Source organism: Camelus bactrianus, chromosome 4, assembly GCF_048773025.1.
Source record: "Camelus bactrianus isolate YW-2024 breed Bactrian camel chromosome 4, ASM4877302v1, whole genome shotgun sequence".
Classification (NCBI taxonomy): domain Eukaryota; kingdom Metazoa; phylum Chordata; class Mammalia; order Artiodactyla; family Camelidae; genus Camelus; species Camelus bactrianus.
Window position 1 is genome coordinate 77,202,294 of NC_133542.1, and position 128,911 is coordinate 77,331,204.

The 128,911-nt window shown below is 61.1% G+C and overlaps 10 protein-coding genes and 2 long non-coding RNA genes across 46 annotated transcripts; 6 read left to right on the top strand and 6 right to left on the bottom strand.

The window, feature by feature from the left end:
* Window positions 1-3,870: 3,870 nt before the first annotated feature.
* On the bottom strand, window positions 3,871-6,984 carry LCN10 (lipocalin 10). The gene is made up of 6 exons (XM_074361447.1): window positions 6,883-6,984; window positions 6,011-6,150; window positions 5,614-5,684; window positions 5,280-5,387; window positions 4,217-4,315; window positions 3,871-3,899 (listed from the first exon to the last, which is right to left on the bottom strand). The coding sequence occupies exons 1-6, from the start codon at window positions 6,982-6,984 to the stop codon at window positions 3,871-3,873; spliced, it is 549 nt and encodes a 182-aa protein (XP_074217548.1).
* A 1,182-nt stretch (window positions 6,985-8,166) lies between these two features.
* LCN6 (lipocalin 6) lies at window positions 8,167-14,881 on the bottom strand. Its single transcript, XM_010954510.3, has 6 exons — window positions 12,548-14,881; window positions 12,211-12,350; window positions 9,629-9,699; window positions 8,995-9,105; window positions 8,565-8,666; window positions 8,167-8,309 (listed from the first exon to the last, which is right to left on the bottom strand). The coding sequence occupies exons 1-6, from the start codon at window positions 12,785-12,787 to the stop codon at window positions 8,167-8,169; spliced, it is 807 nt and encodes a 268-aa protein (XP_010952812.3). The 5' UTR covers window positions 12,788-14,881.
* A 3,467-nt stretch (window positions 14,882-18,348) lies between these two features.
* LCN8 (lipocalin 8) lies at window positions 18,349-21,170 on the bottom strand. Of its 2 annotated transcripts, XM_074362704.1 has the most exons (7): window positions 20,142-21,166; window positions 19,872-20,025; window positions 19,612-19,682; window positions 19,210-19,314; window positions 19,038-19,127; window positions 18,914-18,939; window positions 18,349-18,469 (listed from the first exon to the last, which is right to left on the bottom strand). In XM_074362704.1, the coding sequence occupies exons 2-7, from the start codon at window positions 19,946-19,948 to the stop codon at window positions 18,458-18,460; spliced, it is 381 nt and encodes a 126-aa protein (XP_074218805.1). In that variant the 5' UTR covers window positions 19,949-20,025; window positions 20,142-21,166; the 3' UTR covers window positions 18,349-18,457. The 2 variants fall into 2 exon arrangements, with proteins under 2 accessions (XP_074218805.1, XP_074218804.1); XM_074362703.1 differs by having other exon boundaries at window positions 18,349-18,939; window positions 20,142-21,170.
* Window positions 21,171-23,441: 2,271 nt separating this feature from the next.
* LCN15 (lipocalin 15) lies at window positions 23,442-45,964 on the bottom strand. Of its 8 annotated transcripts, none has more exons than XM_074362698.1 (9): window positions 45,505-45,964; window positions 29,531-29,599; window positions 28,629-28,691; window positions 26,777-26,916; window positions 26,626-26,696; window positions 26,334-26,444; window positions 25,519-25,620; window positions 25,060-25,126; window positions 23,442-23,595 (listed from the first exon to the last, which is right to left on the bottom strand). In XM_074362698.1, exons 1-8 carry the CDS (start codon window positions 45,646-45,648, stop codon window positions 25,092-25,094), a joined length of 735 nt encoding a protein of 244 aa, XP_074218799.1. In that variant the 5' UTR covers window positions 45,649-45,964; the 3' UTR covers window positions 23,442-23,595; window positions 25,060-25,091. The 8 variants fall into 8 exon arrangements, with proteins under 8 accessions (XP_074218799.1, XP_074218798.1, XP_074218796.1 ...); XM_074362697.1 differs by having other exon boundaries at window positions 25,519-25,656; XM_074362695.1 differs by having other exon boundaries at window positions 26,195-26,444.
* Window positions 32,723-44,607, top strand: LOC105068585 (transmembrane protein 141). 10 transcript variants are annotated; one of them, XM_074362682.1, is made up of 17 exons: window positions 32,775-32,848; window positions 33,077-33,143; window positions 33,704-33,811; window positions 34,221-35,261; window positions 37,495-37,616; window positions 38,045-38,122; window positions 38,323-38,490; window positions 38,671-38,775; window positions 40,455-40,577; window positions 41,278-41,403; window positions 41,515-41,569; window positions 42,102-42,202; window positions 42,797-42,957; window positions 43,182-43,350; window positions 43,433-43,543; window positions 43,615-43,711; window positions 44,406-44,607. In XM_074362682.1, exons 4-17 carry the CDS (start codon window positions 34,823-34,825, stop codon window positions 44,522-44,524), a joined length of 1,974 nt encoding a protein of 657 aa, XP_074218783.1. In that variant the 5' UTR covers window positions 32,775-32,848; window positions 33,077-33,143; window positions 33,704-33,811; window positions 34,221-34,822; the 3' UTR covers window positions 44,525-44,607. The 10 variants fall into 10 exon arrangements, 9 of the variants coding, with proteins under 9 accessions (XP_074218785.1, XP_074218782.1, XP_010952767.1 ...); XM_074362684.1 differs by lacking the exons at window positions 33,704-33,811; window positions 34,221-35,261 and adding an exon at window positions 33,343-33,426 and having other exon boundaries at window positions 32,723-32,848; XM_074362679.1 differs by having other exon boundaries at window positions 37,921-38,490.
* On the top strand, window positions 44,952-66,751 carry RABL6 (RAB, member RAS oncogene family like 6). Of its 3 annotated transcripts, XM_074362676.1 has the most exons (15): window positions 44,956-45,325; window positions 53,474-53,608; window positions 55,089-55,136; window positions 55,704-55,756; window positions 56,528-56,619; window positions 58,497-58,637; window positions 59,153-59,258; window positions 60,684-60,787; window positions 62,496-62,815; window positions 63,039-63,189; window positions 64,155-64,370; window positions 64,443-64,680; window positions 65,006-65,177; window positions 65,918-65,976; window positions 66,088-66,422. In XM_074362676.1, exons 1-15 carry the CDS (start codon window positions 45,196-45,198, stop codon window positions 66,280-66,282), a joined length of 2,160 nt encoding a protein of 719 aa, XP_074218777.1. In that variant the 5' UTR covers window positions 44,956-45,195; the 3' UTR covers window positions 66,283-66,422. The 3 variants fall into 3 exon arrangements, with proteins under 3 accessions (XP_074218776.1, XP_074218779.1, XP_074218777.1); XM_074362675.1 differs by lacking the exon at window positions 65,006-65,177 and having other exon boundaries at window positions 44,952-45,325; window positions 66,088-66,751; XM_074362678.1 differs by lacking the exon at window positions 66,088-66,422 and having other exon boundaries at window positions 44,952-45,325; window positions 65,506-65,977.
* Window positions 66,752-66,900: 149 nt separating this feature from the next.
* LOC105068588 (apical junction component 1 homolog) lies at window positions 66,901-74,724 on the top strand. 3 transcript variants are annotated; one of them, XR_012506653.1, is made up of 3 exons: window positions 66,901-68,192; window positions 69,796-69,953; window positions 70,029-74,724. It is a non-coding gene; the product is annotated as an apical junction component 1 homolog (long non-coding RNA). The 3 variants fall into 3 exon arrangements; XR_012506654.1 differs by having other exon boundaries at window positions 69,870-69,953; XR_012506655.1 differs by having other exon boundaries at window positions 69,870-74,724.
* A 563-nt stretch (window positions 74,725-75,287) lies between these two features.
* PHPT1 (phosphohistidine phosphatase 1) lies at window positions 75,288-76,762 on the top strand. Its single transcript, XM_010954468.3, has 3 exons — window positions 75,288-75,508; window positions 75,817-75,941; window positions 76,499-76,762. Exons 1-3 carry the CDS (start codon window positions 75,349-75,351, stop codon window positions 76,589-76,591), a joined length of 378 nt encoding a protein of 125 aa, XP_010952770.2. The 5' UTR covers window positions 75,288-75,348; the 3' UTR covers window positions 76,592-76,762.
* Window positions 76,763-78,046: 1,284 nt separating this feature from the next.
* MAMDC4 (MAM domain containing 4) lies at window positions 78,047-86,399 on the top strand. Of its 11 annotated transcripts, none has more exons than XM_074362669.1 (28): window positions 78,049-78,247; window positions 78,875-78,982; window positions 79,057-79,230; window positions 79,312-79,437; window positions 79,595-79,725; window positions 79,809-79,893; window positions 80,050-80,175; window positions 80,379-80,516; window positions 80,610-80,698; window positions 80,787-80,960; window positions 81,210-81,294; window positions 81,370-81,549; window positions 81,670-81,798; window positions 81,951-82,082; window positions 82,174-82,298; window positions 82,381-82,492; window positions 82,642-82,758; window positions 82,887-83,021; window positions 83,163-83,299; window positions 83,372-83,591; window positions 83,679-83,816; window positions 83,955-84,073; window positions 84,157-84,247; window positions 84,352-84,561; window positions 84,742-84,876; window positions 84,963-85,090; window positions 85,855-86,030; window positions 86,178-86,399. In XM_074362669.1, exons 1-28 carry the CDS (start codon window positions 78,202-78,204, stop codon window positions 86,383-86,385), a joined length of 3,774 nt encoding a protein of 1,257 aa, XP_074218770.1. In that variant the 5' UTR covers window positions 78,049-78,201; the 3' UTR covers window positions 86,386-86,399. The 11 variants fall into 11 exon arrangements, with proteins under 11 accessions (XP_074218765.1, XP_074218772.1, XP_074218770.1 ...); XM_074362665.1 differs by lacking the exon at window positions 78,049-78,247 and adding exons at window positions 78,643-78,757; window positions 85,188-85,296 and having other exon boundaries at window positions 78,878-78,982; window positions 79,057-79,437; XM_074362668.1 differs by lacking the exon at window positions 78,049-78,247 and adding exons at window positions 78,643-78,757; window positions 85,188-85,296 and having other exon boundaries at window positions 78,878-78,982; window positions 79,057-79,437; window positions 84,415-84,561.
* Window positions 86,400-87,488: 1,089 nt separating this feature from the next.
* On the bottom strand, window positions 87,489-91,110 carry EDF1 (endothelial differentiation related factor 1). The gene is made up of 5 exons (XM_074362702.1): window positions 90,961-91,110; window positions 89,419-89,470; window positions 88,854-89,014; window positions 88,459-88,552; window positions 87,489-87,945 (listed from the first exon to the last, which is right to left on the bottom strand). The coding sequence occupies exons 1-5, from the start codon at window positions 91,036-91,038 to the stop codon at window positions 87,884-87,886; spliced, it is 447 nt and encodes a 148-aa protein (XP_074218803.1). The 5' UTR covers window positions 91,039-91,110; the 3' UTR covers window positions 87,489-87,883.
* A 3,269-nt stretch (window positions 91,111-94,379) lies between these two features.
* LOC123616684 (uncharacterized) lies at window positions 94,380-103,112 on the bottom strand. The gene is made up of 3 exons (XR_006724701.2): window positions 99,362-103,112; window positions 98,198-98,521; window positions 94,380-94,849 (listed from the first exon to the last, which is right to left on the bottom strand). It is a non-coding gene; the product is annotated as an uncharacterized LOC123616684 (long non-coding RNA).
* A 206-nt stretch (window positions 103,113-103,318) lies between these two features.
* On the top strand, window positions 103,319-123,783 carry TRAF2 (TNF receptor associated factor 2). Of its 4 annotated transcripts, XM_074362691.1 has the most exons (12): window positions 103,394-103,410; window positions 108,408-108,489; window positions 110,270-110,486; window positions 111,011-111,089; window positions 111,299-111,397; window positions 114,857-115,018; window positions 115,902-115,976; window positions 117,594-117,668; window positions 119,024-119,371; window positions 119,865-120,042; window positions 121,144-121,292; window positions 121,905-123,783. In XM_074362691.1, the coding sequence occupies exons 3-12, from the start codon at window positions 110,299-110,301 to the stop codon at window positions 122,121-122,123; spliced, it is 1,572 nt and encodes a 523-aa protein (XP_074218792.1). In that variant the 5' UTR covers window positions 103,394-103,410; window positions 108,408-108,489; window positions 110,270-110,298; the 3' UTR covers window positions 122,124-123,783. The 4 variants fall into 4 exon arrangements, with proteins under 4 accessions (XP_074218789.1, XP_074218790.1, XP_074218791.1 ...); XM_074362688.1 differs by lacking the exon at window positions 108,408-108,489 and having other exon boundaries at window positions 103,319-103,410; XM_074362689.1 differs by lacking the exons at window positions 108,408-108,489; window positions 117,594-117,668 and having other exon boundaries at window positions 103,319-103,410.
* Window positions 123,784-128,911: the final 5,128 nt, after the last annotated feature.

Here is a 128,911-nt window from a genome sequence, read left to right on the forward strand (position 1 = left end):
GTCTCCTTGTAGGCGTTGAATGCCTTTTTCCCGGGCTCTCCTGGGCAGCTTGGCGACAAGTGAGGAGGGCTGGCGGTGTGCTCGGGCTGCTGTGCACGGCGGGACAGCGTCATGATGCTGGTGGTGAACTCGGTACCCTTTCCCCCTCCGTGCACCCCTCTCCCCAACACAGACAAGTGTCCTCCAGGGTGCTGACCACCCTCCCGGCTCCAGGATGGGTCCGATCGACCTAATGGTGACCCATCCCTCTGGTCGGTGACTGTTCGAACCCTCAAGTAGAGCTGGGGAGAGTTCCCCAGGCCGTCACAGGCAGCACCACTGCTGACTTCCAGCCACGAGGAAGGGGCACCCAGACAAAGCAACAGGATGTGTCTCCAAAACCGCAGCCACTGACCTTTCAGACTCCAGCGGTGAGCCGTGCCCATCTGCAAGCGCTGACGTCCGCGCCAACAATGGTGCAGGTCACGGCCCCCACGGGACACAGCACCCGCATCCGTGTGCGCGCGGCTTCGGCTGGCTCGGCCGGTAGCTGGCTTGGAGCCCCAGCGTGGACCGCCCGACAGCGGGCCAGGCGGGCCGCTAAGTTCCAGGGGTCAGTTCGACAACCACCACCTTTCATAAGCTAGAGAAATCACGAGCTCTGTCTTGCTCACAGTTTGCAGGGCCCCGTCTGCCTTCTTTGTTTCGGGGAAGGGGAGCTGTTGCAGGTCACGGAGGGAACGCTCCCAGAGCCAGAGGGGCGAGGCCAGGACTCCCTCCTCGCCGCGGGCTCTGCCCCAGCCCCAGCGGCGGGAACTCCTTGCAGCCCTGTGGGCGCCATTGTGGGAGCACTTCCAAGCCCCCCTTTGCCTGGGTTGAGGGGCAGAGCTGCCTCCAGATCAGCCTGACACCTCCCTTTTCACAACTTCACAGACATGCGCGTCTCACCCTGTGATGTTCGTCCACCCCAGTGTGCAACTCAGCGATGCTTAGGGTGTTGGTAGCTCTGTGCGGGCTTCAGGAAAACCGAGTTTTTGAACATTCCCATCATCCCCAGAAAGGCAACATCCTGGTTGCCAACAAGGAGGGTCTTGTCCCTGGTCCCCAGTGAGTGGTCCAGGGCTCTGTCATGTTCTGCACCCCCAGGTCCCTAGTCCCCCAAGTCCCCAGACTGCCCCTGCTCAGAGGACCTCAGAGGGTAGAAAGCATTTTCCAAGGACCTGGAGGACAGTGGGTCACAGATGGAGAACGAAGTCCAACAGACTCTTCTGCAAGCTTGTGGGACCTTAGGGGTCCCCCGTCTCGGCACCCCGCTTTACAGAGAGGGAGCTGAGGCCTCATCTCCCGTAGCCCCTCCACAATAGGTGGTCTCATCCCTGTTCCAGGACCCCCAGACCCTGTCTTCTCCAGGGAGCTCTAGGGGTGACCCCAGCCCAGGCAGTGCCCAGGGGACCCCCCCCCCATCAGCCTGCAATCTCTCCCTTCCCCATTCTGTGGGCCTGGGCATGCTGCTACGATGCTGGATACCCCTGCCCCTGGCAGAGCTGCCCCCAACCTCCTTCTCACCCCTCTCACTTCCCCCCTCAGGGCAGTCAGTCAGTGTGTGTGCGCGTGTGTGTGCGTGCGAGCGCGCGAGGCTAGCCAGGGGAATGGGCCCCACATGCGAGGGGTGAGCAGGGGTCCCCCAAGATCTGAGGGGCTCTCATTCCCAGTGTAAACCCCAGGGGAGGGTTGAGTCTGGCCTGATACCAAATCTAGTACGTGGGCATTAAAACAGGGAATAAAACCCAGCCCTGGTGCCACAGTGAGACACGGCCACAGGGCGCAGACCCAGCCAAGATCGTGGTGCGATGTCTCTGTCAAACCCGCAGAAGAATTCAGGTGCCAGGGAGGTTCTCAAGGAGCACACAAGGGCCTCCAGGATGCTCTAGGCTGAGAGCCCAAATCCCAGCCATCACACCTGGAGAGAGAGGCATGTTTCCTAAGGACCCTGGGGCTGGCTCGTGGCACCTGGAGGACATTGGCGTCAAACACAGAAAACCCTCCATGTGTCAGAAGAGCCCGGAGCTGAGACGTGGGCACGTGATGCCTCAGGGCAACTTCTCCAGGCAGGAAACAGACCGAGGGCGTCGCACACTGAAGTGTGTCCTGATGCCTCCTTCAGACGTGGCCGAAGGGAGTGAACACATGAGAGAGAAGTGTCTCAGAGGACAGAGCCCTGAGGACAACGCATCGGAGCCACCAAGCCAGGGCTTCAGGGACACCCACCCCCAGAGACCCGGCCTGCCAGCAGACGCGGAGCCCGCCACCCTTCCCCCACAGGATCGCCCAGCCCTTCGCCTGCTCTTGGTCCCCAGTGCTGAGCCCTGGGCCAGGGTCACTCCTACTCTGGCTGGAAGGTGTGTGACGTAGGGGACCCCTGCAGGACACAGACCACGAGACCCTGGATTCAAGCGTCGCGTCCTGGCTGGATGAGACTTGGGGAACATGAGACAGAAGGTGGGGGAAGACCCTCGAGGCGCAGAAGGGAGGTGAGCTGGTGTGGCCGAGAGCAAGGACTGAGCAGCAACTCGGAGGACGCGGCAGAGTGACTCTGTGCCTGTGTCGAGCTTTTGAAGGATTCCGGCTCCTTCCTGACCTGTGTGCCTTTGCCACTGCTGTGAGACCAGCACGCCACGGTCAGCCCACCACTTAAAGCACAAGGGGCTTGCGGAGCTAAGCCAGCTCAGACCAGCCCACCTCCTGCCAACACAAACCTGTGAAAAGAGATCCAGCTGAGAACCATGGAGCACAGGTGAGCCCGGCTGGAGCCAGCCGGTCCAAGCTGACACCCCGGCGGGAAAGCTAAACTGGTTTATGGCACCAAGACTTTGTGCTTGTTTGTTACACGGCAGTAGCTGACTGATCCTATTGTTTTCTCTTCAGGTGATCTCATCCATGCCTGCCACCTTCGTCACCAAATACACATGGGTGACGCCAAAGTATCTGCCTCTCACCCAGGCCTGGACTCCACCTCCCCCCAGAACACCTGCATTTGGGTGTCCCGGGGCTGCTCAAGCTCCGGCCCACCCCGGTCTTCTCCAGACCACCGCGTTGCCTTTCCAAGTGGCCCAGAATCCGTGTCCCCATCTACATCTCCACCGCTCTGGGGTTTTTCAAAGACCGTTTATCTTCCAGGGAGGCCCTGTTCCCCGAGCCCCACCATCACTTTCTTAACTCCCACCGCCCTTCATTTCTCAGCTCGAATGTCTCTTCCTCCAAGAAGCTCTCTCTGACTCCTCATCCCTGTCCCGGAACAGGTGGGACCTGCCATTGTTTTGCAGTTGGCACCTGTAAGCGTGTCTCCCTGGGCCTGTAACTGTGTGCTCGGGTGACTGCGCTGGTGTCTGCATCCCCCAGTGACGGAGCTGCGTGTGCCTGTTTCGCTCACTGCCCCCCACGGCCAGCACCACACCCACCACGTGAATGCGCGGCGCTAGGCGAATGGCTTCCTGAGCAAGGACAGGATGTCAAGGAAGACACGGAAGGTGGCAGAGACGCTGCAGAGAAAGCACGAGGCAGGCCGCACTGGACCGGCCGTGGTCTGTTTCGCAGCAGGTAAGGGACGGCAGCGTGTTTCTGCCAGGGGATCCAGAGGACACAGGCAGAAGGGAGGCTCCTGGCTTGGCATCCCCTGGCCAGTCAGCACGTGCCCTCCCACCCCTATCCCTTCGTGATGATAAAGGGCCCTGCTGGGCTCAAGTCGTGGCACCATCAACGGCTTGGGGTCACCAAACTCCTCTCAGCAAGCAGTTGGATATGCAGACCTGCAATTTGGAACAATGCTCCCAGGGTCCAGGGGGACCACAAGTCGAGCTTTAAAGGGGAGAGCTGGTGGACAGCAGCTTGCTCTCACGGCAGGACAGTGTGCGCACAGGAGGCTGTGAGAGAGGAATGAGAGGGTCGGGCCGGCTCCATGCACGTGCTGCCGGCTCTCCCCGGTGTCGTGGGCACCACAGACGGCAAAGCCATGCAGCCCTGGCCCCCAGCCCCACACAAAGACCAGACCAACGCAGCATGTGTGCTCTGGGTGCCACCGGAGGCAGAAGGGGCACACGCACTCGGCCGTGCCTTCACTGTGGCTTCAGATCTTTAAAAAATGCCACCGTCCCCCCTTTGTCCCTCCATCCGCGACAGGGTGGGCGTGGGGCCAGGAGTGGTCCTGTCTGAGCCCAAGCGCCTCGTGGCACCACCTTACCGTCTTTCGGGAGGACAGCCATGCGGTTGGTGAGCTTCAGAGTCTCACAAATGTCCATGAACTTTTTCATAGTCAGGAAGCTGGACGTGCTCTGTCTGCCTGCGGTGCGGAGCAGGCACAACGTCCGAGTCTCCCGTTCTGCCACGTGAGGCTGCGCCCCAACCCCCACCACCCCCGCAGCCCCAAAACGCCCCTGAGGCTTCAGGACAGAGACAAGGGGGCGCTCAGTGGAAGATGGAGACTGGCGGGCGGCAGGAGGCGCCTCTGTTCCGAGCCAGCAGGAGGCAGGTCCCCAGAGAGGCTCAGGAGGTGGGGTCCCCACGCAGGGTCCCCACGCAGGGCCCCCTCTGCTCTCCCAGGCCCCTCTGCCACCCCTCCCTAGCCGCGTCCATCTGACTGAGGCTCCCCGGGACCCCCTCCCACCCTCTCCAATAGGGCTGCTGGGCGCCCCGACCCCAGCCCCCACGCCTGGAAGTGGGTTCCTGCCCCTCCATCCCACCTGTTCATCCGGGGCAGAACCTCCTCCTGGTTCATCACCGCCAGCCCCTCATCCTGCCATCAGCCTGGGGACCTCTGCATCCACGTGGACAGCCCGCCCCTCTCCAGCCTCTGGCTTTCCGACCTCCCCTCTGCAAGGGCCTCCCCCACTCAGCCCTGGCGGCCACCACCCAGAGCTGCCAGCGCGCAGGGTCTCCTGGACCAGGGCCCCGGGCTCTGCCGCCCACCCCAGCCTCTGCTCACAGCCCGGCCAGCCCCACCCTCCGTCCTGCCATGCCGCACCCACCCCAGGCCGTGACCGACTGCTGTGGGCTGTGAGTTTGTGTCCCCCAAATTCACATGCTGAAGCCCCAGTGGCGGAGTGAGAGGAGGCCTTGGGAGGTGAGGGGGGTCAGCTGAGGTCACGAGCACAGGGTCCTCATGGTGGGACTGGTGCCCTTAGGAGATGAGGCCAGAGCTCCCCCTGCCCGCGTGTGAGGACATGGCAGAGGCCTCCCTCTCTCCAGGGCCCTCACCCCCCGTCTGCGCAGGGCCCCGGCCTCTGGGGCCCTGGCGCTGGACTCACTGAAGAGCAGCAACATCTTGGCGGTCTGTCCCGCGCGGCCCAGGCGCACGTCGACCACGCCCTCATGGTAGTCGGTGGACAGCACGCGGAAGCCCCTCACCCCCTTCACTGGGCGGGGGAGAGGCACAGAGCTGCCGGCTCGAGCCCGGACAGCAGGGGCGTCTGGAAGGACGCAAGGACGCCCCACTCCTGGCCCAGGCCCCAGGCCCTTGAGCGTCAGTCCCCACTGGCCCACATTCCCTGGGGAGGACAGCCGGGGCCAGCGCTGTCGTGGGCCACCCAGGGTCTCGGTGGCCAGGAAGCCCATGGACAGCCACCCCCCAGCGGTACGCACAGGTGTTCCTGAACACGGCCTTCTTCCTGTCTTTCCGCAGAATCAGCGAGTGTGCCTGGCACCCCCGCGCCCTGAGGGGAGAGGGGCTGTGAACTCGCGGCCAGGGAGCCCTTTCCGGGCCCCGTTGTTCTGGGACTTTTCACCCTGGGCCAGCGCCGGTCCTGCAGCTCAGGGGACACGCTCCAAACACCCACTGCCCACGGAGGCCCCGGGACGGCGGCCGCCCCTCCCAAAATCGGCCCTTGGAGTCTTAGGGTGGGAAGTCGTGGGCGCTGGGGTTTCTGAGACAGTTCTTGTGGGAGTTCCAGGCTGAACCCAACCCCACTCAGCCCCCTTTCCTCTACTCCCTGGGCTCAGAGTGCAAAGGACATGCTGGCCCCCACCCTCGCCCACTCACCCGTTAAAGGCGAGGACCACCTTCAGCTGGCCTGCTGTGTGAACCTTCATCACAGATGCCCCCAGCTTCCTCTTGTCTCTGCCCGGCAAGACACCTCGGGCGTCGGAAGCAATGGCAAGGATGTACCAGAACCCCGAAAACTGCAGAGAAGGTGCTGGGGGGCAGGCTGCCACACTGGTTCTGCCCCCACCCTAGGTCCCCGAGAACCCACAGGACCAGTGTCCCTCGCTGAGGCCCAGCCCACATCCAGCACTCACAGGCTGGCACGGCCCGGCCTCGGGGCCCCCAGTGTCACCCCAGGCAATGGGGGCAGATGTGCAGCTGGTCTGGGGTCTGGGGCGTCCCTGGGCTGGGCCGTGGGCACCGTGTGCCGGAGCTTCCTGCCTGCATGGGCCTGGCGGGGTCCCGTCCCTCCCAGCTGGCCCCGCACCATTCTCCCGACTCCTCTGGCAGCAAACCCGGGCTCCCTGCCCACCACGTCTACTCTGCCTGTGCCCATGGCCGCCCCCTCCGGAACCTTCACCCGGCCGGCGACCTCATTGTTCCAGAACATGCCCTGCTGCCTGCCTCCCCTCTGCCCACCAGGCACCTCGGGAGACCTCAGGCCCCTGTCTGTCCCCTTCTCAGAGCTCCTGGCCCTTATGGCCCATGGCTGGCAGTTGAGTTTGAAGCCCCAGCCTGTCCCCAGAGGAGGCCGCCGGAGGTCAGGGACAGGCCAGGTGGGCAGCCCCGCCAGGCCAGCCGAAGCCAGTGCCCGAGCCTCCTGCCAGCCTGCCCAGCCCGGGGCCCTGCCCACAGTCTCCGGCAGCTCTTTCCGGATGATGCCCGCCCTGCCCCAGCGAGAGGACTCGGGGTGGGGGCACGAGGCTCACCTTGCTCCAGTTGAGACTGTGGGACTCCCTGGGGAGCGGCTCCCGCTCCTGGGACCCCACAGCCAGCACCAGCGCCAGGACCAGCACAGGCAGCAGCCGCATCGTCGCCCCCTCCCTCAGCCACCCGCCTGGATGTCCAGGGGCAGCCAGGCAACCTGCGGCCTCACACCAGCCTAGTGGGCCAACCCGGGGCGGGGAAGGGGGAGGGCCCTCGGAGCCGCACAGCAGCCAGTGGGTGCTGCCGGCCTGGGACGGCCGAAGGTGGAGGCTATGATGTTCCCGGGTCACCCCCCTGGGCCTCGGGTCACCGCGTGTCCCCTGAGCTAATGCACCAGGCTGGGAGGCTCCTGGGCACCTCCACCCCGGGGGCTCCCTTCACGGGAAGATGCGCTCACAGAAAGCACGGCCTCTGTGAAGTCGGGGCTCAGCCGCTGCTGGAGCTGACACCAGGGCTGCCTTCCCGATGCCCTTGGCAGGTACTGACGTGCCTGTGTGCACGTGTGCGTGCGTGTGAGGCACCCAGTGCGCACCCCGCCTCACCACAAGCGACGGCAGCCCCCAGCTCCCAGCCTGCCTCCCCCGAAGGCCCGTGCTCCTGCCAGGACTTGAGGCACAGCCCCTCCAGAACACAGGAGGACAGACAGGCTCAGGCCCTGCCCCTGCCCCAGAGCCCCAGGCCAGGAAAAGCCAAGCCTCTACGCCCCGGGCACCCCAGCAAGCACCCCCTGGGCACCGATGCAAGTTTCCTCAGCCCAGCGCCCTGCCCACACCTCAGCAGGACCACGGGCAGACCAGCCCCCCGTCTGCCCGGGGCCCATGGTCACCCCTGCAGAAGGAGCAGCCGCCTCCAGCCCAGCCCCCACCTCCAGACCAGGGCCTGGGTCCAGGCCCTCCCAGCCCCGAGGGACTCGGCGGGGACGGCTGCAGGCCAGCGCTCTGGTCCCAGAGCCGCTCTGTGCCCTGCAGTTTGGCCCTGGAGAGCCCACCCCACCCTCCTCCTCTCCCTGCAGCGACCAGGGCCCCAAGAAGGCCACTCCACGACAGCTCTTCTGACGGCTGGGACACAGACCAGAGGCATCAGCGTGGATTGTGGAACCACTTTATTTGAATCGGCAGAGAGCGCCCCTGGGAGCAGCCAGCCCGACACCCTGCAACCGGGCAGCTGAGTGTGCAGAACAGGGTCTGGCCACCTCCACCGGACACGGCGGGCACCGTCCCCAGGGACCGTGGCATTCACTGAAAACCGAGAAGAGCACAGGGGACCCGGGCTCGCCCTGAAAGCCATCAGCTTCCCCGGCCCCCAGCCTGCACGGCAGCAGGGCCGCTGGAAAGAAGGGGCCCCGAGAGACCCAGGCCCCTCCCACCACCCAGGAGCCGGGGGTGCTCGGGAAGGCTGCTCACCTGGAAGACCTTGTGTGCACAGGTGACTGCAGGGGAAGCGAGACGGCTGTGAGTACTGGGCGTCTCCCTGCCCAGCCGGGCGCCCAGGACAGTGAGCAGCCACTGACCACCCAGAGCCCCACCTGAGACGGGGGCCAGCCCCGCAAGCCCGACTTTGGGCAGGGAGGAGGTGACTCCTTGAAGACCCCTGCCTGGCTCCCTGAGGCCCGGAGGGTCCCCAGGTCCAGCAGAAGCTGGCGAGTGGCCCCATGCTCCGTCCCCCAGCACGAGGCGACACTCACGGTCCCTCTGCAGCGTGGCCTGCTGCTGAGACAAGAAGCCCAGGCCTTTGCTCCACTTGGTGAAGAGGCTCATGGCCTCCTGGCTGGCCAGCTCTGTCCGGCCTGCGGGGCAAGACGCCCTCCTGAGACCCAGGCCTGGGGCTGGGGAGGACGGGTCTGCAGCAGGACTCGGACGGACAGGGACCCTGCACTCCTCTGACCCCAAGGCCTCTGACCACGTGCAGCCCTCCCCCAGCCCTGGACCACGTCCCTCCCTCCACGCAGGGTCCTGAGCAGGGATGAGGCCAGTGGGAGTGAGGAGCAGAGCATGGCCACTGTCTCATGTCGCCCAGGGCGGGCAGGGGACCGGTGCAGCCAGCGGACAGTCAGAAGCCCCCAGCGAGGCTGCGGCTGGCGGGCAGACTGCCTGGGGCGTCCCAGCCCCACTCACTGTACAGCTCCACGGTGCCAAAGGCCTCGTCCGCCAGCTCCAGCTGTGTGAACACCACGGCATAGTCTCTGAAGTTGGTGCCCAGAACCCGGTACTCCAGCACACCCAGGGCTAGGAAGGAGGTGCCCCGAGGGAGGGGCCTCAGACCCAGCGGGAGGCCCCTCCCAGTAGGCAAGGGCCCCAAACCCTGGCCCCCTTGTCCCTGGACCCCCCCAGGTGCCAGCACACAGAGCCTCACAGTGGTTGATGGATGGCGTTGATGGATGGCAGGTGAGTCCCAGCTCATGTCAGCTCACGCCCCCTCACCCTGTCCCCCTGGGGCCAGAGCACTACAGAGGGAAGCCTGGGGTCCCGGCTGAATGTGCCAGGTGCGGCTGTCCTCTGACCTCAGGGTTGGCACCAAACCTCTGACAAAACTAGGTCCTTCCGCTTCCCGGGGGAGAGCTGCACTGAAGCCGGGGACGGAGTCGCCCCGCCCCTTCCCGAGCCGCTGGCCCTGCCCGCAGAGGGCGGGGGTGCTGCCCGGACAGAGGGCCCGGGGCGGCTGGCGGCAGAACCCCGGTCCCGAGGACGGCCGGGGAAACGCAGCCGTCCCTGCGCTGCCCAGAGGGGCCTCAGCGGCCGTCGGTCTTACAGGGGTTCCAGAACACCCATCCGGAATTTTGCTTCAGCAGTTCCACAGTGTGCAGGTGGCACCTCTCCAGCCTGGAACAGAAGGGGATCCTCCGTCCCCCAGCGTCTGGGCGCAGGACGAGAGGAGGCAGGTTCTGCCGCCCTGAACTGGCCGGCGGCCATCGTGTTCACAGAGGGGATTCGGCCTCTGTCTTGGTGGCCCCAGTTCCCGGAAGCCCTGCTCTCCACCAAAGCGACCCGTCAGGGAAGCGGGCCGGCCCAGGGCCGGCAAAGTGCAAAGTTGCTCCCTCGCCTCCCGAGAGCCCTGGTCCTCCAGCCCCGCGTGAAGACGACTCAGAAGCCCCCGAGCGTCAGACAAACAGGGGCATCTGCAGTTTTGGATAAAGGGATGCAGCAGCCAGTAGGGGCCCGTGGCCCTGAGCCGTCAGCCCTGAGAATGATCAGACCTGCTTTTGCCGGAGCAGCGGGAGCCGCTCACCACAGCGCTCCGGGGAAGACACAGGAATAACCAGGAAAGGCGTGAATGCAAGGGCCGCCAGCAAGAGGGAGCTGTAACCCAGCAAAGCGCACCCCGGAGCTGTGAGACCCGGAACCGGCGAACAGAGAGACAGATGGAAGGGACGGGACGGACGGTCCAGAGATACAGCCAAGCACAGAGGAGGCTGGTGCGTGAGGAAGAGAGCGTCTCAGGTGAGTGGAGCAGACGCGGGCTGCAGGGTGCGGGGTGCCGGGCAGCTGGGCTGTCCTCTCGGGAACAGCGGTCACGCCCCACGTCTCCCCAGGGCACAGCCGGTGCACCAGGGAGGTGCGTGGCCTCTTGGCACAAGAGGCAGAAAGGCTGCCTTACTCACCACGCACAAAACCCAGAAGCCCTAAAAAAGCAAGCCTGGTTTACCTCCACACAAAGATAAAAAAAATCATTCCCATCCAAAACTCCTTGATGGTCTGAGAAAAACAACAAACGGGGAAATCTATCTGCAACTACCTTTTACCGCAGGCAGTGGCCAAAATCCCTAACACTTAAGGGTTCTTACAAGTCAGTAAAAACCCACCAGAGGGAAAATATGCCAAAGGTATGAACAGACAGTGGGTTAAAGGAAACACAAAGGCTGAAAAGCAGGTTCCCCCAACCCCAAGTCCTCAAGGTTAGAGAAGGTGGTAAAAACGAACACGGCCAGGAACACAGGGACCAGGCGCCCCGGGCTGGCACCAGCTCAGGGGACCGGCCTCACACGACACGGAGCAAAGCTTCCAGGAGGACGGGCGCACTTTGACTCCCGAGGGTTCACCCTCTGAGGCCAGCTCACAGGACTCCCCAAAGTGCGTTTCCAGCTGCAGAAGCCTGGAGACCCCTGGCAGCCGCCCGCAGAGCACGGGACCGAGAACTACACAGCCGTAAAAAGGAACAGAGTTCCTCCCAAAATGTCATAGTCACCACATGGCCCAGCAATCCCGCTCCTGGGTGTGTCCCCCAGAAACTGACAGCAGCGTCCCGAAGAGATGTGTGCTCACTGCAGCCCGAGCTGGAAGCAGCCCAGGTGCCCGAGCTGGAAGCAGCCCAGGTGCCCACCGACGGACGGCGGCATAAACAAGTGTGGCCCATCCGCACGCTGGAACGTTACTCATTCTTAAAAGGGAGGAAATCCCAACACAGGCGGCAGCATGGTTGAAGGACACGAGGACATTATGTGAGTGAAACAGGCCAGTCACAAAAGGACAACTATCGTGTGATTCCACTCACACGAGGTGCAGAGGAGTCAAACTGCAGAGAAAGAAAGTAGGTGGTGGGGCCGGGGCTGGGGGCGGGGCGGGGGCGGGGGGGAGTGTCTGATGGGGACAGAGGTTCCGTTTGGGAAGACGAGAAAGTTCTGGAGATGGATGGTGGGGGTGGTTGCTCAACAGCACGAATGTGCTGAGTGCCACTGAGCCGTGCACTTAGAAGTGGTTAAGGTGGCAGATCCTAATGTTTATTCTACCACAATTTCTAAACGTCAGCAAAGACAAAAGAGAATACAACGCTAAAAGGTTCAGAAGAGGGCAGGGACCCAGGGGCTGACAGGGAAGTGCTGTCCACGGCGTCAGACCACGCGTGTGCTCACGTGAGGCCACCCCACCCCCGCAGCACAGCGCCCTCGCCGCCGCCTGCCCGCTCCCGCCCGCCCCACTCCCTCCAGCCGGGCGCATGATCCGCTCCACGGGTCAGAGTCAACCGAGGCTCAGCCTGATGCCACGAGCCCAACCAGACAAGCGGCCTCAGTGACCACACCCCCGGGGGATCCCATTTCCCAGAGAACCAGTGGCTCTTGGGCACAGATGCACGGCCCACTTTACCTGGGATTCAGCAGGGCCTTGCACAAAGAAGAGACCCCTCCAACCAGCCGACCGGGGACCCGGAGCAGCAGGCAGGGCGGCCAGAGGCTGCCCCTGGCCCCAGGCGAGAAGGCCTGAGTCCCACCTGGGCGCCCAGGCCAGGAGTCCGGGGATGCAGGCCCAAGAGGCCAGGCAGAGGGTGGGGCTCAGAGCAGAGCTCAGGGTGGAGGGAGGGAAGGGCGGGGACGGGGGATCTGGAGGGTGCCTCCCCACCTGTGCCGGGAGGCCAGCATCTTCAGGTTGTTTTCAGGAGTGAGGGTCACCACGACCCCCTCAATGTTCTTCGTGGCCTTCTCCACCGCAAAGTCCCTTTCCCCCGAGGCCACGGCGACCACGTACCAGGACCCCAGAAGCTGATGGAGGAGGAGGGGGTAAGGCAGGCTGGTCCCTCCCACCCCTGGGCCATCCTCTGGGTCCGGGAGCCCGGGGCCCGGCAGCCCGTGTGGTCTGAGCTGGCACCACGGGGGCCCAGGAGCCATGTGGCCCCAAGGAGTCCAGGCCACTAAGACCAACATGGCCCCAGACGTGTGTGGCATGAGAGGACTGTTACCTGCTGAGGGTCCAGCCTCCCCAGCCACAATGCCTGGGCCCTGGGCACAGAGACTAGAGCCAGAAGGGCAGTCAGCAGCACGCCCGCCATCCTCCCAGGGGTCCACGCAGCAGCGCACACACCTGGGGCCCGGCCGGCTAAGAGGTCGCTCCAGCCCCTGGAAGCCTGTTTATATGGCTCTGACGCCCTGCTGTGGGCGGCCACCAACCACCGGGACGCCATCCTGGCCTCACTTCTCATAAGGTGGCGACATTACCTGAGGCGGGGCGGAGTTCACCCTCAGGTGCCAGAGAGTGGGGGGCGGGCCCTGGGGAGGGGGTGCCGAGCCCCTTCTACGTTCCTACTCCATGCCTTCCCTGATGCTCCACCCTTCCCTCCACCTGGAAGATTCCAGAACAAGCATCCTGCTCGGAGCCGCACCATCTCCTCTCCTCCCCTCCCCGGCGGGGAGCCAACACCCCCTCGCTCAGACTGGGGGTGCCAGAGACCCTGCTCCCCATGGGCGGCAGCCGGCCAAGGTCAAGTCTGAGGAGAGGCAGAGAACAAAGAGTTCTTCCAGAAGCCACAGTTCTGCGTATCTTTTGTTTTAATCATTAAAAATACCAAAAGTGCCCCCCACAAATTTTCTGAGCACTCCCACCCCCTCCCACCCACTCTTCTGCTCGGCTGGCCGTGGCCTCCGGCCCCCACCGCAGCCGGCACCGGGCCCGGAATGCCCTGTTCTTTCCGCCCCTAGACCCGCTCACTCTCCGGGCAGCCTCACCCTGCTGCCCCCACCTCAGCTGGCAGGGCCCTGGCCACGTCCCCAGGGCCGCCTGGAGCGGAGGACAGAGGGCTGGGCAGGATCTGTCCGAGGCCCCGAAACCCAAAGGGAAGCAACTGGCAGGGTCCTCCTGGGGGTGGGCGACCCTGCAAACCACACCTCCCAGCCCCCTCTGCTGGTCGGCCCCCCGGAGCTCTGGCAGGGCTTGGAAGGCGAGGAAAAGGGCAGACGCCGGTCCCGCCAGGCCTTGCTCCCCAGGAGGGGCCTCCGACAAGCCAGCACCCCGCCCTGCTGAGGAGGTGAGCCACGCGGGAAAGGTGACAAAGGTGGGCTCGCAGGCCACAGACTTGCCGCGAAGCCTTCCGCTGCCTCGCGCCCGAGAGCCGCAGCCTGAGCTCGGGCTGGGACAGTCCCTGGTGCGAAGGGACAGTGAAAGGAAAGCATGGCCCAGAAGTCACATGAGCCTTTCCCACTGTTTTTGTGAGTTCAGTTTCCTGAGGAAGAACACTTGGGAGACAAAGACAAGGCGCGCGAGAAGCAGCAGAAAGGACGGATGCTGGAAGCGGACCCGCCGAGGCTTCCTGCGCTGCAGCCAGGCAGGCTGCCGGCCCGCGGGAATCGTGCAGCAAAAACCCACAGACTGTGGCATATACACAACGGACATTTACTTCTCACAGTCCTGGACGCTGGACGCGCAAGAGCAGGGAGCCAGCCTGGCCACGTGAGGTCTTCTGGGTCGAGACTCCTTGCTGTGTCCTCGCGTGGGGGAGGGGAGGGGGAGGGAGCTCCGGGGTTGCTTTTGTAAGGGGCCTCGGGACTGCATCTCCTGCCCGAGGCCCCACCTCCCAACCCATCGCATCAGGGGTTGGGATGTCAGCTCCTGACGTTGGCGGGGGGGAGGGGGGGACACAGACGTTCAGACCACAGGATAGACTGAGCACAGCTAGGACCGCTCTGCTTAACCAGGTGAGACCCACGTCTGAAATTGTACTGTAGTTTTGTAACACTCTAAACTATAAAAACTATAAAAAGCAGCGTAGGGGAGGGTCTAGCTCAGTGGTGGAGTGCGTGCCTCGCCTGCCGAAGGTCCTGGGTTTAACCCCAGTACCTCTGTTTTAAAAAATAGACGAATAAATGAAGCTAAAAGTACCCCCCCTTCATTAACAAACAAAAAAGGAAAAAATAAAGTTAAAAAGGAAACAAACAACAAGGTGGTGTAGATAAAGGACATCTGCGTGACCTAAGGTAGTGACCATTATTAAAGCAAATTCTCTGCACAATCTTCCAAAAAGGGAAAAAGCGACCACACAAACCATGAATAGAAACCTCACACTTTCTGTAAAAACACGAAAGGCCACCAGAGGTCGCTCTCAAGCCCCCGTCTCGAGACTCCACGGACAATTGCGAAGGGAGATGGAACCCGCAGGGGCGAGGGGAGGCAGGCGAGCCCCAAAGTCTGAGCTGAAACAGACCCCGGAGGAAATTTGCTCTGACCGCAGAATTGCCACAAGGACACGGATGGACGGGGTGCGGCCGGCAGGACGGGGCGCTGGCGCAGGACGGGGCGCGGGCGGCAGGACGGGGTGCGGGCGGCAGGACGGGGCGCGGGGCGGCAGGACGGGGCGCGGGCGGCAGGACGGGGCGCGGGCCGGCAGGAGGGGGCGCGGGCCGGCCGGACGGGGCGCGGGCGGCAGGACGGGGCGCGGGCGGCAGGACGGGGCGCGGGCCGGCAGGAGGGGGCGCGGGCCGGCCGGACGGGGCGCGGGCGGCAGGACGGGGCGCGGGCGGTAGGACGGGGCGCTGGCGCAGGACGGGGCGCGGGCGGCAGGACGGGCGCGGGCGGCAGCCTGGGGGAGGCAGCACTTCCGGGAGAGGGGAGACTTGGCAAGCGCCCGGGGGCCTTTCCAGCCTGCGGATAGGGAGTTTAAAACCGCCTATGAACGTGGGGTCCGTCAAGGCAGAGCGGAGCAAACTTCACACACACACCAGCGGCTAAAACTGCCACCCACTGAAGGGCATTTTCTGCACTCCCTTTAGTGGATGCACAAGGACTGGGATCTTGTTAGGAGCCAGAAGTGCCAGCCCCGTCTGGGACACGAACACACTTAAGCAGTCTTACACTTGGCTGCTAGAAGAAGAAACCAAAACAAGAGTAAAAACAGGCCATCGGTGGGAAATCCCACCATGGGGAGGGCGGGGAGGCGTGGAAAACAAGAAAACTGAATTAAATAGGCTACAGGTTTGAAAGGCATTAAAAGAACGTCTTGAAAGTTTTTTTTTAAGTAACTAAGCAGAAATGAGCAAAAAGAGGGAAAAATTGAATAAGAGCTGATTGGGCTCAGGAAACGAATTTTGGAATTCACTGAAAAAGAAAAATTCTTCCGAGTTTCCAGGCAAAATGATCAGGTTTCCAGACGCTCACTGCTAGATGTGAAGCAGATAAACAACGAGAGCCTCCAGAGAGCACAGAGAACTACACTCTATATCTCATAATAAACTGTAGTGAAAAAGAATATGGAAAACTATGCATGTGTGTAACTGAATCACGTTGCTGTACACCAGAAATTAACACAACATTGTCAGTCAACTATACTTCAGTTTAAAAATTTACAAAAAGAAAAAAAAATCAAGTTTCTTTCAAGGGTGAGAGAAATTAACTGAGTCAAACTTTCAAGAGCAAAATACGAGGCAAAGCCAGCAGAGATCGCTAATAGCAGCAGAAGTGCGCCCGCCGCTCTCAGCAAGGCCGGGCTAACGCCCCCTGCAGGCGAGGACGAAGAAGGCCTGAGAAACCAGAAGGCGGGGGAGGGTACAGCTCAGCGGCAGAGCCTGCGCTTAGCCTGCCCAAGGTCCTCGGTTCGATTCCCAGTACCTCCATAAAAAATAAAATAAAAATTAATTTTAAAATACATAAGAGAAACCTAATTACTCCCCCCACCAAAAAAGAAAAAAAAAACCACGAGGCAGATCTTGAGGGTTTACATTTGATTGTACACCTTGACAGCAGGCAGTGACACGTGCACAAAATGGATTGGCCACAAAGAAGTGTCAGTAAACTCCATGAAGTAGAAGGTACAACAAACAGCCTCCTTTGACCCCAATACAGCAAAGTTCGGGGGTTTTTTTAATGTCTATTTTATTTTTTAAAAAATACTCTTGGATGAAAGGAAAAATACAAACTGAAATGACAGAATCCCTTTAAAATAAACACAGCAGAGGGGAGAGTGTATAGCTCAGGGGTAGAGTGGGTGCCCAAGGTCCTGGGTTCAATCCCTGGTACCTCCATCAAAATAAATAAGTAAGTAAAAACCTAATTACCTCCCCCCAAAACAAAATTAAAAATAAATAAAAGAAAAGAAACATAATAAAAACGCCATACACAACGGGGCCAGGGACCGTCACCGCCTTAAACGCTCCCACCACTAGAAATGGAAGAATGAACATAAATGCCTTAAATTCCCCACTCAAGCAGCCAGACAGGGAGCAACGAAGTAAAGCACAGGAAATCAGGAGGGAGGCCGTAAAAGTGGGAAGTAACAGAGAACGGAGGACAGCAGGCGTCATCAGCGAACCAAGGGCCTCGCCCGTGGGAAAACTGACGGAATTTTTCTGTTAATTTACAGAATTATTAACAGAACTGTTACTGTTATTTTAAAGAATAAAAGAATTTACTAACAAATAAGGAAACACTGAGGAGACCACAGATCCGTGAAGTAAGAAATGACAAAAGGGAGGGAAATGATCTCTGGGACAGAAGGAAAAAAAAGTTTCATCAACAGAAGGTACCTGGCTGACCTCTGAGCAGATAACTTTGAAGTCCTGGATGAACTGGGTAATTTTACAGGGAAATTCAGTTTGCCAGAATTTACCCTATTAGACCGATAGGTAGGAAGGGGGAGAGAGAGAGTGGATGCACAAATAAGTAGTTGGGTGAATTGGTTATCTGGAGTCAGGGCCTAAAAGAGGAGCCACGCTTAGGCGAGGTCAGGAGGCCAGGTCTGGGCCGGGGACGCTGGCGCCCGCGGACAAGGAAGGACATCTGTGCGCAGAGGAGACGCGGCAGGGGGGCCACCATCCACAAGCTGGGAGGAGAAACCCTGCCGGAAACCCTGACCTGCAGCCTCCAGAAACATGGCAACATTAACTGGCTTGGGTTTATTTTGCAGGCTGTGTTGCAGCGCCCTGAGCAGGATTCCCAGGGCCTTCCCTCGGGAAGCCCAGCTGAGGGAGGTGGCCTTGGCAGGACGGACCTGGGGGAAGTTCCAGGTGTCCCCCAAACACCTCTGATGTGTCAGAAGGCACCCTCCAAACATCTCTTCTGTGGGTCTTTGGGGACTCGGTTCAGGATTTGCTCAGGCGAGTCCTGGGCAGGCGCTCCCCTCGGGGCCGGTCCTTCCTCCTGCAGGCCTTTCTGACGGCTGGCAGGGTGCCTGAGGGTCCCAGTCCCCCAGCTTGCACACGGGTAGGGGGCTGTGCTCAGAACCTCAGTGCTGACCCCCCAGGTTGTCTGCCCTGACCCAGACACCCTTTCTGCCCTCCAGTCCCAGCCGATGGAAGAAAACGGAGTGAGCACACAGCCACAGTGCAGGTCGGGGGTGAGAGAGTGCAGGGTGGGCCTGGACGCTCAGTAGGGCTGGGCTGACCAGCAGGGGGCGGGAGGGGCGGCCACGGCCCAGGGCCTTGGGCCCAGTGCCCGTGGGTTTGAGTTTGGGGCAACAGGAAGCCACGGGAGAAGGTAGACAGGCGCCAATGTGGCCACTTTCACTGGCAGGACCTCTGCTCAAGGCACCCTGGCCTGGGGCTGCCTGGAAAGAGACTAGGGTGAGGATGATGGTGGGGTCCCCGCGTGGGGCAGCCTGGCCCACAGGCTTTCAGAAGGGCAGGGCCAGGTGGAAAGGGAAGGGAGCCAGCCTGGATTGGGACCCACACCACCCAAGAGTCAGGTTTGGTGCCATTTCTAGGGCGGTCACAGAAAACACGCCCCAACCACCCCCACCCGGCACTCTTTGCGCCCCAGGAAAGACGCGGGGCCATGGGGTCGGCAGTCGGCTTTATTCGGAGCAGGTGCAGGCGGCCCCCCAGGGCAGGGTGGCCAGGGGAGGCTGGGTGGGCGGGGCTCCGAGCATCCTGGCTGGGGCGGGGCTTCTCTAGATCAGCTCCTGGACACAGAAGGGCGGAGCCTCAGGGCACTACCTGGCCCCCAAGCCCCCCACCACCGAGAGGCAGCGGTTGGGGCCACAGCCAGGAGTGGGTGTCCCGGCTGCACGGCCTGGGCCTGTCTCTCTACCTGCAAAGCAGGATAACAGCCCCAACCCCTCGGGACCATTGAGACAGAGGGGGCCCTCCAGCTGGTGGGCTAGGCTAGCACAGTGAGGGGCCCGGGGAGCCCGAGACGGGGCCCACAGTGCCCTGCTGGACGGAAGCGGAGGACGAGGGCCAGCCTCCTCCCTCCCCGCCCAGCCCTGCCCTCACGCCCCAGCTGCCAGTGTCCCCTCCTGGCCGCCTGTCACCAGCCTGGAGGCCCAGGATCTAGAGCGAGCCAGGGCCCCCATCAGGCGGGGACTCAGGCCGAGGGCTCAGCACAGACCTGGGCGCAGGCTCACCTCCTTCAGGAGCTTGGCACACCTCCCTGTGGGACAGGACAGCGTGAGGGGCTGTGGGGTGGGTGCCCGGGCCCCACCAGTGGGGTCCCTAGCCCAGTGCCCACCCCAAAGGCCCGGGACTTACCGTACCGGGCCACCAGGTACAGCCCCGTGTCTGCTGTCAGCTCCCGGAACCTCCAGAAGCCTGGCTCATACTCGCCCTCAAGGCTCCGAGCTGTGGGGGGCACAGGGGCCTGAGCCAGGTGGTCCCCAGGAGGGCAGCAGCAGCCCAGCCCCCCACCCCAGGGGGAACTTACTGAAATACTTCAGCACGTGGAATTCTTTGCCCTGCCAGTGAAGGGACACCCTCAGGATGGCGTACTGCTCGTAGTCTGTGTCTATGACGTGGATCTCCCTGTGGCCTGGGGGAGGAAGCAGGAGGGACAGACATGGGCAGACAGGCCCCTTCTCGGGCTTGGCAGACCTCGGCGGCCAGGGTCTGCAGGGCCTGACCCCACGCTCTCGCCACCCCGTGCCCAGCCCCTCCTGTGATGCCAGGGTGGAGAAAGGAGGACTAGAGCGACCCCAGAAGGCTGCCCCGGGGGCTGGGGGAGATGGGTGTCTGGGGCACGAGGAGGCGCACAGGGGGCAGCGCAGGGAGCGGCGAGGCCGTGTGCAGGGCCAGAGGGTGGTAACCACAACCAGGAAACGGCTCTTACCAGGGAAAACAAATTTCCCCGAAACGTCTATTTCTGAGCTCACTATTTCTTCAGTCTCACAGCTGCCTGAGCTGGAAGGCAGTAGAAGGGCTCATTATGAAAACGCCAGCCTGCGTTCCTTCTGCCGGGCGCACTCCCGGCGGTGGCGGGAGGGGGACCGTGTCTTCGGGAAGGGCTCTGGCAGCGTGTCTGTCCCCAGGAGAGCCTGGAGCAGGATGAGGAGGGCAAAGGTACAGGCTGGGACCACGCCAGCCTCTCACCCAAGGGCTCCGTGACCTCCAGAGAACCAGCTACCACTAAGTCCACTTTCCTTTCTTGTAAACTGACGGGGTTTCATCAAGACTGTCCTTTCTTTTGGAGAAGATGGAGGTGGAGGAGCAGATCTACAGCTGGCAGCTCTGGGAGCCTGGGGGTCTGGAGCACCAAGTGACAACAATGACCACATTCACGGCTGCTCCGGGAACCGGCCACACGTGCCTGCCCCCACCACTCCACCCCCACGGAGCCCCCAGGAGCCTCCGGCTGCTTACCTGTTATATGCGACCTTTACAGTCAGCTCCTCCCCACTCAAGGTCAGGAACAAGGCCTCCAGCCTCTTAGGGGTCTTCAGTGCCAGGTTTTGGCTGGAGGCCACACCGACTTCCCTCCAGAATCCTGCAATCTAAAGAAAGAAGCCGGAGCCAAGCCCGTCTCGGGCAGCCAGACAGAGACCCCATCCCTGGGCCTCAAAGAGGCAGACCCTCCCCTGGCCCTGGACCCCCCAGGCCGGGAGCTGGCAGGCTCTGAAAGGTCAGCGGACGGCCGCAAGGCTCGGTAGCAAACAGCACGTTGTCGGCCTTCGGAGGGGCCCCTTCCGGCCGTCAGACAGCCGGGCCGACAGGGCGCGCCCCTCCCTGAGCAGCCCTGTCTGCAGCTGCCACGGGGCCGGCCCCAGTCCCCAAGCAGACCCAGTCCCTGCTGCTGCCGGGCCTTGGGGACAGGACTGCAGCGGCAGTGGTGGTGGGAGCCTGAGAGAGGGCAGCAGGAGAGGGCCAGCCGAACGCGAAACGCGCCCGGGAGCAGCGGCCAGCAGCCCCGCCCCCAGGGAGGAGGCCCCGCTCTGCCCGGTCACGTGCAGATGGGGCTCCTGCCTCCAAAAACTGACCCCCCACAGAGCCCAGCACGTCCATCCAAATTTTTTGGAAACTGATCATTTTTGCAAAAGAAATGAACCTGTGTCCCAACACCCGTCGCCTCTGAGGCTGCCGACGTGTCCGGGCCCCGTAGCCGGCAGGCCCGGCAAAGAAGCAACTGGGTGGAAACCAAAGCCCCCAGCCAAGGGCTCCACACCTGGAAAGCCTCCAGTTCCCACGGCGTGCGGGGTCGGAGGGCGCAGGAGGCTCCCACCCGCCCAGGAGCAGGAGGTGGCTGTGCTGAGCCCCACGCCCTGGAGACCCTGCAGGGCCTGCTGGCCTGGCCGAGGATGTAAGCCTGCCCCCAGGAGGCCCTGAAGAGGGTGCTGCCCCTGCCCGTCCGTGGGCACTCGCCTCACACCCACTCACCAGGAGAGGAGACCCCCGGCAGGGCTGAACTCAGAGCCTCAGCCACCTGCCCTTGCAGGGCCGCCCTGGGTGGGGCCTGGGGCCCCAGCGTAGCTACCCCGGCATCCCAGGGAGTGGAGGGACAGGGCACCAGAGCAGCTGGACGCTTGGGCCCCTCCCTGCCCATCCTCCCCAAGCCAAGAAAGACAAGCCACCTTCTGCAGGTCCAGGTCCTGCGTGGTCATCTCCACCTGCACCAGGGTGATGGCCAGGATGGCGCTCAGCAGCCCGGCCTCCATGGAGGGTCTGTGCTCCAGGCTCCTGTGCCCTCCCAGGTCTCTGGGGTTATATTGAGAGGGAGAGTTGGCGTGTTGCACAATGCCCTGAGAGTGTCCTCAGCAAACTTGGCCTCCGACCACACAGGGGGCGAGCATCCTGGCCCCGGATACCCACAGCCTCGGAGTGGGGGGTGCGGTCTGGACCAGAGCAGCCGGCATCACCACCTTCCTGGCCTGGAGACAATGGTGGACAGTGCAGCCTAAGAGCAGGACCAGGCCGCCCACACCCACACGGCAGCACAGGACCACATCTCCAACCCGAGGAGGGGCTGCAGAACTTGGGTGAGAAGGATGTTCCTTGCAGAGGGAGCAGCGTGTGAAAGGCACAGCGGCCTGGTGGGAGCGCAGGGCCCACAGGAGGCAGCGGTGGGGTCGAGCCAGTCCTCTGCAGGCACCAGGGGACTGCCAGCTGTTCCGTCTCCTTCCTGCACCTGCGTCCTCTCCCACTGTGATGGTAGCCACCCTCCCCGTGCCAAGCCCCACAGTGCACAGTGAGATGAGGCCCACAGCCCAGAAGGCCCTGCCTTGCTCGCGCTCCAGGGGCGGGGGGCCACCAGCATCCCCTCTTCCCATCCGGGCTCCGGACCCCCACCCCTACCGAGCTTTTGATCCCAGACTCAGAACCAGAGGATGAGCAGGTCGAGGTGAAGCTGGAGTCAGTTTTCCTGGGCACAAGCCCCGGCGCTTCTACAGCGTAGCCCAGGCGAGCTGCCCTGCCTCAGCTTCCCTGTCGCTAACGGTCATGAGGCAGACTGGCAGGTGCCAGGTGGCCAAGAGGGGCCCAAGGCAACTCCTACCCAGATCAGCATCCCTGGTCCTTGGCCGGCAGGGGGAAGCCTTCCACCTTCAAGGCCAGAAAAGCCCACCCTGCGATGGCTCCATGCTTGGTCAGCTAAAGGGGACCGGCCACCTTGATCTGGATGTAAGACTGCCTTCCAACAAAGGCCGTCAGGTTGGGGTCAAGCGAGGATAGGGCAGCCCAGAGACCAAGGGGACCATTCAAAGGGCAGGAGCAGTAGGGAGCCCCAGGGAGGCTGAGCACTGGCTGACCCCAGCCCCAGTCTGACCCCAGCCCCTGTCTGACCCCAGCCCCCATCTGACCCTGGAACCAGTCTGACCCCAGCCCTGGGCTGATGGGCCAGGGCTCCCCAGGGACAGGAGAGGGAGGGCAGGAAGCGTGGGGTGACACCCCGTGTCTGGGGTGACCAGGGCCAGGATGAGGACACACGAACTCAGGGCTAGTGGCTCCTGGCTCCGGCCCTGCCAGGGCTGCAGGACATCCATGAGTGATGAAGCAGGACCTCCAGCACCTTCCTGCCCCGCCCCACCCCACGCTTGGCCCTTTGAAGTATGTATGCTGGACAGAACCTGGATGCTCAGAGGTCTACCAGGCGTGGCGCCAGGGACCAGAGGAGCCACCAGAGCAGTGGGCCCCAGGGGAGGGCTCTTCCGGCCCACACCTCATCAAGGGTCCGCACAGAGCCCAGACCCTGGAGTCTGACTCCCAGGCCTGAACCCCAGCCCAGCCCCTCACTGGGCAAGTTCAAGGTCAAGGCGACACTGGTAGTAACAGGGAAACCTCAAGAAGCCCTACCCAGCAGGGCCCCTGCCGCTCTGCCTCCAGCCCCCATGGCCGGGCTCTGTGCACCCAGCAGCCCCCCTGCCGCTCTGCCTCCGGCCCCCATGGCCAGGCTCTGTGCACCCAGCAGAGCACCAGCAGGGGGCAGGTCTCCACGGGGCACCTCGGTATCCTCACAGGTGCTGTGAACCCCTGGGGGCGGGGCTGATGGGCACCCGACAGTCTGTGGGTACAGCCCTCACAGACGGCACACTTGGTGGAGGCCTCCTGCCCCCCGAGAAGCCAGAGTCCTGTCCTCAGCTCCTGAGCCTCTCACCTCAGTGTCTCCCCAGGAGCCCGGGTCAAGGCGGGGCCCACTGTGCCCCCCGAGGGCCACTCCAAAGAGGCGGGGAGTCTCGAAACTGCAGATTCTGTTTATTGGGTAGAAGGGGGAGCCCTAAGGAGATGTCCCATGGAGAATGGGGGTCGGGGAGGTACAGGGCCAGGAGGGTCGTGAGTCTGGACAACTCGGGAGTTGGGGCGCCAAGGCCTGCTGCTCCAGCTCAACCTGCACAGACAGGAAAGGTGTGTTCACTTCTCAGACACACTTGCTGCAGCAGGGTGTCCCACCCCACTTACTCATCGCCCAGAAGGCCAGTCCCAGCACCAGCGCTGCCCTTTCCCTGGGGTCCTGGGACCCCAAACACACTTCCCAGGGCCTCGTTCACCCCCAGCTGGTGGTGAGGGGCTGGCGTGGAGGGAAAGCCCCAGCAGAGCCACTAAACCACGACAAAACCCACAGACTCAGCACCTGACGGGGGGCACCTGTCTCCCAAAGTTGCTTTTTCTTTTTTAAGCTAAGCCTGAGGGGTGGGGCCCAGAGCAGGAAGACAGGGCTCCCACTCTCCACAGTTAGAACCTTCCTGGGGACGACGGGACACGATCCCCGAGCCCCTCCCCTCCCACCCGTGAGGTCTCTAAAACAAGCACACAATCGGCAGGAGACTGCCGGGGTCCGGGCACCATCGCGGACGCCCATGAGCAGCTGCGTCAGCCCCCGGGTCCCAGCACAGCGCGGGGCACACCCAGGCCAGCCAGGGAAGGCTGAGGGACGCCACCTGCCGGCCACGCGGGAAGCCCCACGGAGCAAACACCCAACCAGACACACGTGACCATCACATGGTGTCTGTTATTTATCCATTTATGTAGGTTCCCAAGTTCTTCACGATGAACTTGGGTGATGGTTTTCTGGTGTCTACTTTGGGTAAATGTGTCCCACCCAAGAGCCCACCTGCATCCGTGTCCCAAGGGCTCCCGGGGACCCAGCCCTGTGACAGCAGCAAACAAGAAGAAGGCGGTTCCCACCTCATGGGACCCTGAGGGAGAGGATGAGCACCCAGGGATCCCCAGGCCAGGCCTCGTGCCCAGGGACACAGAATGTACAGGATTGGATGTGTCCCCAAAATTCAAGTCCACTTGGAACTCTGAATATGACCTTATTTGGAAACAGGGGTTTTTGCAAAGATGTAATTAGTTAAGGATCTCGAGATGAGGTACCCCTGGATTTAGGGTGGGCCCCACACCCAAAGACTGGTGTCCTTATAAGAGGGAAACCCGGCTGTGTGGCAGTGGAGGTGGAGATAGGGGGCGCCCACAGGCCTAGGATCACCAGCACCAGAAGCTGGAGGAGGCATGGATGCTCCCCTGCGGACTCCAGAAGGAACCAGGCTGCCCACCCTTGACTTTGGACCTCTGGCCTCCAGACTGTGAGAGTAAACTTCTGCTGTGTTAAGACCCCAGTTTGTGATCATTTGTTATGCAGCCTTAGGTAATCAGGAGAGGCTCCCTGGAAGAGGTGATGTGCGAGGTGAGGCCTGAAGCACAAAAGTGAGTGTCCAAGCAGAACCATGGATGCTAGGGGGTGGGGATCTGCACCTGCAGACCTCGGGAGGTGAGAGGGCAGGGGACGTGGTGAGAAGCAGGCCAAGAGGCGCCCTGGAGAACCAGAGGGAGGAATGACCCTGTCCCTCACCTGGGAAGAGCCAAGGTGGGTCTCCAGCAATGTCATGGTGCATCCTTGCCCCCGGGGGAGCACGCATCTGTAGAAAGATAGGTGGTCCGTGAGAGGCTGAGCTTGCTGGGACTGCCCACCGCTTCCTACCATCCCCAGCCCCCCAGAGGGTGGGGCTGAAAAATTCTCCCGCCCTGGCTGCCCAAAACCTGTCCCTTTTGTGTGACGAGGGGAAGAGAGGGGTGTGAAGAAAAGTAGCTGGGGGGACCGCCAACCCACCCTCAGAAGAGAAAACCATCTGGTGCCTCCCCTTCCCAGAACTAGGGGGGGGAGCTGAGGCGGGGCTTGGCAGAGGGCGGGGGAGGTGGGCGTGGCTTTGGGCAGAGGGCGGGGTGGTGGGCGTGGTGTGGCAGAGGGGTGTGGCTGGATGGGCGGGCCTTGACTGAGGTGTGGGTGGGTGGGCGGGGCTTGGCAGGGTACCTGACTTGGGCAGCGTGACCCTCATGGCATCGGGGAGCCCCACGGTCAGGTAGAAGTCCTGGAAGGCCTTCATGGCCTGGGGACTCGCTTCCTGGGTCCGGCCTGGGGCGGTGCAGGGGCCCCTGTGAATCCCCGTGGCTCACAGAGGTGAGAGAGAAAAGGGGCTGGGGGTCTCCCGGCCTCACTACACTTTCTTAAAGGCTGACAACAGGTCTGCCACCCGCAGTTGGGCAGGTTGAGGACTGCATGAAAGTGTCCGCCGGGCTGAGGCACCAGTGGGGGCTGGAAGCTGCCCAGTGGGGCCCCTTTTGTAATTCATGCAAGGGCATCTGGGAGGTTGGGGTGGCCCAGATGGCCTCTGGGACCATGTTTCCCGGGGCCCCACCCCCTTCAGGCATCATTACCTGCAGCTCCTAAAGCCAGCCTCCAGCTTTCACCCCAGCCTCTCCCCTTGGGGACCACTTTCCAGCTCACCTGGCCAAGCCCCCCAGAAATTAAAGCAAAACAGGACCTCAGCCCCAGCTCAGGGTGTCAGACAGTAAGTCGGGCAGGGGAGGGTGGGTTCCCAGCCAGAGAGGGGTATGAGCTTTGGCCTGAGTGCCCAGCCTTCAGAGGCACCTCCCGTCAACCCCTACCCACCCAAAGCACTTTGGGGTCCCGCCACCCTGTCCCAGACCTGGTCTCTGCGGGGCCCAGACTTGGGAGTGTGTGATGAGGCGGGGCAGGGGAGGAGGTGGGGGCAGGTCCTGAAGGTGAGGCCCTGGTAGGGGGTGATGGGGGCTCCATGGGGATGGTGGGCAGCTGGGGATCCTCACTGTAGAGCTGCACCATGGTGCTGAAGGCCCCCTCCAGCTCCTTGTAGATGTAGACCACAGCGAAGGAGCTGTAGTCCATCTCCACGATGCGCACATCCAGGTAGCCCAAAGCTGCAGAGGAGGTGCTGGTCATGGAGAAGGGCAAGGGGCCAACCCTGACCCACACCAGCCTCTGCTTCAGGGAGGGAATGAGGAAGGGGAGGGGCAGGAGATGGAGGGGTTTTGTGGGAGGGTCCCGGGCAAAAGGACAGTCCTGTGTCGCCCCCAGGAGAAGGGGATGCAGGGAACATACCCGGGACTCGGAAGTGCCCTTGGGAGCCTGTCCTCAGGTACTCAGCATCCACCTGGTTACAGCCATCAGCCCTGGGGGCGCACAGCCCATGCTCACTCTCGGCCCCACCCACCCCACCCACCCTGGCTGCGGCCGCACCCAGAGGGCTCACCCGGGGAACTCCATGTGGACGCTGAGGTTGCCCTCCTCTGTGGCGTTGATCTCCCTGGTGGACATCAGCAGGTGGTCCTTCTTGCCCCAGAAGACCTTGCAGTCAGAGACCATGGAGACCACATACCAGAGGCCTGAGAACTGCAGGACAGCTCGGTGACAGGCAGGCTGGACCCTCCTGGCCCCGGGACCCTGGGGCACAATGCCAGGTGGCCGGGGGTCTCCAGAGTGTCCATCTCTTGGGTCTGAGCCCCTGTTCTACCACTCGCCTGGGACAGGTCCCATGGCCATTGTGAGCTTCAGTTGTGCCAACTGGGAAGTGGGTCAGTAATCACAGACCAGGTTGTTTCAGGATTAAGTGGAGAGGGAATCTAAAGGGCTTCCTGGCCCCAGGCACAGAGCAAGTGCTCCGAGGAGGCAGCAGCTACTATCGCCATGTGGTCACTGTTGTCTCCAGCAGAGACTTAGCCCACACCCCACCCACGGCACAGCACGGGGCCTCCAGTACCTTTTTGGCATCAAAATCTGGCTGCAGCAGGACCTCGGCCTGAGCAGCAGACACCTGGAGCAGCGCCAGGACACAACTCAGCAGAGCAGCCCTCATCCACATGCCCATCCTCTGGCCCATGGTCCCGAGTCCACGCGAACCCCGCCGACCTGGCTTTATAGCACCGCCCTCCAGCTGGGCTCAGCCACGAGCAGGCTGGGGCGCGGAAGGCACCTTGGCTCCACCAACCCCAGCGCCTCTTTGTCCATTGTTTGGCACAATCGCTCAAGTGTCTCCACAGGCCCCAGGGGTCACTTCCTGGAGGGCTCTCACCTGACTCACACTGTGCGCACCTCCGTCCACCTGCAGCCTGGCTGAGGCGGGGCCCCGGGGCCCTCGGGGTGCTGCTGGGAAGCAGTCCCCCAGAGCCCCGCCCCTCACCTCCCTACACAGGAGTGGACCCACCATTGGCCAGGCCTCTGGACCTTGTCTCAGGGCAGAGCCTGGGCCAATTCAGTTGTGACAGAGGTGATGTCAGAGACCTGGGCATCCTACACTGCAGACCCCCGGCTGGGCCTCCCACAAGCCCACATGGAGGGTGGGGCCAGGCTGCCACTCAGGGCAGATTATGGTCTCGTGGCCACCTTATCACTGGTTGCATAAGCGTGTGGGCCAGAGTGTTGCCAGGGAGGCGCCAAGGGCTGGTGGAGGCTCAGGCTGGCAAGACCTCTCCAGGTGACCTCTCCTGTCCACTCCAACAGGGCACCACAGGGACACTATCTGTGGAGCAGTGTGTGACCTCGGGGCACACTCCAGGCAGAGGTGGGGGTCCCCAGCCCCAAGGCCAGCTCTGGGCTCTGGTGTGGAAGTGGGCACAGGGTCAGAGGAAGACTCCAACCCCAGAGGGCGGGGCAGAGCTGAGGGCGCCCGCCTGCCGCCTCCACTCGGTCTTGGGAGGCGCCAGCTCTCAACCAGGTCCCCGAGTCATTGGATAGAATGCCACGAAAGCCTTTTGATGAGAACATTTACAAACTGCACATTTGATAAAGGACTTAAGCCCTCAATCTATAGAGAACTCTCATGACACAATAAAAAAAAAACACTAAAAAAAAAACAGGCTAAAGATTTGAAAAGATTTGCAGGTGGAAAATAAACTCATGCAGAGAGAGAGGCTCGCAGGCATTGCGGGGAAACGCAGACTGAAACTGCGCCGAGATGTCACTGCACACCAGCAGGACGGGGACTCCATTTCTAACCCGAGACTGTCCCTGCCAGGGTGGGGAGAACCCCGCCAAATGGTCCGACAGGTTCCTATGAAGGCAAACACTTACCACATGGCTGGACTGTCACACACCCAGGAACTTACCCGGGAGAAATGAAACATACACTGACCCGCCTGTGGCTGGTCCGGGGACCTTCCTGACAATCCCTGAGAAACGGAAATGACCAAATGCCGTTCAGGAGGGGACGGATGAACCACTCAGTGCTCCCCGTGTGATGAGACCTTCTGAAAGGCGAAAACACCGACTCGCACGTCACAACTCGGATGGCACCCCAAATGCGTTACACTGAGTGAGAGAAGCCGGTCTGTAAGGCCTGCAGACTTGGTTCCTTTCCTTGGGTGTTCCAGAACAGGCAAACCCGCGGGGACGGAGAGCTGTCCCACATTGCCTGGGACGTGGAGGGAGGGGCTGAGGACAAATTGGCCCGTGGAGACTTCTGGGGTGATGGACTGTGCCAGTTACAGGACTGTCTGTGCTCATCTAAACTTTGATGTGCGGATCCGCACATCAAAGAGGGTGAATGCTACTGTATGTAAACTATGCCCCAATTTTTTAAAAGTGTATGTATAGCTACAATATATGTGTTTACATACACTATATAAACTCTTTCCCCATGTGCCACCTCTTGGGATGAGGGACAGGGAGGCCAAAAGGACCACCAAGTCCACAGGCGACACACCCAAGGCTCCCAGGGAAGAGTGGGGCAGAGTGCGGTGCAGGACAGAGACTGGACCTCCAACCACAGGATTACTGGGAGAGAGCAAGCAAAGGCCAAGGGATGGGTCACCGTGGCCTGCAGATCCCCTGAGGATCCTCAGAGGTGCGGGGCAGCACCTACCTTGCAGAGAACACACCCAACACCAGAATTTGCCCAGCCTTGGTCAGGGGACTCTCCACCAGAAGTCTGGGGTGTCTGACCATCTCCTGGCCTCCCACTCCCCCCTCATCCCCCAAATCCACTCTCCACGCAGTGACCCACACAAACCTTGTACAGCATAAATCTTCCACGCCCCGATTGAAATCCTCCTGTGTCATCGTGGCACCCAGCGCAAACCTGCACCAGACCACCACGTGCATCAGCCAGGCCTCCGGCCTGCACCCTCCGGCCCAGCAGCCCTCCGGTCCCTCCCAGCACCCCCACTGGAGCTGCCTGCTCCCTGGGCTCCGTCTCGCCTCGGCCTCCCCCAAGCAACGTCCCCCAAACCCCCGTCTTCTGTCTCCTGGCCGCTTTAGCGTAATCCAAACGCTCTCCCGTGTCTGTTGTCTGCTCTGCCCGCATGCACTGCACACTCCGTGACAGCAGGAGCTGGACCAGCCTGTTGCTGGCCTATTGGCATCTGTTCCCCTGGCCCAGAGAGGGGGCCTGGCATTGGAGGGGCTCGTTAATATCTGGGAATGAAGTCGCTTTAACCAGCAGGTCTACTAAACTGGGACCTTCCCAGCACATCACCACATTTGCTTCAAAGAAGAGGCTTCCCTCTTCCATAGGGGTTTGGGGAACGTCTTCCCATGAAAGAGAGAAGCAACAGTGACAAAAGGGCGTTCAGGCCTGGTCCAGACACCTCAGGAGGGAAAGCGGTCTGGCCAGATGTCCTCTGCTCCAGTTCCGGGAAATCTTAAGCTGATAAACAGCGGTCTGTAGATGGTTTACATGAGAAGCCAAATACTATTATTATCTAAGCATCAGCCAAAGGTGGGAAGTTACAGCCAGTCAGTCCCAATGCTCCCGCACTCAGACAGCACGGGGCCCCAGTAGGTGTCTCAGCCGGTTTCTCCCAGTGACGTCAGCAGTAAACAGCTCCTTAAGCCACTTGGTGGTGATACTTTGAAAGACACCCACTCCAACAAGTAGCGCCCCTCTTTCACTTCGGGTTCAAGGGAACCAGTCGCACCACGCCGCAGCACCAACAGTGACTTCTGATCGCACTGCCCCTGGTGAGGTTGCCCCGCGCCTCCGGCCCACCCAGAGGGGCCCGGGATCTCTTCTCCAGCGCTCTGGGAAGGAGCAGGTGCTGGGAACGGCTGTTCCATCACCCCACGTCTCCACCCATCGCGCTGTGCCTCCCCCATCACCCCACACCTCCCCGTCAGCCCCTTGCTCCGGGAATGAACGTCCCAGCCAGCGCCCCCATTGACGGGGGGGCGTGCGTTTTACTTTAGGAGCACCTGCACCACTTTAATTTCTGTGTGGAACATATGTTATTTTCATTAACAAGCAATAAGCAATTTTTCTTTCAGGAAAGCAATTTTAACTGCCATCCTGACCTCCCCATTGGGCTCCAGATTCACACATCCCACTCTCCTGTCTCCAGACATCTCAGATCCAACAGAGTCCAAAGCACCTCCTGGTGCCACCCGCCAGCACCAGCTGCCCTCCGCGCCCACTGCTGTGCCCACCTGTGCTCAGGGCGAGCACCTGTGTTGCTGGTGGATGCAACCGGTGTTCCAGGTTCTTGTTCCATCCCAGAAAGAATTCAGAGACAAGAAGTAGTGGTTAAAAAAGTAAAGTGAGAATTTATTAAAGGATGGACGGTACACTCTCAAGGGGAGAGGGGGCAGGCTCAGGTGAGCAGCTGCCTTGTGTTTCTCTGGCAAGTTGGTTACCCAGGGTGTAAAAATGAATGGGTGGAATATTCATTGGGGAGGGAAGGGCTTGGGGTCATATTCCCTGATTATCATCCCAACTCCACCTTCCCAAAGAGAGAAGTGATCTTTGTCCTTATTTAGTCTGGATCAGAAGCGTCCTGGTGTCAGTGCTTGATGGGGACTTCTAATCTGCAAGGCTAACATTTTTGAAATGAGGGCATAATGAGCAAAAGGTTACATTTGGATACTGGAAGCTGCTGCCTTTTCTCACCTTTCTTTTTCGGTCTCCAGGCCACTTATCACCCGAAAAGGTGTGACCACTTATCAGCCCAGAGGTTCCTGCTTTTCTTTCTCTGCCCAGGGACCCCGGTGCTTGCATGATGTGTGGTTCCCTGCACTTGGCCTGTGCCCCTCCTTTCTGCCCATTCCTGCCATTTGGCCTACATCCCCCTTTCTCTATCACATCCAGCTCTCTGCCTGCTCTAACACCTGGCGGCCAGCCTGGGGCCCCTTCCTTTCTCACCGGCACCTCTAACCCAATGCCAAGGCCTGTAAGTGCAGCCTCCACACACACGCCAACAGCACCCCTGCACCATGACAGCACCCTGAACCCCAGCAATATCTCTGCCTGATCCATGGCTGAAACACAATTTTTCCGTAACAGAGGCACGGGCGATTGAACCCAGGACCTTGTGCACATCAAGCACACACTCTACCACTGAGCTGTAGCCTGCCCCCGAAACACTTTCTAAACCTCAGCAGATGCATTCCTGGAAGGCCGGACCCCTACCAGGCAGGACAGCCAGAGGTCCGTGGAGCTGAGACTCCTGCGTGGATCCACCAGTGCCTTCCCACCGCAATCAGAGCAACTGGAGGTCCCACCAGGGTACAGGACACAGCAGGCTGTGGCTCGTGACCTGATCTTGTAGCCCGCCCCTTGCCTGCTGCCCTCAGATCCAGCCACCACGGCCTCCTGAAGTTCATGCAAATAGGCCACTGAGTCCCACACAGCAGCTCACGTTTGAGGGTTCTCCCTGAGGGCCTCCCGAGGGGCGCGGGGGCGCGCGTGCACACGCACACGGTGCCGGGCCCCTCTGTATCCCCCTCCCCGTTCCGTTTCCCGATCTCCTCCCAGGTCTGTCTTCCTCTCTGCTTTACGAGGGCTAGGCCTCTGACTCCTCCGTGGGACCGCCAGCTCCTAGCGCAGAACTGGCACCAAGTATGCACTTACACTATTTTGGAATGAACTTGCTAAATCACCTGTGGCTGCACCACTATCCCGTGGTCGTTTCCCACAGACGTAATTCCTTAAGCAAAGCCCCTCCCCGACAAATACTAACATACTCATTATGCCTCTCAGAGCTCGGAAATGAGGCGGGTAACCCAAGCCGGGCCCGCGGGGAGGAGCGCGCGCCCGCAGCCTCGCCCGCCCGCGCCTGGCGCCCGCTTTCTCGCCGCCGCCTCCTCGCCTATCGTCACAGAGTCGGGGCGGGGAGGGCGCGGCCAGCCCCGCCCCTCTCCACCCGGCCCCGCCCCTCTCCGTCCGGCCCCGCCTCCCGTCCTGCGCAGGCCCGCCCGCCAGGCCCCGCCCCTCTCCATCCGGCCCCGCCCCGCCCCCGGTCCTGCGCAGGCCCGCCAGCAGGCTCCCGGCGCCCCGCCAGCAATGGTGAACCTAGGCCTGTCCCGGGTGGACGACGCCGTGGCCAACAAGCACCCGGTGAGAAGGCCGGCCTGGGACGCGGGCCCCGGAATACAGAAGCTGACTTGAGCGGGGCGGGGGCCTCGGTGGGAGTGCTGTCATTAGGGCAGGGGGCATAGAGTGGGGATCCTCTTGTGATGGAGATGGCCTCACGATGAGTGTGGTCCCCTCCCCCACGGCCAAGTGTGCCCAGAGGAGGGACAGGAGGGGCGGGTAACTGAGCCTTCAACCCTTCCCCCATCCCAGGGCCTGGGGGAGTATGCCGCGTGCCAGTCGAACGCCTTCATGAAGGGCATTTTCACCTTTGTCACAGGTAGGCTGGGTCAGGTGTCCTGGGCGGTGAAGAGACCTCACCCTCCTGTCTCACCCTGACTTCCCAGCAGGTGGCGCCAGGTCGCCAGCCTGCAGGTGCCGGGAGCCTGGCAGGTGCTGCGGGCACTCAGGCTGCGCCCAGGGGTCCTCTGGCCAGCCCCGATGAGGGGCTGGCTGATGGGGACCATGGCTCTTGGCAGGCACCGGCGCGACCTTCGGCCTGCAGCTGCTCGTTCAGAGGAAGTGTGCATACCCCTTTCAGTGGAACGTGCTGGTAGCCGTGGGTGGGTACTCCAGGGCTGGTGCTGGGAGCCCTGAAATGCACTCCAGTTGCTGCTGGCTCTTCAGCAGAAGTGGGTTCCCACTAGGGTCAGGGGTGGGGGCTGTGGTTCTGGGAGCCTCTGCCTCTTGGGATGGGGCTCCAGTTGTCAGTAGGAGCCCTGCTGGACCCCCCCACCACCACCACCTCCGCCCAGAAGCCTATGCCCAGGGTCCCTTTCCCTGAGAAGTACGGAGGCCCAGGCGCCCCCCGCCCACTGGCCCCTGCCCTCCCCCCACCAGTCGCAGGCTCAGTGGCCAGCTACTGGGTAACCAGAGTGGAGACACAAAAATGCAGCAACCTCTGGCTCTTCCTGGAGACCGGGCAGCTCCCCAAAGACATGGGTACAGGTGAGAGTCCTGGGGATAGTGGGAAGTGGAACTGAAGCTGCAGTGCCCAGAGTTTTAGGCAGGCAAGCCTGGGCCCGAGGCCTGTCATGACATGGGGATGGAGGTGGGGTGGGAGGGAGAGGGCCCGTAGCAGACAGACTTTCCAGAGCCCTGCGTGCAGGAGGAAGACTCAGGTGGGGTTGGGTGGCCCTGGAATGAGGAGTGCAGGGTGAGGAATGAGGGTACCCCAAGAAGAGTGGCCAGATTAAGAGGCCCTGCATCAGACACCAAGCTGATTGATCTCAGGCCGGACCTCCACTGCCTGCATCCTTCTTGTTCCAGGCCTCAGTTTTTTCCCCAGTAAAATGGGCATAGGAACCGGGAGCAGATTTGGGGTGTGGTTCTAGCTGTCTCCCTTTGCCTCTTACAGGTCAGCACAGATAGGAGTGCTCCATCCGGGGCACAGAAGGCCTGGGGCTGGAGAGTTCTAGAACACAGCCCTCAGGGCGTCTGCACCCCAGGAGGGCCCTCCCCCCACCAAGTGTCCCCTGCACACGTGCATGGCCAGGTCTGTCAAAGCTGGGCCGGCTGCTTCTGCCCAGCCTGAGCAGCCCAGGAGGTCAGACCAGGAGGCACTGTCCAGCGAGAAACATGGCGGGCACAGAGCGGTAGAGGATCAGGCCTGGCTCATGCAGACTTGGCGGCAGCAGCTCTGGGGCGTGTGTTGGAGGGGACTTCTGCACCCACTGCTGCCCACACTCCCTTTCTGGCCCCTGTGTGCCCCTCAGTCCAATGTGACAGCTGCTGCTGGGGTCTGTGGGGCTAATAAATGCCTTGCGCTTTTCCCTACCTGAGTTCTGAAGCATTTGGGAAATGAGTCAGAGCTTTAAGATAAGAGATAAATGTCAGCTCAGTACCATATTGCTGACTGGAGGAGGTGCCAGGGCAGTTCCTCACTGGGAACCCCAGAATTAGACACCCCTATAGGACCACCGAGGCCTCTCCATAGGGGGGTCTGCGGCACAACTTGGCATGGAGGAGCAGAGCAGACGGTGCGCAGCCAGTCAGCGCCTGGCTCTTGGGGGACAAGGGACAGGAAGTGGCTGTGCCCACCTGCCTATCATTCTAAACACATCTCTCGGACTAAATCTCTTCTCTCCAGGGAAGGAGAAAGTGAGGGCTGTAGGGGGCCAGAGCCAGCTTACTGGAGCTCTGTCCTCATGGAGAAAGGCTCCTGAGTGGGCAAGGCCGCCCAGCTCACCCACCCCCACCAGAGGAAAAGGCGGAGATGATATAAAACCTGGGCGAAACTTCGTCCTTTACAGTGGGCTTCCAGTAGCACTGAAGGCACACAACCCAGGGCCACACCGCTCCAGCCCCGGCTCAGCCCCTGCTCTTCTCAGCCTAGCCGGTCATCAAGTGAACGTTTACTGGGCATCTGCTGTGCGCCAGGGAATCTGTTCATGGGGAGGTAAAATGACAGGGTGCCCAAGGTAACCGTGGCATAAGCAAGCTAGAGCCTTAGTTTTCTTTCATGTAAAAGTCCAAGTGGGTGGTCTAGGGCTAATAGGGGTCAGGGACCTGGGCTCCTTTTAGTCTGTCCCATGCTGTAGCGGCCTCCATTCCAAACCCACCTCGTGGTCCCAGGGCAGCTTTGCCGGCTCCAAACATTGCGTCTCCATCCCTGTCCACGGGAAGGAGGAAGGGAGTGGAGGAGAGCAGTTAACTCACCGCTTCCACTTCCACACCACTGGCTAGAACTCAGCCCACCTAGAAGAGCAGCCTTGCTCTGGGCAGCCATGCGCCCCACTAGAATTCAGGGGTTCTATATCTGAGGAAAGGAGAACCAGTATTAGACAGCTCGGCCTCACGCCCCGGGAGAACGGAGCTGGGGGCAGCAAGGGAGCAGACCACGCCCACGGCAGGCCCTCTGACCCCTGCTAAGACCCGGGCTCCAAGGGAGGGCAGAGGGTGAGCTTGGAATTTCAGACGGGACTGGTTCTTTTTAAAGACGGACAGTGGCCAGAAAGGTAAAGGGCCAGGAATGCACACGGGTGAAGACCATGATTACGGATGAACTGGGTTCCCCCCTCCCATATTCAGTCTGCAGCCCTAACCCCCCCCCCGGTTCTCAGAATATGACTGTATTTGGGGACTGGGCCTTTAAAGCGGTGACTGAGTTAGAATGACGGTGGCCCTGACCAGTCTGACCGGTGTGCTTACGAGAGGAGGAGATCAGGACAGACGTACCGAGGAAAGACCCATGAGGACGCAGGGAGCAGCGGCCGTCTACAAGCCCAGGGAGAGGCCCCTGGACAAACCAGCCTGCTGACCCTTGACCTCAGACTCCCAGCCTCCAGGGTCGAGCGAGCGCACAGCTCTGCTGTTGAAGCTGCCAGTCTGTGGTGCTTTGTTATGCGAGTTGGAAAAAGTAACCCATCCAGGGTGCACCCCCAGAATGCAAGCTGGCCAAGGCTTGGGCCACAGGGCTGTAAGGGAAGCCTGAGCTGGAGTTGCAGAGGGAGGGGACTGACCCCTCCCGGAGTAAGTGACATCTAAAGCTAGGCCCAGGAATTCCCCAGGGAAGTGGAGATGGAGCAGGTATGGTCAGGAGGAGATGGGGGAGTGAGGGCTGAGGCTGGGGGGGTCTCGTGACCCCTAGGTCACCAGGGTGTGGAGTTTGAAGTTAGGCTGTGGCAGGGCGATGGAGACCCCACAGGCAGTGAGAGGTCAGAGGTCTTAGGCAGCTCAGTGGAGGACAGCCTGGGAGTATGGAGGAGGGGAGGGTGCAGGGGGGCTGGTGTGGGGTGCAGTGTCAAACCACCACAAATCACCTCCCTTGACCAAGGCAGTGCTCCTGAGCAGAGAGCAGCCACAAGGCTCAAGCTTCCAGGGGATGACCCCAAGGCTGGCTGGGGCCAGAGGGTGGGGTTGTCAGCATGGGCTGGGAATTCTTGGGTTCCCTGGGCAAGCGGAACCTTGGCCCCCATCACAATGGGCCGAGATTCCGGGGACAATCTGAACTGCGGTTCTGCTGAGCAGGCCCAGCATAGAGGGCGGGAGGCGCAGAGGGCCCCTGGAGGACCCTGAGGGCCACCATGAAGGTTCCCAGTGAGGCAGATACGGAGGAGCAGATCCAGGAGCTGAAGACCATCACTCGGCTCCAGGGTGAGGCTGTCGCTAGGATGGCCCAGGGGGCTCAGGGGCTCCTGAGTGCAGGACTTTCAGTCTTAACACAGGGACAGTCCAGGGCATCTGGGCTAGTGGCCACTCTACTGCTCAAACCCAAACATAGCTGGGGAAGGAATCAAAGAGCCCGGGCACGCATTGGGCAGGGAGAGAGGAGAAGCTGGGGGCTTCCAGATTTGTGAGCTTAGTGGGCCCAAAGCCAGGGGGACAGGAGGGGAGCCACCTGCTTCCGCGGCAGGAGGGTCTGGAAGGGGTTGCTGGACTGCCTGTCCCTGGCCTCTGCCCCGCCCTCCCACTGCCCAGCACTGCCGTCCACTGAGAGCCGTCCAGATGTGCACTGCTGGGCAGTGAAGCCTCGTGGGGATACAGGGTAGGAGGAAGGAGCATGGCCCTGGAGGCAGCAAGTTCATGCCCCCACCTCAGGCCTCCTGGATGCCCAGCCTCCTCCCACCGGGGAACTGCGGCCAGGACCCCGGCCCACATCCTGGGTGTCCTGGCCCTCCACCCACCCACAGAGCAATGTCGGGCACTGCAGATCCAGGCGGTGAAGGAGAAGACGGTCAAGAACAAGGCGATGCTGGCTCTCCTGCGCGGCAACATCCGCCGCGGGGCCCAAGACTGGGCTTTGGCCAAGAAGGTGAACAACGGCGCCCCCTGCCTGCTGCCTCTTGGGGCCGGGCGCGCCCGGGCGCGCGCACACACGTAGACAGCGGGCACCTCCTCTCCTTTCTCCACTTTCTGAAGCCGCGGGGTGGGAGAGACAGTCTCCCCACCCCCACGTCAGAGGGCAGGGCCAGGTGCCTGACTGGGGCCCCTTTCCTGGGGTACCCCTGCAGCAGCCATGCAGGGGACACCGGGACCCTCTTCTCCGGACCCCCATCACATCCAAGCAGGGGTGGCCCAGATGCAGTCCTGTAGCGCTTTGCCTCTTGTGGCCCCAGGAGCTGGGGTCTTGCTGCTGGGCTAGCACAGGGCAGAAGAAGCCCGAGGAGAATGCCTGGAGGGGCTGGCAGCCTGGGGGAGGCAGAGGGGCCGGGCCCCCAGCTCAGCAGCTGCGCTCCGCAGTACGACCAGCGGACCATCTCCCAGGCCTGCGGGAAGGACGTGCCCATGAGGCTGGGGCACAGCCGCTGCACCATGGAGGTAAGGGAGCAGGAGGGACCCCTCAGCTCCGCTTGGCCAGTGCACCCCCAACTGCGTTGTGGAGCCGGTGGGGAGCAGAGCGAGTTCCCAGCGCCAGGGTCCCTGTGGGGTCGCCACAGTTCCCTCCCCGTCCACCTGGCTCCAGAAGGGGTCCATGGCCCCCGCGCACCCACGCGTGGACCGTGCCCTCCGCGACCCAGGTGGCACGGGAGAAACTGCGCAAGTACGTCTTCGACCGCGTGAATGTGCACAACGTGCTGATCCACCTGGTGCGGAGGCGCGGAGAGAAGCTGGAGAGCATGCAGCTGGAGCTGGCCAGCCTGCAGAGCCAGCCCGACGCCACTAAGGAGGAGCTGCGCATGCTGCAGGTGCCGGCGGGGAGCGGGGCGGGGCCCTGGAGAGGCAGGGCTCGGGGGTGGGGCCCTGGTGGGCGGGGTTCCGCGGGAGGGGCAGGGCCCCCCCAAGAAAACCCAGCCCCGTCCCCGCCGGCCTCGCCTCCAGGTGGCCTGTCTCCAAGCACTCTCAGTGTGCCCTCCCGCCACCCCCAGGTCATCCGCCAGCTGGAGAACAACATAGAAAAGACAATGGTCAAGATCACCACGAGCCAGAACGTCCAGCTGCTGTACGTGGACCTGCTGGATCACCTGAAAAGAGTGAGCCCCCGCATCCCGCCGCCAAGAGCTGCACGCCGGCCCCAGGGAGATCGGCTGGCCGGGAGGGCTGGGACTTTCAGGCCCCCGCCTGAGCGCAAAGCTGGGCTCTCACCGGCGGCGGGGCCCTGCGGGGCATGCCGACCCCGTGCGTCTCTCCTCCAGGCCAGGTGACCCCTAGAGAGACAGATCCCTACTCTGGGCGCCAGCTCAGCAGCGGCATCTTGTAGGTGGAAAGCATTCTCTCAAGAACTTGTTATTTGCTGCTCCAACAAGGCATATCATGTGCTACATCAGAATTGTCTGGGTTTTCTTGCATGTATTTGAAGGTTTAGTGTTGTTCTTACTCTGCCCCATCCTTTTTCACTGGCTGGCTTCTAGGGGCAGGAGCTGGGTCCTGCACCCTCAAAAAGTCCCTAACATCTTCCAGAGCAAGCCGCCTCTGAGCAGGCCAGTAACCATGGATTGCTGCCCACTTCTTCCAAGCCAGCCAGCCTGCTCCCTGCAGAAGGGGCCAGGGGAGGCCCCCAGGGGCTGTGAGCCCTGGTGTGGGGGGAGACCCCTTCACCGGAGGCCCCCCCCCCCGGGCCCCCACACAGCAGAGCATAGGCACCTGCCACAGGCCAGGTGCCAGTGGATAGAGAGGACAGGCGGACAGGAGGGCTGGAGGGCGGGTGCCAGGGTGCTGAGAGGGGCAATTTGGCGGGGGGGGGGTGTGCAAGGAGAGTGAGGGAAGCCCCCCAGACTCCTTCCCGAGGCTCGGGGAGGGGGAGCCCTGGAGAGGCGAATGGGCACACAGCTCTTCCCGGCTGGGGTCACGTCCCCCAAATCCTGCCTGCAGCCCCATGAGCCCAGCAGCACACAGCCTCCTCCTCCAGGCTGCCCCTCTTGCCTTGAAGCCCTGGTCCTGAAGGCTCACCCAGCAGCCCTGCCCACCTCTCCTTCCTGGGCCCACTCCTCCTCAGAACTTTCCCACTCCAACTGCACTCTGGGCTCCAGCCCATCTCTCACGTGGATGCATTATGTTCCCCCCGTGGTACCTTTTTATCTTTTCAAAACATATGCTTAAAAAAAAAACTCCTGTGGTCATCTGCATTTAAAAAAACAGTGAAGATTCTAGTTGTAGATATTAACAACAAAGTGCCAACAGCCAAGATACCGTGGATATTTGTGAACCTGACCATATGCTAAATGCATGATTATACCTTCTAAATCCACGTTGAGAGCAACCTTCTGAAAGAGTCATTATTACCGTCTTACACTTGGGGAAACTCAGAGAGGTTAAGTGGCTTTCCCAAGGTCCCACAGCTAGCTGGTCAGGTCAGCCTTGGTCTTGAGCCCTGAGTCTCTGACCCCTCTGCTTCACTTCAGATAGCAGCCAGCCTCCTTGGGTTTCAGTGTCACCTCTGACACAGTGGGACATCCTATCACCACTTCTTCAGAAGTGTCTCTGGGCTCTGACCCTGGGCAGTGAGAGTCCACCAGGAAGATGCTGTCTTCCCTCCCAAAACACTTCCTTTCATCTGTTCTGTGCCCGGCTGGGGCCAGAGGCCATACTTGTCCCCTGGGCTTGCACAGTTTAGTCTAGGGTGAGGGGTAGGGAGCAGGTGTGGTCTACTCTGCAGGGGTGAGAACTGGGGAGGGGCGAGGGAAGCCCACCAGCCCTTGCCCCTCTGACACAGAAGCTGGCAGGATACCCCACAGAGCTGGACAAGCTGCAGAATCTCGTGGGTGACTACTGCTCAGAACTGTCAGATATGACAGTCATGTCCCAAGATGCCATGATGATTACAGATGAGGTCAAGGTGAGCTCAGGTCCCAGGACTGGGGGGCCCTGCAAGGGCTATCTCTCAAACCTGTCTGGCCCAGTGTCCATTGGGACACCCCCATCCCCACACCACCTGAACTTACTGGAGGAATCCAGCCACTGCCAGGCCAGTCTGCTCTGCTCACACCATAAACCTGGACAGAGGGGGTCCTGCCAGGCACAGAAGCCGTGAGGTAGACGTAGGAGGCAGAGAATTAGCCTGGTCCAAGCAGGCTCTGGAGGTTGGAGGTTGGACAGCACAGTCTTGGAAGGTAACAGAGCCAGATGGAGGTGTGAGGGGCTGGAGCCTGTGAGCCCGTGTGGGCCCACAGGTGGTGGGGCTGAGATGTAGCTCCCTAACCTGGAGCCCTGGGAGGAGATGGAGGGGAGGTGGAATCAGATTCGTGCTCCCAAATGGGTGCACTCTGGCTGCAAGACACCTCTGTGGGGCATGTCCCAGATGGTCCCTGACCTGTGGCTGCCACCCGAGTGACCCCAGGTGGAGGAGTGTAACAGAAGGGAAGGCACCACGGCGGAAAGCAAGGGGGATGGTGAAGGCGGCAGGCGGTGCGGTTTCGGAAGAAGGGCATGGCCAGCAGTGCTCTTCCCAAACCCAGGAAGATGAGGATGAAAGTGACACTGGATTAGCACCCCGGGGGGCCTTCGTGGGACAGCCCCCTCCTTTCCTGTGTCCCCAGATGAACATGAGGCAAGGGGAGGCCACCTTCATTGAAGAGCGCCGGGCGCGGGAGAACCGCCTGAACCAGCAGAAGAAGCTGATCGACAAGATTCACACCAAGGAGACCAGCGAGAAGTACCGCTGGGTGAGTCGGGCTGGGAGGCGCAGCCCTCCACGACCCCAGCCCAGCCCCGAGGGAAACGGGGTGCGCCCCCAGCAGGGGGCGCTGCTCACCACCTCCTCCCCCTTCCATCAGGGCCAGCGGGACTTGGACTTCCCCTCCAATCTGATGGGTCCGGAAACTCCGAAAGGTAAGCCCTCCGCTCCTGCCGCCCCAGCCAGGGTCCCGAGAGGTCAGATCACCACGAGGCTAGGTGTAGCCTGCAGTGGCCAGGGTGAGGGACACAGGAGAGTGCCAGCAGCCACAGCGCACACTTCAAGGACTGCTACCAGCTTTGGGCTCTCAGCCGCGCGTGGCTGAGTCCCCAGCTTCTCAGCTGCAAAACGCACTTCACAGTGTCCCTGGCACCCCAGGGCCTGCTATACAGTGGCTCCTCAGAAAAGATGAGTTGTGTCCCCTGGTCCCCTGAGCCACCTCTGAGAAGTGCCACTAAGCCCCCCTGAGCCAGGCTGCTCCTGGCCGTCTCTGGACGGAGCTACCCTGGGGCATCCTTCAAGGGCTGGGTGAGGAGGGAGCCAGTTAAGGTTCAGGCAACTCTGATGGGATGGGTACCCAGCTCTTGGGTGGCCTCCCCTGACAACACATGGGGGCATGCAACGGCCTCGCACAAAGCCCCACACCACTCCTTTGTGCTGGCCGTTCTTCCCCTCGGCTCTGCCCAGTGAAGAGAAGAGAGACTTCCAAGGCTGATATCGAATACCAGACGGATGTGTCCGCTTTGGTGGAGAAAGTCAAGACTGCTGTGCGGTGCTCCCACCTCTGGGTACTGCTCTCTGGCACTCCCAGGGTATGGGCGGAAGAGCTGGGCCAGGGTCTGCAGGCCCCTTTTGCATGAAACTGACACACAAAGTAGCGGCCCCCACAGCTCAGAGTAGAGGGCACTCCCGGGACACGGCTGGCAAACCCAAGCCACGTCCCAGGAGCTGCACAGAGCCTGTCGGAACTTGAGGATCAAACACTGAGAACATGGCCTCCACCTACCCAAACCAACAGCATCATAATGATCAGCTGTCTCTCCACCTGCCCCCCTTTTATTTTAATCCGACCTGGGTTTATTATTAGTAAGCCTTGAGCTTCTGTCCATGGTCCTGACATAAGCTTGTCCACCTTAGACAAGTGACTTAAAGCCACACAGTGTCTCAGCGGTGGTCTCTGTCTCTTCCTTGGGGTAACTGCCCCCTCTGCCTGTCATGAGGGTTACATGCAATGCCACACACACGGAGGGCTTCACCCGATGGCTGTCCTCACAGGCCCTCAGCGCCCGGCCACAGTCAAAATTACCGACCACTAGGAGGGACCCAGAAGAACCAGCTCCCTCCTGGCTCACATCTGCTCCTCTCCCCACTGGCCCCACCAGGACATTGCCGGCCGGTTCCTGGCTCAGCAGAACATGGAGGAGAACCTGGAACTGCAGATGGAGGACTGTGAGGAGAGACGGGCACAGCTGGAGGCCTTGATGAAGAAGCTGGAGGTGGAGGAGGCAATGCTGAAGTTCCACCAGATGCCCAGCTCCGTCAGGTACCCAGCAGGCCCCTGCTTCCCACTGGGCTGGCACCAGGCTGGGAGCTGAGCATCCCCACTGCATGGGGCCTGAGAGTGCTCTGCAGATGGGCTGTGGAGGTGCAGCAAGGGGCCCTATGTGCCCGCATCTCAGCTCTTGAGCCCAGATTTAGCACAGCACCCAGCTCAGGACCCCGCTGTCCTGCCCTCGGCCCAGCACCTCCTTCCCTCGTCCTCAACAGCTTCAAGTCTGTTGAGAAGAAAGTGAAGGACATGCTGAAGGAGGAGGAAAACAGGCTGCAGCAGGCCCGCGCCAACATGACCAGGAGCCAGAAGCTGCTGCTGATCATCCAGACCGGCATCGACAACCTCTACATCCGCCTGATCGGCATCCCCGTGCCCACGGCCCCGGTAGCAGCCAAATGGGGAGGAGCCGCGGCACACAGGGTCCCTGGGAAGGGTCAGAGGGAGACGGTTGCTCTCTCGGCTACAGAAGGAAGCAGAGGTCTCCAACACCCTGGATGTGTACAGCAAGCTGGCGTATTGTGAGGGGAAGCTCCTGGACCTGGCTGACAGAGTGCAGATGCTATCCCGGACTGAGGAGGTAGCCCTGGGCTGGGGGCTGCCCACACATCCCACGTGCCCTTGGAGCTGACTGTCCCCCGTGCCCTGCAGGTCAACACGAAGGTGAGGGACGCCCTGGAGTCCTCAACTCTGAAAGAGAAGCAGAACACCAGGATCAGCTTTGAGGACCTGGAGGAGGATGTCATAGGTACCGGCCAGGGAGAGCTGGGGACCAGGCTGCCCAGCAGCCAGAAGGGGTTGGGGGGTGAGGTGGCAGGTCTGAGCTGTGCGGTGGGGCGGGGGGAGCGAGGGATGGCACTCACTCCGTCTGACCAGGGCAGCCAGGAGGGACAGTGGGGGCTAAAGGGATGGAGAGGGTGTGTCAGTTGTACCCACAGGATTTTAATTTATGGAAGTGACTTAGTGAGACTATTGCTGTTGAAATAATTTACCACCTTTCCTGACACAGTGGGGCACCAGTGCCAGTCCACAGGCAGGGGGAGGCATAGGTCAGGGCCCTTACTGGGGCCTCTGTGGGAAGGGCGAGGCAGGGCAGGGTACACAGCTTAAGTGCCAGCCGTTCAAATAATTCTGGCAGGTTTGGGGGCATCAGGGCTGTCCCCCGTTGTGTGGTACCTTTCCCCGGGTGACTTGGGCTTGGTGTGTGGGTTAGAGGTGGTCGGAGGTGGACACTGGATGGGTTGGGTGAGTCCTGGGCTGTGACTCTCCCGGGTGTACGAGACCCCAAAGGCCAGAGAGTCAGGGACACGGAAAGTACGAAATACACATCGTTAGTACAATGGCCGCGTGATGAAGGGACGCCGGTGCAGCCCAGGCTCTGGGAACCCAGACGGAGCAGAGGGGCTACGGGCGTGGCTACCCTCCCCCGCCCTCCCTTGCAGAGACCTTCCAGTTCGCCGACGTGGACCACAGCTACGTGCCCTCGCGGGCCGAGATCAAGAGGCAGGCCCGGCGGCTGATCGAAGGGAGGCTCAAGGTGGCCAAGAAGAAGAAAAAGTGACAGGAAGAGGAGGAACCCGCCCCGCCCCCACACCCCGCCCCCCAGCTGGCATTGGTTACACAAATAAACATTTTTTTCAGGACTGCGGGGCACCTGGGGGAACGCAGATGTGGGGGATCACGTTGGGAACTCGTGGGTTGTTCGATGTGGATGGGCCCGGGGGTTGAGCGGTGAGGGTGAGTAGGGTCTGGGGAGGGATGCGGATGGGGCTCTGGGCTGAGCTGAAACCCGGGAGGCAGCTCGGAAGGCGGGACAGCAGAGTCCGCGGCCCCGCGCCGCACCGCGCCGCATATGGGCTCACCTTGGCGAGCGCCGCCCTCCCGTGGCCCTCGCGACGCCCCGTATCCACACGCCCCGAGCCTGCTTCCGACCACGCTGTCCTGCGCATGCGCACCTCCCGGCGCGCGCAGCACCACTGTGGTCCTCGCGGCGCCCCGTAGATGCGCGCCCGCCGAGTCGGCGCTAAGATGGCGGCGCTGACGGAGGGAGAGTGGCCGCGCCAGGAGCCGCGGGAGCCGGAGAAGAGCCGCCGCGGCTGAGCCCCCGAGCCGCCCCCAGGCAGGCTCCCGGTCGCCGGACCCGGGACATGGTGCGGTCCGCGCCGTGCCGCCGCCGCCGCCGCTACCGCTGAGCTCGCGGGCCGCGCCGGGCTCGGACGTGGGAGCGGGAAGATGTTTTCCGCGCTCAAGAAGCTTGTGGGGTCGGAGCAGGCTCCGGGCCGCGACAAGAACATCCCCGCAGGGCTGCAGTCTATGAACCAGGCGCTGCAGAGGCGCTTCGCCAAGGGGGTGCAGTACAACAGTGAGTGGCACGGGACAGTGGGGCGGGGGCGGGAGGGCGCCGTCCCGCGGGGTCCGCGGGCCGGGGCCGCGTCGCCTGGGACTGGCGGAAACCGGGTCGCGCCCAGCCCGGGAAGCGCTGGGGGCCTCGTCGCGCCCCGAGGGCCTCGCGGTCTGTGTTCAGATGTGCTGAGCGCTTACCTGTGCCGGGCAGGTTGCGGGCGCCCCAGGGGCGTTCATCTGGGGTCGGGAGGTGATGCTGGCCGGAGACGAGGTCCTAGAGGACTCCAGGGCCGGAGGGTGGGCGCCTTGGCCCGCAGCGCTCCCCTCTGACCTGTGGGTCATCCCGGAGGAATGCTGGCACGATAGGAAATTCGTGCGATCACTCTGCACAGTCAGATTTCGTCCAGGAGGTTTGTGTTGCGTCTGCGGTACCCCGATTGGCCTCGGTGACCTCGTCTAAGAGGGATTCTTACATAATGTGGGGAGAGCTGTGTGGTCTGTGACACCTCTTGAGTGGGTGGTGGGGCTCTCCGTCCGTGAACTGGGTGGTCACGCGCAGGAGCGGAGGACTCCGCCGACTCCGGTGGTTTGAGGTGTGGGATTTTTCTCTGTGGACTTCATGTTCAGTTTGGAGAGGGAATGTCGGCGACGCCACACGTTCTTGTCCCCTCCCCCCCCCCTTAAAGAAGCATTTGTAGGGTCTATATTTAGGAAAGCTCCAGAACGCACGGGGATCCTTACTTGTTGTTGTAGAGACTTTTCTTCTGCGTGAGGGAGGAGTCATTACCAGATGCCCAGAGAGCCCGGGGACGTTTCCAGTCCCCTGTTATAAATTATGTAAATTGTGTAGTTCCTAGACGCTGACTGTCCTCTTGACCTCTTTGAAGTTTTTGCATCTTGCTGGCTCTTTGCTAGCAGTATATAAAGATTTTATGTTGTTCTTGGCTTTTAAATTATTTTTCTCTTAAGTATTTCCATACATTGCTACAAGATATTGGACATTCCCCCACTCTTTGCCACTTCAGTGGTGGGAGGCTTCCAGTCTCTGTGATGTTGTATTTCGGTTAACAGTGTAGCATATTAAGAAACTGACTGGAAAGACTTTGGGTTTAAAAGAAAGATTGTTTTACATGTATTCTACCCAATTTTGTATGTATTTGTCTCAGATTCAAAGAAGGGAATAATAACTCAAAATACTCATTTACACAAATCTTTAGAATCTACATTTGGTTCTTTTATTTAGTTTTATTACTTATGGTATTATTTTAAAATTTCAATTCTAGTCCTTTGGAAATTAGATCTGGAAAATGTTCACCTTCTGAAAAACACTCCCTGGTGAGCACACTCACTAGTCCTGAGTTGGGGGAGTAAAAAGTAGAGACAGCATGGGAGTCATTCTGGAGAAGAAATCCGCCTCAGGCAGCTGACGGGCAGGTTCTGATCTTGGGGAACAAAGTGAGTGGAAGGTGGTGCAGGTGAGCGGACCTGAGAGCTGGACCTGCATTCCATTTTAGGGCGATGTTGGCCCTGTACTTGGCTAATACGCAACTCTGAAACTTTTTTATTTCTTCTATTAGTCAGTAAAATAAAACTTTTCTAGTATTTGATTTCCAAGATATCTTCCTTAGGGGACCACAGTAGCAGTATGACCATTGTAGATTCAGGATTTTTACGGGTACAAGTTGATGATTACCAGGTGTGTTATTTGTCCCTGAGCAGATGAGTCATTCTCTCTTCTGCTGCTGTGATGAGAAGTGATGCCTGTGACACGCAGAGTCCCAGCGTTCACTTCAAACTGATAATCAAAACCTGCATGGAACGTTGGACCACATTCTTGATATGGAAGTCCTCCGCACGTGGAGCGCAAGAATGCTGTCTGAGCTGGTCAGCTCCTGCTGTTTGACCCACTTGTGTTTGGTGCAGAGACGGAGCACCGGTCAGTCTTGTGGATTTCGTCCAGACTGCCCTTGCTCACGACTGCATCCTTATCAAGAAAGCCTCCAGGCATTGGGACAGCTGAGTCCTGGCTGGTCAGATTTCAGTGCTAGAACTTAAAATGGGGTTAGACACTTCCTTACCGAGAAACCTTTGAAAGGTTGGTTTCAGGGTAAGAGCTTTTTCTTTGGAAATAAACAGTTTGGCAGATTACTTGACCTGCCCAGCAAGGCCGATTTGCAAATTCCCGAGCCTTTGCTGCCCATGATCTGCCACATTTTCCTTTATAGGTTTTCCTTCCCTAGTGTTCATTTATTTAGCAAATATTTATTGAGTGTCCATCAGTGATGAGTGTTCATCTGTGAGAAAGCAGGCAGTCTCCGCCTTGTGAAGCTTGCATTCCGGGAAGGCAGACAGGAGGCACTAAACATGACGTGTATGGAACCAGATAACCTGTCTGAGGGCCGAGAAGTAGCGCCGGGTTGGGGTTGGGTTGGGGCCCACCTTGCCGTCCTGGGGACTTTGTGAACCAGAACCTTAGAGGGCCCTGAGCAACTGCCGTGTTGCAGGGAGGTGGGGTGGGGTGGGGTGGGGTGGGGGGAGACGCACTGGAGTGGGCCCTCTGGGAGTCGAGCGACCCCTGCTGGTGGCCCGATGAAAGGGCACCTTTGGGATTTATATTGTGTCTCGTGCAGCGTGATTGCATCATTTGTATCCAAGATAAAACAAATGTGGGGGGGGGTGGTATGAAAATATTTTTTAAAGATTCCCTATTTTATTGGAAACGTGTGGGAATGTGAGTGAATTACTATCGGGTCAGGGGGCAGGAAAGATGGTGAGGTTTTGTAGTAGATCCTGGTGTCTTCTGCACTGTGGCTTCACTTTGAAAGAAAAGACATAGGATAGAGGCAGAGAGTTAATCTGTTCAGTAAAACAGCTAGTTTGCCACTTGTTTCTTAAGTAAAGGTCGTCTTATCACTTCGTGGGTGAATCTGGTTTTCCACTGCATCACTTATTTAGTTAATTTGAGCCGGTGTCTAAGGTTCTGAGATTGATTTGACTTTTTAACTTAAAAGTAGAGTCTGATTACTTTTTTAATGGGTGAAATCAGATTATTTTATTTATTTCTGGCATTTTAGCATTTCTTCTGATTAACTTTATTGAGTTATAGTCAGTTTACAATGTTGTGTCAACTTTTGGTGTACAGCACAATGCTCCAGTCATACATGAATATACATATATTCATTTTCATATTCTTTTTCACCCTGATTGTCTTTTTTGAAGAATAAATTTCAAATTTTAAAAGGATTTCAGGTGAAGAGAAGCAAATATATGTTAAAACTGGTCAAGATACAAAAGAAGGAAACTGTTCTCAGATTACATCAATACTCTGAACAGACAAGTTGTGTTTGAAAAAGAACCAAAGGGAGCCTCCGAAAATGGAAAAGCGGGGTCACTAAAGCAAAAAGCTATCAGGCAGGCGAAGCTGCACGACACCCAGCGGGAGAGGGAGGTGGTGCCCCAGAGGGAGATGCGTGGCCTGGCATGAGGCAGGTCCTGGCTCACCTGCGATCTGTTTCGGAAGGAAAGCATCGCTAGGATGGAGAAGGGTGGTTACTGGAGAAATGAAAACTGAGTCTTTTCTGTAGATTACGAAGTACAGGAAACTCCATGGAGTCCAAGTCTGGGGTTTTACAGCTTCCAGAGCTGAACACATCATTGGGATTTCAGAACATCAAAATGAAAAAGAAGCAACCAGAGCAAACAGACTGCCTTCAGAGGGACAGCCGGGAACCTGAGCGCACAGCTGACAGCCACAGTGGTGGAAATGTTCCTGCGGGAAGGTCCCGGTCAGCCTGGAAATCTGCACCAAGTAGGCAGTTACTCCAGAGGGAGCAGCATGAATCCCAGCTCCACCCTAAAGTGGGTGGCTCCCGTGCAGAGGCTCCCGCGGAAGTAAACCTGGAGGACGTGCTCCACTCAGACGGACGTGGGGCTCTGGGGTAGAGGAGGCTGACAGGGTGCAGGTCAGCACGGAAACAGGTACGTAAGTCTCGGTCACAGTGGCCACGTGACAGTGACCGGTGTGGGTGTGGAAGGAGAAGCCAGAACACTCACAGTCAGCACCCAGCCCAGCTGGAGCTGACCAGCGGACAGGCGTCCGCCACCAGTCCTTGTGCTAGTGCAGTGGAGGATGGAGACATTTATTAAGATTACTGTTCAGAGAATAGGAATGATTGCAGATCTGCCAAAGAAATACCAGGTGGGAAAAGGCACTGAAAAAAAGCTTGCCCAATGAGAAAGAAGGCAGGAAGGTGGGGGCGGCAGTGACTAGAAATGATAACACGCACTGGGGCTGGGTTCCCTGCCTCTGTCCGCCCCCACCACCCCCGGTGCCCATGAACAAGCAGACTCACCGGGTGAGAGAGAGAAGAGAGAGTCTGCGGGGAGACCTGTGTCTGGTTGCGCAGTGCGCAAGCAGCCCAGCCAGCACGACACCGTCAGAGGGCTGGAAGCAGGGCTGTGGAGGCAAAGCAGGAGGGAAGGTCAGCCACAAGGAGGCTGCCCCCCGTGTACAGTCCCTTAGCTGGAGCCGTGGTGGCGTTGAGCAGCCGGCGGGGCCAGAGTGAGAAGGGTCAGCGGCGCCTCAGTGAAGAAGCAGACACCTGCTCCCCCCAAAACCAGAGAGCTCCTGAGAACCAGCGATCTCAACAGACACCTAAGAGGATGTCCCCTAAAGGCCACGGTCTGCGGCCTCAGCGAGTAATGTTGGATATGAAAAACAAAAAGAGGCAGCGGTTTGGGGGAAACTTAAAAATATTTTAAGTAATTTACAGGTCAAAGAAGTATTTGTAATTCAGTGATAATGAATGCCCCACATACTCGTGGTGGTCACTGACTTGGGAATACAGCTTGAAAACGTACGAGAAGAACAGGAGAATCCCCAATAAAGTCAAAGGAAGGAAATGGCAAAGAGAGAAGCAGCAGCAGGTGGGTTTTAGAAAGAACCAGCAGAACACACGGGGTGTGCACACGGCTAAGGAAGGACGCAGGCCTCTGCGGAGGTCAGTTAGAAAGACAAAGCAGGTATCATGGATGCTGAAGAGTACACAGCCACGCTACAAAGTTTTAGAACATAAAATGTTACAAATGACTTTGTGCCAGTAAGTTGAAAACTCAGGACAGCATCCTAGAGACTGACCCAACGAGAAGCAGAGAGTCTGGGGAGGCCCGCCCGCCCTTCGGAGAGCAGAGCGCTGAGCCGGTGCCGTGGGCAGAGGCGCTGCGCGTCCATTGCGGTAACTGTCAATGTCAGAGCAAGGACCGGACAGCTGGAGAGTGACTGCCTCTCGCCTGTGATCGTGGGTGTGAGTGCCTGGCAGGGCATCAGGAAACGGATCTGGACTAGAATGTCAGTAGTAACTAGCTATCATGCTGGGACAGGCAGGACCACCCCAGACACGAGGACTGTTTACCAGAAGATACGTAAGACTTACCAGTGGGTTAAGGAGAAAAGCATGATCTCAGTGGGGATAAGGCAGAGACCTCATAAAATTCAACTCATCCGTGATTTACAAAAAAACAGAAAAGAAAGAAAACGAGAAAAGCCCACTTCTTAGCAAAGTAGGAACAGCAGAAGGAGATGTCTACCCGTTCGAGGGCATCTCCCACAGCCCGCACCTGTATGTAGTGAGAGACGCCAGGGGCGCTCCTTTTACAGTCCTGGCCAAGACAGAGCCTCCGCACTTTCACTGAAGTCCGTGTCTGTGTGTGGAGCTCCACCCCCACACACATAAATAAAAAGTACAGGGGGAGAGGCAGACAGAAAGCCTCTCCTTGCTTTATAAAATTAACACGAAATCAGGAATGCCAGTTTCTTTTTGTCAGGATGCTCTTATGTGCAGAAAACAACACTAGACTAGCCCTGGCTTTTCCCGCAGCAGCCAGCTTCTGTTTCAGGCAGTACGAGCAAGCCGGTAACCTGAGCAGCCCTGCTTCTAGAAACATTTTTGAAGGTCTGAATAAAACATGCAGAAAAACATTAATACGTCACTCAGTTCTTGAGCTTGGTTGACTTTAAAGCAGAGGAAGTGGGAGCTGGGAGGGAAGCGGCTCTGAGGCTGCCTTCTCCTGGAGGGCACCTGCCAGACCCTGGGGGTCGGGGTGGGCGTCCAGTGGGAAAGCCCCGCTCACAGCTGGGCCCCCGAGCACTGGGAGTGACCTCCAGGTTGGTTTGCCCCAAAAGCATCTCTGAGGCCCCCAAATCAAGTGGAGACTCTCCTCACGGCATTCCCAGGTTCCCGGCTGGTGGTGGTCCGAATCTCCTCAAAGAGGGCCGAGGATAAAGCTCTCAGGGAGTGGGGTGAGTGGGGGCGACGGGCCGGCCGGCCGGCCTCTGGCCCAGGCCTCTGAGGACTTCAGGCTTCACAGGGTGCGAAGTCAGTGCATTTGATGTATTTAAAGAAACAAGAGGTTTGAAAGTGTAAGCAGGAATCTAAAGACTACACAAAAAGACGAAGTAACTTGGAAAGTAAACAGACCTGCCTCCCAGAAGCTCCGAGAAGATAAGAAACCGCAGCAGGAAATAGGAAGCCGGCGCTAAGAAGCAGGCAAGGTCCAGCTCCACGGACACAGGGAGCGCCCCGGCCGGCTCTTAGGAAGACGTGGAGGCTGACATGCTGGGTTTGTCCCCCTCGCTCGGCCTGGCCAGTGGTCTCCTGGGGATGTGGGGGCCTGCCCCGGCAGGGCTGGGCTGCAGGCAGCCTGTCTGTCTATCCTGGCTCCTGCCGGGACCCCGTGCGCGCCGAGCACCCCCTGCAGGCCAGCTCGGTGCCCGCTCGGACCCAGGTCATTCCCAGAGCTGCATTTCCATCAGGGACACGTCTGGACTCTTCTCCTAGGTCATGTCTGGCCCCTGGCCAGACTCAGGGCCAGGCTGCCTGTGACCTTGAGAACAGAGGCCAGTTGTGCCCTCTCTGGCGGCATGATAAAGAGGGTGGGAGAGGGGCGTCCCTGAGATTGGACCAGAGAGGTTTAAAGTTTGACAACTGACACGCCTTGCTGACTGGAGCGGGGTTTCCGGGGACGCAGAGCCAGGTGGGCAGGTTCCTAGAAGTGTCCCTGAGAACAGAGGGGCCTTGAAATAGGAGCTGGGCAGTGGCCGGAGCGGGGAGGAGCAGCTTGGCCAGGTCAGGTGCCAGGACAGCCGGCCCAGGCAGGAGCACCGTCGACTGTCTGCTCGGCCTGCTCGGCTGCTCAGGGAGCTCCGGCCCGATCCAAGCTCCCCGACCAAGCTCTTCGCGTCTGCTGGAGGTCCAGAAGCCCCTCCTGCTCACCACGGGCTGCTCGTCTCGCTGACGGGGACACCATCCATACCTGTTCTTGGGCCAGGACCTCAGAGTCATTGCTGACCCCATCTCCCTCCCCTGAGGTCCACCCTCCACCAAAGGCTGTCAGCTCCTCTCCCACCGCTCCCCTGCCGGTGGGCTCTGCATGGCACTAGCCGCCCATCATCCTTCCAGAACACTCTTCTGCTGAACCCCGTGCCTTCTCACTGAGGCAGCGGGAAGTCCCCTCCTGCAGGGCCTCAAGACCTGGCCCCTGTGCTCCCATCCCCACTTGTCCCACTGGCACGGTGTGGGCCCTTCCCGACCTGCTCCGTCCTCGCGCACACGCAGCTGCCTACGGGCTGGTTCTCGCCGGTTCTCGCCGTACTCACGCCCCACACGCAGGCGGCCGCTCCTAAAGACTTGATGAGCCAGCACAGGAGGGTGCAGGCTTCTCACTGCCACCCCACGTGTGGTCTCCACCCCGCGCGTGGTCTCCAGGCGCCCGGCATTCTGCACATTCGTGTGCTTCAAGTGCCAGGGCTGTGGGGAAGTAGGTTAAGAGCAGACCGTAAGAACCAAGGGTGCTGCGGTGGTGACCCCCGCCTGCGCCTGAGAGCCCCAGGCCCCCGGGGCGCCGGCCCTGGGAAGACTGCTTTCCTGTGGGTGCAGAGTCCTCTGGTGGTCAGACCACCTGCCTGGGGAGAAGTGCCTCAGGGGCCGGGGAGGGAGGGCGGGGCCAGGCCTTCCCGCCCCGAGCCCTGACAGCCTTGTCCCCTGGTGGGGGGGGGCTCGCAGCCAGCCCGCCCTCACCAGCTCCCCGGCCAGCCCGCCACTCAGGCCGCCGTCTGTGCGCAGGAGCTCTTTGGTCTGATTTGTTTCCCTGATCTGTCCTGTTCCCCCAGTGAAGATTGTGATCCGAGGAGACAGGAACACGGGCAAGACTGCGCTGTGGCACCGGCTGCAGGGCAAGAAGTTCGTGGAGGAGTACATCCCCACGCAGGAGATCCAGGTCACCAGCATCCACTGGAACTACAAAAGTGAGGGCGGGGCGCTGCGGGGGCAGGCACTTCCCAGGAGGCCGCGCGGGCACAGTGCCCCGGCTTGGGGTGGGGGGTGCCTTCCTGCCATCGCCTCCCCTCACCTAGTGTTGTCATGGAAACACTGCACACACGTGGGAGTCCCCTCTGCCATGGAGACTCAGTCCCTTGGGGAGCTGGGCCATTGGGCCCACTCATCCTGGAGACCTTGGAAAGGCAGACACTCCTGGGTTAACACACGAGGTGTCCTGGGGGGGACCCCTCTGGGCGGGGACACACCCCTGCTGCAGTCTGCTTACCGGGCCCCAGGGAAGCAGAAGGGGCTCCTTGCCCTTGAGGCCCAGCTCTTGGCTTCAGTTGTGAAGTGCCCGACCCTGCAGGGTCCTGGAGGTGGTTTGTTTGCAAGATCGCTTTGCGGCCTCCCGGTGGTAGCCCGGTGGGCCGGAACTTGCACTCCTCTGACCATGTGGCACCCTTGTGGGAAGCAGAGAAGCCACTTTGCATGTTTAAGAATCATAAAAGCAAAAGGCCTTTGAGCCATTTTAAACATTCCTTTCCATTAAAAAAACTAGCCAGTGGGCCGCCAGCAGGACACTTGGGGCCTTTGTGGGAGTCTGACTCCCTCTTAGTGACGTCCAGTGCGTCCCAGGACAGCAGCGTGGACTCAGCATCGCCCTGCCTGCCAGCTGCACAGAAGCAGCTCCCCACGTCGTCCCTTCCCCTGCGGAATCCTCGGGGTGGGGAGTGAGCCAACTGTCCCTGTGCTTGGCTCACTGCTTGGAGGTGTGGCACAGGCCTGAACCCCAGACTAGCCGTTCAGAGTCGGCTCCTCTGGCCCTCAGCTCCCATGGAGCAGAGAACACTGCCTCGGGAGAGGTGCAGTGGTCACTGCATGACTGGGAAACAACCATGGACATGGCCTCTCCATAAAAGCGAAAGGTGGGCCTGCAAGGGCCTGTCCCAAGCCAGCTCCACTTGGCCTTGGCCTCCAAAGGATTCTGGTAGAAGCGTGATGCAGGACCCACACCTGGAGAGTCTGGCTCTCCCTGCTGATCGCCCGACCTCCCTCACAATGAAGCCGAGGCCGGTCATGGACATGGAGTGGAGCTGGGAGGGCAGTCAGCCCCAATAACATCCACTGCAGCGCCAAGGGCTCGCACCCCCGGTGGGCCTGCGGAGGCCTGGGTTCTGGGTGCAGACCCCTCCTGGCTGTGTGGGCCTGGCTGGGGGCAGGCCTCCGGGACATGGGGACAGTGTCAGCTGAGGGCGGGCCAAGATCCTTCACTGAGACCTGAGCAAAAGCCCAGGGAGGAGCCAGGCCCCACTGCACTGCAGGGAGGGGCGTCCTGGGCAGGCGGGGGCGCGCCCCTAGGGGCGGTGCAGGGTGGGGGCGGCGACATCCGCACCGCCCCTGGGAGCCCGTCTTCGTGAAGCAGATGCTCGCGCTGGGAGCTGACCTTACTCTTTCCCCTTATTTCAGCCACCGACGACATCGTGAAAGTTGAAGTCTGGGATGTCGTTGACAAAGGTAAGTTGCGTCTTCTTGTTAACGTGCTTTTCTCTGTTGTGCTGCTGTTGTTCCGTGAGAGGCACGCTGTCCGCCCTCGTCCGCCTGTCCTCCTCATAGGTCGGCTTTTTCATAAACTCCTGTTTGTTTGGGTGTTTGTCTTGGCGTGCTGTCTCTCCGGGACTCGCAGGGTGACACAGCCCTTCCTCCTCACTCAGCACCTGAGACGAAGGGAGGGATGGTGATGGCGCTGGGTTCTTACCCCCAAGCCGAGCTCGTCCATCCTGGGCACCAGCTCAGGGGCCCTCCACTGCCTCGAAGGCTGGGCAGGGCTGGCCCAGGGCGGGGTCCTTGTCAGTCTGGGAAGGAAGCACTGCATCTGAATGGGGGCGGCTGGAACTGTGTGGGAGGCCTCCCGGGGCAGGCTGCGTCCTGCCTCCCGTGGGGCTGCTGCTGTGCCGGCTGAGAAGGCGCAGCTCCGGGGCTCCAGCGCTGCTGAGCGAGGCGTCTGCTGGAGGGGGGGCTGCCCCCCACTCAGGCATTCCTTGCCCAGCACTTCCACCCCATAACTTGGTCTCTTTTCTTAAGGAAAATGCAAAAAGCGAGGCGACGGCTTGAAGATGGAGAATGACCCCCAGGAGGTAAGCAGTGTCTGTTCCCATGTGGCCCACAATGGTGGGGGCGGGGGTGAGCCGGCCCCGCTCTTCAGACCCCTCCGCCTGCCGGCCTGGCCCTCCCGGGGTCCCCACTGGTGCTGGTGGACTCGGGGCCACCTTGTGCTGCCCGTGTCGTGTTGCAGGGTGCCTGGGTTGAGCTGCTGCCACACGTGCCAGACGCCGCACGGAGTTGGGGTGACTGAGAGGTATTTAGGCGAACTGGCCGAATTTTGTGTCCATGTTACAGTGGCCTCGGCCCTTCAAAGCACAGGCCCTGCCTTCAGGTGTGGCTCCGGCAAGGTGCTCCTTGTGGCTGCCACTGCTTCCTGCCCGTCTGGGGGGCTTTCTCTCGGTCTCCAAGGACCCTTCTCTCCTGTCCACGGGCAGGCTCCCGCTTAGGACAGGAAGGTTCAGTGGCCCCTGGCCCTTTTTGGGCATGTGTTTCCATTGCCCCTAGCCCTGCAGCCGCCCCAGCGTGCCTGCTCCGGCATGTGCACCCATGGTGGAGAGTCTGCAAGCCCTGAGGGCAGGGTGCTACCAGCCTCGGTGGCGCAGGGACCCCAGGGAGAGGGCAGGCACAGTGTGTTCTCCACGCTAGACGATGTTGCGTTTACATTTTTCTTTTTTTCCAAAATGAAACTAACTGTTGTCTTTTCAGTTATCAGAGCCCTGTTCAGCCTTTTCCAGGAGACAGGGTGCTCACCCGAGGGGCCCAGCCTGGAGCACCGTCTCATGCCTGGTCCCCCCTGTCCCCAGGCAGAGTCCGAGATGGCCCTGGACGCCGAGTTCCTGGACGTGTACAAGAACTGCAGCGGGGTGGTCATGATGTTCGACATCACCAAGCAGTGGTGAGGCCCGGCTCCCGGCACCACGCCGCCTGCTAGGCCCACGGTGGTGGTTGTGCCGGCGTCAGTGATGGTGCACAGGGCTTCTGGAGGGCCAGCCACGGGCAGTGCCTGCTGGCCGTCCGGCCGCACAGAACCCTGGCCTGGAGGTCCCGGCATCTCAGCATGTGTATCTGGGGCCAGGTCGGGGTGTCCACATCTGTGCCGCAGGCCAGGGTGGGTGAGGCCCTCACCTTCCATGGCCCTGCAGCCCTTCCTGCAAACACTGTCTAAAATGTGGCATCAGCAAGTGGCTCCCATGAGTTGGGGGTTCCCAAGACCCCCACGCTCTTGGACTTGCCAGCAGGACACACGTATGTCCATCGCGGTGGAGGCTGCAGAGCAGGGTCAGCAGGCGAGCGGTGCGGGCGGATGTGCAGACAGCCTCGCCGGCGCCCAGGGTCCTCTCCATCGAGCGCTGAGTCACGTGGCTGGAGACCCGCTGCCCGGGCCCGGGCCCCCTACTCCCAGACCAGCCAAGGGCCAGCCTTGTGGACCAGCCTTCCTGGGACAGCAGTCTCAGGCCTGCACACCACCGAAAATGGGAGTCCTGAAGGATGCTGAGGGCGGAGCCCACGGCTTGTTCTGGGAGTGGCCAGCGAAGTTTGCTTGAGTTGTATTACTGTTACTGCTTGGGTCACCGGTGCTCACAGGAAAACCCATCCTGTCACCAGAAACTACTGCGGGGGCTAGCCAGGCTCTCTTCTGGGTGTCGCTCTGACACTGAGCTGTAACCACGCACGCCTTTGTTCAGGATGCATTCACGCCTCCGCTGGGCTGGTAGATCTCCTGCACACTCACACGCCAGCCCTAGGGTTCCCGTCAGGGGCTCAGGTCCCAGGGATCTGTCACAGCTGCGCCAGCCTCGGCCACAGCCCACGGGGCCCCACACCCGCCCTCCCGCCTGCAGGGACGCGCAGTGGACTGCCCACCAGCACACCTGGGAGGCCTCCGGGAGGCTGGACCACCTGGAGTAGGAGGGTGGGGCCTGGCGAGCTCACACCTGTGAGAAGCGGCAGTCCCGCCTCCTCGGCTCCCACGGGGGGTGGGGATGGGCAGGGCTGTTCCTAGGTGGAGTCTGGCCTGGGCACTGTTAGTGGTCATGTCAGCCTCATGTCCCTGTAGCCTCGGCTAGACGAGCTGTGAGCCGAAGGCCAGAAGGACCCCATGGGGAGAGCGGGACCACGTGTGCCTGTGAGGCCCAGGGGCTGGTGTCCAGTGGGCAGGTGGTCCTGGGCTGGGGGCTGGGCAGCTTCTTGGATCCCAGGACCCTGGACACCCGGTACTCAGCTCTGATGAGGTGGGAGGCGGTGCAGACATGGTCTAGAGCCCCGTCACTCAGAAGGAAAGCAGGGGGGACGCCACCGACGCAGCCATTGGCACAGCAGCTGGTGTCTGAGTGCACCTAACGGCAGGGGCAGGAGACTCCCCCAGGACGGGTGGCAGACACGCTCGGCCCTTCTGAGGGTAGTAAAGCACTGCGTGTGAATAGGAGGAAACTCAGGCTGCAGACGCAGCGCTGCTGTATCCGGCTCTCCCACACGCTCATGCCGATGGGGAGACAGGTGTGAGCCCCACACCCACTGAGAGCAGAGCCCTGGGCTGTAGAGACAGATCGAGGGAGGACATGAGGCAGAACCTAAGGCTGTTTTGTGGGATGTGGTGGCGGGAGGATCTGCAGGGTCCAAGAGCACCCACTGGGTGGTCCCCTGATTCTCACACGGGAGGGTGCTGGTGGGGTGCTGATCCGGGCGCCCACGCACTTCCCCAAGGCTGTGGGGGTGGGCGGGGGTCTCAGGCCAAAGCTAAGGCTCGTCTTCCCCCCACATGCGCCTCCTGAGGACCTTCAACTACATCCTCCGGGAGCTTCCTAAAGTGCCGACGCACGTGCCGGTGTGCGTGCTGGGCAACTACCGCGACATGGGCGAGCACCGGGTCATCCTGCCCAACGACGTGCGTGACCTCATCGACCACCTGGACAGGTGGGTGCCCGGCTGCGCAGCCTGTCTGCCTGGGCACTCCCGCCTGGGCCCTCCTCTGCCTCGAGCCCTGGCCCCGCCCAGCTGCACAACCCCGTGACCCCGGCCCTCTGACCCACCCCCAGCTTCCCTGCGCTACCCACACCCGGCCCTCCGGTCCATGCTGGCAGGACCCGTGGAGGCTGGAGAGGCCCAGGCTGAGATGGAGGGTGTGGTGGTAAGCTCAGGGAGGGGGCGCCAAGCTGGAGGGAGGGCAGGGCGGGGGTTGGGTACTGGCTTCCCCGCACTGAGCAGCCCCAGGTGCCAGGCGGAGCGGCCTCCCTCCATGCCTCAGGCCAGAGCCAGGGTCAGGCGTGGCGCAGTGGAGTCCTGCTGGGGCGGATGGGGGCACATCAGCCCAGTCCCGGCATCACCTGGTGGGCGCCAGCTGACGGGAGCGCCTGCAGGAGACAGCCCGGCCTGCGTGCGGTGCTGGCCCTGCCACCCTGTCCCTGTGTCTTTGTCCTCTTGGCAAACAGGCCTCCGGGTTCCTCTTACTTCCGCTACGCCGAGTCGTCCATGAAGAACAGTTTCGGCCTCAAGTACCTGCACAGGTTCTTCAACATCCCGTTCCTGCAGCTTCAGGTGCGCCCGCCTGCGGGGCCGGCCGGTGCGGCGTGGCATGGGGGGTGGGGCCACCAGTTAGGGCCCTGCCAGGCTGGCCGGAGACCTAGACCAGCACAAGGGGACACGGGTCCTTAATTGTCCTTCTCGGTCTGAGGACCGTTGACCTGGACCAGTGGGCACTGTGACCCCTCGCCTCTGCGCTGACCCCTGCCTGGGAGCTTCACTGGCCCCTGCGCCAGTCCATCTTCACCGCAGATGTGTGCGCAGCCCCAGCACAGGGCCCGTCTGATCCCCCTTGTGGCCGGGCCACTGTGTCCCCTGCTGTGGATCTGGCCCCAGTCTGGCAGGAGCAGAAGCAATGAGCTCGAGAAGTCTCTCCTTCCACCTGGTCTGCAGCTTTCTGTTGTTTTAGTGGCTCTTTTGTTTTGGAGTGGTCTTAGACTGACAGGAAGGCTGCAGAGAAGGACAGGATTCTTGGGCCCTGGCTCGGTTCCCCCTAGTCTCAGGGTCTCATGTTTCCACGGTGCTTCCGTCAAGACCACAGAACTGAGGTTGGTGGGCCCTCTCACCGGCCCTCTGCGCTGGGCTGTGACAGCCCTGAGACGTGCCTGACTCAGGGTCTGTCTGGTCTTAGGTGGGTGATGGGATTTCAGGCACAAGACCACAGACCAACTGCCCTGCTTGTCACAAGCGGGGACACGTGTCACCCACACAGCTAGTCACTGGGGTGTTGACCTAGGGCCCTCCTACAGCCACAGTGGTTTCTGTCCTTCCTCCAGGACACAGAGCCCACTCGGGGGCACAGCCACTTCTCCTTTCCTCTTGTCCTCTTGGAGAGACGTGGGGCGGCGGGCGTTTTCAGTGCATCCGGACCTCGCAGACATGTGCCGCACCCTCCACCCAGTCTTTCCCTTGGGACCCTGGGTGTCCCTCTGCATTGCTCTAAGGATCCCTTTAACTTTTTATCCAAGTCCAACGTGCACAGAGATCGCAAGGAAAGCCCCCCCGGTGTGGGTGCGGGGCGGCGACCGACAGCCCCTCGCATCGCAGGTGGGACCTCAGGACGTCCCACTGTTGAAAGCTGTGCTGAGGCGCACGTGAGGTCCGAGCCCCAAAGCTGAGGCGTGTGCGCACCCCGGCTGGTCCCGGAGACGCAGGAAGGCAGTTTTCAGCAAGCACCGGGGCCTCTTAAACCTCAGGGGCACCTGTGTGACCAGGGCGCTGTCCCTGGGCGGTCTGCTCACAGCACATCTGCCCTTGGAGCCCCACGGAGTGGCCGGGGCGTCATGCTGGCCGCCTGGGCAACACAGGGAGCTCCCAACTCTTGCGGCTCAGCTCCATGAGCCCTTGTTGGTCATTGGCTGGCTGAATGGGGCCACAAGGCTGAAGGGGCAGCCCTCCGTGGTGACGTTCCCTGCTCAGGGGTCTGCTTACTTCCTGCAGCGGGAGACGCTGCTGCGGCAGCTGGAGACAAACCAGCTGGACATCGACGCCACGCTGGAGGAGCTGTCGGTGCAGCAGGAGACGGAGGACCAGAACTACGACATGTACGTCGGCCCCAGGGGCCTGCCCTTGGAGGTTAGACCTGCAGGCAGGGCTCTGCCGGAAAGGTGGCAAGTGTGCCCTGGGGGCCAGGCTGGAGGTCCTGAGCCTGGGTCTGTGCCTAGCCGGAGAGCAGTGGGAATGCCGCCCAGCCCGGGTAGCTCCCTCCGTTGGGATGAGTCGTGCTGCTTAAAGAGATCCGGTTGTTTCAGCCTTGGATGTGGCCTCCACCCCATGGGAGGGGAGGGGGTGAGGGTGGCCCTTGCTGTGCGCCCTGCCTGCAGCCCTTCCTTGAGAAGCAGATCCTGGGCTCCTGCTGACTCTCCCTGAGGCTGGGGGCAGGGCAGACCCCCAGGTCCCGCTACCCCTGCCCACCGAGCGCTTTGCTGCCGTGATTGGGTGTAACTGGGGCACAGTGAGACCCTCAGGCCACCAGAAACAGTTTTGCAGCCGCTGCCCCCAGGTAGCCACCTGGCTGGGGGTGGGGGTGCGGGCACGGGGGCCCGATGCAGACACTGACACTCCGATTGCCTGCCTCCAACCGTCCTCTGTCCAGACCAGCCTCGCCTGCTGGCCACCCAGCATGTGGTGTGGGGAGCCGCTGACCCAAGCCGTATGTCCACCCGAGGCCCCAGCAAGGCCAGCTGCCCTGACATTTTCCAGCCGAGGCCTCATCCCTAGTTTGACCGCAGTTCCCCGGACTGACGCCAGTGTAGAGACCTCCAGGACCTTGGGAGGGAGCTAAACCTCTGGTCTTTGGCAGGAGGGAGGGAGGGAGGGCGCGTTGTCCTGGCTGTGCCTGCACACTTCCAGCAGGACGCCCGGAGCAGGTGGCAGCCCGTCTGTGCTGCAGCTCCTAGCAGAAGCACTCACTTCTAGGGGGAAGTTATAACCCCGAACTACCGTTAAAAACAGGTGTTTCCTTTGTTCTGTTGAATTACCTAGATGTCAGAGCTGAGGGTGGGGGGCAAGCTGCTTCCCCACCTGTGCTCCTGGCCTGGGGCCCAGCCAGGCAGGGCCTTCGGGTCTCCCCAGAGCCAGCTTCAGCTGTTGGTTCTGGAACAGCGAGAGAGGGAGTGGCAGGAGTCACTCTGGGGGAGGGTGTTTTCAGGATGGCCCTGGCGGGGTACCAGGTCTCTGCCTGAGACCTTGGACACCTGGTGCCACTGAGCACGTGGTCCCTGGGGAGATGGCAGGGACCTCTAGAGGCTCGCCTGCCCATAGCCAGCCTCCAGGGGCTAGGCCATTGGAAGAAAGCAGTGCTGTTGGGGACTCGGCAGGGGTGTCGCCATGATCCGCACTTACAAGGTCTCCATCCCAGAACTTGTTTGAAAGCTCCCCTCAGGCCTAGGTAACAAATGGGGGCAAAGCCTGCCGCACACACGCACACCTCCCCCCTCCCCTCCCAGGACACCCTTTCTTCGTGTTGCCAGTGCCTGTGCCTAAAGAGCAGCCAGGACACCCAGCCGGTCTGCGTGTGCACGGTCACCCCAGCCTGGGGTGCCCCAGGGCTTGCCCTGGGGCTTGTTCTCGGCCAGCCTGTGCTGGGAAACCTTGAAAGGCAGGCAGAGGCCTCTGGTTGTGGGGAGGGGCTCTGAGCCTGAGGGCGGGGACCTCATCACCATCAGCACCCTAACAGAAGCCTCCGAGGAGCCGCAGAGGAAGAGATGCAGGGAAGGCGGCTTTCTCACCCCTTGCCCTGTTTCCCCTCAGCTTCCTTGAGATGATGGAGGCACGCAGCCGTGGCCATGTGTCCCCGCTAGCCACCAACGGGCAGAGCCCGTCCTCGGGCTCCCAGTCCCCTGTGGTGCCTCCAAGCGCAGTGTCCACGGGGAGCTCCAGTCCCAGCACACCCCAGCCAGCACCACAGCCGCCCATCCACGCCCCCTCGGCCTGCCCGTCACCCCCATCCCCCTCGGAGGCCCCACTGCCCCCCGCACACCCCGTGGCCCCCGCCCCACCTCCACGGCGCAGCATTATCTCGCGGCTGTTTGGGACCACGCCAGCCGCCGAGGCAGCCCCTCTGCCCCCAGGTAGGCCCTGGGAGCAGCCCTGGGAGGTGAGTGCAGGCATCCCAGGTGGGGAGCGGCACTGTGTCCCTGGTCCCAGAGCCTTCGCGGACTGGGAAAGGGTCCCCCTTCTTCCTCCTGGGTGAGCAGCCCCACACCACCCTGCTCATGGCCCAGCCCTGTGAGCTCCCCCTGGGACCGCCCGGCTTCGGTGGGCACTGAGCGAGTGCTGGTGTCTGGTCCACAGAGCCAGTCCCAGCTGCGGAGGCCCCAGCAAGAGTCCAGAACGTGGAGGATTTTATTCCTGAAGATGGCCTTGACCGCAGCTTCCTGGAGGACACAGGCCCCCCGAAGGACGAGAAGAAAGCGGGAGCCAAGGCCCCACCAGACAGTGACAGGTCAGGGCAGGGCCTCGGCTGCGGGCCCTGCTGCCTTTCCTGGTGTTGGACAAGCAGAGTGGGCAGGCGCCCCGCAGCCCAGCGCTGCCTCCGGGCCTTGGGAGCAAAAGCAGGGCTAGGGGAGTTGGGGAGCTGAGGGAAGGCTTGGGCGGGGGACACCAGCTGGCCCAGGACTGCTGGCCATGGGCCGGGCCTCGAGGTTCTATGAGCCTGACGCCTGCAAGGGGGGCAGGGATCCCAGCCACAGTCTGACTGCAGTTCAGAGAACATCAGGCCAGCCCAGGACACAGCAGTCTCATCGCAGCTCCTGGGCGTGGGGACTCGGTCCCGCTGCCTGTGGGCTGCCTGTCAGCACTCTTCCCCCCCCTCCCCGCCGAGGTCTCAGGCTGCTGCCACTTGAGAGCTTGGCAAGGTGAGAGCAGGAGCCCCGGGGCCAGGTTTTCTCTCCAGGCGGTGGCCAGTCAGGGCGGGAGAGAGCCTTAGGCCTGGAGTCTGGTGTCAGTTCCTGGGCCTGCTGGCCCCCCGCCTGCACACTCTCCCTGCATAGCCAGGCCCCGGTCAGCCCTGCTCCGCGCATCCCCACCCTCACCGTCTCTCTAGAGATGCACTGTGCTCCTCCCCTAGAGCCCGTCACCACCTGTGGGGCCCACACCCTTCACCCCACCACCTTGCAGGATGGCACCCACTTCAGATGTCCACAGTGCCCAGTGGGTGTCTCTGTCCCTCTCCTTGGCCCCACTTTGTGCCTCCTCCCCCACTCACCTCTGTGCTGCAGCTCTGCTGCTGCAATGCGGGGGGTCCATCCCCAAGACCACCCTCAAATGGGGTCCCCCTTCGCTGTGACCAGATGAACGTGAGCACCCAGGGCGGAGGCAGCCCCACATTTGGTGCCAGAGGTGCCAGAGGTCAGGATAGGCATTCTGTCACCTCCTCGTGACCTCTGCCCACCCTGCCCTCCTTTGCAGCGATGAGGAGGCCCCAGGCGGAAACCCCATGGTAGCAGGTTTCCAGGATGACGTGGACCTTGAAGACCAGCCCCCAGGCAGGCTCCAGCCGCCCATGGGCTCCCTCCCTAGGGAACACATTGCTCTGTCCAGTGAGGAGGAAGCAGAGGAGGAGGCAGGGCACCCCAAGGCCACTGTGCTGGCCCCCAAGAAGTGCTCTGAGCCAGAGACCAAGCCGTAAGTTGGGGATCAGGCAAGGGGCGCCCTGGGGGCAGAGGGCTGGGCTCGTGACCCCCATTTGTCCCGCAGGTCCTCCACCAAGGCTTCGAGGCCACACAGGGGCACAGCTCCCGGGGCTGCAGAGCCCCGCTGGCCAGGTGGCACCGAAGCCCCCACCGAGGGTACCTCCCAAGGGCGCGAGGAGGGGAAGGACCAGCAGGTGGCATCGTCAGAGAGTGACCCTGAAGGGCCCATCGCCGCCCAGATGCTGTCCTTCGTCATGGATGACCCTGACTTTGAGAGCGACTCAGATGCCCAGCGGAGAGTGGTGAGGACCGACCTTGGTGCCCACTGCCTCAAAGCCCAGGAAAAGTGCCGGGGGGCAGAAAGTGAAAGTATGAGAATGCAGTGGGGGTCTCGCAGAGCTAAAGCTGAAGTCAGCCTGTGTGACCCCAGAGGGGCTCTGTATGCCAGGCCAAGCCTATCATCTTGGCGTCGCCATGGTGTCATAGCCGCCACTCTCAGGCCATCATCACTCTAGACGGGTTCATGACGGTGCTCGGCACCTGCTGGAGAAACAAGGGGGCTGCCCTGAGGGGTCCAGAGACAGCTGCTGGGGGCATGGCGGCCAACCTGCCTGCTCCTCCTTTCAGGGTGAGTTCCCAGTGCGAGAGGACCTCTCAGATGTGACGGACGAGGAAGGCATCCCTGCCCAGCCACCCCTGCCCCTAAAGGCCCCCGTCCCCTCCTTCAGACTGAAGAATGACTCAGATCTCTTCGGGTTGGGGCTGGAGGAGACAGGCCCCAAGGAGAGCAGCGAGGAAGGTAGCCGGGGCGGGACACTTGCCCTCCTCCCTCCCTCCCCATCCTGCTGCGGGGGGCGCATTGCTTACCCCTTACCTGTCCCGTAGTGCCTGGGGCCCCAGAGCACAGGAGCGAGGCCAGAAGCCCCGTCCCAGGCTCTCCTCAGTCCTGCCTGGGGTCCAGCTGTATTCAGATGACATCCCAGACTTTCGGGGTCACAAGGCTGCAGGCCAGGACCAGGCTGAAAGATGGGCAGCTGGGGGCTGCTGTCGTAGTGGCCCTGCAGGAGGCATTTGGGGGTATAGGCAGTGCTGCCACAAGCTGGCTGAGAGCCCCTCTGTGCCCTCAGGCCGGGCCTGCGTTTGTGGCCCTCCGTGGAAGAAGCTGGCGTGGTCTCCAGGCCTGATGAGCACATGTGGCTTGTGTGGCCCTGGCCAGCTCCACGGCTCCCTGGCCCCACCCCCGCCTCCACCTTGGGCTGCTTGAGCCCAGCAGTGTCACCTGGAGCATGTACTGGAACTTCCTCGTCCCCGTGATGGAGAGAAGGGGACCTTCCCAGGCTTGTCCTGGTGCTGAAGTGCCTGCCTGTCTTCAGGAGGGGCCCCGCGGCCTTTGTAGCCCCACCCAGGCCTGGGGCAGAGGCCTCTGCCGGCCTGCCCACTGCAGGCTGGAGCCCAGGCCTCCCATCCCACACCAGTCCGGAGGCCTGGGGGGGACCTGGCTTCCCACACGGGGAGCTGACATCGCTCTTACCCGTGCAGATAAGGAGGGCAAGCCTCCCTCGAAGGAGAAGAAGAAAAAGAAGAAGAAGAGCAGAGAGGTACCTGCGCTCCCCCGAGCCCTCGCCGGCGACGCCCGGCAGCGTGGGGTGCAGGGCCGGCCGTCTCCCCGACGCCCGCGTGACTCTGCGCTGTGCCCCTCCCACCACCAGGAGGAAGAAAAGGCCGCCAAGAAGAAGAGCAAGCACAAGAGGAGCAAGGACAAGACGGAGGGCGGGGAGGAGCGGCGGCGGCGGCGGCGGCCGCGGGGCCCGGAGAGGACGGCGGTGGACGAGCTGGAGGCCTTCCTGGGGGGCGGAGCCCCGGGCAGCCACCTGCGCGGGGGCGGCGACTACGAGGAGCTCTAGGCCTGGCCGCCTGGGGCGACACGCCCACTCCGTGTGTGCTGGGGGCGCTGGGCCTGCCTGTTCTGCGGGCAGCTGGCCCCCAGCGCTTCTCAGGGACGGGACTGAGGCCAGGGAGGCCTGCGAGGCTGTTTACAGGGGTGGGGCGCTGTCCTCGTCACCCGCCCACCCCTGCTTGCCGCCGCCGGCCGCACACGCTCACCCAGGCCTGCTGCATGCGGGTGGCCTCCGCTTGCTGCTGTGGCTCGGCCAGGGCTGCAGACCAGCAGCACCCCCGGACCCTCAGGGCACCTGCGTGCAGACACTGAGCAGCGCTGGCGCCTTTCCTGGGGGAGGGTCTTCCCGGAACCGGTGTCCAGCTTTGCACCTGCCCCTGAGCTTGGGCACATGCACAGGCCGAGCTGGGAGCCCCTCCACACTCGTTTCCTTCCATTCTCCTTCAACACTCGGACCATAAAGCTCTCCTGTTTCACTGCGCGTCTGTGTGTGCTCCCTGCTGCTGGGGCCCCGCCTGCGTGGGAGGTCCGCTGCCCCTAGCCCCAGGCACATGGGTAGCCAGGAAGGCCCTTGAGCTCCCTGCCTTGGGGCCACAGAACCCTCTTCTCTGAGGGGTGACTATCCTCGCGGGTAGGAGGCCTTAAGCAGTCCAGTCCCCTCACATGCCATATGCCATCCAGCCTGGCCCAGCCCTCTGAGGCCAGGTGGGCGACCCTGCTCTGCTGGCCTCTGGCAGGGCCTACCCTGTCCCAGCCACCTCTCTGCTCCTACCTGACACCCAGTCCAGCAGGCACCCCCCCCCCCAGCTGCCAGCAGGGCCCTACCCCACCCCCCATCCATAGGTGCTGTGAGAACTACCCCCCCGAGGGCAGGCTGACTTCCAGCAGGGCCGAGAGATGGGCTGGTGGCCAGGCCTCCACCCCCACGTCCCGGAAGCCTCCCCTTCCCTAATTCCTGTGCCTAGAGAGCCCACACTGGGGGCAGCAGGGTGGCAGTGGGCAGGTGCTAGGGGTCAGGCACCACACTGATACCTAGGGCACTCCCTTTAGTCCACAGCCTGTGAAGTCGACTATCCTTGTCCCCCCCCCGCCCCCCCCCCCCCCGGTGTGGCGACCAGACTGACCGGAAATGAACTTACCAGGCCGCTCATCTAATGGGCCTCCCGTGCTCTGGTCTCGCCCTTTGGAGCCTCCCTGCCCAGCTAGTGTCTTCTGGCTCAGCACCTTGTTTGGGAGGGGACTGGAGGAAGGGAGTTGCTATGCAGTTTGAGTGAGCCACGTGCAGACCGGCCGGACGTTGGATGCAGGGAGCGCAGAAGTGTGCCCTTGCTCGCGAGAAGCTGAGCATCCTGGGGACAGGTGGCTGCTGGCATGCAGGCCGGGCCCGTCTGGCCCGTTACCTGGGGAGTGTTTGGCACTTCCAACACTGAAGCACAGAGGCCAGCAGGGCGGGAAGCGGCCCATCTGCTCCTGCCTGGGCTGAGCCCAGGCGTGAATTCCGGGAGCGTTCCCGCAACGCGAGTCGGGGCTTGGTCCTCCTCCAAGGCTGGCCAGGCCGCCAGCTGCCCTGGAGCAGGTGTCTTGGAGGTGGGGGCTGGTAGGACAGGTCGGGTGCTGCCTGGACACAGGTCCCCCTAGTTACACCTAGGCCTGCACCTTGTGCGTGAAAAGAGCCTGTCACCCAGCGCGCAGCACAGCCCGAACCTGCCGCCAGCGGGCCACACGGGTCAGGCCCACGGCGCGGCCCCTTTAAGTGCAGTCCTGCCGGCCGCCATCGGGGGCAGCACCGAGCGGCCCGGCGGCCTCGCGCCGCTGCCTCGAAGCTTCTGCCGGTGCCGGGGACGCGGCGAAGTGGGGGACGGCGGAGCGCGCGCCGGCCTGAGCAGCCCACCGGGCGCGGTGGGGAGCACCGCCCAGGTAAGGGGTCCGGGGCAGTTGCCCATCGCATCCTTCGCGGGTGGGGCACCCGCAGGGATGCGGGTGCTGCCCCGAGAGGACGCGGGCAGGTCTGCACCCGGGCTCTCCCGGAGCCAGGGACGGCCTGCGCGGCAGGGAAGGCCACCCGCGGGGCTCATTAGGCCCAGGACCCCGGCGGGGGTGGACCTTCCCATCCCATCCCCACGGGAAGGGGTGTCGCCCAGTCTAGCTCCTCACTGCAGCAGCATCAAGGCCGGGCTGTCACCTCCCTGGGGCGGAGCCTCAAGCCCTGTCATCCAGCCCCCAATTCCGGCCTGGCTTTGAGCTTAGGATGGAAGTGGGTGGGAGGGTGATGGTCCTGGGAACCAGGAATAGTTGAGGGGATAGGCTGGGAACTGGGATGGGGACAGACACTGGGCCAGGGTGGCCCTGACTGGGCAGGGCAGCCCTGCCAGCAGGAAGCCCCTTGCACACCTGGGACACAGAGGATCATCCAGACCAGAGGTCCTGCCAGCTGAGGGTCCAGCTCTCCGCTTTCCCCATCTCACCCTGGAGCATGCTCCCCCAGACGGTGGGAGGGGCAGGGGACCCTGCTTCCACTGACTGAGCCCCCCTCCCCAGCCTCTCCAGGCTCCTGGCATCACAGAGAAGCTGGTGGTCCAAGTCTGAATGTGAGCCTGGCTGGGAGGGGCGGATCCGAGCCCAGCCCGCAGGCGGGGGCGTGGAACCTCAGGTTTCCATGGAGCCTTCCCGAGCTTCTGTGGGGAGGGCCTTCCTGGGAATCAGGGGTGGGCTGCGGGGGCTTTACCCGCCCACTGCCCTGCTTCCCCTGCTGGCAGACTCCTGGCCTGGTGCACTGCTCAGGGAACCAGGGGCAGCCTTGAGCTCCGGCTCACACACCCCCACGTGGTCCTACAGCCGGGTTCTGGTTTCCAGCTGTAGTGCACCGGCTGCAAAGCTGAGAGGGTCTCTCCTTGGGGTTTCTCATGATAGCCCCAAAGACCTTGGTGGATTTCAACCACCCCAAGATGAGTCAGAGAATTTCTGCAAATGAAAGGGGGGCATGAGGGCCCAGGTATGATCTTTGGATGCATTCTGGCCTGGGCCACATGGAGAGCTGAGAGTGGGGCAGGCAAGTCTGTGAGCTTAGATGCCATGTCTGGACCTGATGGGGCCACCTCAGGGCCCCCTGGGGCCTCAGTACTGGGGCTTGACACAGTGTGGGAAAGGATTCCATGACCAGCCTGGTCAGCAGGTAGAGGGGAGGCTCGGGTGACTGAGCAGAGCTGATAAGGGTAGAGCCTGGGGCTGCCCTCAGACTGCACCATTGGAGGGAGGGCTCGCTCTGCACTGGGTGCCAGGAGGGGGCTTCGGTCACCTACAGGCTTTATGGAGCCAACACCTATAAAGAAATCTGTAAAGGTCCCAAATGAGCAGTCATTCCAGCTGTGGGCACCACAGTGGTGGTCCTAGGACCACACTCCCACTCTTCCTCCCAGAAAGAGGTCTACCTACACCTGCCCAGTGGTCACTAGTGGGTGCAGGAGCTTGGGAACCACTGCAGTGACATCCCCTTTCTGGCTGACCTGCCTCATCCCAGCAGAAACTGGCCCAGAAAGGATGGTCTGGATACGGGGGCAGGATCTGAGTGGCTGGACAGCTGGGTTCCTCCTGCAGGTGCTTCTGACGCCAGCATGGAACAAGCGCCTGAGGCCTCGGCCAGGGCCCGGCACCAGGGCTGCCCTGCCCACTGTGCCCCAGGTAAGCCGGGCCAGCGCTGGGGGTTAGCAGGGCCTGGGCTGCAGAGGGGCTGCCCTGACCCGCGTCTCCCCCCAGGGCGAAAGCCCCAAAAGGCTGAGTGAGCTGCAGCCTGGAGACCTCTTTAAAGATGACCCGCACGGACCCGCCGGACCTGCTGGTGTCTACCGTGTACCAGGACATCAAGGTGGCGGCCCCAGGGCCCGTGTCGCGGCGCCCGCCATGTGAGCGTTCCATGGCTCGGCCTGCTGCACCCGTGCCTTTCAACAAGCGCCATTGCCGCAGTTTCGATTTCCTGGAGGCGCTGGACGGGGCGGCCATGGAGGCCCGCCCAGAGCCGCCACCCCCGGAGCCTGCCGCACCACGAGCCCGGTCCCGCGACAGCGAACCCCGGCGCCGCGCCCGCTCCAAAAGCGCACCCCGCGCGCCGCCGGGCTTGGCGCCCGCGCCTGCCTCGCCGCCCGTGCTGCCGCGCCGAGGCCGGGAGGCGCAGCGGGCACCACGAGCAGAGGCGTCACCCCACCGGGAGCCCGCGTACCCCGCGCTGCGCGCACTCGCCAACGAGCTGCACCCCATCAAGCTGCAGCCGCAGCGGGGCGGCCCCGGCCGCATGGCGCCCCTCTGCGCCGCCACCAACCGCTGCGCGCCGGCCGAGCCACCCGCAGGGCCCGCCCCCCATGTCCGCTGCCGCCTAGACGTCAAGCCCGACGACGCGGTGCTTCAGCACGCTGCCTGGGGCTCGCGGCCCTGCGCGCCCGCCGAGACCGCGCCCTGGCCCCGCGCCGCGCCGCAGCTCCACGGCCTCACCGTGCCCGGGCCTCGCCACGTGGCGCTGTCTCGCACCCCGACTCCCAGTGACTCTTACTGCGCCGACCCCCGGGCGCTGTACTGCGACGGGCCCCTTCCTGGGCCCCGGGACTATTCGGAGCGCCGGAGTCTGCCCTTCACCACCCCGCCGGGCCCCACCCAATTTTTCTACACAGAGGAACCCGAGGGCCACCCTGGTGGCTTCGTGGCCAGCCCTGGACCTTCTTTCGACAGCTACTACCCCAGGCCCTTTCTGTCCGAAGAGCCGCCAGGACCCAGTCCAAGACGCGGGGGCGGCTACTATGCGGGGGACGTTCGCACCTTCCCGGTCCAGGAACCACCCTCCCGTTCCTACTACGGGGAGGCCCCCCGAGCCTACGGCCCACCCTGCGGCCCCCGCTATGCCCCGGAGGAGACCCGGGCCCACTCCACCGCCCGCCCCTTTTACACAGAGGACTTCGGGCGGTACCGTAATCGAGACGCTCTGGCGAGAACTTACCCACACCCGCGCGGCAGCCCCGCCTGGGGCGACCGGGGCCCGCGGCCTTACCGCACCCTGCAGGTGGCGCCTCCCCTAGACCCCGGCCCGTTGCTCGCCTCGTGGCACGGCGGCCCCGGCACCAGCCCACCCCGGCTGGCCACCGACAGCCGCCACTACTCGCGCTCCTGGGACAACATCCTGGCGCCCGGGCCGCGCCGCGAAGACCCCCTGGGCCGCGGCCGCAGCTACGAGAACCTGCTGGCGCGCGAGGCACGGGAGCCGCGGGGTGCATCACCCGAAGGCCGGCGCCCGCCCGTCGTCGTGAACCTGTCCACCTCGCCCAGACGCTACGCAGCGCTGTCGCTGTCCGAGACGTCGCTGTCGGAGAAGGGCCGAATAGGCGAGGGCCAGGGCCGAAACTGGTACGTCACGCCGGAGATCACCATCACCGACAACGACCTACGCGCAGCCGAACGTCCGACTGCCAGGAGCTGGGAGCTGCCCGGGAGCCGCCCGCGGCAGCCTCCGCCCGCCGCCCCCGACGGCCCCACCTCTGGCCGCCAGCGCAGCCTCGAACAGCTGGACGAGCTCATCACTGACCTGGTTATCGACTCGCGGCCCCCGGCCGGCCAAGCACCCGAGCCCGCGGCTGACGGCCTGGGCCGACAGCTGCACCGCCTGCTAGACTCGCGGCCCTCGGGCCCTGGGGTCCCTGTACTGGCGCCACGCTCCCCACCTGCGTCGGCCGGCAGCACTGAGGAGCCCGCGGGCCTGGGGCAGGCGGCCGACGCGTCCCCGGAGCCCAGCGCCGACGAGGACGACCTGATGACGTGCTCCAACGCGCGATGCGGGCGCACCGAGACCATGTTCAACGCCTGCCTCTACTTCAAGTCCTGCCACAGCTGCTACACGTACTACTGCTCGCGCCTGTGCCGCCGCGAGGACTGGGACGCGCACAAGGCGCGCTGCGTGTACGGACGCGTGGGCAGCGTGTGCCGCCACGTGCTGCAGTTCTGCCGCGACAGCGGCCCAGTGCACCGCGCCTTCTCGCGCATCGCGCGTGTTGGCTTCTTGTCGCGGGGCCGCGGCGTGCTCTTCCTGGGCTTCCCGAGCCCTGGCTCTGCAGACAATTTCCTGCGCTTCGGCCTCGAGGGGCTGCTTCTGTCACCCACCTACCTATCGCTGCGCGAGCTGGCCACGCACGCAGCGCCACTGGGCAGCTATGCGCGCGAGCTGGCGGCCGCCGGGCGCCTCTACGAGCCGGCCGAGTGCTTCCTGCTTAGCGTGTCGGTGGCCGTGGGACCTGGAGCTGCGCCACCCGGCGCCCCTGCCCGGCCCGCGCCCGCCCCGCGCAGTCCCGGACCCACGGTACGCAAGTTCGCCAAAGTGGCGCTGGCGGCCGGCAGCCCAGCGCGGCCGCCTCCAGCACGGGGCCGCGAGCCCGACATGGAGACGTTGATCCTGACGCCGCCGCCCGGCACGGCAGGCCTGGACCAGGACGGCGAGGCGGGCCGGCGAGCACGAGAGGTAGCCTTCATCCACATCCAGCGCGAGCTGCGGCTGCGCGGCGTCTTCCTGCGCCACGAGTTCCCGCGCGTCTATGAGCAGCTCTGCGAATTCGTCGAAGCCAACCGGCGCTTCACGCCCACCACCATCTACCCCACTGACCGTCGCACCGGCCGCCCCTTCATGTGCATGATCATGGCTGCCTCCGAGCCGCGCGCGCTTGACTGGGTGGCCAGTGCCAACCTGTTGGATGACATCATGTGAACCCGGGGGCGCGTCCTGGCCCTGCCCAGTCCACCCAGAGCCCACCCTGAACCCCATCCAGTCCACCTGAGCCCCGCCCAGTCCACCTAGGGCCCACCTACCTAACCCCACCTAGTCCATCCCGAACCCTGCCCCTGCCACGCCTTGAGTCCCCCAGGCCCCGCCCAGCTTTCCGCAAGCTCCGCCCATGTCCCGCCCCTTTGCGTTCTCCACAGGCCCCGCCTTTCCCTCCCCGCCCTCGCCTATTATTCCGCACCCCTCCAAGCCTCGCCCAGCTCCTTTCTCCCCAAGCTCGCCCTCGGGCCTCCCCAGAGGCCGGTCCTCGGCCGCTTGGTGCTTCCCGCTGGGAGGTGGGGTGGGTCTGAGGACCGCTCCGCCCCTTCACGCAGAAGGGTCACTACTGCAGACCCCACCGCACACATCCGGTTCGTCCGTCCCCTGTCCATCTGCAGGGCCTCCCTGGAACCTTCCCAACCCTGGCTCGCCCTGGTCCAGGAGCCCGTGTTGACCAAAGCCTAATCCCGTCCCTTTAAACTCACCCTCCCACCCGCCTCCCGTGGTCTGGAATGCGTCCTGCTCAGAGGCCTTTCCTCTCTAGAGGACACCCTGATTGGGCTCCGTGTGTCCGCGTCACGAGTATGCTCCAGCCTGGTGGGCCGGGCCGGCGTGTAACTGCGCGGTTTGTTTCTCCCGGCCCCCGCTGTGCCAGACCTTGAGCACGCACATTGACGGCGCTACCCTTCCTGCTGCAGGGTTTGGGGCTAGAGGCAGTGAAGGGGTACTCGGCATGGGAGGGTCTTCAGCCAAGGCACAAGACACGCCGCCAGAAGGAAGGGGTTCCTGGGCGGGGGAAGCACAGGTTATGTGTAGGGGCGCCGGCCAGTGCTGAGACCTGGTTGGGCGAGCAAACGGCAGCGCAGGCCGTAACCTCACAGGGAGACAGGAAGCAGGTGAAGGATGGATGAGCGGGAGGGGCTGAGGAAGCCGTCCAGGAGAGCCCCTATTCTCTGGAGTACAGAGGACAGAAGAGGAGGGGCGTTCCCAGTTTGGAACCGGGAGGAGGAAGCGTAGATGGGAATAGGTGAGGGAGCGAGCTAGTCCGCCAGGGCGGTGGTCCATCCGGAGAGATGGGGGCATGATTGCACAAACACCCCCGTGCTCGCGCCCGCGCGATCTGGCCGCGCTCCGTGGTGAGGGCTGGACACGCGAGGCTTGCAGCCCAGTTCTGGTTCCCTGGAGCGCAAGTTCCGGTGTCCCTCGTATCCCGCCCTCCCCCGGGGTGCGCTCCAAATATGGTTAGTGACCTGCAGAGGGGGTGAGGCCAGGCGCCCGCCAGGGCCCTCCTGTAGCCCACAAACCTCCATCGGGGACAAGTGGGGCATCAATTAAATTTAATTGCGGACGTCCCCCCAATCCCCTGCCTCCTTTCCCGGTCCTCGCCCCCGACTGTGCACCCGTGCCCATCTCCCCTCATGCCTTCCCCAACACGCCCGCGCGCCTGCCTCGGCTCCGCGCATTTGCACAGGCCAACGTGCCCCGCTTGCCCCACCCGCCTTCGCGGCCTCCCAAATTTGGCCGCTGCGCCCCCTCGCCCCTGGGCCTCGGCCTTCCTCCCCACGCCTGAGGGCCGGCGGTCCAGGAAGGATCCTGGACCGGGATTATTTCCAGAGGGCGAGCGCTTTCGAACCAAGGAAAATAGAACTCGAATGTAGCCAATGCTGCCTCGTTCATTGTGCAGAGTGGGTGGGATGCAGGATGCAGTGCTTCGGAAACGGGGGAGACCATGTAATAATGGGGGAGAGACAGGGGAGATCTTCGGACACAATGGGGGAAGGGGGAGGGAGGAAAGTCATAGGACAGCATGGGGGTGCGGGGGAGAGCGAGGCACTCGGACACAGCGCGGGGGCCCGGGAGGGAGGCCATGGGACAGCGTGAGGGGTATGGGAAGGGAGGCCTTCGGTTACGGTAGAGGGAACCAGGGCCGGCGCCCGTTCCCTCGGGCGTCACGGGCCGCCGAGCCCCCTCCAAAGGGGCCTGTCATCCGCTCCCGACCCCACTGGGAAAGAACTTTAACTCGGTTGCTTTGAACCATCACCTACTCCTGCTGCCACGTTCTCCTTTAAATAGGGCCGGCAAGGTGCTGGGCTGCAAAGAGCTGGGTTGCGATTGGCCAGTCTGTGCTGCGCGTTGGCGGCACGATTGGCTGAGGCGCTGGGCCCGGGCAGCATGTGCCTACGGGATTGGTTACGAGCTTCGAGGCTCCGCCCTCCACGCTGACGTGCACCCCGGGGTCGCGATGGGAAGGGCCACAGGCCTCAGGGGCGGGCGCCCTCCGGGAATATGGCGGCGACGGGCCTCGCCCAGATCCCCGACGTGGACATCGATTCGGACGGCGTCTTCAAGTACGTCCTGATTCGAATCCACGCAGTGTCGCCCTCCGGGGCCCCGGCCGGGGAGAGCAAAGAGATCGTGCGCGGCTACAAGTGGGCTGAGTACCACGGTGAGGGCGAGGCTGAGGGCCAGGGGGCGGGGTCTCCTGCGTCTGTGGGCGGGGCTGAGGGGCGTGACGGGAGGTGATCCTGTACCCCGTCTCATCCCGTGCTGGCCGCGGCGAGGCGGAGTCCTGGAGGCGAGGGGCTGCTGTGGCCCGACCCCTCCCTCCTAGGCCCAGCCCCCCTTCCCTGGCGCACCCCCTCCTCCCTTTCCTCCCGTCCCAGAGGGGCTCCTTCCTTGGGGAGGGAGCTGCTCAGAGCCGGGCTCCAGACCTCCTCAGCATCGGCGCGTGCTGAGCCGCCCTCCCTATCTCAGCCGACATCTACGACAAGGTATCAGGCGAGATGCAGAAGAAGGGCTACGACTGCGAGTGCCTGGGGGGCGGGCGCATCTCCCACCAGAGCCAGGACAAGAAGATCCACGTGTACGGCTACTCCATGGTGAGCCCGCAGCCCCCGGGTGGGCCGAGGGGCCCAGTCCTGGTCTGGAGACCTGGCCCTCTGAGCTGCCTGACCCGGGGTGCTCGGTGTTCTCTGGCGCTTCTCAGCTGCAGAACCCTCCATCCAGGGCCTGTAGCTCCCCCATTTCCTATGTGGCGTGCCACGGGGAACACGTGTGGTGGAAGGGAGGCCACTGCCTGGCCCCCTCCCAGCCATGGCAGGCTGTGTGCTGTTCCCGCCCCAGAAGGCCTGGTTGAGCTGTCTTCCTCCAGTTCCGTGAGGCAGTCAGTGTTGGGGTGAAACTCAGAGGCCGCACCCTCTCCCTTCCCCAAGCCACCAGCAGATACATGGGCACTCACATGGCCTTTCTCGGCCCCTAGAGTGGTCTGTACCTCGGGCTAAAGGGCTCTCCCTCAAGATCTGTTCTTGGTTTCCCCAAGAGAGCTCCCTGGGGTGGTTGGGGGGATCACAGCCCCCTCCCGAGCTGGCTCCTGGTGTCCCTGCGGACTGGGTACCCAGAGCCAGGATGGGGCTGTAAGAGCCACCTTCTCCCTCAGGGTTATGGCCGCGCCCAGCACTCCATCTCCACTGAGAAGATCAAAGCCAGGTACCCCGACTACAACGTCACCTGGGCCGACGACGGCTATTGAGGCCCACCGGAGGCCTGCCGCCTCCAGGATCCTCTCAGAACTCTGCCCTCGAGGCCCCTCCCAAGGAGCTGGACTGCAGCCCCTGGCATTTTGCCACCCTGGCTAGGCCTTGGTGCCCGGGATTACCTCTCCAGGGAACATTAAAAGCATTGTCACCTCTGCTGGTCCCCAGATGGTGTGTGTCTTGGTTTTTCTGTTCCTAGGTTAGCTCTGAACTCCTGACGAGAGTAGGTGGGTAGCTGAGAGCCAGAGGCAGCCTTGGGGGCACAGGTCACTCCTGGCTGCTCCTTACCTGGCTCCACCTCTGGGCCCAGGGAGGAGCAGTGCACACTCAGCCCTTTGGGGTCTGATAAGGGGCCCCTGGGTTGCTGCCCCCGTTTATGGCCTGATTGCTGTTCCATGCACCTGCTCTCCCCAAGGACATCTGGGAGGAGGCCTGATGAGCCCTTACGCAAGGAGCTAGGGCCGAGTCCCTTGGGGCGGCAAGGCGGGGGCCCATCCCAATGTGTGGGGAGCGCAGGCACCAGCACCACCGTCCTGGCTGCCTCATGTCAGCATCCACGTGTGGTCTGCCCACTGAGGTCACAAGTGAAGTGGTGCACGACCTCTGGATTCCCAGATCAGGTCCCGTGGCCCCTACCCTGGAGTCACAGGCTCCCGCTCAGAATGAACAGGCAGGACTGCAGACTTGGAGCTGGAACTCCCAGGACCCCGTTCCCCTTTTCCTGGCTGTGAGGAGTAGAGGTGGCATGCGGGGAGGGCAGGGACAGGCACGGCTGTCCCTGTGGCTCACCATGAGCTTTGGTCCCCTTGCTGAGGCTGCGATCACATTGTGCCAGCCTCCTGTGAGCTCCCAGGGGCTTTGTAGTGGCCTCTCCAGACAGGCACTCTTGTGACCACATTTTACAGATGAAGAAACCGAGGCTCAGGTGAGATGAGCTCACTTGGCCACACGGTGGTAAACTGTGGACAGAGCCTGGCTCTAAACCCTCCTCTGGGGTCTGTGCCACAAGGCCCAGAGCCCCTGGGCTTCTCTGGACACTGTGCCTGGCAGTGCCTGGCCCTCGCTGCTCTGGACACTTGCTGATGAATAAACAGTCATCACTTGCGAGTGAGCAAGACTGTGAGTTACAGAGGAGGAGGATGTCCCTGGTTGCTAGAGCCGCCCCCTCCCCAAGCAGGGACCTCAGGGGCCAGGTGTGGGGTTTGCATGAGCTGCGTTCCTCCTGGCAGCCTGGGCAGAGCTGAGTTGAACTCCCAGGAGGTGTCGGGACACCTGTGCCACTCGGTGCTGCCTCAAGTGGGGCCTCTCCACCAGAGCTGTGCAGCCGTGAGCACGATGTCCAGGACCTGACCTTTGACCTAAAGGAGCCAGGCAGGTGGGAGCCTACCTGGGCCGGGGCCCCCTCTGGAGGCGTTTACAGCTGGATGTTCACCCTCGTGGGCACAGGGTGGGGCCGGGCCAGGGGCCGCAGGGACAGAAAGGGGCTGAGCCTCGCTCTCCAGTTAGAGCAGTCGGCCTGTGGGGCCTCTGGCCCATAACCAGGCGAAGTCCCTGCGAGGCTGGCCGGCATCCACACTGCCTCTTGGCCTGGCTCTCGGGCCTGACCATGCCTCTGCCCAGCCATCTCCTGCCCGCCCTGGTCCTGCTCCTGGGTGAGTTGTGGGGCCTGGCTCCTGAAACAGGAATGTTTGGGGGCTCCAGTAGCGGGCCTGTTAGGGGCGGAGGGTGCAGGCCCTGGATGACCTGCCTCAGGGGACGCACAGCGCGCCCTCGGAGTCCTAGAGATTGCCCCGCTGGGGAAGGGGCAAAAGTTCTGCTCTCGCTGGCCTCGACTTCCACCCAGGCTCCACGCTGAGAGGGCCCTGAAAGCAGACCCTCGTCTGCCACTCTTGACCAGGATGGAGCCTGAGGGGGCCTGGGCTGCCCGCTGATGCGGCCGCTTGCCAGGGGCACCCTGCCGACAGCCCCTCCGCTTCCTGGCTGGGCCCCAGTTCCCTTCCCCAGGTCCCTCGTGAGCCTGTATACCTTTACCCTGACACGCAGGCAGCCTTTCCAGGGCCAGATGCCCTCAACTTGGCCCTGTCAGGGACCCTCAAGTGGCAGCTCTCTCTGGGTCCCAGCCCCCTTCCTGCATGACCTCCTGGCCTGGACCCCAAAGGAAGGTGACCAATGTCCTGATATGCCTGAGCCTGGGGTTTCTGGGCCATGGAACCATCCAGAGCAAACTGGGATTTGGGGTCACTGTGCCCCAGGCCACCTGGTTGCCTCTCTGTTGGCAGCAGGGTCCCCAGGCTGGGCGTGGGTCCCCAACCACTGCAGGCCCCCCCGGGAGGCTGTGTGCAACTTCGTGTGTGACTGCAGGGGCTGCCCGGACGAGGCCCAGTGCGGTGAGCCAGGGCCGGGCGGGGAGCAGGTGGGGCCAGCCCTCACAGGCACCCCGCCTGACCTCCTGCCCTCCCAGGGTACTACGGGGCCTTGCCCACCCTGGACGGCCCCTTCGCCTGCAACTTTGAGCAGGATTCCTGTGGCTGGAGGGACATCAGCACCTCGGGCTACAGCTGGCTCCGTGACAGGGCAGGGGCCGCGCTGGAGGGGCCGGGGCCGCTCGCAGACCACACTCTCGGCACTGACCTGGGTGAGGCCCCGGGCGGGTCTCTGTGCCACCCCCGCCTCTCTTTGCTTCCTGCCCTGTCCTCTGATCTCTTGGCCTGGCCAGGCTGGTACATGGCTGTCGGCACACACCGCGGGAAAGAGGCTTCCACTGCATCCCTGCGCTCCCCGGTCCTGCACCAGGCAGCCCCCACCTGTGAGCTGAGGCTCTGGTACCACACAGCTGCTGGAGGTGCGCGCCCAGGACCTTGAGACCTGGGGTGTCCTGAGGGGAGGGGCGAGAAGAGGAAGGGGAGCTGCTACAGAGACAGGAGGGCACCCCCAGGACGAGCAGGGGGAGGCACCAGGGGCCTAAGCTGCCCCAGGACCTCCCCCCACCCCCCACGCAGATGTGGCTGAGCTGAGGCTGGAGCTGACCCACAGCACTGAGACGCTGACCCTGTGGCAGAGCTCAGGGCCCTGGGTTCCAGGCTGGCAGGAGCTGGTGGTGGCCACTGGCCGCATCCTGGGTGACTTCAGGGTGAGATGGGGGATGGTCTGGGTGGCGGGGGCAGCGGGGAGCATCTGAGCTCTGACTTACATCCCAAGGACCTCACTCTTCAGGTCACCTTCTCTGCCACTCGAAATGCCACACACAGGGGCACTGTGGCCTTGGACGACGTGGCCTTCTGGCGCTGTGGGCTGCCCAGTAAGGCCCCTTTGCCGTGGGCCCGTACCTGGGGGGCAGTGGGTTAGCAGGAGTCCCTCAGCTGCTCACTCCTTGCTCGTTTGATCTTGACCCCCTCCCCTGGCTGCGCCACCCCGGCCTCGCTCCCCAGTGACAGTTACCCCTCCCTTCTCCTAGCCCCTGAGGCACGCTGCCCCCTGGGGCACTACCATTGCCAGAACAAGGCCTGTGTGGAGCCCCACCAGCTGTGCGATGGGGAGGACAACTGCGGGGACCATTCCGATGAGGACACAGCCATCTGCAGTGAGCCGGGGCTGGCGGGCTGTGGTCATTCAGAGAACACCGGAGTGGGGTTGTCCCTTGGCACGGTCCTTCTCGGGGGTGAGGTAGCTGGTGTCCACCTGGAGCCGGGGCCATAGCACTGGGGGGCCATCAGCACAGACCTGGGGAAGGTGGGGCCCGGGGAGGAGGCCCTGATCTTCGGCCTGAGCCCCGCCCCCCACTAGGCAATCACACGGCCACCGATTTTGAGACCGGCCTAGGCCTGTGGAACCACTTGGAGGGCTGGGCCCGGAACCACAGCACAGGCGGCTCCCAGTGCCCCACCTGGCCGCACCGCGACCACAGCCGGAACAGTGCTCAGGGTGAGGCCCCCCAGGGACGCCAGCTGCCACCCTGGCCACAACTGGCCACAGCACCCACCTGGCCAACCCGGCCCATGCCCGCTTTCTCCTTAGGCTCCTTCCTGGTCTCCGTGGCTGAGCCCAGTGCCCCCGCCGTTCTCTCCAGCCCTGAGTTCAAAGCTTCTGCCCCCGACAACTGCTCAGTGAGACGGGTCAGGGGAAGCAGGGCCGCCCATCCTGACTGCCCAGGCCCTGGAGAATCTCCCCTAACTCTACTTGCGCCCCTCCCAGCTCGTCTTCTATTACTATCTGCATGGATCCAAGGCCGGCTGCCTCCAGGTGTTCCTGCAGACTCAGAGCCCCGGCGCCCCCCAGGCCCCCGTCCTGCTGCGCAGGCACCACGGGGAGCTGGGGGCCGCCTGGGTCCGAGACCGCGTTGACATCCAGAGCGAGCACCCCTTTCGGGTGAGGCTGGCGGGGGCGGTATTGGGGGAGAGGTGGGAAGGCCCGGGGCCCCCTCGGGGAGCAGGGGAAGGGGGCCCAGGGAGTCCAAGCAGGAAGACAGGCTTGTGTGTGTGTGAGCAGGTCGAGGGCTGGGGTGGGGATGGCAGGGGGCATCCAGAGATAAGCAAGCCGCAGGGAGAGGGCTCGAGGGAGCAGACCTCGGGATGATAGAGGGGAGCTGGGGCACCCATGAGCCGCCTCTGCCCTCAGATCCTCCTGGCCGGGCAGACGGGCCTGGGGGGTGTCATAGGCCTGGACGACCTCATCCTGTCGGCCGGCTGCAAACCAGTCCCAGGTGAGCCTTTTGACTGCCCTCTGTCCTCAGGAGAAGTACCCCCAAGCCCCTCCAACCCCTGTTCTGCCCCCACAGAGGTGTCTGGCCCACCTCCTGGGCTCTGGGCCCCAGGTCCCTGGCCCCAGCCGTCCAGCCTGCAGCTCTGGAATTTCTGCGAGCCAGGATATCTCTTTTGTGGGGACCTGTGTGTCCCCCCAGAGCAGCTGTGTGACTTCCAGCAGCAATGCCTTGGGGGCGAGGACGAGCAGGACTGTGGTAAGGGGCGGAACTGGCCTGGGGACAGGGGAAGCCCTGACCTCCCTTCCTCCAGACCCTCCCCGCTGCCAGCGGGGCGGGGGCCCAAGCCTGTTAGCACCAACGGCTGCTGTGTTGCAGGCACCACGGACTTCGAGTCCCCCATGGCCGGGGGCTGGGAGGACGCCAGCGTGGGGCGGCTGCAGTGGGCACGTCTCCCGGCCCAGGAGAGCAGGGTCCCTGGCACCGGTGCCGCCAGGGCTACTGCTGGTGAGGCCCAAGTCTCCTGCCCCAGGCAGCCCGGAGCCTGCCTTTGAACTGCACCCCCAGGGGGGTCCCCCATTCTGACTCCTCACTAGGGAAGTTCTCTGAGTTGGGGGTCCCCAGAAGGAATCAGCCCTGAGCGGCTCTGTCTTCCCCAGGACACTTCCTGTCCTTGCAGATGGCCTGGGGGCAGCTGGGAGCGGAGGCACGGGTCCTCACACCCACCCTGGGCCCCTCCGGCCCCCGCTGTGAACTCCACTTGGCTTACTATTTTCAGAGTCACCCCCAAGGTACCGCTGTCTCTCCTGGCCCTCTGCCTAGCCCTGGGGCGGGTGAGGGCGGGTGAGGGCGGGCGGCCCACCCACAGTGACCCCTCACCAGGCTTCCTGGAGCTGGTCGTGGTGGAGGGCAGCAGCCGCGAGCTGGTGTGGCAGGCCCCGGGCAGCGGCACCGGCGGCTGGAAGGTGGACAAGGTCCTGCTTGGGGCTCGTCGCCGGCCCTTCAGGGTGAGGAGGGCAGCCTGGGTGGGGGGGCACACAGAGGCAGTCCTGACATAACAGCCCCGATCCCTTGTGCCCCTCCACGAAGCTGGAGTTTGTAGGGCTGGTGGACTTGGACAGCCCTGGCCAGCAGGGCGCCGCAGTGGACGACGTGACCTTGACAGGCTGCAGTCCCACGGCGGCCACCGAGAAAGACACAGGTCATTCCCTCTGCGCCCAGTCCCCCTCCCTTTTGAGGGATCCCGCCTCAGAGCCCCCACTCCAGGAGCAAGTCTCTCCCACCCTCTCGGGAATCAGGAGGGGCCCGGAGGTGGGGCGGGGCATGCTGACCCTGCTGCCCCACCCCCAGAGGTCTCCTGTAACTTTGAACGGGACACGTGCGCCTGGTACACAGGCCACTTCACCGACGCCCACTGGCGCCGGGTTGAGAGCTGTGGCCCTAGGTACGACCACACCACAGGCCAAGGTAAGATGGGGTACCCAGACTTGGGGGACAGCTCTCCCAACTCAGAGGGCACCCCCAGACTCAGGCGCAGAGGGCTCACTCACACTGGGCCAAGCCTCTCTGCAGCTCCTCCCACGTCCCTTCTGCAGGGTACTTCATGCTCCTAGACCCCATAGACCCTCCAGCCCAGGGCCCCGCTGCCCACCTCCTCACCCAGCCCCAGGTGCCTGCAGCCACCCAGGAGTGTGTTTCTTTCTGGTACCACCTCTACGGGCCCCAGATCGGTGAGAGCCTGAGCTGGGCGGGGCCTCGGTGGAGGCCCGTGGGGGTCCCGAGTTCTGCCTCTTGACTGCTCAGGAGCTCTGGAGGGGTGAGAAGCAACCAGGAGTTGGGGTCTGGTCCCCTCCAAACACCCTTCCCTCTAGGGACACTGCGCCTGGCGATGAGGCGAGAAGGGGAGGCAGAATTGCACCTGTGGTCACGGTCCGGCACCCACGGCAACCGCTGGCACGAGGCCTGGGTCACCCTCCACCACCTGCAGGATTCCGGCATCAAACACCAAGTGAGGCCCGGTGCCAGGCGGGGGTGGACAGGCCGAGGCCCCAGCTGGCTGACCCCCTCCACCCCCACCCAGCTGCTGTTCGAGGGCCTCCGGGACGGGTACCACGGCACCATGGCACTGGACGACGTGGCTGTGCGGCCTGGGCCCTGCTGGGCCCCCAGGCACTGCTCCTTCGAGGACTCGGCCTGTGGCTTCTCCACGGGGGGCTGGGGCCTCTGGATTCGCCAGACCAATGCCACGGGCCCTACCGCCTGTGGCCCCCGTGTTGACCACACCACAGAGACACCTCAGGGTGCTGGCAGGGGTGGGGTGGTGAGGAGGTGGGCAGAGGGGTGGGAGGAGGGGCAGGGATGGCCGGCTGACCCTGGCACCCCCCCAGGGCACTACATGGTGGTGGACATGAGCCCGCAGGCACTGCCCCGTGGCCGCATGGCCTCCCTGACCTCAGAGGAGCACAGACCCCTGGCCCGGCCAGCCTGCCTGACCTTCTGGTACCACCTGAGCCTCAGTAACCCAGGTAAGGGGCTACTGGGAGCAGGGCCACAGGGTCCCCACAGGTCCCTGTGCCAAGGCCACTTGGGAGCCCACAAGGCAGGGCCCTGAGCGGCCAGTCTCCCCCACCACCTCTGACCTGGTCTGGCTGCTCGGGTGCCAGGCACCCTACAGGTCTACGTGGACGCAGCTGGAAGGAGTCAGGTGCTCCACATCAGCAGTCATGGAGGGTTTGCCTGGCGTCTGGGCAGCGTGGATGTGCGGGCCGAGCAGGCCTGGAGGGTGAGAGTGGTGGGGGTCTTCCTCACCCCAGGGCTGTCCAGTCCAGACCAAGTGTGAGCCAACCCTGCCCTGTGCCTGCCCAGGTGGTGTTTGAGGCCGTGGCCGCCGGCGTGGAGCATGCCTACATCGCGCTGGACGACCTGCTCCTTCAGGACGGGCCCTGCCCTCGGCCAGGTGGGCGCCCCGTGGGTGGCCTGGCCCTGTGACCTGCTTGGCTTCTGGGTAGCACCAGTTCCATGCCAACCCCCAGCCGCCTGGTCTGACCTCTACCCCAGCAGTGGTGGTGCCCCAGGGACGGAGGGAAGTGGGGCAACAGTCCTTACTGCCCAGGTCCCCTGCAGCTTCCTGCGACTTCGAGGCTGGTCTGTGTGGCTGGAGTCATCTGCCCCGGCCCGGCCTGGGTGGGTACAGCTGGGACTGGAGCAGTGGGGCCACACCCTCCCGCTACCCCCAGCCCGCCGTGGACCATACCCTGGGCACAGAGGCAGGTGGGTCTGAGTTGGGAAGGGACCCCGGAACCACACACACCCAGAGGCACACATCCCACCCTAACCTGGGCCAGCCAGGCCAGCCCGGCCCCGATCCCAACAGGATCAGAGGCTGAAGGTCTAAGGGCCGGCTCCATCTGGTCAGCTGGGCACGCTACCTTTGCCCTCTCTTGTTCCTAGGCCACTTTGCTCTCTTTGAAACCAGCGTGCTGGGCCCTGGGGGCCGAGCAGCCTGGCTGCGCAGCCAGCCACTGCCCGCCACTCAGGCCTCCTGCCTCCGCTTCTGGTACCACATGGGCTTCCCTGAGCACTTCTGTGAGTCGGGCCAGCAGTGCCTGGGCAGTGGGAGGGCTGGGGCCAGGCCAGGTCAGGGGCCTGATGCAACCTGGCCCCACTCTCAGACAAAGGCGAGCTGCGGGTCCTGCTGAGTAGCGCCCGGGGTCAGCTGGCCGTGTGGGGCACTGGTGGGCGCCAGCGGCACCAGTGGCTGGAAGGCCAGGTGGAGGTGGCCAGTGCCGAGGAGTTCCAGGTGAGGCCAGACTGCCCAGAGCCAGGTGCTTGCGGCGGGCCCGGGCGGGGCCATCCTCCTCCGCAGGCCCACACAGCCCCTCCTCCCTCCTGGTCAGATTGTGTTTGAAGCCACCCTGGGTGGCCAGCCAGCCCGGGGGCCCATTGCCCTGGACGACGTCGAGTTTCTGGCAGGGCAGCGCTGCCAGCTGCCTGCACCCAGCCAGGGTAAGCACCGTGCAGGCTGGCCGGCCCCGCTCTGGGTCTGGCCTCCTCTGGCCTGGAGGGTCGTGGCCGCTGGCAGCCCTGCTCTTGGCCCAGGAGACCAGGACCTTGCAGTGTCCCCTCCCTCAGCTGCTGTGCCCTACCCCAGGGCTGGGTGGTCCCTCGTCCCTGGTCCCTGAGGAGCCACATCAGCTAGCGGTGCCCCCTCCCTGGCCTCTTCACTCCGCGCTCCCGCTCCCAGAGTGGGGCCGGGCCCTGGAGGCGGTGCCCGGGCAGGCCAGAGACCACAGCCAGCCTCTTCACAGAGCGCTCGCTGGTGGCTGCCGCCTCGTGAGGAAGAGGGCGTTAGCCTGGGGCTATGATCCCCCAGGTCTGCAGACGGCAGCCGCCTGCTGGCCGGGGCCCAGTTACAGCCGGGAGCCATCTGTCGGCATGAGCGGCACCCCCTCTAGCGGGTGAACCTGAAGCCCTCGGAGACTATGGGGACGGCTGTGCTTGCCCTTGGCTGTGGGGCTGACAGGGAGGGCTCGAATTCCGGGTCACATGCCCTGCGGCCCGCAGGGGACATGGCAGTGGCCACATCAGTGCCAGCCGTGGTCGGCGGCACCGTCTTGCTCCTCATGCTCCTGCTGCTGCTTGGACTCGTGGGACGGCGCTGGCTGTGGAAGGGGCACTGCCTCTCCAGGCGCAAGGCGGAGGCCGAGGCCCCGGGCTTCGACAACATTCTCTTCAGTGCGGTAGGAGCTGAGTCCGCTGAGCCCTGCACTTGGCTTGATGGCTGGGCAGTGAATGGGACCCCTCCTGGCCCACCCACCCAACCAGGGCCGGCCCATGTGCAGGGCCGCTCCCACCAGCAGTCATGAAGTTCCTCTCCCTCCTTCTAGGACCACGTCACCCTGCCAGCATCGGTCACCAATGACCAGTAGATCACCCAGAGAAGACCCCAGCTCCTCACCTGTGTTCCTCACCTCCCCAGGACCCTGGCCCCAGGACCAACACTTGCCCCTCCCCCAGGACACGCTGACCCCTGTGTCCATCACCCTCCACAGACTGCCCCCACAGGCCTGGGTTTGGTCTTTACCCCAACAATAAACGCCCTGGCCCACGAGGGGATGCCCTGCTGGCCAGCAGGGTCGAGGTTTGTGTGTCCTACTCTGCCCATCTGCAGGAAGGGGGGATCCTCAGACTCAACCCAACCTGCCCCAGAGGATGCGCATGGGGGCGCCTCCTGCGTGTCTCAGTGACTTAGTTGACAGGAAACAGGCCACATGACACAGGGCCAGGGGCTACAGACACTAGGAGGCCGATGCAGTGGGACCCTGAGAAGCCACTGCCCCAGGCCAGGCAAGCCTCAGCCCAACCTTGTGGGAATCTGATCCAGGGCCCATCAGAGCCCCTGCCTCACTAGGCGATTCTGCATCTGATTTAGGACAGAGGGAAACCCCCACGGGTGCAGGCGATGGGCTGATGAACAAGTCCAAGGTGGGGAGATGCCCTGATGTGTCCACTGTCCCATAGTAAGGGTTCCCCTGTCCAGAGCCCCAGAGGTTCCCATGTTCACCCTTCCATCATCAAGATCCCCGTGTCCAGCATCTCACAGTAAGGGTTTAAGCTGTCCCCAGAATCGGTCTCAAAGCAGAGGTCACTAAGTGTCCCCATGATGCCCCTGAGCAGGTCACTGGTAGGCAAAGCTGAGGTTCCTGCCCTCCTGGCTTCCCAGGGCCTGAGGACAAAGGTGACCCCCTAGACGTGTCTCAAGGTCCCCACCCACACACCAGCCTCTAATAAAATGGAGTCCTGAGTCTTTCTAACCCAAAGAAGGTCCCAGGCTCTGATCTTCCGTGCCAGAGTTTGACACACCCCACCTGGGTCTGGAAGGCCCTATGGGGAATGGCTGTCCTGGGGGAGAGTGGCGGCCCATGGCCTAGTGCCCCCTCCAGCCCAGGGGATCCACCTTGCCACTACGGCCCCTGGGTTCTGCAGGGGAGGACAGAGGCCTGGTGCCAAGAGGCTGACCTTCGCCCACTAACGGCCCCTGCAGACGGGACGGGGACCAGAGCCCGCACAGTGCCTTCACACCCCGTGGCCCTCCACCTGCCATGGCATCTCACGGTATCAGCCCTTCGCCACGCTGTGGGCCAAAGGCGGGGTTGCTAAAGGTGCGACAGAAGAGACTGGACAGCACGACGCACCACCAGCAGGAAGGGCGACAAACGTTTATTCGTTTCTCTAAGGGCCGGGCTGGAGACACAGCTCCTCTCCCAGACGGCCAGGCCGCCCGCCCGCCCCCGGTGAGGCGGTCCCCCTCAGGGCTCCCTGGGAGCCACGCGCAGCTGGGCGGACACGGGGGAGAGGAAGGCGGCGCTCCGCACCCCGTTTGAGGGACGGGGGCAGGGAGGAAAAAACCAGGAGAAGCAAACACTTTGCAAAGTTTTGTTTGTTAGTCTGACAGCAGGTTTGGGGAGGGGTCCCGGGCAGGGCTGACGCCCTGCGTTCCACTTGGCCACGTGGAGAGACCCGCGCCAGCGGTGGCGGTCAGGGAACCAGCCAGGCGAGGTCAGCCGGACGCACTGACTTCGAGGCTTTGTGTTCATTTCGCCCTCGGCCCCTTCTCGATGGGCTTCCCGACGTCCTTCCCCCGGAGCTTGAGGCCTGAAAGACCAGCAGCCCACTGAGCGCCACGGCGCCCACTCGCGTTTCGAGGACCCCGGCCACAGCCCCGGGAGCGGCAGCGGGCACCCTCACCACCTCTGAGCGCCAGCTCCCTGCCTCCTTTGGGGGGGGGTGGGGGCAAGGCAGGAGGGAGGAACACGCCCCACTCTGCCCCGACTGGGCCCTCAGCCCCCACACACCTAGTCTTCATGTCGAGTTTTTAAGAGCACGCGCCTCCCCATCCTTGAGGTGAAAGGCGAAACCCTTTCCCAGAACCAGGCCTCCTCGCTCGGGGAGCCTGGGGGCATGGGGAGCGAAATGCGACCGCAGCCAATACCCGAGAGTTCGAGCCTGCGGCGCAGAGAATGGGGAAAGAGCCCAGACACTACTCACTTGTGAGAGTTTTCTTAAATTTCTGGAGAATTCCGGGGCCCAGGGGCCTTCCTGTGCCCGTCCTCACCAGCCCCACCCAGGTCAGCGTGCCTGGCCAGCGAAGGCCGGCAGGGCACTCACCGATGGCTCTCTCGATCTTGCCCAGGACCTGATTGTTAGGGATGGCCCGGCCGCTCTCATAGTCCGCGATGACCTGCGGCTTCTCATTGATTTTCTAAAGAGAACATGTACTTTGCACATGTCAGTTCAAAGAGATGCTGGGAGGCCCAGACATACCCAGGTGGGACGCCTTGGACACCACGTTCCTGCGCTGACAGCAGCTCTCGGAGGCTCAGGGTCTCAGAGCCACGACACATGCAAGAGGAAGTTACAGCTAACACCCGTAGCTTCCCCAGAGCCTTCAGGGCCCCCGAAAGCCCCCTAAGTCCCCAGACGAGCAGGGCTCACGCCTCGGGTGCCTTCTGAAGGCCGTCCTCCCGCCTGCCTGATCCTGGGTCGGGGGGCCGCACGCTCACCGTCGCCAGGTCTTTCTGGGTCAGCCCCTTGCTCTGCCGGCCCTGCTGGATCACCTTGCCCACCTCCAGGGTCACCCGGTCGTGGTGCAGCTCCTCCGTCTCCCGATCCAGCTTGGCCGTGTTCTTGGTGATCGAATGCTGTTTGTTCTGGCCAGCGGCCCCTGGACCGGCATGAGGCAAGACCAGAGGAGAGGGTTTGTGACAAACCCAAACAAGAGCCACTGCAGACGAGGAACCAGGCCCAGCAGGTGCCCGTACCCAGGGTGACGAGCTGAGCCACTGCAGACAGGGAGCACCCAGGGAGACAAGCTGAGCCAGGCCACCCTGTATCAGCACCTTCACAGACCTAAGAATGTGGAGTCCAGAATTTCCTCCTAGTCTTGGGAAGTCCCCCCAACCTATGCCAACCACAGCTGCTCTGATGAGATCCAAGACACCTCCCAGCTCTGCAGCGGCCTCAGCTGCCAGCGGCCGTCCCGACACCCCTGGGGGCGCCAGGCAGGCACCTGTAGATACTAGCCCCAGCGGCACCCCCGGCTCTGCGAGTGGAAACACAAGTACCTACATTTCTTGGACGTCTCCACATCTTCTCCTCGTCTCTGAGCCGCTAAGATGGCCTAGGAAATTAGGAGATTTTTTTGGTCAAAATTAGCTTTGGTAGTACCTGGCAAATGCCAATCCAGGCTGCTGTCAGTCAGTCAGCACACTGCTAACGCCTCATGTTTTGTGAGCCCAGGCAGTCAGGCTCGGAGCTCAACCCCTTAAGCGCTGAGGTACCTGGGGCTTTTTCAAGGACTGACAAGCAACACTGGGTTTAGACCAAAGCTTGCTATATAAATCCCTGTACAACCAAATAACCAGGCAACTCTCAATAAACTGCTGCTAAGGGAAACGAAGAGCTCACCTCTGCTGTTGAGAAAGCCGTGCTAATAGATTCCTTTTAGAAACCCACACTTAAAATAGATTTGTATCTCTACTAGACTCCACTGCAAAAACAGGAAGGAACATCGAGTGAGGACCTAGTTTGGCCTTCCTCAGTCATTCCGGCTCATAATAAAAGATGGCGCATCGCACAACACCTGCAGGCCCCGCCCCAAACATCACCAAAGACAGTGATACCCCTCCATCCACAGTTGCCGAATGTTAACGCAACGCATTTCCTGAAACCTCTGACACCTCCGCAAAGTTACTGTGGGATGTTTTGTTCTAAGTATCACATGTTCACAGGTGCCTTCTAGAACTGTTCACGACTCCTAGCTTGTGGCTATTAAGTTTTCTTTGGGAAAGAAAAAAAAAAGGAGAGTGAATTTGGTTTTGACCAATTGACCAATTGACCAATTGACCAATTGCTAAGTCCAGGGCAGGTCAATGAATGCTGGTCACCAGGGCCGAAGCTAGTCATGGCCCAGAAGTGTCTAGGGCTGACCCAACGCGGCCTGAGAGAAAAAACAAGCAGAGGTCCCTCGTGACTGAACTGCCCTTCACCCCCTTACACTGACTCACAGATGAACCTTGGATGGGTTAGCCAGACTGGGAACCCTCTGTCCCAAGTACCTCTCAGTGCATGCTGGCTACCCTTGCGAGATGGGAACACAAGGTCCACCTGCCTGCTGCGTCTCTAGGCCACCCCAGCCTAGGCCAGGAGCTCCCGACAGCCAGCAGCGTGCCACATCGGACTCCCAGGCACCCCACAAAGAGAGTAAGGCGGCCCTGGGGCAGGGTGCCGGCCGACACTGCCCCTGTCCTATCCCTTCTCTGGCCCCACCACGGATCTCCACCCCGAGGTCCTCCCCTGCCAAAGTCGCCCCGCTTCCCCTCCCTTCCCAATGTCCCTGTCCCCACTAAGAGGTCGAGGGCCTCAAGGGCCTCGGGACCCTGCCTGGTATCATTAGCCCGAAGACCGCCTCGACCCTTCCACCCCCACCCCGCTCCGCTCCCTGCCACCAGCTCGGGCCCCGTCTCTCACCGCTGCCCCGGCCCCCGCCCCTGGCGCCTCTCCGCTCCCGTCCCGGTCCTCGACTCCGGTCCCCACTCCCCGCCCCCGGCCCCCCGTCAGCCCCGCCCGCCCGGCCGCTCCTGGGTCCCGAGGCCCGCGCTGCACCCGCACCTGCTTGGACTTGGCCTGGGCGGCCGTGGGGCCCTTTTTGCGAAGCACCGTCACCGTGTCCCAGTCACTCTCAGCCATGGCGGGCAGGCGGGGCGGGCGGGGGGGGCGGTCCGACCGGCGGCTCCGAGGCAGCTGCTCGAGACCCGGCGACGCGACGTCCCCTCGTAGCTCGGGCGCTTCCGGCGTCAGAGCCGACCCGCCCCCTCAGCCCATTGGCCCGCGGTACGGGGGCGGGCACTTCCCGCGGCTCGGACCAATCCAAGCTCTGGTCGTCCGAGGGAACGCCGCGGGTGCGCGACGTGGGGCGGGAGACGTCGGGGCTAGGGCACGCGGCCACTAGGGGGCGCTGAAGGGGCGCTGGGGTACAGGCGGGGGATTGCGGGTGCTGGGCGGTGCTGAGGGGGCCGGGGGGCCTGGCGGGGACGAGGGGGTACTGAGGGGGCGAAGAGGGGCCTGGGGGTACTGAGGGGGCGAAGAGGGGGACTGGGGGCCTGGGGGGACGAGAGGACTGAGGGGGCGAAGAGGGGCCTGGGGGGACGAGGGTACTGTGGGGGCGAAGAGGGGGACGGGGGGCCTGGGGGGACGAGGGGGTATGAGGGGGCGGAGGGGGATGGGGGGCCTGAGGGGACGAGGGGGTACTGAGGGGGCGAAGAGGGGCCTGGGGGGACGAGGGGATACTGAGGGGACGAAGGGGGGACGGGGGGCCTGGGGGGACGAGGGGGTACTGAGGGGGCGAAGAGGGGGACGGGGGGTTCTGGGGGGACGAGGGGGTATGAGGGGGCGAAGAGGGGGACGAAGGGGTGGGGATTCCGCTGGCGGAGAAGTGAGAGGACGTGGGAGTGGGACCAGGGGAACCCGGTTGCGGGGGCAGCGCAGCAAAGGAAGGTCCTCCTAACGAGGTGGGGGCTCAGGACGTGGGGAGGGGCACTGGGAGGGGAAGGAGGAATTCGAGTAGGGGGTGCTGTGCACCGGGGAGGAGGGGGCTCAGGGAGAGGGAGGGAGACTGGCCCCCACACCTGGCATCCGGGCCGCCCCTGTGGAGATGGGGATCACCACCCCTCGGCCCCGCCACGCGCACGCCAAGTGGGTGCACAAACTGGAAGCAGAGAAAAGGTGGCTGTGTTGATTTTTCTGTAGGTGAAATCAGTTTCTGTTTCATGCTTTTTTTTTTTGTCACCCTCACGAAATTCAAAGTTCTGTTTCTCTGGAGTTGTGCTCAGGTGATGCCAAGATGGTGGGGGCAGGGGTGGATGCAGGTTTGGTGGGGCCTAAATAAAGCACATGTAATATGTGGAGGACAAAGGAAATAAAATTATAAAAACAAAATTGCTTACAGAAAATAATATTCTTGTATAACATTTTGAAAAGTATATACATAATGATAAAATAATGTACTATGACGTATACATAATATGTTAATGTTATTTAAAATAACTAATATTTTAGTTATTTTATAATTTATTTAGTGAAAAAATAAGTCAGTAAATTATGAATTTTTGAAAACTGACATGCCACATCACAAAATTCGGAGGATATTTCCATGAATCAATGGATGCATCTCTAGTGCTTTTGCTGACATTTTTGGCTATGTTCTCATTGAATGCCACATCGTGACTTTGCAGAATTGCATTATAGAAACAACAGAAAGACAATTCAGACGTTTCTCCAACGTGTTTGATCCGATGTGTATCTGTTCCTTAATGCTGACGTTGATTTGGGTAATACTTGAGGCTTCACATAGATGTGCTCACTGTGGCATTCCTACAGGTTTACGCTCCACAACACAGGAATTCTGAAAATGTGTCGACTTTAATAATGTAATAGCCTGTTACCTTAGCAGCAAAAGCAAGTTTATTTGGGTATAGCAGAGAAATTACAGTTCAGGATCTATGAACTATGGGGGAGTCACAGTCAAACCCAGGGAACATGGAGGAGGAACTTGCTTTTATAGGGCAAAGGGGGAGTGGGGAGGGGTTGTGATAACCAGAATCCATTGGAGGAGTTGGGGTGGGGGTCCAAATTATGGAGGCTTCCCACTGTTAGGGCCGCTGAGGCCTCTGATGGGCTGGGCCGTCCTGGGGAAAAGAAGAGGGAAGCTTCCTTCTTCTTCCTGGATGGTGAGTAGAGGCGCCCTCCTGTGGGAGACAGGCGGAGATCGGGGTGATTGATGTGCCTGGTGATGCGTGAGTGCCCTTTACCCGCCTGATGTTTGGAGTGTCCTGACTCATACTTTAGCTGAGGTTTCTGTCATTCATTCCACTTTTTCCGCTTTTGATCAGAGCATCGCTGATTAAGAGTCAGGATCTCTGCATGATAGTGGTTTCTCCCTCGGTGCCAGGAAGGACCTTCCCCTGTGCACTTGGAAAGTACACAAGTGAGAGACCTCACGCACCTGCACTTGAGTAACAAGCAAAGGTATAGGGAGCGCTCTCAGGGGTCCCGTGTTAAAAGTCCGTGGTTAGTCAGGGCTGTAAGCGCTGGAAATTACCTCAAGGTGCTGAGCTAGCATCATCTTATTAGGCCTGTCATTCTTATAAAGGTTTGACAAACTTAACAAATACCAGACCAGAGTTAAAACAACATAATAAACCCAGTTTGCAACGTGGTTCTAAGCCAGGAGCCAGAGATGAAGGTGTCCAGCTGAACAGCCAGTGGGTTGTCGGGTGGTGTTTGCTGTGGCCAGTGTGCTTGCCCTTTAGTGTATGTAACTGAGTCTCTGCTTCCCCAGAGGCATCTAACCACTTGCAGCAAGACGAGTTTACGATTGCAGACACCTCTCAGCAAGCAGGTGATCACAGGCTGCGTGGTTACCCAAAACCACGGTGGCCAGAATGTGGAGTGACAGTCGCCCAGCTGAAACTGCGTGGGCTCCAGGGTCAGCTGGCTCTCTCAGGCTCCTGATCCCTGGTTCGCTGGTGCTCACTCCCACCCGTGGGGGGAAAGCTGTCCCTACAGAGGCAAAGCCAGAACTGCTTATGCCTCCTAGAAGTTCTCGCTCAAGGCAGTTATAAAGGGTTAATGGGACGGATCCATATGAGGCTTCTGTTCAGTGATGTAGGGAGAACGGGATAGTGAATATGGCGGGGCACACTGCCCTGTGCTCTCCGGCCAGCAAGGCAACAGGTTGCCCAAACATAAGGGCCACTCACAGACCTTCCACACATGGAAGTGTGACGGGGGGTGTACGCACATAAAGCCCCCACACGAGTGATGGTACCTGCAGATTCCTTCATTGGCATAGAGGTGCCGGCATCACTTGGCAAGCCTCAAACTTTAGTGTGTTACTGTCAACTTTAATAATGTAATACCAGTTATTTTATCAACAAAAGCAAATTTATTTGGGAACAGCAAAGGAATTGCAATTCAGGATATGAGAATGATGGTAGATAAAAAGCAAATCCAGAGAACAAGGAGTGAGAACTTGCTTTATTATAGGGAAAAGGGGTAGTTGGGAAGGGCTGTGACAACCAAAGAGCCCATTGGAGAGTTTGGGGTCCCAGAGTATGGAGGCTTCCCATTGGTTGGGCCGCTGAGGTCTGTGATTAGCTGGGCCATCCTGGGGCAGAGGGACATTTCCTTCCTCCTCCTGGACAGTAAGTAGAGGCACCTTCCTGTGGGGAATGTAGGCAGAGATCGCTTTATTGACATGCATGCCCCCTACGGGCCTGTTCAGACTCCAACTTTGGCTGAGGTTTCCGTAATTAATAACACATTCTATCCCAGTGTCTGGAGAACTGAGTCCTCTGCTGACAGTTCTGCAGTCTCCCTTCTGGTTCATAGGACAAACCTTGTTTCTCCTTCTCTCCTGCATACTTCCAGTTCCAGGTGCTGTGAGGTGGGTAGTTGGTAGCCATAGAAGACATATCTGCCCCAGGACAGGCCAGCAAGACTGTGAACAGAGTAAAAATATCCCATAAGCCCCAAGTAAATGCATCCCAACTCACGCTCGTCTTGGTAGGGTCCCAAAAATGCCTGCGGTCACTGCAATGGACCCCAAAGAATGTGAAGGAGGAACCTGCCTGGAAAGAGGCATTAAATACATTTGTAGTATTGTGAAACTATCACCATCATCCATCTCCAGAACTCTTCATCTTGTAAAACTGAAACTGTCCCAATGAAACACTGCCTACTCATTCCCCCCTCTCCCCAGCCCTTGGTACCCATCATTCTCCTTTCTGTCTCTATGACTTTAACTATTCTAGAAACCTCATGTAAGTGGAACCCTACAACATTTGTCCTTTTGTGTCTGGCTTATTTCACTCAGCATAATGTCCTCAAGGCTCATCCACATCAGAACATCCTTCCTTTTCAAGGCTGAATAATATTCAATTGCACGTATGTAACACATTCTGCTTACACATCCATCCACTGATGAACACTTGGATTGCTTCAACGTTTAGCTATTGTGGATAGTATTGCTGTGAACATGGATGTACATATACCTCTTCAAGACCTTAATTTCAATTATTTAGATACATTCCCAGAAGCAGAACTGTTGTATCATATGGAAATTCTATTTTTAACTTTTTGAGGAACTGCCACACTTATTTTTGAAAGATTTATTTTGTAGATGTCATCCCACTGTCTTCTGACTTCCATTGCTTCCAATGATAAATCAGTCATCATTCATATCCACCTGTATCATTGTCCCCTGCACGTAATGTGACATGTTCTCTGGCTGCTTTCAAGATTTTCTCCTTTTTTGAGGGGTTGGGGTTTCCTATTATGAACCTAAGTGTGCATATTTATTCTGCTTGGGTTTGCTGAGCTTCTTGGATCTATATATGAATATTTTTCATCAAATTGGGAAAATTTTTACTAGCATTCATTTTTATTTTGCTGTTCCATTCTCTTCATTTTCTTCTTCTGAAACTCCAATTAAGGTATGTATGTAATTCTGCTTGTTATTTCTCACAGTTCTGTTTTTCAGTCTTTATTCCGTTTTTCAGATTGGATAATTTCTTTGGTTCTGTCCTCAGGATTCCTCATCCTAGTTTCTGCCATCTCCAATATGATATTAAACCCAAACAGAGTTTTCATCTCAGACACCATACCCAGGCTCCATCTCCAGTGTGGAAGGTGTCACAGGTCTGACACCTCCAGACAGACACTTTCTGAAAAGAAATCCTTTTGGGATGAGAGCAGGAGTAACCCACTAAGGTTTGCCTTTGGGAAGAGCCCTTTGGCCACAGTGTGGAGGATGGGGTTGTGAATATGGGGTCGAGGCTTTGCTCGGGGGAGCATGGGCAGTAAACTGGACTGACCAGGACAGAGGGAGTGGGCAGGGAGGGGTGAACACCCTGTGGAAGCTAATGACGTCATGTTGGATCAACAGACCAACATGCTACTTGTCACTGATAACTTAAAAGTTGTTGGCTACATCCTTTGTCAGGATTTTGATGAGTATTGTTCACAGCAAATCCACATAATACACTACGATTCGACTCTATTTCCTTTCCCTTATCACATTTTCCTTGTGTTGACTAGTGTCTCTAATTTGGGGGGTTAGCTGCATGTTTACTGCTTCCTTTTTATTTGATTGGGACCCAGACTGTCGGTCAGAGGTGTAAATCTCCTCTCCACCCCTCAGGTGACTGGCCAGCCCTGTGTTTCCCCGGCCTCACCCTCTGCAGCCTGTTCTCCCTAACCAAGCCAGGGTGGGCTTCCAGACCACGAGTGCATGGGAGGAAATTTTTTTGAGACACTGCAAGTTTGAAAATATCTTTACCCCATCCTCAGTCTGATTGACAGTTTGAGCAACAAGTTATAGGTTGGAACATGAACATGTTTTCTCTTAGAATTTCAATGGTGTGTCCCATTGTCTTCTAGTTTCCGTGTTCCTGTTGAGAGGTCCCCTGTCTCATGTTGTTTGTCCTTTACATAAGCTCTGCTGTGTGCTCTTGCTTCTCTCTCCCCCCTCCCACTGTCTCTGTCTCTTCCTCCCTCCCCTCTCCCTCCCTCCCTCTTTCTCCTCCCCATCGCCCCTCAGGAGGTTTTTGTTTCTTCTGTTTGCTCTCCTTTCTCTGTGACCTCAGAGTGATGGCCTTGGTGTGTTTCCCCGCCATGTGCTCCACGATCTAGACCTCAGAAATTTGGATACTAACACCTTTCAGCTTCCTGGTGCTATTTCCTCAGTAACTTCCTCCCTTCATTGTTTGTTTTCACTTTCTGGAATTCGTGTAACTAAGATCTTAGAATTCCTCCTGGGGCTATGACTATCCTTATCTTTTCTATTTTTAACTCCTTTCATTTCTGCTCCACTTTTGGGAGATTTCCTCAACTTACAACCTTTTCACTGACTTTTTTCTTTAATCTGAATCACATATTTGATTTGTAAGTGCTCCCTGTTACATTCTGGATGTCCCTTCTGTGGCACCGGGCTTCACAAGGGCCTGTTTCATGTGTTCCCCTCTCTGTTCCTCTGAGGTTACCAAGTTAAGTTCTTGTCATGTTTTCTTCAAGCACCTACATCATCCTTCCCCTCCTGTCATCAGTTTTGGTCTCCCTCTTTCACTCAACTGTCCTGACCCTTGGCTGGCTGTCTTGTCCAAGAGGGTGGTCCTTGGGGGGAGCTGGGGGCCTTGTTTGTTGGTTTTCTTTTTTAATTTTTTAAAATTTAATTTTACTGCTGGAGGTAATGTGGATTTTTACTTACTTTAATGGAGGTACTGGGGATTGAACCCAGGACCTCCTGCGTGCCAAGCATGTACTCTACCACTTGAGCTGTCCCCTCCCTGTAGCTGGGAGCCTTGTGTGCAGAGTAGGCCTTCCCAGGGTGAGCTCTTCTTTGGGGCAATCAGGGTGGGACAGAGCCATCTGAGGGTCCCAAAGAGCAACATCTGGCCAACCATTTCCTGCTTAGCTAGGTGGCAGCCATGGGGAAGAACTGAGTCTTGTGTCCTTTGGACCCATCACCTCCTGCCTTCCATAGCAGTGAGAAGGGGGAAGTTGCCTGGCAATATGGGCTGGTAGGGGATCTGTAGTCCAGCTGTCCTTACACAGGGTTTGGCCCCTCCCTGCAGCCCAGCCTGGGCCCCTGGGTTTGCACAGAGCCAGGGCAGCTAACCTATGATGATCATCCTCATTCTGTGACCCAAAGGGTAGACCTTACATGATGCAGTTAACCACGGTTCATTTAGCAATCCTGAATGCTGTCAGTGATAAAATACTCCTTCTCAAAATGTCTCCTGTCAGCCCCTGGCATCAGCACGCTCTGGATAGCAGGCCTTTCACACACCTTGTATCCCATGTGGAAATCAGCTACACCCTATGTTTCAGGGGGACGTTCCTAACATTTGAGTGCAGCGTGTACTTCAGACCCTGGTGGAGCTCTGTGCTCCTGCACTTCAAGCAAAGCAGATGATGTCAGCATGGCCACTACACTCGAGTTACTTCAATTCCATTATTCTTTACAGCTACTTGTAGTTTTTCACTTGAATTTACAATTTTCCACAGGCGAGATGTCTCAGAGGCACTAGGATCGGCTTCGACCAAAGACACCGACAGAATCACAGTCTCTTGGATGTACTGGGAAGTGGAGGTTCTTCCTAACTTTGTGCACCTGTGGTTTTGAGTGAAAAAAAATTACCAACAGTTTATTAAGGTTAATAGAAAGTATTCTTTGGTCAACTACAAGTGACAATAGATGGACAAATATGGCTGAACTGTCTACTGAACGAGACAAGAAAAAGACCAATTGTGACAAAAGTCATTGTCAGATTTGTAGACACTAAGGCTCAAAGCCAGGAACTGGTCAATAGTTCTATTCATTACTGTGGAAAAGGGGAAGTTGGTAAGTATTGCCCTTGTTTTTGAAAAAGTACGCGAACGTAGCGCAAGTTCTGCTTCATCACTTTCCCCGTTCTTGTACTGTTTATTGGGTGTATTTACTCTTTCCTCTCCTGATTACGTACACGAAGTTCAGCACAAGAACTTGCTTTTCTTTCCAGGCCATTGTCCTCGTCACTGAGTATACTTGGTCCTACGGAGAAAGGGGTTTAGAAAATCCATCTGGCACCCTCTGGTCATCAGTGAGGACTGGAAAGGCCAGGTAGGTGGCAGGAGAGGGCAGTGGTTGTGGTCCAGGAGGGCCAGGGGCTGGACCGGCCAGTGGAGGAGGCCACCAACTTCTCAAGCGCACTGGCAGTGACTTCCTTTAGGTGCAGAAGGCAGAACCACCTAGACTGAGCCAGGCACAGGGCCTTTGCAAATGGCGGGGGTGGGGTGGGGGTGCAGCTGGAGAAGGTGGGGCTGCCAGGGATGGGCCAGGGGTCTGGGGAAGCAAGGAAGGATGGTTGGCAGGTGGCAGAACGAGGTTCCAGTTTGGCTGAAGGATGCTGGGTCCTGGACAGGTGGGAGCCCCACTGAGGAGGGTGGCAGTAGTGTGGCGGGGATTACCTACCTGCTGCGGGGTGAGTGCGGGGAGATCCTCGGAGGACTACCCCGGGCCTCCCAGACACGGGCCTTGGATTTCGGCTGAGTGATTCACTTGCTGGGTCCGAGTGTGAGGAGGGCCATCTTACGGTTTGCGGGTTCGAAGTGAGGCGGTGGAGCGAGGTGCCCACGGGGAGCCGGTGCGCGGTGTCTGGGCGCGGGGAGGTCCGGCAGCGAGTCAGGGGGCCAGGGCGGCAGTTCTGGGTGCGGCCGGCAGAGGGCGCGCGCGGACCCGCCGCTGCTACCCTCCAGGGACCCACATCGGGGGGAGGAGTGCACAGGCCACCACGGGGCGTGGGGGAGGGGGCCCACTTAACTCAGGGCTAACGAGAGAGACCGTCTCTATCCCGAGGCCCTAAGATCTGCCGAGGATCCAGGCTGTGCCCAGCGCCTGGGGAGGGAGGGAGCTGGTCCGGGTGAGAAACTGGTGCAAAGACCCTGGGGCCAGGTCAGCCCCGCGATCAGAGGCCTGGGATGGCCAGGGCAGCCTAGGCACCTGCAATGCTGCCTGCGATGTTGTCCTTCAGGCCTTGGGCTCTGTGTGTGGGGTGGCATCAGTTTTCTGAGATTGGCGGAAGGGAGGTGGGTGTTGAGTGGGGAATCTTGGCAGAGCTTGTCCTTCGACCAAGATGTGAGATGACCTTTACCCTCTTCTTGGTAGTTTTCTGTGTTTTCCAGAGCTTCTGAAATGTCCTTCTGTAGCTGAAAACCAAATGTTTTTGAATCAGTGGTTTTAAAACCTGTGGGATGAAGTACAGGGACCACACCCCACTCCCTGCCCCCTACACTTTTTTATTACTTTTTTCTGCGTGCTTCCCAAGTCTGGAAGAACACAAGTGAACGGGAAAACCATCCTTTTCCACCTTTGCTTGCAGAGAATGCCGCGGTGTGCACATGCTGGCTGCCACCAGGCTCTCTTCCCCAGTGCGGTCTACGGTCTGTATTAGGGCCTGGGCAACGGTGGGCTCACATTGCTGGGGGGCAGGGGCCCTGGTCCTGGAGTGCTGGCTGCTGCCTCCACCCGTGTCTTTCTCCTTTTCTTGGGGATTGCCCTGAGGGAGGGACGGCGCTGGCTGTGCACTTCCAGGAGGGGAGTGGGGGAGCCCCACAGGGCTGGTGTGGGTGCAGGGGAATTCTGGGCAGGGCTTGAGGCCAGCCTTTCTGGAAATGGGTCCATCAGGTGACTACAGTGAGAATGAAACTGGGTTCTTTCAGAAGCTGTGGCCCAGGCTTGACCTTCAAATGTCTAAAAAACGAGAAAAGAAGCAGGAACGAATTCTTAGGATGGGAAGCAGATTGTCCTGGGAGGCTGGCTCTGCCCAGTGCCAGCCTCTGCTCTGGGGACAGCACTGACCATAACAGGGCATCCCATGGCCGGGGTCCACATCAGCCTTTCCACCTCCTGGCCCTGTGTGCTCTTCTCCCAAAGGCCTGAGTAAAGGACACAAGGTGAGGGTGTCCAGGGGACTGGCCACGCTGTGGGGAGTGGAGGTGCCACTAGCATTCAGAAGTGTCTTGGACTGAGCCAATGACCTGAGGAAGGAAAGCCAAGGGGGCAGGGAAGGCCGCCTGGGGCGTGGGAGAGGGGCCTTGGGGCAACACCCGCCCCGGGTGTCTGCATACCTACGGGCAGCTGATGGGGCCTCTCTCTCGGCTGGACGAGCCCGTGGGCAGCCGGCGCCCACCGCAGCACCCACCGGGACCAGCAGCCAGGCCCACGCCTCTCTCCGGGGGGCACCGAGGTGCAGGACAGAGGCACCAGGCCTGAAATGTCATGCCCTCTGCCCCTGACACCCCAGCCCTCAGGGAGCAGGAGGAGGACGCCCGACTCTCCAGGTCTGCCTGGGGCTGTCCCGGCCACCTCCTCAGCCCCTCCCCACACGGCTGCCTCAGCAGGCTGAGTTTTGCTTTCTTTTTGGCAGGAAGGAACCTGAGTGGGAATCCCCTGAATCACAGACAACCAGAGTGAGTCATCCCTTTCCAGCCTGCCAGGACTGAGGTGTCACCCTCCCGCACTGGCGGGCGGGGTGAGTTGGCCACTTCTCAATCAGCAGCCCCTCCCTGCCGAGGCTCCCTGTCCCGTTCTCAACTCTGCAGGCCTGTTGTCAGAATCTCTCTCTCACACACTCACACACAAAATGCATGCGTGAAAATCCTCTGTAAGTGGCAGTCTGGAACTCGTGGGAGCACTTTAATGCTGGACGCACGGGCAGGTGTTTGGGGAATGGCTTAGCCTGTCAGTGCTAAGGGCTGCAGGCAGCTGCCTTCCCAGGAAGCAAGGTCTTTGTCCAGGAAATCTCTTCTGGATGCAGAGTGGGGCTGAGGTGGCCCTGAGCCCAGCACTCCCGCACGGTCCCCGATGCTGAAAGGGTGAGTGAGTTCTGACCCTCCCCAGGGAGTCACTGCAAAAGGCAGGCGAAGCCTTCTTGTTTTTGCCCTGAAGAAGGAGGGGTGCAGTGCTGCAGGTGACCCTCTCTGCAGCAAGAACCATTTCCTTCTGGGATGCTGGTGGGTTCACAGGATGGCCTTGGCCTCCCAGGCCCTGGGGGGAGAAACTCCTTACACCTGAGAGCGCGCTTAGCTGTGGGGCTGGAGGGAAGCCACGTGGAACCTGTAGGAGGGGACAGAGGCCAGGCAGGGGGTTTTCCACAGCTGCTCATGGCAAACTCAATCCCTCAGTTCATGGAACCTGTATTGGACGCAGGGTAGCCTCGCTGCTGTATCCCAGGGCCGGGGGAGTTTGGGACGGGGGATTTCCGACTCCAAACCAAGGAGGGATTTCGCAGTGTGCTGTGAGCTCTGCTGGCCAAAGTACGGATGGTTTAAACGTGTAACTTCAAAGCCTGCCTGGTATGGGTTCCTCGGTCCCTGAAAAGTTCGCGTGGCTTCAGATGATCCCCGAGGTCCGGTGCCCAGTGTGCTATGTGACCTGGGTAAGGAATCTTGCCTCTCTGAGCCTGTTTCCTTTTCTGCAAAGTGAGGAGAGCCGTCCACATTGCTGGGTGCTGGCATGAGAGGAGACGCTGTCCTCAGGTATTCAGAAAGCCCATGTTCACCGGTAGAGTGTCCATTTTGTCCAGACTCTCCTTTAGCAGATAAGGAAGCGGCCCCTCCTCTGGTCACATGCTTAGCAGCAGTGGTGGGGTCAACACTCTGCCCTCCTGGAGCTGCCCCCGCTTTTCTGGCCAAGACCACCGCCTCGTTTCTAGATGTTTCCGTGTGTTTCCAAGTGCCATACGTTGTGCATTTTTAGTTTCGTTTGGTGGTAAAATTGTCACGATATGAAAGTCACCATTTAAACCATTTTAAAGCGTGTAAAATTCAGTGTCATTTGTACGTTCGCAACGTCAGGCAACCATCACCACTCTCTAGTTCCAGAACGTTTCACTACCCTGGAAGGAGACCTCACACGCCTTCATAGCCTTTAGGTGAGCAGCGTCTCTGTGCTTTTTCTCATGAATGTAACGCACATGGGGGCCCAGCTCCGCGCCGGGCGCCGCGCAAACTGCCCTTGGTCTCGGGCTGACCCTCCCCCGGAAGCGAGAAGCAATCAGGATCTTGCTGCAAGAAGCCTGGAAACCCGGGAGCCCGGCAGGCAGGAAGCTACACCACTCCCGGCGCGCTTTGCTCGGAAATAGCCGGAGGGGCAACTTAAGTACCCACGCCGCGGTAGCCCTGACCAATCGGCGCTCGCTGCGGCTCCTGCGCGCTTCTGGTAGGCTCTTGTGTCAGTCCGTTAGAAGTGCGGGCTCGAGATGGGAGGGGCGGGGAAGAAATCTGACCAGTCGGTGCCCGCTATGGCTTCCTGCGCGCACTTGGTAGGCTTTTGTGTCAGTCCGTCAGGAGGGCGGGCCCGAGGCAGGGGCGGGGGAGAAATCTGGCCAACCGGCGCCCGCTGCGGCTCCCTGCGCGCTCCTGGTAGGTCCGTGCGTCAGTCCGTCAGGCGAGTTCAGGGGCGGGCCGGCGGCAGCGGCGGCGGCGGGCGGGCGAGTAGTTCCGGGCGCGCGGCGACCGTTGGTGAGTCTGGACGCTGGGGTCGGGTCGGGTCCGGTCGGGTCGGATCGCGAGTCGCGGTCGCTGGTCAGGGTAGAGGGGTGGGGGCGGCGGGGCGCGCGGCGCCGGGATGCAGGGCGAGGGCACGGCCGCCGCCGTCGCCGCCGCCCGCGGGCCCGAGGGGATTTCTCGGAGCCGGAAACTGAAAGTCGGAGCGGGGCCGGCGCCGGAAAGTTCGCGAACGGCCGGGGCGTCCACGGCGTCCCGGGCCGGGGTCCGCGCGGTCCCCGCCCGCCGCCCGCTGCCCGCGCGGAGCTTCGGCTGCAGTCCGCGGCCCCCACGCCTTCCTGCCGCGGGGGGCCTCCCCACCCGCTCGGGGTTGGACGGGCTCCCGGGCGGCCTGCCCTCGGGCTCGCCGGTTGTCCCTCTGCGCCCGGGGACTCGCCCGCGCCCACCCTGCAGTTCCCGGCCGCGGCCCCGAGCCGGTGGGGTGGACGTCGGGGGGCCTGTCCGGCCTCTTTCGCGCGGGGGAGCCTGCGAGCGGGGCTGGGGCCGCCGCCCTTTATGTCCGTGGGAGCTGGGTGCCTGTTCGATGCTGGACAGGAGCCCCGAGGTGGATGCGGAGGGGAAGATGAGGACACTGGTCGGAGCACCCGTGCCTCCGGGATCCGGAGAGTTGGCAGCTGCCCGGAGGGATGGAGCCGGGAATGGGGCAACTCAGAAGGCTACTCTGCGGTCGGGGGGCCAGAGGCTCTCTGGAGGCACGGCGACTCATGATGGGCCGGGACAGCGGAGACCCGGGACAGCTGCGCTTGTGACAGCAGACGCTGCCCCCGGCCTCGAGTCCAGCAGAGCAGGGGGGCGTGCCAGGCCTGACTCCCAGCCCACAGCAGAGGCGCGCAGGCCACGCCTGGCCCTGCGTGACTCAGGGGCCACATGTCATCGGCCAGGACTGCAATGTTTAAGGACTCACAGTTCCTGGCTTTAGGTGGAGGTCCCAGCCAATCCGAAATTGCTGCTTGAGTCTTGGTTTTTTTTCCTTCAACAGTTTTATTGCAGTCTAATGTACATACCGCAAAGTTCACTTTTGTTTGAATTTCAAACAAAAAAAAATTGTAAGAATCGCTTTTTTGAAATCTTTTCTAAGGAGCAGAAGCTCCCTGAGCACTCAGCAGCAGTGTCGTCACACAATTGAGCAGCCGCCCCCTCTGCCTCCAGCCCTCAGCCTGCCCCCCCCCACCTCCGTCCCCTCCCCTCCGTCTCTGCCTCCTGCATAGCCCAGTCCGCTGAGGCTGCGGCTCCCAGAGGCAGGAGCTGGGAGCTGGGCCTCTGTGCCCTCTGGCCCTTTTGCCTGAAAGAGCCCTGCAAGCGCCTCCTAAAACACCGGGGTTGCGCGCGCCACATGCCCTTCCAGGGTCGCCCTGTGGCCTAGGTCTCTGCCACCTGAGGCTGCGTTGTGCCGTGTGGCCCTGGTGCATGGGCTGCATGGGGAGTCGTGCAACCTCGGTCTCCCCAGCTCCACACGTGACCAATGGCAGGGGCCTGGAAACATCTGTGCAGAGCGGCAGGTAGAGTGAAGGTCACGTGTGTGCCTCACTGGATCGCCCGCTCTGGGGAGACAGACAGGAATGTCGTTCCTCTGGGACCTGAAGGAACAGGTTGTTGCAGCAGTGGTTGTAACCTGCGGACCAGAGCACGGTCCAGGAAGAAAAGGCCTCTTGACTTTGCTTTGAGAGTCAGGTTTGGGCCCCTTCCTGGCAGTGGAAAATGCGAGCCCCCACCCCACCAGCATGGTCAGTGCCCCAGCAGGGACTGATCGCAGCAGCCTGACAGGTGGGTTTCCTGGCGGGATGGTGAGCGCACACGAGCAGGGGAGGAAGGTCCAGAGGAGAAAACCCGGAAAAATGACCCACGGGTCCCACGGGCCATGCCAAGAATGGGGTGCATGCTTTGTGTCTGTCCTGTGCTTGAGCCTGTCCTCCCCAAACACCTGCGCTGTGTGTCCACAGGGAGGGCATGTCACTGTACCACCGAGGGGCTGAGCCTTGGGGGTAGGGGCAGAGGCACGTTCAGGAGAAGCTGCCCCCTGGGTCTGGGCTGAGATGTGCCAGCTCTGAGCAGGGTTAGTAGAGTGGAGACCAAGCCCCTTCAGGTCCCCGCAGGTGTTGGAGATGGCATTTGGGGCAGGTGTTGTGGACTTCTGTGATTTGGGGAGGCGAATACGCAGCAGGGGTTGGGGGATGAGGCGGAGGGATGGGGTGCCTCAGGTGTGGGCTCCATGTCTGGGGCGCCCTGCTTGGAGTGGGGCGGGGCAGAAGGGCCAGACAGATGGTGTGGGAGTCAGTGGACGGTGGGAGCCCAGGGAGCAGAGGGCACTCCCGCAGCCCTGCCCAGGCCTGGGCCCCTCCTCCCCGCCCTCCCACTCCTGCCTCCAGGCCTGCAGTGCCCGGTACCAAGGAGAGCGGGGTTGGGGGTGCCCTCACAGGAGGAGGGCTGGCATGGCTCCGTCTTAGCAAGGGCTGTCTCAGGAGGCCTTGCCCAGCGCGGAGACCCCAGGTGGAGCTGGGGATGGCAGAGCAGCCTGGAAGCCTTGAGGCCTGAGGGAGGAACCTGGGTCCTGGTCACGTATTGAGGGGCCTCAGCAGACCCCTGTGGTGAGCCAGCTCACGGTGGCAGTGACCAGGGCCCGACAGGGCATCAAGCTGCAGATGCTTGTGGAGGGCAGAGCCGATGGGCTTCCTGACTGGGTCGTGGTGGGCACGAGGCGAGGTGGAGGCCTCGCGCTCGCTTACCTTCTCCCTGTTGCTAGCCCAGCTTTTAATGAGAGAAGCTGAATACGCTGACAGCTTCCGGAACCAGGCACCAGGCGCTGGCACTGTCAGAAAGGGGACGGCCAGGCGGGAACAGGTGCTGGCATTACTGGGTAGCAGACCGCGTGCTGCCCCGTGTTGTCGCACCGGCCTTACCTGAGCTCCAGACGGCGCGGGCCAAAGCAGGAGTTCGGTGCCCAAGTGGGCCTCCAGGCCTCGGGGCCCACGCACGGCCGGGCGGCACGCGGGGGTTGTGACAGTGCTACCTCCCCTTCTGAGGATTAGTCGCCGATGCCCACGCACCAGGTTAAGAACGCTGGTGCCCCGCTGCCCGGTGGCCTCTGGCTCAGTCTTGGTCTCGATGATTTCCTGCAGGGACGGCCCTTCCCCCAGGTCCTCCGGCCCTGCACCCAGGTGGGGTCTCGGCTTGTGAAGGGGGCCTGCAGCCAAGGAAACGGCAGAGTGGCAGTGGGGTGCTGGGCACCCCCACTCTCCTGGGGGGCGGAGGCGGGAGCTAGCTCCAGCCCCCCCTGGGGCAGGTCTTCTGTGTGAAAACCTGTGTTTGAAGTTGCCCTGCCGTTGTTAACGTTATGAGGCAGGGTTACTCTGGATAAACATGTACCGTTTGCCATACGTAGGGATTTCACCATCTTTTTTGACTCTCCAGGAATAGAAAGTCCATCTTTTTCTTGTTGAAATGAGGTGTATGTGCAGCAGGGCGTGCACATCCTGAGCGTGTGGCCGGTGCCCTCCTGTCTCCGCACACGGTCATCCCAGCACCCTGGAAGGTCCCTCACCAACTTTGACCCTTCTCAGTGGAAAACTCCTGTTTGTCTACTCACGTTTCTGACTCCAAATGTCTTTTCACACCAAGCAGTTCTCCATTTCTTGGTGGACACCAACTGGGTGTCCTCCAGTTTAATTCAGTTCTGGTACTGGCCACCGGAGTTAGCACAGACCCCTCATGTGGAGGACTTGGTCCCACAAGACTGCCCTACCCACCTGAGGTGCCAAAGGCAGGACCTCCCATACTTCTGACCAACTGGCCACAAGTTGAGGGCTTCCGTGACCCCTCCTGTGGTTCAGTAATTTGCTGGAAGGGTTCACAGAACTTAAAGGAGTCCTGAGTAACAGCCAGATGAAGAGACACAGGGGCAGGTGTGGGGAAGGGCGCAGCCTCCATGGCCCTCCAGCCCCCACCCTCCCAGCACCTCAGCGTGGTCATCCCAGGCGCTGCTGTGCAGGCCCCATCGTTTAGGGGCTTGTGGGGGCCCCACCATGAAGGCACAACTGATTAAATCACCAGCGATGAAGTCGCTCTGTCTCTCCTCCCCACTGGAGATAGGGGTGGCGGTGAGAGGGGCTCCTGGTCCCCACCCCTCGGGAAGTCCCGGAGCTCAGGTGCTCGGTGTCGGGAGCCAGGAAGAAGACCACGTGTGTCCCGTGTCACACGCCACACCCCGAGCAGCTGCTGCCCCGGCTTCCGCTGTCTTAGACTCACTTTGCCTGTCCCCATACCTCACATATCAGACTGACTGGGCCAATCATCGTTCGTATTTAGTAGAAATGCCATTTTGACAAAGTGTGAGCTGTATAAAGTTAGTGCGTTCGCATCTGGAGCCCGTTGGGGAGTGAGTCAGGTGTGAGGTCGGGGCCGGGCCGTGGGAGCACTTGTTCACGCACCCAGGCGGGTCTCTGTGAGTGGCTGGAGTCCGTATTTTTTACCATCTCAGCTGAGGGTCAGAATTTAGAAAATAAACTGAAGCTTGGAAGGGCCAGTAGGGGGTTTTAGTTCCAGACTGGAGGCTCGGAGCATCTGACCCTCCCCGTCTGTTCCCCTGAGCATGAAGGACAGCCACAGCCCTGTGTCATCTCGGGGGTGGACGTGTGTGGGCCCCATGGAGGTTCAGAGAGGACCAGAGGCTCACTGTGTCTTCCGCAATTTCGGTGGGCAGCAACGCTTTTGAGCCTCTGTGATGTTTTTCATCACAATTGTTAGGGCTGAAGTGTTTTTATGAGTGTGACTTGAATAAAACGTTCAAGGATTGAAACACTGAGACCTCCCAGGGTATGGCAGGGGCACCGGCGGGCTCTCAGCATCTGACCGCCCTCCAGCCCCGCCACAGAGCCCCGCTGTGTGTGTGGGGGAGCCTTTCCGCTTTTCATCGCTCCAGAAGGAGATCACTTTTGTGGTTCTTTTATGTCCAACAGGAGTAAATTTCAATGGATTAATAAAATGGGCTCAGTGTGCGGCAGAAGCTGTGGTCCATCAGCCAAAAAGTGCTTCTCCCAGGTCAGCCCCCTTCAGGCGGGAAGTCGGGGTGGGACAAGAACGTCTCCCCACACATCTGCTGGGAACTGTTTTTGAAACTGCCTGACAAGTGTCCCCCTGATCCTCGCACCGTGTGAGGTTCATTTTTTATTTTGCCTTCTAGCCCTGCCCGTGTAAACAGGGCTGCAGTCAGAATGCTTTGCGCTTTGTTTTCATTGTATTTAACATTTTATAACAGTTTCCACTTAAAGGAGGTGGCTTTTTTTTTAAGCTAGTGGTACGTAAATAAAAACCTCCCTCTCGTGTAGTTCAGAACCGTGGTTTTTAAACCACTTCATGGTTCATGAAGCCAACTTAGGATGATCAGAACAAAAGATGACAGGAACGTGGGTGGCCCTCACGCAGGCGGGAGTGCCTGCAGGGACCGGAGTTCCCAGGCACAGCCCGGCCGGGAGCTCGCACTGGCCGGCACACTGAGCGCGTCGCTGAGCTCTCAGGACTTTCTGTTCACACCTCCACCGAAAGGTCTTAATGTTGGCACCTTGTAGTGCTCACGCTCACACGTCCTGCGGGCTTGCAGGGATGGAGTCCCGAGTTGTCCAAGGGGTGGATGCATCCCAGGGACCACGTGCACGCACGTGTGAGGAGAGTGCGGGAGAGCAGACAGGTGTGCCCGCCGCGGGCAACCTGGGCACATGGCCCCTCTGTGGGGCGGCTGGACGCAAGGCTGTGGGTTGTGCAAACGCCCTGCACGTTGTGGATGCCCTCAGAGTCAGGCCTCGTACGTGGCAGACCCCACAGCTGTCAAAGCAGCCGGGCTCTGGTGCGCCGTCTGCGCTGTCCCGGGGTCAGGGCCGTTTGGGACAGTACACACGGCCTCCTGCGTGTCGTCGCTGCCCAGGCAGACAGACCCCTGTCCCCTTCATTCCTTCCTGGCTTGAGCGTGCACAGATCCCTGAGCAGAAGTGTGGGGTGTCCCGGGGTGCCCTCCAGAGTGTCTCTGAGGTGACTGTTTTGCATTGGGGGCTGCTAGGCGCTCGTCCTTTTTCCAGGGTCAGTGGGTACAGTTTCTTTAACTTTTTTGGGGGGAGGGTCAGGCTTATTTGTCTTTCCAGTGTATCTTTAATGGAGGTGCTGGGGGTAGAACCCAGGACCTTGTGCGTGCTAAGCACGCGCTCTACTGCTGAGCTTTACCCATCTTTCGCTTTTCAAGATTGTGGGTGAAGAACAAGTCTCTGAACCCGCTCCCCCCACTCGCCCAGCCCAGTTACCTTGCCTTGGGGCCTTTTCAGGGCCTGGTGGATGGCAGAGGGTGGCTCTGAAGTGAGAGTGACACTGGCTGCGGGGATGGGTGAGGAGCAGTGGCAGGAAGCAGGCTGTGCCCCTGATCTCAGGGCTGCCAGGTGGGAAAGGGAAGGTCCTGCCAGGCCAGTGTGTTGCTCACTGAGTGGCCTCTGGGACAGACAGGTGCAGGGATCCCGGACTGTGACCGCAGTCAGGGGCAGGCTCATGCCGAGTCTGCGGGTCATGGCAGGCTGGCTGGGGCACAGAGGCCCGGGCTGGACGGCCTTGAGCGCAGCCCGCCGGTCCCAGGGCTGCGGTAGGCGTGTGGGTGCCTGCTTCGCAACGCAGGCAGGCCGCCCCGGCTGCGCCTTGCTTCCTGGACTTGTAGCGGGAGGTTGGACTAGCTCTGCAGAGCGTCGGCCTGATGGCCCAGACCCCCATCCAGGCAGGGTTCCCGGAGGGCTCTCTGGAGCCAGCACCCACGGGCCCTGCGGTGACACGCTGTCCTCTCCCATAGGGCTTGGCGGTTCGCGGGCCGCGGCGCTCATGGCTGCAGCCAGCGTGACCCCTCCCGGCTCCCTCGACCTGCTGCAGCCTGGCTTCTCAAAGGCCCTCCTGGGGACCAGGCTGGAGGACAAGTACCTGTGCTCGGCCTGCAAGAACGTCCTGCGCAGGCCCTTCCAGGCGCAGTGCGGCCACCGCTACTGCTCCTGCTGCCTGACCAGCATCCTGAGGTAGGCGGCGCTGCGGGTGGGCAGATGGGGGCCATGTGGGCGGCCTGCTCCGGGGGTGGGGCGTGATGAGGCATCTTGTGAAAGTCAGTTTCCCTGCTCCTTGTTTTGTTTTTAATTAAAAAAATTTTTTGTTGGAGGGAGGTAATTAGGTTTATTTACTTATTCTTAGAGGAGGCACTGGGGATTGAACCCAGGACCTTATGCATGCGAAGCACCTGCTCTGCCACTTGAGCTGTACCCTCCCCCCTCCTCATTTTTAACATGGGAATGGACAGTGTGAGGTGCCCTGTGACTCCTGCTCCCATTGTGCTAGCCGTGTGAGTCCCCAAGTCCCCCAGAGGGCCCGCCTGGCGAGTGGCCGCCGAAGGGCTGGGAGGTGGGCCCTGGCCCGGTCCTGGGCCTCCGCCTCCGCGGGGCACCCAGACAGAGGGAGAGCTCCGCGCTCACTGTCTGCCGGTGGCCAATGAGCCCCGATCCGTAGAGGGCTCGCGCCGGGCCTCACAGCGGGACCGCCCCCCCCCCAGCTCCGGGCCCCAGAACTGCGCTGCCTGCGTGCACGAGGGCATATACGAGGACGGCGTCTCTATCCTGGAGAGCAGCTCGGTGAGTGCGCTGGCGGCGGTGGGCTGGGCAGAGCGCTCGCCTTTCCCTGAGTAGTGCTAACGGCAGAGCGAAGTGGCTGGGGCGACTGTGGGCTCCGGAAGGTCGCGTGGAGAGGCAACCCAGTCCAGCCCGAAGGCTGGTGGGGTGGGGTGCAGGGTGGGCGACGGGGGACAGGGAGGAGGCTGACCTGCAGGGACGCTCTCCCCCAGGCCTTCCCAGACAATGCCGCCCGCAGGGAGGTGGAGAGCCTGCCGGCCGTCTGTCCCAGCGACGGCTGCACCTGGAAGGGGACCCTGAAAGAATACGAGGTAGGGGCCGCCCTGCGCCCACTGGCCTCCTGGGGCTGCCCCCTCCCCCAGAGCCATCTGATGTCGTGGAAGAGGGTGCAGGTCCCCTTAGACCCTGGAGCCGACCCCGTGGGGCTGGGCGGTGTGGCCTGGGGCGCAGTACTCCCCACTCCAAGTCGCTTCGTGGCGTCGGGGCAGGGAGGGCAGCGTGGGCCGGGCCCTGGCGTGGGCCCTGAGATCGCCGTTTGCCTTCGGGAAACTAGCTTTCTCGCTGGTAGGATTTTGTGTGGTCTTCAGACGAGGGCTTTCCTCTCTTGGATGGTGTTGACGCTGGAAGGTGCAGAAGTGACCTGCACACCATCCTGCGGTCACAGGAAGGTGCCCCTGGCCAGCGACGGGCAGTGGCTGCTGTGCGTTCTCATGGGACTTGTCCCCCTGCCAGGTGAGGCTGCCTGGCCCCTGTGTCAGCACCCGGGCACTTCTGCGTGATTGGCTTCCGGCGGCTGGACCGTGGGCATGGAGGCCGCGAGATGCCAGAGCCTGCTTGGGAGGCTGGCCGCTGGCTCTTCTGATGAACAAGTGCCTTTTAAAAGTGACATCCCCAAGGTGCTTGTGCACAAGTGTCCCCAGCAGCACTGTTCCCAGTAGCCGAGTGCCCACCAGCTGGGGACAGGATGAACGAGACGTGGGCTGATCACTCTGTGGAACCGTATTCAGTCTTGAAAAGGAAGGAGCTCACAGGCTGCAGTGAGGACGGACCTGGAGGACGTCATGCTGAGTGAAGGGGGCCTGACACAGAAGGACCGGTCTTGTGGGGTCCACCCCTGTGAGGGTCGTAGAGGAGTCAAACCCATGGAGACAGGAAGTGGAGTGGGGCCCTTACAGTGGGGAGGCTTCCTTGCCGTCCAGTGCAGCCCCGGTTGGCAAGGCTGGCAGGGCTGTTTGTGTGGGACCCCAGCTCTCCTGCGCCCAGAGCTGTCGCAGTCACGGAGAAGGCTCCCTGCCATGGGGTGGGCACTGGCCTGTGACTGAGTCCTGACCCCGGGGGAGGGCCTGTGGGTCTGCAGTTGGGGTCCTGGTTCCTGGCAGGTGTCTCCCTTTGCGCTCCCAGCGCATGCACTGAGTGTCCCTTGTTCCCTTGACCACCTTGACTCTCAGCTGCATTTTGGCTGGAGAACCTGAGGCTGTGTCTGGGAGGAGCCTCTGTGGGCTGGATGGGAACCTGTGCTTTCCTCTGATAGGCGCTGGGGCCTGGAAGCGGAGCAGTTCTGGGCTCCCACGCCTTTTCCATTCCCTTCCTGGGAGCGGGGCGTCTGAGTCCGTGGACAGAGGCCTTGATGGCCCAGGGGCCACTGTACTGCCCAGGGGCAGGCAGGTGACGTTGAACGGAGGGCGGACCCGGGGTAGGGTCTTTCATGGGAGGGTAGGGAGCCCCTCAGGCTGTCAAGGGGACTGAAAGACCCCTGGGGATGGGTGGGGTGACCCCCCCCCCCCGATTCCTCCAGCATTCCTGCCGCCTCCAGGCTGGTGGTGCAAGTGGTGGCTCTGTGGTTCTTGGGGGGGGGGGTGCAGGCACGCGGGCTGGAAAGTCCCTGGCTGCGCCTGAGCTCAGGAAAGTCCCTGGGAGGGCGCTCTGGTCACGTGGGGGCGGCACTGCTCCGGCTGCCGCAGCCCCTGATGTGTTGATAAACCTCTCCCGGCTGTAAAGGTCACCGGCTGGGGTGAGAGTGGCCACCTTGCCATGACGGTGGCCCCACTCTCAGCTCTGAGCTGGCACGTTCATCCTTTGGGTTGCTCATAACGGGCGGTGCTGGGAAAGGCTGGTGCTGGGGCCGAGCTGTTGAAAGTGTGGAAAGATGGGGAAAATCCTGCTTAGTCTTTGAATAAGTTTTTCCTCTGCAGTGATGTCTAGTGTTTCTAAGAACTCGGTGATTAAAAACTCCAGTTCAGTTAAAGGTTGTTTGTGGAGAACCTGCCCGGTCGTCATAGCAGCCCCAGGGCTGCTCTTCTGGGAGAGAGGAGCCAGGCTGCAGTGGAAGGAGCAGCAGGGGGACAGGGCCTCTCTTCCGGGCTTCAGGGCTTCAGGGGTGGTGGCCTGGCTGGCCGGGAGGGATGGAGGAAGGGAGGGCCAGGTTACGGGGAATCGCAGCTGCAGGATGAGCAGAGTCGGGTGCTGGGTCCCCCACACGTCCCAGGGAACCAGAGTTAAAATGCTTAGACATTTAGTTTGAACTCTGGTTGAATAAACACTGATGTCTCTGCTCTGAGCGACCTGGCGGGAGTGGGAGCTGAGGGGCTCATCCTGCCCCGTGTCCAAACCCGGGGCAACCGGAGCGTTCTGGGTGTCAGATGCGCAGTGGGTGAACGTGAGCGGTGCGGGCCGGGTGGTTGGGGTGGCCCACGTGCCTCACTTTCCAGTCTTTGTTCAGCTGCCCGCCGCTCACCCGCCAGCGCCTTCGTATGCTTTAATCAGGTCCCGGTAGCCAAGTATCGTTTTTGCTCCACAAGCCATGGCCATTTTTGAGACTCCTCTCTGGTTCGCATTGGTATCTGTTACGTACTTAGTGTGGCCAGGCCAGAGCCCTGTCTGCTGGGAGATTGTGGGTGCCCTGGGGCTCCAGGGAGGCTGTGCTCAGGCTGAGTGTTGGTGGGGTCCCAGGGGCCAGGCCACAAACAGACCTTCGTCTCCTGTTCCTCCCTCTCCGCCGCGCCCTCTGTTTCCGGAGGGTTGTAGAGCTTTGGTCCCCTCGCTCCCCGGCCCTTGGCTCCCACGTATCCAGGCCCCACCCTTTCTCACCTCCTAGCCCGCCACCTCCCACCTTCCCCGCTCATGCGCTGGCCGCTCAGGGCCGCAGAAGCAGCGCATTGCCAGCTCTGGGCAGTGAAGCAGCAGCCACGGATGTGGCTGCATTCGGATCTAGGTCTGTATCCCTGACTCGCAAGCTGAGCCTCCCAAGCTGAGCATCAGCCCGTGGCTGGGAGGAGTCAACACCCTCGCGCTCCTCCCTCCCAGGCCTTGCCCGACCGTCCCAGAGAGCCCCAGGCTTGGGACCCTGCCTCCTGAGGTGTGCCCTGCCCGCCTCAGCTCCAGGAGGGCTGGGTTCCCCCTGGCTCAGCACTCTCAACCTGGCGTGGGGACCCGGGGCTCCTTAGCTTCCTTCTGCTTCTCACTGCGGCCCCCACGGTGTCACTCCTCTGCCCTCTGTCCACTTAGAACCTGCTCCCTCTGCTCTCGCCTCTGCAGCTCGTCCCCACCCTCTGGTGGCCCCTTCACTGTCCCCTGTGTCCTGTGGGTGGGGTGCACCCAAGTGGATGTGGCCCTGATCCCTGACCCAGAGCGGGGGTACTGGAGTGGGGGCGGCACGTGGCTGACCGGGGACCCGCAGTCCAGCACCGAGGACGAACCTGGGGCCTCGCAGGCGCAGCGGTGGCCTGAGTCCTGCGTGCGCTCTGTCAATGCCTTGCTCCTTTTGTTGCCAGAGCTGCCATGAGGGCCACTGCCCATTCATGCTGACCGAGTGCCCAGCGTGCAAGGGCCTGGTCCGCCTCGGCGAGAAGGAGCAGCACCTGGAGCACGAGTGTCCAGAGAGGAGCCTCACCTGCAGGCACTGCAGGGCGCCCTGCTGCTCGGCTGACGTGAGGGTGAGGGCCAGGGGCCTCGGCCTGCCCCCGGGGGAGCTGGGTCGGGCCGAGGGCAGGGCCAGCCGCTCTCCGAGGCTGTCGGTGTTGGAGGAGCTCTCGCGCAGTGGGTGGCAGCACAAGGCCATGCCACCCACATCACCCTTTCTCGCTCATGCCGCCTTCGCCACGTGCCTGGCTGCCTCGGGCCTCCCTCGGCTCACACAGAACCAGCCCCAGACGCGAGGCTTCATCCGAAAACTCTTCAGAGTGTGTTTCTCAGGCGTTGTGGGTGGGGTGTACATCCGTGGAGCGGTCACATGTTACTGTCGCGCCTGGAATTTCACGTGCTTCCTGAGGTGGCGGGCTCACATGGTGCCCACGTTTTTGGCATCTGTCCGTTGACTTGGTGCATCAGGACCCAGACACCCACTGCTCCCCCACTGTCTGCAGATCTCCATCTTCAGTGGTTCCCCGTGGGTGTCTTTTTTTCCTTTTCTTTTATCTGTTGAAGAAGCTGGGTCATTCTGCACTTGGCCAGTTGGGTCCCGAGGTGTCTTTTACACCCGTGAAGCATCAGATCTGGTGAGAGCTGGGCCCAGCCCATCAGGGAGCCCGCCCTGTGCACCTCATGAGGCCCCTCCTGGAGACCTTGGCTGCTCAGGTGCCCCCACCACTGACACTGTGCCTCCTGAGGTTCCTTCCTCAGGCCGGGCTGGCGCTCCCCGTCTGCCTGGCTCCACTGTGCGAGAGTGGAGCGGCAAGGTCCCAGGGCCCTGCCAGATGAGGGGATGCCCTCAACCTGCAGCCCCCCGGTGCCAAGCCGTCTCAGAGCACCGGGGATGGGTGCTGGCCCTCGCGTCACACGGCCTGCTCGGGCTCCGACACACCCACGCGTCTCTTGCAGGCTCACCACCAGGTCTGCCCCAAGTTCCCCTTGACCTGCGATGGCTGCGGCAAGAAGAAGATCTCGCGTGAGAGAGTGAGTGGCCCCTGCAGACCCATGGGCACCTACAGGATGGCCCACGGCTCCAGCAGTTTGGGGGGAGGTGTCATAGGCGTCACCCGTGGGTGAAAGAAGGGGCCGAGCTGGGGAGAGGGGGTGGTGGCAGGGTTCCCCTCGCCTCTTCCTGCCCCCACCCCCTCGCCTGGCACCACCTCCCTCCTGAAATGCTTGGCCTCGGGAGCTGGAGTCTGGGCCCTGCCAAGTTTGTACGCGCGCGTGCGTGTGTGTGTGTGTGTGTGTGTGTGTAGCCGTTGGTGCTGCAGGACGTCCATCTGTGATGGTGGCGTGGGGCGCATCTAGCGTCCTGCTGGGTGATAGCTTCACGGGCATGGCCCCTGCGTCACTCTTGACTCTCCAGGAGTTCATTCCGTGGTGACCGGTGTCCCTCCAGCCCTTCGCGCTCTGGGAGGACGTTCCTCATGCAGCCTGTTTGAAGCCCAGCCCAGCGGCCTTTTCTCAGGAGAGGCAGCTGTCAGCATCCAATGAAGCTCGTTTCTTTCCTTTTGTTTTGAGCTCTTAAGATTGCTCCTTAAAGAGTAATTGTCGGGTAGGTTGTTAGATGGTTACAGCCCTCCACGGTGAAGAGTAGGAAGAGGGCGCGTCTGAGCAGTCGGGGAGGCGCGTGGCCCGAGTGGAGCTCGGGGCTCCAGGACCCGCGCGTCGGCAGGGAGACGCCGTGCCTGACGCCCCGCGGGCCCCCGCACACGGGCGTGCCTGCGTCCAGGCTGGGCTCCGGGGGCGTTGCGCAAGGTGTGCCTGTGACTGAGGGCTTTCTGGCCTCAATTTCATCCGTCTTTCCCACCGGGACCCGTTCGTGCCCCTGCCTGCTTGTTGGCATGGCTCCCGGCCTCTTTTTTCTCTCTGCTTGGAGCTCTGTGTGTGTCAGGGGTTCAGCCTTGTATTTTACTGAGTGGTATTTTTGCTTCGTTTCTGTTTTGTTATGGGGAACTGTTCAAGATTTTTTTCACTGATTTTGGATTTTGACCCAGAGTTGAGCCTGTCTTTCCTGCGAGTATAGGTCTGATTTTCTCACATTTCAGGTCCTTGGCGGGTAGAGGCCAGTGGCTGCTCGTCCGCTTCCCCCTACTTCTGACAGTGTCAGTCTGTCTGTCTGCACTGGCCGTGGTGTGACTGGGTCAGAGCCAAGTGTCCGTGCGGCTGGCTGCCATCTGGGTCTCGTGTTCTGCTCTGTTGGTCTTGGTGTCGTGGGCCAGCAGGCCCGTGATGGGTGTCTGCCCCCGCGTCACGCCGCTCCTCGTGCCGGGCTTGGTTGGAGGCCCAGGTGGCGGCCCCAGGGCCCCAGGGCGTCAAACTCACCTGTGAGGGATGAGACACAGGTTACTCTCTGGGACAGGCACGGGACAGGGTCTTCAAGGGCATTTGAAATGGCCCATGTGTGGGAGGCTCTCAGTCTGCAGATGCCTGGGCTGTCAGCCCGCTTCGAACCACACACGCGCACCCAAGCAGGTGCATGTATGTTACATGCACGAGCGTGTGCTCGTGCACCGCTGCTTTGGGAACAGGTGGTTGGGTTTCAGGAGGGGTGAGTGACTGGAACAGAGAAGTAATGGCGGTTGACATCAGGCCCTTTAGTTTCAGGACCACGTCAGGACATGTGGCAAATGCCGGGTCCCATGCAGATTCCACGCTATTGGCTGCCCCGAGATGGTGAGTCTGGTTCTGGTGGGGCTCTTGGGGCTGGGTGGGTGCTGAGTTGGTCCCCTGGGAGCTCCCGGTTCCTGAGCAGAGGTTGGCAGACATGACCGCATCCTCCTGGACACAGTCTTCACTCCACCCCCAGCCTGGCTCTCGGGTGGGTTCTGTCCACTCATCCTCCAGGTGGTCCAGGTGGCCTCTGGTGCCCGGCTTGGCCACCTCAGCTGCAGAGGACGCCCAGCACACCGTGCGCCTCCCTGAGGTCTAGTGATGCCCTCCTCTGCCCAGTCCTCCCGCCTCCCTCAAGAGAGCTCCTTAGCTCACCCAGCTGCTCCAGCCAGAAGCCCATTGGTCGTTCTGGACCCTTCCCCTGTGTGTCCCACGTCACGTTCAGTCTGCCTGCAGACAGGTCCCAGACCCTCCTGGCCCACTGCCTCACCTCTGGCCTGCGTGGCCTTCCTGCGTGGTCTGTCCCGGCTGTCTCTGTCCTCGCTCCTCTGCCGGTCCCCAGCCTGGTCGTCCTCCAGGGCACTGACCTTCCCAGGGCCTTGACCCGCCTCCCGAGTGCATGCTCACCAGGCAGCCGCCTGTCCACCTGGCCCTTGCCCTCCTTCCCTGGACTGTTCCTCGCCCCCGAGGGCTGCCTAGAAAGACTGGCACATGGCCTCTGCCCCAGCAATACCCCAGTGGCGTTTCCAGTGCCAGCAGTCCTGGCGGTGTTGTCACTTGGTGACCTGACACTTGGCTACAGTGTCTTGCTTTGTTTTCTCTGCGGATGGTAAATATGGCCAGTGCCCCTCCTTTCCCTTGGTCTGTGTTTGACCTCCTGCTTCTGGGCATCGCGGTGCTAGTCACGTGTCCGGTCCCACGGAGGGCAGGTCATGGACCTTGTTGACCCACCTTCCACGTCAGCGTCCAGTGGTCCCAGGTGGTCCCAGATGCTCTGGGCACTTTGCCTTTTGAGGTTCCTTACTTTCTTCCTTCAGATTTTCTGAGAGTCTCTGACTTTTTCAGACTTGTTGTGGAGGCTTAGAAGAGACTGGGCTGCCAAGTCAGATCTGCACAACAAGGACTGTTTGAGGAAGATGTGTTTCACCCCCTCCCCCCCCGCCCCCAGCCGTGGGCAGCTTTTGTAATGGCACGTTCCTCCCTGTCACCTGGAGTGTCAGGAGGTTTGCTTTCCAAACACGATTGAGTTCAGGGACACGCGAGATGCTGGCAGGTAGACGTGCTGGAGAAGTCACTCCCCGTATCATCCTCGCTTTCTGGGTGCTTGGTCCCTGCTGAGGGCCACGCCCCCTCGGGGGTCCCTGGGTCAGGGCTGAACGCAGCACAGTGTCGCGAGCCTCTCCGTCCTGCCTCCCCAGGTGGAGGGCGAACAGCAGCAGGAGCATGAGGCGCAGCATCTCCGCGAGCACCTGGCCATGCTGCTGGGCGCCCTCCTGGAGGCCGGGCCCCGCCCCGGAAATGGCCGCCCCCTCCTCGGCCAGGGCGAGCCGGGTGGCTGGGACGCCATCACGCTGGGCCCGGGGATGGGGCTCTCCGCGGCCGCAGAGCTACTGCAGAGGTGCGAGGCCCTGGAGCGTAAGACGGCCACCTTTGAGAACATTGTCTGCGTGCTGAACCGGGAGGTGGAGAGGGTGGCCGTGACCGCCGAGGCCTGTGGCCGGCAGCACCGGCTGGACCAGGACCGGATCGAAGCCCTGAGTAACAAGGTTTGTGCACAGGGGCGGGGGGCGCTTGCCTGCGGTGCCCGGGCCCCATCAGGCAGGTGCCTGGGCTCGGGGTTTCAGAGCAGCGCCTGGATTTCCAGCACGCTCTCCGCGCTCTGCTGTGCCTCCTGTGTCTGAGCGGAGCCCCTCTCTGAGCCCCGTTCCCTGAGGGACCCGACTCGGGCCTAGACGGGCTGCCAGTGGAGCCTCTTCTCCAACCTGGGGGCAGATGTAGCCGTGGGAATGTGCCTTGTGCTTTGTGTGGGTCCTGTGAGCGAGTTTCCTTGTGAGGTTGAGGGTCTTGTGGGTGTGGAGCTGATCTGAGAGAAACTGAACCGGGGGAAGGCTGGGGCGCTGGGAGAGGCCCTCCCTTCCTTTGGCAGACTAGGGGGGAGGTGGGGGCACCCACACTCCTGCGAGACAGGAGGTGGTCTCCGTGGAGGCCCCGTCTGGCCCGGTGCCCAGCAGGCATGTCCTAACGGCCCTGGTGCCACAGGTGCAGCAGCTCGAGAGGAGCATTGGCCTGAAGGACCTGGCGATGGCCGACCTGGAGCAGAAGGTCCACGAGATGGAGGCGTCCACCTTCGATGGAGTGTTCATCTGGAAGATCTCTGACTTCGCCAGGAAGCGCCAGGAAGCTGTGGCGGGCCGCACGCCTGCTATCTTCTCCCCAGGTGCCATTCTGGAACTTGTCCCCCCACGCTGGGTGCCCCGGGCACCGTGTCCCCCAGGCTAGAGTCTGCCTCCTGCTGAGGCCAGGAGCAGGTGCGCCTCTGAGAGGGTGAGGGGTGACAAGTCCCCCAGGCCGGGCCCTCCCAGCGAGCCGGCCTCCCCTCAGCGCCCCCCGGCTGTGGGGCCACAGGCGGAGTGATGGGGACCAGAAGGAGGACAGCTGGGCGAGGCTCACGTGCTGCCGTTTCTCAGCCTCTCTCGTCCCTGACTGTCGGGGGCGCTCGGGGGGGTTTCCTCTGGGCAGTTCTGCAGAAGGGGCCCCTGCCTTCCTGCAAGTCCCTCCCCCGGCGCCCCCAGTGAGGCCCTCACTGTGTGCACGGCGGCCGTCTGGCCGTTGTCTTCCCTGCTCAGCCCTCTCCGGTGATGGACCCCGCAGTCGGTGGGCTGTGCACACATGCCCTTCATTCTAGTGAACCTGCTGTTGGAGTCACGTGTCCCTAGTCTGGCTGAGCAGGTGCAGGCGCTCCTCCTGTTTGACTTGATGGGGCAGGAAGGGAGGGTCCGGGTGGGCAGGGGCCTCTACTTTGGCAGAGGCTGCCTGGCCTGGCCTGCCTGGCACATCTCAGGCGCGAACTTGGGCTTCAGGGCCCCGAGGGGAGGTGGGCTGCGGAGGTGCCGCAGGAAAGCAGTCAGAAATGCGGTCTGCAGGCCGCCTGCCCGCGGGGTCGTGTCTTGTTACTTAAGAGACAGCTGTCATGGTGTCTGGCAGTTGCTTCTCTCCGCACCCTGTTGGATGTCCGGTGTGTCTGGGCCGGGCCTGGGCCGACATGGCCCCTTTGCCCAGAGCCCCAGCCGGTGGTGCTGACCTGCAATCCTGGTGGCCCCGCAGCTCTGGCTTGCAGCTGACAGCACGGCCAGCGTGGCAGATAGGCAGGGGTCTTAAAGTGCTGCTGCTGATCGTGACTTTTCTTTACGAAAGAAACTTGTTTTCACTAGCAACTAACTTTGCACACCTTGAGGGAAAAGGCCCCTTCCATGTGTGCCCGGGGCGGTGGTGGGCAGGCCAAGCCTGCAGGCAGGGCTCACCGGTGCCTCCCCCGCAGCCTTCTACACGAGCAGGTACGGCTACAAGATGTGCCTGCGCGCCTACCTGAACGGGGACGGCACGGGGCGCGGGACGCACCTGTCTCTCTTCTTCGTGTTGATGAAGGGCCCCAACGACGCTCTCCTGCGGTGGCCCTTCAACCAGAAGGTGCGTGAGGCTGGGGGAACCTGGGAGGCCCTCAGGGTGGCAGGTGTGGGGCAGGCACCCAGGCTCCGGAGTCACCACGGTGGAGGGCTAGGGCGGCACTCGTTTCTCCGGCCACACTGCCAGGCCGGCCACCGGCCTCACAGCCATCAGGACCAGCAGTCAGAAGTGCCCCCCGGAGACTGTTTCAAAGGAGGGAGCCGTTACCTGGGGGCGCAGCCGTATCCCTTGGAAAGCGGAGCCACTGGGGTGGGGGCTGGTGCTCCAGGGACCAGGGCAGCCGGACGCTGTGACATTGCAGAGCGCGAGCCGAACCCCGCCTCTCCCTGAGGAGTGCTGCCCAGGGGGTGGTTGGGGGGCGGCTGTGTGAGCCCTTTGGTGAGAGAACATCCATTAGTCGGGTGTTGTTAAGAAAAAGCACAGGTGGACGCAGGGCTGTGGTGCTGGGTGTCAGCTTGGGTCCCTGGCGTCAGCGCACAGAAAGCACTAGAACGGGCGCAGGTTGCCGGACAGGGGCTGACGCCGTGGTCCCAGCGCGCAGCAGCCGAGGGGCTTCCTGGCGTGCGGGCCAGCTGGGGCTCACGGGTGCTGTCCCTCTGGGTGCTGTCCTCCCAGGTCACTCTGATGCTGCTCGACCAGAACAACCGGGAGCACGTGATCGATGCCTTCAGGCCCGACGTGACCTCGTCCTCTTTCCAGAGGCCGGTCAGTGACATGAACATCGCTAGCGGCTGCCCGCTCTTCTGCCCCGTCTCCAAGATGGAGGCCAAGAGCTCCTACGTGCGTGACGACGCCATCTTCATCAAGGCCATCGTGGACCTGACGGGGCTGTAGCCACTTCCCCTGCTCGGGGCCATGGCTCAGGAAGGGGCCAATGCGCTGGGCCCGCGCCTCACTGTGGGCGGGCGCCCGCCGAGTTCACGTCCTCCTGGGAAGGGGCTGCCTCCCGGGAGAGGGCCCAGCCCCGGGCTGCGGGAGGCGGGCCGAGGGCCAGCGTGCGCCTCCGGCGGGCGGTCAGTGCGGGCGCTCAGTGCGCTTGGGGTGCCGCAGGGGCGGCCAGAGCCGGTGAGCGGAGGGAGGTGGGCAGCCCCCCGGCCACAGTGAGGGGCCTGTGGAGAGAGGGACAGTCTCAGGCCTGGCTGCCAACCAGGCCAGGCCACCATGGGGGAGGGCGCCCCGAGTCCTCGGCCCGGCGGCACACGGGGCCACATTCAGCCCCGCCAGGCGTGGAGAAGGCGTCACTAAAACCCTGAAATCCCTGTGGTGAGTGGTGTCTGGTTGGCTCTGGCCTGGGCGGTGGGGACCCTGGCAGGGCCACCTGGCTTCCTGCCCTCCACACCCCGCTGTGTTTCCCCAGCTCCCTGAGCAGTGACGTGGGTTCCCAGACGCTCCACACTCGCTCCTGCGGGCCTTGGTGAAGTCGGCCTTCTCTCTCTGGAGTGCTGTTCGCTGGGCGCGCTTCATCCCTCAGGCCCTCCTAGGGGCTGTCTTTGCAGCAGGGCCATGTGTGCGCCCCCCATTTTGGCCTGCCCGTCCCTTCATGCGGGGACCCCCTGGGCCTAGGAGAACGGCCAGTGGCTTCAGCTGCATTTGGGGACCTGACGAGTGCTGCTGCTCCAGGACAGGGAGCCCCTGACTTGCAGGCAGCGCCCTGACCTCAGAGGCTCTGCTGGGCCCGGGCTGGGGTCTTGGCAGGGGGTGTGGGGCGGGTGCAGCTCCACTCAGGTGCTGGCCAGCAGCTGTCCCCACTGGTCACACTGGTGACCAGGAGGGAGTGACTCCAGAGGCTGGGGTCTTCCCCTCAACGTCAGTCACTTCTCTGTTTTGAGGAGTTAGGCGTAGAAGTGCATGGAGAACGGTGAAAAAGCTCCGTGTGTCCACCTCCCAGAACTAACAGACGTGCACATTTTGAATTATGTACGTATTTTAATTAAAAAGAAATGTTGCAGGAAAGTTGAAGTCCTTTCACCCCCTTTCCGTTGTCTCAGCTAAGCTGCCCACGGCACCGTCCTCACAGGGTTCTGAGCTGTAATTTTTGTTTCTGTACGTTTTGGCGGGCACTCGTAAGACGTGTGTATCTTGTGAGCCAACTGGGTCTCATACACCGAGTTCCCTGCAGGCAGCTCCCCCTCCACTTTGTAAAGCCTGGCGTGTTGGCATCCGGCTTGTCACCTCCCTCCATGTCCCCACCCCAGCACAGACCTCCCTGAGGAGGAGTGTTCCCAGCACTGCAGGCTGCCTGCTCCCCCGGGACCCCTGTGGGGGCGGGTCCCGTGCGCCTCCTGGTGGAGTCCCCACTGTTCCCGGGACCTGGGCCTGGAGCGTGTCTTGAACTGTGTGGACGTGTGTGCAGAGGTGGGAGCCTCGTACCATCGGTGCTGGGCCCTCTCCTTTGTCAACAGTGCTGCTGCCGACCGCGTGTTCCAGAAATCCTAACCTTCCCCAGGCTTGAAAAACACTGTTCTGATGGTTTTAAAGTTTTGTTTTTAACGTCCTGGGTTTTTACATTGGAAATTTATTTGTGTAATGGTGTTTGTGCACACGTGTGTATATGTATATATGTATACATATAGATGCATGTATTTTCCATTAGGTCAGTCCAGGTTAGACCAAGGAGATGAGTGAGTTTTTTTCCTTACCCTTAAAATGAAACCACAGTGAAGTGAGAGGAGTAGCAAGGTGCTCACCCGCGGAGGGGCTGGCGGGGGCGGCGCCAGGAGGGAGGCTCGGGGACTGCAGGCAGTGGGGGGTCCTCCATCTAGGGGGCTCACAGAGGCATCGTGATGCGCAGGAGGGCAGGGTCAGGGTTCGGAAGGAGGGAGCAGAGTCCACCCGGATCTGCAGGGGCCACCCCTCTCCCCTCACTGGGAGCTGCCATGGGGACACATCCACAGGGAAACCAGGGACCCAGGGAAAAGGGGTGCTCAGTTGGGCAACCAGGAGCAGGCCTGGTATGGCACCTGGCCCAGCCCAGGGAGCAGCAGGCCCTGCTCACCTCCAGACGTTCACATAGCTGGATGCATCCAGCCTGCCTTTTACATCTGAGTTCTCGGAGCATCAAGGTTTCAAGATTCCGCAGCTTGAACGATGGTCCGTTGTACGGATGGACCGCATTCCATCCACACACGGTAATGGACTGGAGCGTGGTCCCCCCTCCGGTGTCACATGCAGGTCTTAGTGTGGACAGCGGTGCCTCCCCTGGAAACTGCTGGAGGAGCACCCACCCCGTTATCTCCCAGAGTGGTGGCACCCCCTGCCTCTCCCCCTGGGGCACGATCTTTCATTTACGCCTTCATTGGACCACCTACTCCCTTGTCTTCCCCATGTGGTTGCTAGAATCTTAGTTCCGTCTCATCTCTTCAATGCACAAAATAATTACCTAAAAACACCCAGTAGAGGTCACAGCTTCGTGTGTGCTGTTTGACCTAAGCTGACCTGTGTCCGTGGAGGTTCCTCGTCTGGAGAAAGGATACTGCCTTCCTGTGACTGTGGGTGTCTTTATTTTACCCTTGCTTCTGATACTGATTATCTGGGTTTAGAATTCTGGGTTGATGGTTTTTTACCCCAGCACTTTGAATCTGCAGATCCAGTGTCATCTGGGCCTGTTGCAGATGAAACGTCTGCTGCTAGTTTGTTACCCTTCTTACGAGTAAAATGTGTTTTCTCCCTAAGAGCTTTTAAATATTATTACAGAGTAGAACTGGTTTACGATGTTCTTGGGGTGCAGCTCTGAGTTTTAACACGTATAGGTTGACATCAGCACTGCCCTGACCAGAACACGGCATCTCCACCATCTGTCTAGATGCTGTCCCTTTGGTCCCCCACCTATGACCCCATGGTGACAACCTGTTCTCCGTCACTGCAGTTCTGTCTTTCCAAGGACGTTGTACAGATGGAGTCGTAGTGTGAAACCTCTGAGACTGGCTTCTTCCGCTCAGCCGAACGCCTCTGGGGTCCAACGTGATGTCACCAGAATTCTGGTCCTCCTCGGCTGCGCGGCATCCCATGGTGCGGACAGGCCACGGGCAGTCCGTCTGCACACCTGCTGGAGGGTAGCAAGGACTTCCCAGGCGTCTGCAGGTGCAATCAGAGCCGCTGTGAGACTCAGCTCTGTTGTCGCCGGGCCTGGGCTCGCTTGCCTTCCCCGCGGGCTGCTGGCTCATGCAGTCAGTGTAGTTTAAAGGCATAAGAACCTGTGGTCTGAATGTGTGCGCATCTTCCAAATTCACGTGCTGAAACCTAACCCCCAAGGGGATGGCGGATGGAGGGGAGGCCTTCGGGAGGTGACGAGATTGTGAGGGCAGAGCCTCGGGATGGGGCGAGTACCCCCAAAGCGGGGCCGCAGAAGCCCCTTTCTTCCCCACAGGGACCTGGTGCCTAGTCTGCAACCCTACCAGGCCGGCTCCCGCTCGCAGCCTCAGTTCTCAGTTCAGCCTCCAGAACTGCGAGGAAGAAATGTCTGTTGTTTGTAAGCCACTAGGTCTGTGGCGTTTTGTTATGCAGCTTGAGCTGGCTGAGGCAACAGCTGCACCCTCCCGTTCTCACCAGTGCAAGTCTTGGTCCCAGTTGCTCCCATGTCCGTGAGCACATGCTGCCGTCTGGGTTTTATTTGCACTGGTTCTGATCTGCGTTTCCTTGATGTCTAATGATGGTGAACATCTTTGGTGAAATGTCTGTGTCTTTTACTCATTTTTAAGTCTTTTTTTTATGAAGTCCTGTTTTACCAACTTTTTCTAACACAGATTATGCTTTTAGTGTCATGTCTGAGAGTTCTTTGCCTAACACCAGATTACGACGGGTTTCCAGGGTGTCTCACAGAAGTGTGCACTGTTTTACATTTATGCTTCGATCTATGCCACATTTTGAGTTGGTTCTTGTGTAAGGTGCGAGGTTTAAGTCTGGGTTCACATTTCTTGCATGTGGATGAGTACCTGTTGTAGGACCACACCTTCCATTGTAGCCTCTCTTTCCTCTTGCCTTGTTTCTGTACATCTGTACAGAAATGCTAAGTCACCGCATTTGTGTGGTCTGTCATTCCATTAATCTGTGCACCTGTTCCTTTTCCAGCACCACTCTGTCTTGAGGAGTATGTGTTACAGGATCAACTCAATTGGTGTGATTCCTCCAACTTTATTCTTGCCTTTCAGAATTGTTTCAGCTGTTTTTGTTTCTTTGCCAATAGGTATAAATTTTAGAATCATCTTATCAGAATCTATGTAAAAAGAAAACTTGCTAGGATTTTGGTTGGAACTGCATTGACTCTGTAGATGAATTTAGGGAAAATTGACACAATGTTGAGTCTTCCAATCCCAGAACATAATTGGTCTCCATTTAGATCTCTGGATTCTTTTGTAAATCATCACTTTGTAGGACTCGACACACGTGTCCTACACATGTTTCGTTAGGTTTAGACCGAAGCATTTCTTTTTCGAGCTACTGTCAAGTGGGGTTGTTTTTTAAATTTTGGCTTCCAATCATGTGTTCCTATTGTTTAGAAACACAATTGACTTTTGTGTGCTGTCTTTATATCCTGCATGGTTGAAAACGCACTGTTTCTGGAAGGTGGTTGGATTTATGTGTATAGATTTGGGGGCATTTTATGCATCAACAATCTGATTATCTGTGAAGGGGCAGTTTCATTTCCTTTTTCCCAGTCCCTGTGCCTTTCATTCCTCTCATCTGCCTTTTCCCTCTGGCTCACCCCTCCTCCCAGCCTGAACAGGTGAGACCGAGGTCCCGCCTTGTTCGCGGGCTTGGGGAAGGCATCCTCTTCCACCACTGAGTACAATGCTACCTATAGATTTTTTGTCAGTGGCATTTATCAGGTTGAGTAAGTTCCTTCTACTCCTTGTTTGCTGAGTTTTTATCATGACCAGATGCTCTCCCACCTGCGTTTACTGCATCAGGTGACATGTCCAAGTGGCTTTTCTCCTATGCTGTTTCTGCTGTTGATAAGCTGGCTGCACTGATCGAGCTCCAAATATTGAACCAGCCTTGCATTCCTGGGGTAGACCCCGCTTGGGTGTGGTGTGCTGTTCATTTTGCACATTGCTGATTTGGTTTAGTAGCATCTTGTGGAGCACGTCACAGCTCTGTCTGTGAGGGGTATTTGTCTATATTTCTTTTTTGTAGCCTTTGCCTGGCTTTGGTGTGGGGGTTATGCTGGTCTTAAATAAAAGGAGTCTGGAAGTGTTGACATGTTTGCTGAGGCTTGTTTTGTGACACAGGCTGTGGCGGATGTCCCACGTGAACTTGAAAAGAACGTGTATTCTGTTGCCAAGCGGACTGTGAACGCGCCAGTTAGATTCAGCTGGTTGGTAACTGTTGTGGGTTGAACCGTATGCCCCCCACCCTAAAAGGATATGTTGAAGTCCTACCTCACAGTTACTCAGACCATGAGTTTAATTTGGAAACAGGGTCCTTACAGAGGTCATCAAGTTAAAATGAGGTCATTAGGGGGTGTCCTAAAAAGGGGAAGTGTAGACACAGACATGCCCTGAGGGAAGATGATGTGAGGAGACTCGGGGAGGGGACGGCCCTGTGGAGACAAGTCAAGGAGCACCAAAGATTGCCAGCAAACCACCAGAGTCTGGGGAGAGACAAGGAAGGGTCTCGCCCTGGAAAGTGTGGCCCTGCCAGCACCCTCACCTTGGACTTCCGGCCTCCAAACTATGAAACGAGAAATCCTGCTGTGTTCAGCTCCCAGTCAGTGGTGCTTCGTTGCGGCAGCCGTGGACACCAACACGGAGGGTGTCAGTTCCTGTGCATCCTGAGGCCTGTTCGTCTGCTGGGTTCATCTCCCGCTGAGAGAGGAGCGCTTAGTCTCCGCCTGCACCGTGGACGTGTCTCATTCCTCCTCTCGGTTCTGCCGCTGTCCGCTTCGTGTGATTGAGGCCCTGTAGCGAGGCGCACAGACAATGAGGCTGGTTCTCTCTTCCTGGGGAGGGTGCCCTTGTGCCATCGCGTGGTGCCCCTCTTTGCACAGGGAGAAACTTCCTGAAATGTGCTTTGACATCAACATGGCCAGTCCTGCTGGTTCTTACTGGTGCTTTTGTGGCGTAAGGTTCCCCACCCTTTACTCTTAACCAACCTGTGTTACATTGGAGTCAGTTTCCGATGGCATGGTTGGACTGCACGGGTTGTTTTGTTTTGTTTTGCTTTACTTTGACAATAACAGAACTATTGATATGCTGGATGTAATTTTACCATTTTGTGTTTGTTTTCTGTTGGTTCCGTCTCTGGTTTTGTTCCTCCATTTCCTGCCTATAATGTTGTAGAATTATTTGAATGTTTTTTAGTATTCAATTTTAGTCTATCTGTTGTGCCTCTGACTCTGCAGTTTTGGTGGTTGTCCTAAGGGTCATAGCATACTCCGTTTTTGACAGTTGACTTGGAACGAGTATTCTTCTCTTAACTGGGACGTAGAGACCTTCCACCCCTGGACCCCTTCTTGCCCCCCCATGTCGCTGTGCGTGCTGTCAGCGTCACCAGACGATGTCGTAGCCGACTTCCCCTCAGCCGCAGACACATCCAAAGGACGGAGTCCATTAACCGTCTGTGCCGCGGTTCCCTCATGGCGACGTTCAGCGTTTTCTCCTGACACCATTTCCTTCCTGTCAGAA

Excerpts from the sequence above, each read along its gene's own strand:
- LCN15 (XM_074362695.1), bottom strand. The coding sequence starts at position 45,648 with ATGACCCACAGGTCAGAGGGGAGCGCTGCGGGCCAAGGCGCCCACCCT. Across the intron at positions 28,692-29,530 it reads GAAGATTTATGCTGTACAAG|GGATTGTCAGGAAGGTCCCC; the intron begins GTTTGTGTGGGT and ends TCCGTTTCTCAG. Across the intron at positions 25,621-26,194 it reads CTGGGCCCCGCAGAGACCAG|GCCGGACCCAGGAAGCGAGT; the intron begins GTCTGGGACAGG and ends GCACCGCCCCAG.
- LCN10 (XM_074361447.1), bottom strand. The coding sequence starts at position 6,984 with ATGCGGCTGCTGCCTGTGCTGGTCCTGGCGCTGGTGCTGGCTGTGGGG. Across the intron at positions 6,151-6,882 it reads ACAGTCTCAACTGGAGCAAG|TTTTCGGGGTTCTGGTACAT; the intron begins GTGAGCCTCGTG and ends CCTTCTCTGCAG. Across the intron at positions 3,900-4,216 it reads GGCTGTCCTCCCGAAAGACG|CCTCCTGTGCGCACACTGTC; the intron begins GTAAGGTGGTGC and ends CCTCTCTCACAG.
- RABL6 (XM_074362675.1), top strand. The coding sequence starts at position 45,196 with ATGTTTTCCGCGCTCAAGAAGCTTGTGGGGTCGGAGCAGGCTCCGGGC. Across the intron at positions 59,259-60,683 it reads TCCCGTTCCTGCAGCTTCAG|CGGGAGACGCTGCTGCGGCA; the intron begins GTGCGCCCGCCT and ends TACTTCCTGCAG. Across the intron at positions 64,681-65,917 it reads CAGATGCCCAGCGGAGAGTG|ATAAGGAGGGCAAGCCTCCC; the intron begins GTGAGGACCGAC and ends TTACCCGTGCAG.
- PHPT1 (XM_010954468.3), top strand. The coding sequence starts at position 75,349 with ATGGCGGCGACGGGCCTCGCCCAGATCCCCGACGTGGACATCGATTCG. Across the intron at positions 75,509-75,816 it reads CAAGTGGGCTGAGTACCACG|CCGACATCTACGACAAGGTA; the intron begins GTGAGGGCGAGG and ends TCCCTATCTCAG. Across the intron at positions 75,942-76,498 it reads ACGTGTACGGCTACTCCATG|GGTTATGGCCGCGCCCAGCA; the intron begins GTGAGCCCGCAG and ends CTTCTCCCTCAG.
- MAMDC4 (XM_074362663.1), top strand. The coding sequence starts at position 78,658 with ATGCCCTCAACTTGGCCCTGTCAGGGACCCTCAAGTGGCAGCTCTCTC. Across the intron at positions 81,550-81,669 it reads CGAGGACGAGCAGGACTGTG|GCACCACGGACTTCGAGTCC; the intron begins GTAAGGGGCGGA and ends GCTGTGTTGCAG. Across the intron at positions 86,031-86,177 it reads ACAACATTCTCTTCAGTGCG|GACCACGTCACCCTGCCAGC; the intron begins GTAGGAGCTGAG and ends CCCTCCTTCTAG.
- LCN8 (XM_074362703.1), bottom strand. The coding sequence starts at position 19,948 with ATGAAACCCCGTCAGTTTACAAGAAAGGAAAGTGGACTTAGTGGTAGC. Across the intron at positions 19,683-19,871 it reads GGAGGTCACGGAGCCCTTGG|CTCAGGCAGCTGTGAGACTG; the intron begins GTGAGAGGCTGG and ends ACTGCCTTCCAG. Across the intron at positions 19,128-19,209 it reads CCACGTGCTGAAGTATTTCA|CTCGGAGCCTTGAGGGCGAG; the intron begins GTAAGTTCCCCC and ends TGCCCCCCACAG.
- LCN6 (XM_010954510.3), bottom strand. The coding sequence starts at position 12,787 with ATGAGAAGTGAGGCCAGGATGGCGTCCCGGTGGTTGGTGGCCGCCCAC. Across the intron at positions 12,351-12,547 it reads GGAGGCTGGACCCTCAGCAG|CTTCTGGGGTCCTGGTACGT; the intron begins GTAACAGTCCTC and ends CTCCTCCATCAG. Across the intron at positions 8,667-8,994 it reads TGGCACCGTGGAGCTGTACA|GCCGGACAGAGCTGGCCAGC; the intron begins GTGAGTGGGGCT and ends CTTGCCCCGCAG.
- LOC105068585 (XM_074362679.1), top strand. The coding sequence starts at position 34,823 with ATGGAGGAGCAGAGCAGACGGTGCGCAGCCAGTCAGCGCCTGGCTCTT. Across the intron at positions 38,491-38,670 it reads AGGAGCTGCGCATGCTGCAG|GTCATCCGCCAGCTGGAGAA; the intron begins GTGCCGGCGGGG and ends CGCCACCCCCAG. Across the intron at positions 42,958-43,181 it reads CAGATGCCCAGCTCCGTCAG|CTTCAAGTCTGTTGAGAAGA; the intron begins GTACCCAGCAGG and ends CGTCCTCAACAG.
- TRAF2 (XM_074362688.1), top strand. The coding sequence starts at position 110,299 with ATGGCTGCAGCCAGCGTGACCCCTCCCGGCTCCCTCGACCTGCTGCAG. Across the intron at positions 117,669-119,023 it reads CTATTGGCTGCCCCGAGATG|GTGGAGGGCGAACAGCAGCA; the intron begins GTGAGTCTGGTT and ends CTGCCTCCCCAG. Across the intron at positions 120,043-121,143 it reads GCCTGCTATCTTCTCCCCAG|CCTTCTACACGAGCAGGTAC; the intron begins GTGCCATTCTGG and ends CCTCCCCCGCAG.
- EDF1 (XM_074362702.1), bottom strand. The coding sequence starts at position 91,038 with ATGGCTGAGAGTGACTGGGACACGGTGACGGTGCTTCGCAAAAAGGGC. Across the intron at positions 89,471-90,960 it reads CCCAGGCCAAGTCCAAGCAG|GCCATCTTAGCGGCTCAGAG; the intron begins GTGCGGGTGCAG and ends CTAATTTCCTAG. Across the intron at positions 88,553-88,853 it reads CCCAGAAAGACCTGGCGACG|AAAATCAATGAGAAGCCGCA; the intron begins GTGAGCGTGCGG and ends TGTTCTCTTTAG.